This window comes from Sphaeramia orbicularis, chromosome 22 (genome assembly GCF_902148855.1).
Source record: "Sphaeramia orbicularis chromosome 22, fSphaOr1.1, whole genome shotgun sequence".
Taxonomy (NCBI): domain Eukaryota; kingdom Metazoa; phylum Chordata; class Actinopteri; order Kurtiformes; family Apogonidae; genus Sphaeramia; species Sphaeramia orbicularis.
The window spans coordinates 20,593,102-20,737,280 of record NC_043978.1 but is presented as its reverse complement, the minus strand read 5'-3'; the positions used below and the strand labels follow the sequence as shown (position 1 = coordinate 20,737,280).

The following is a 144,179-nucleotide window of genomic DNA, read 5'->3' as shown; positions in this document are numbered from 1 at the left end:
AAAATGAATGTAATTAACCCATAAAGACCCAGTGCTACTTTTGTGGCAGTTCCCATATGATTATTTTCCTCTAAATTTATCCTTTCTGAAGTAATTTACCACCATTTATTGGAATATTATCCTCTGTGTTTGGCAGTGTTTGTTTATTTATTGATTTTTACTTTTACTTAAGCATCAAAACTTTACTCAAGATAATGAATGTACGTATGCAGTATTGTTAAAGCCAAAACACATTTTCCCCAGGAAAAGAATATGGTATTATATGTCTAATAATAAAACACTGAGATATATATATATATATATATATATATATATATATATATATATATATATATATATATATATATATGTATGAGGATAACATTAGCCAACCAGGACTTTAGTTTTTTGGTTTTTTTTTTTCAATTTTCCTTTCATCTTCTAAAAGTACGTAAGATTTAGCACAAGTTCCAGAGCAAATCATTTGTAAATAAGTGTAGACTGGTCTACCTCATTGATCAGTTTAGTTATTTAAGTTCAAATTATCTTATTCTAGAAAATCAAAAGGGCAAAAACGACTGTTGCCAAAAAGTAAGTAGTGCATAAATACAAGAGCCAGAAATGAGTCTGATGCTTAATGATGCAAAAGTACGAGTCTTTGTCAAGTGTCTCTATAGGTAACAGGACTTTTATTTGATTTATTTTTTGTGTATTTGTTCATGCATTCCACACCTGTCCTTTATGAGCACCTGATTCCTCTATAAACACTTTTACATTCAGTTTTTTTTATCCAATGAAGCACCTACTACCCATTTTTTCCTATAATTCCAGCTTCTTTAATTTAGATATTTCATGGTTTCTTTCCTTCTCATCACAGTAATGTGATTTCTTTAGCATCTGGACCAAACAAGATTTATGAGAGTGTCATGTTTTCATTTTTAAATACATCAATTATGGATGTATAGCAGAAAAATGTCTTTTTTTTTTTATTAGATACTATGCTGTGAGAGCAGATATTTTGTCAGTACTGGTTCCGTTTAGTTGTGACATGGCTGGAGGTTTCTGTTGTTTTTCCTTATTAAAATATTGTGTAATGAAGTCAGTTCATTCTTTTTGAATAACCCTTTATTGTAGTGGTTCCCAACCTTTTTTGGCTCCTGACCCCATTTTAACATCACACATTTCTGGAGACCCCAGACATTCAAAACGGAGAAATTTTTTTGCTAAAATTAATTAATTTTTGATCATGTAATAGTTTGCTACTATGTTGCAAATAAACATTAATTTTAGATGACATTTAGTCTATATAATGTATATTATTGTGGATGGAGGCAGAAAAGCCAGGTGTGGATTACTGCACTGATTGGGATTGTCTCTGTCAACTCACCATATATTTTTTATTTGGAAGTTTTTTTGTTTATTTTTATCAATTACTAGAAATTTCAGGCGACCCCATTTGGATTCCAGGCAACCCCATCTGGGATCCCTACCCCAAGATTGAGAAACACTGGTTTAGACACATCTTTAAATGAGTGAGGAAATGAAAAACAACATGATGTAAAGAAATGAACTTCTACTTCAAACCACTGAGTAGAGTTTAAGCCAGAAACACAACTACGGATTGTAAAAAAGAAGCAAAACGCCATCACAGCTCACAGAGGAAAACAGTGTAATAGTGTGTGTGAGGCACTCGTCAAGTCTTAATGTGAAATTGCTGACAGATGTAGATTCATTGGTAATATAACTTTTCCACAGCTGAGATCATCTATGATTCAGTGACACCGTCTGGTAAAGTTTCTTTAAAAGCCTGCTGCTGTCGTTAAAGCATCAGAATCAATTTCATAAAAGCATCTGATATTTTGTACAGAATTATTATTATGAAATAACTGTGTGTCCTTCACACAGACGTCTCTGTCTCCTCAACAGCTGAGGCCTGCCACCCTTTAGCTCTGCAACAGGCCTCATTTTTCCTCCCCTGAGAAGGATCCTCTAAACACTCCTTCTCCTTGTTCCCCTTTCTCAGAGCCAGAAGGCAGATCCTCGTGTCTTTTTCCTCTTAACAATACCCCCACACACACACACCGGCTCCTGCCATTTAGGAAGGTTAACAGTTTGTAACTCCTCCGTACAGACTCACAAACCAGGCTTTTGTCCTGTAGTGTGTGTGTGTGTGTGTGTGTGTGCATGCTTCTCTCTCATGGCTCCTGCTAATGTGTAGCAGATGATTTAAGGCCAGATCCACAAGACGTCTGACTGAAAGAATTATAATGATGAATGTAACACAAATGTTGGGGCGGCAGAAGGTGAAGGTCGGTGGGTTTTCAACGTGCAGCAACAGTTTGCGAAAGAAGAGCTGGAACTGGTGCCGACTGGAGATTCTTTCGCTTCAACATAATACATTGTTATTAGATTTTCCGTAGTACAAATGAGAGCTCCGGGTCAGCGCGTTAAACAGAGGCAGAGAGTGTTGGTATTTAATAGAGCAGAATAGAAAAACTATGTCTACAAACGGTAGATGTTTGTGTGTGGAATGCATGCAGATATCCATCAGAAAACAATGCAAGGAGAAAAGGTCCGTCACATAAAAACAGAACACAGCAATTTTTACAGAATTTCACCAGGAATCTACATTACACCGAGCTTCCAGGAACTGAAAAGTAATAAATAAATGTGCAGAGGTAGCCATGGGCCACAGGGACAAATCCATTTTATAGATATTATCATTATTATCATCTGTAGAGGGAATTCTGTACGTTTTTTGCTGTGACTGTAGTAGCTAAAAACAGTGATTTAACTCTCAAAGACCCAAAGTGCAACCACTGATGTTATCAATACGTGTGAATAATTCATATAAAATACTGTTTTGCAGCTTTTCTTCGGCATCAAATGTGTCTTTTCCATTTACTAGGATACCTGTTGATCCAGTAATCCTATGAATACATGTAAATAATTGGAGTAAAACGCAAAATCGATCATCAGATATGATCCATTTGGATATTCAGAGGCTCTATAGTGAACATGAAAACACTGTTATCTTCTGCAACACTGATTCACCAGTAAAACCCCTGGAGTTTGATTAATGACAGTGGATATAGATGCCTGTTTCGTCCCGTTAATGATCTCACTAAAAACATCACTTTTTGTTCAGATTTCTCTGTTTTGATATAATAAGCTTTGAATTAACTCTGAGGTTTTATTAAATAAATATAAGAAAACATTAGGTTTTCACTGCAGTGGAGGATATTATAATAAATTGGGAGATTTAGATTAAGTAGAGGAAAAAAACTTTTGAAAGTCACCACAAAAATACTGTAGTTGTAGGTTTTAGAGGGTTAAGGAATGACTGCAGACGTGTTCATCTGATGTAACTTTGAATTATGAGCTTTTTTTTTCATGTAACTTAAAAAATGTGTTGCTGTGAGATGACGTTATTTCTTGGCTGTTATGCTTGTAGAAGGCTTCGTTTCCACTCTGCATTGTGTTTCTGCTCTAACTGAAAGGAAATAGTTTGTTTGTTTGGGGCTGTCTTCAGTTAATGGTGCACAAACGGGAAGGATCCTGTAAACACAGTATTTCTAACTCATCATGTTTATCATCATGATGATGGATGTCAGCTCATGCAACAGTGTGGTCTGTGGATGTGTTTTTAATAGATCTGGACTTCAGTGGAGGTCTTTTACCCAAACACAGATTGTTTGTTTGGCTTTTTTGATGAGAATGGTTTAGAATAAGAAGGAAAAAAAGTACTGTCATAGATCTAAACTGACCCCTTAACCCACTCATGGAAATACTCTACATTTCAACCTTAGTGTGTTATTAGAGGACATAACAAGACTTCATTACTCTTGTGAAAATTTTTGAAATTTTTTTATTGTTATGTAGAAAATCAAGGTTAATGAAGTTACCAAATTTGATTCCTTACCCATAAGTGGCAAAAAAAATAAAGATAAGAATTAAGGCTGTCAAAATTAACACATTAACATGACAAACACACTCAAGCACAGTTTTTACCTACAAGCGGTTAAATGTGCCCCCCCTTGAGTGAACAGTCTCCACCCCCAGAGTAACGGACAGTACAGTACTCACCCTACCTCAGTGCAATAGCCACAACACATGCACCTTACATGTAAGGTACATATCTCTCATCTGTAGTATAGAGTTAGCTTTTGGATTTGTTTTTTTTCATATAGCGCTTTTCTAGACACCCAAAGTGCTTTACATTATTGATCCATTATTCATTCACTCTCACATTCTCCCTCTGGTGGTGGTAAACTACATCTGTATCCACAGTTGCCCTGGGGCAGACTGACAGAAGCGTGGCTGCCAATTCGCGCCTATAGCCCCTCCGACCACCACCAAACATTCATGCGCATTCATACACCAATGTGAGTGGCACTGGAGGCAAGGAGGGTGAAGTGTCTTGCCCAAGGACACAACGGACTGACTAGGATAGAGTGGGATTCGAACCGCCAACCCTTTGGTTATTGGATGACCCGCTCTACCACTTGAGCCATGGCTGCCCGCTTTTGTAGATTCTTTCTGTATATCTTGTTCATTTCAGGAGTTCTAGCATTACTTAGTAGCACATGTGTATTAATATTTTATTCTGAAGCCCTTGCACAGTTCACTTTTCTTAACACTGTGATATTTGTATTGTATTTTACTTTTCTTATACAGTCCCTTTTGCACTAAGTGTTTTGCTGCTAAATTGAACTGAGCTGCTAAACTGATTTTCATTGTTCCTGTGACAGTGACAATAAAGATCTATTCTATTCTATTCTATTCTATTTTGTTCTATTCTATTCTATTAACACAGATTAATCCATCGTCATGATTAATCTGATTAAAATTTTTAACATAATTAACCCATCTGCAGTGTAGAATAACTCTAAACATCTCTGGCAACACCTTTTGGACAGTTTGTCCAAGTGGAGTTAGCGTCGTGCATGCGCAAATGGGCAGTTGCTTCGTTAGTGACAGGTAGCAGAAGCGACTGATAAAGATGGAAGACACTAAACAACACGTTGGTCCTCGGATGGAAATATGAGGACAAAAAAACCCAAAACAGAACAGTCAACCGACATAAAGTATTATACACACTCTGCAGGAAGGAGTTTTCTTTTCACCAAAGCACTTCCACCTTCAAATACCACATTAACCCGAAGCATACACTAGTGTGGGATTCTGCTAGCACTTCAGCTAACACATCACCCAGCTTGTGACAAAGACATTAAGTGTGTATATATATATATATATTCTCTTCTTTCTTGTTCATGCAAAATGAAACGCGATTAATATAGATTAAAAATTAATATTTAATCATGATCAATCAAAATTAATCCACAGCAACCCTGTGATTAAGCCAATGAAAATTTTTATTTATTTGACAGCACTAATAAAATTACAAGAAGTATACATTAAAAAAAATACAAGGAAAACACATGTAAGGTGCTAGGACCATTTATTTTAGAACTTTAGAACATCACTTCTACAACATTACAACAACATAAGTGCTGATCCAGACACCTGTCAACATCCACGTTATCCCTTTGAACATCATTCCTTATATTAGTACCATTACCTCATGGTACCTGTACCTGCTTTGTTAGGTACTACCTAACAAAGCAGGTACACTCACTGTTCATGCAGAGGTGGACCTTACAGACCCTGTAGACCACATTGGACCTGAGATTGTTTCCTCACTGTCCTCATTGGAACTGTTGCTTTCACTGTCTTGCAATGTATGCAGAAATTACCAAAAATACTCACTTTCCCGATAAAGGCTTAAAAACCATATTATCCTCGTATTACTGCTATTATTACTACAGTTAGCTTGCAGCAGCAAAGTCATTACAGTAATTGTACCATATGATCCTTGTATTATTGCAGTATTTGTACCATATGATCCTTGTATTACTGCTACAAGTACCACAGTGACACCGACAGTTGAAAAACACCTTTAATTTAACTCTTTGAAATGCATTTCTACTCTAGGCATATCAGAATAAGAAACTGTGATAAGATGAACTATCACTTTCAGGTCATCGTTCAAGCTAATATTTGGCCAAGTTCAAGTACAGCAGAGCACTCAGCTGTAAACCTGGATGTTGCTGAGGAAAAATACACCGCTAGCTTTTCAGTCTCCTGAAAAAGAAAAAAGCAGAATAATAGAAAAAAGTTTAGGTTTGTAGACCACATTGGACCTGAGACTGCTGACTCACTGTCCACAATGTAACTGTTGCTTTCACTGTCTTGTAATGTATGCAGAAATGACCAAAAACAGTTACTTGCCAGATAAAGGGTTAATTTTTCTATGTTAATTTTTAGCTTTCACTGCTTCACTCCGCAGCTTTAATCCTTCTGAAATCATTGAGGAGCTCTCATACAGCTGAGTCATGTTTAATCAAACCGATGAAGGAATCTTCAATTGAGAAAGATGTGAAAAAAGAATGTAAGTCTGTCATATCCAAATCTCATGGAGAGCTTTAAAAGCCCCTGCTTTACTTTCAGTTTGGCCCCGTTCTGCCTGTATTGTTCCAGTCTGTATTATGTTCATTCAGAGCGCTGCAGTATCAGATTCCCCACAGGGATCATTAAATGTTGATCTTTTCTTCAGAGGGCTCTTCAGATTCATTGGGTAGCCTCGCGTATTGAAGTGGCATCTCCTTCTCTCTGTGGTTAGATTACACTGTGATGCAAGGCATGGGGACCTCTGGGAACGTGGAGTACCGCTGCTGGCCGTCCTACAGTCAGCAGGGCTGTGTGTTGTCTGTCCACAGCGCCCGAGAGGCTGCACACATCTGCAACTCCCACTCACAGTGCACCAGCTTCACACTCAGCGGACAGAGGACGTGGACGGGTAAGAACAGACGCAATAAAACACTTCCTTCTTCCTTAAAGGTCAAGGCAGTGTGTCACCTATAGATACAGGGTGCTTGCACAGGGCTCGGAAGCCTTGAAAAGTCTGGAATTTTGTGTGAAATTTTTAATAAAATATGGAAAAAAGATTCTCTCATAGTTGAATTTTACAGTTTGCTCAAAGGCACATAATCTTGTAAGATAAGAAATACACGAGGAAAGCATAAAAAACCTGATATGATTCCACTAACCGGCTGGTACTGGAATGACTAGTGAAACTTGTCTGTGTGATGTCCATGCACTTTTAAGTGAGTTTCATATGTTTTGAAAGCTTTTCTGTCAGTAAAACATAATTTACTGCGAATTATACATTCATTCATCCATATATTTATTAAAATGAACTTTTCTACTACACACAACAGGTACAGTCTCAACCAGAAAAGTAGGCGCACAACTATAAAAGTACATAAAGTCAAGGTCTTGGGGGTGGGGGGGTAGCAGTTTTGAAAAAGTCTGTAAAAAGTCAGGAATTTTTATTTGGATAAAGAGCAAGCACCCTGTAGACACTTTCCTAGGAAACATTTTATTACTTAGTATCTGCGCTTGACTTTTAACTTTTGCTCCCTGTGTTTTAATACAAATATTTGTATTTTCTGCTCCTTAAATTTTCAGAACAGTTTTGTTTTTGTTCAGATAGTGTTAGAATCTGCTGGGATTTATTAGTTATTTTTATTTCAACAGCCCACATTCCCTTTCAACCAAAACAGATGGGGCAATAACACATACAGATGGTGGAAAAAGGCTTTTGGGCACCCCATACATTTGTGATATATTGCATTAGGAATCAGTCGTAAGTCACTGGACTCTGCCAAGTATTGTTCCATCCTCCAAACTCACATGCTCCCTTCTGCACATGCTCTGTTTGAGGTCAAAACTGGATGTTTCAGCAAGAAAATGAAACACATCCACGACATGACATGTTGAACCTGTCAAGAATTTAGTTTGGTTATCTTTTTGTTGATGACAATAAACAAAACATTAGTTTACATTTGTTTGTGCCGCACCTTTTGAAACACAAGTAGTGCCAGGCACAATAAACCCCGCCCCTTGCACGTGTTGTAGCTTATTTTGGCATCGATCCAGCTGATGTCATCATGTCTATGCGTGTGCTGATGTCAGCATTGACATAAACAGCATAAACAAATTTCAGCCATTATTAGTAAATGGGAAAAAAAAAGATCCTCCAAACTCTCATGCTCCCTTCTGCACATGCTCTGTTTGAGGTCAAAACTGGATGTTTCAGCAAGATAATGAAACACATCCAGGACATGACATGTTGAACCTGTCAAGAATTTAGTTTGGTTATCTTTTCTTGTTAACAATATACAAAAAAATTATTTGTTTGTGACCTTTTGAAACGTATAACATTTTTCCAAGGTCTCCTCCTGGGAGGAGACCCCCCAGAAGAGCTAGAAGAGGTGTCTGGGGAGAGGGAAGTCTGGGCATTCCTGCTTAAACTGTTGCCTCTGTGACCCGGCCCCAGATAAGCGGTAGAGGATGGATGGAACATTTTTCCGGAAATATTTCATAATATTGGAGACTGTGTAACATTTTAAGTGTGTCCGAAAACTTTTTTCCATTATTTTACACTTCTGTGCACAACCCAATGTTTTTTTACATGGTCATTATGAGGACTATATCTATTAGTCAGTGTCTTTATTTTTAAAAAAAAAACAACAAACTAGAAAAACACTCAGAGAGCGCAGACCTCCGCCAAGGCAGATCAGTCCCCCCCCCCCCCCCGACCACCACCAAAATGTAATCATTTGTTCCTTGTGCCAGTATCAATATTTCCTGAAAATTTCATCAAATATTCATAAATGTGTCTGTTTAATGTCCAAGCTGCAAAGGAAGTAATGTTAGTCGACTCAGTTCCATCCGTTCTAACCCGTCAATTTATATTGAAATCAGGAACCAATTATCACTAACTTTGCAGCCCCTACTGAGAAATGACTTCAATCAAGGCATTGGAGTATATAAATACATTTTCCTAAATTCTAGGAGTCATGAATTTTTGCCAGTATGGCCGTGAAATGGACATTAAATTCTGTTCTAAGTAGTCTTAAAAAGGTCTTGAAAGGTCTTAAATTGAACTTGCAGAAACCTGTAGGAAGCCTGTTTTTAGTATCTCCATTTTTCCTTGGGTAAGGAACGTGTGTGCTTTCGCCACCTCTGTTGACATTAAACATCTTGATGCACAAATACCAACTATTGTCTGCAGTAAGAATGTAATCACCCAAAACATCCCGGCTGCTGTGTGACTCGACGCTGCTCAGTGCTCGTACTCCGCTTCTGATTCTTTAATCTTTTAATGAGGCTTTAAAATGATGAAATGTATACAGTAATTAAAGATAACAAGTGCGAACATGTTAGTTTATATTACTGACACGTTTAACATCTGGGCTCTTTTTTTCCTTTCGTGTTTCCCTTCTTTCAGGTCGTCTTCTAGCCTCTTTCCGGAGCGGCTTCAGTCAGCTGGTGCCTGATAGCACATCAGAGGTATACGTGAAGAAAACCAAAGGTTCTGAAACTCCTTCAGACATTTGACATTTAACGAGGACCAAAGAGAGCAATCCTTTTTTTTTATTTAAAAGCACCTTTTGGAGTTATTACAGGGTAGAAAGAGGGGGTAACACACACAGTCTATGATGTGAAGCAAAGCAAGATGTTGCGCTTAAAGATGAGAGCTGTGTCCTCCTCGCGAACGTACTGAACGCTGCCAGGGCTCCGTGGATTTTGCAGAAGGTTGGAGGAGGCGATGTTTGAAGTGAAGCAAGTGAATGTGATGTATTTATAGGGCTTCTGCTCAGTGACTGTTTGATGTGCCTGCCAGCTCACTGCCTCTGCCAACTACTATTTAAAGGGATTTCCCTTCAGGTACAATTAGAGAGGGAGAGCCTTGTGCCTTCGACATGTTTTTTTTTTCCTCCTACTTTGCCTGTATTTGCCATGTGTTGGCTTTTGTTGCGAGATCGAGTCCCCGTAGTAGAATTTTAAGCCAAAGAGGTAATAAGAACAGCCGCTACAACACGGCATCTGAAGCCTGAGGACGAGGAAAGAAAACAAGCTCTTATACAAATACACTTTGATGTTAATGTGCTGAGGTTGCGGCAGTTTTTTTTTTTTTTTCATGGTTCCCTGGATTTGCTGCGCTGTGGTATGAGATGGCAAGAAGCATGTAAGCATTTACACATCAACAATGAGCGACGATGATTAAAACCATTCCAGACCGTGTTTTTGTAAACTTAGATTAAAGTGTTTAGTCATAAATATTTATATGATCGAATGAAATGTAATTGTTCTTAAACGTGCACCTTGTGGGTGAAACTTTTATTTTCAATGAAAAATTATTCACTTCAGTGTTTTTTTTAATATTTCACTTGTACAGTTTTACAATTTGTAATTATATAAATGTATGATTTCTACTTTCTTTTTTGCTCTTGTGGTTATTTGCATTTTCATTGTATTAAGTGAAACTGTATCTAACAGCTTGTTTATTTCTCATTAGCACCTTCATGTGTGTCTCTATGGGGGAGGGGGATTTGCGTGAGTATGGTGACTTGGTTTTTTTGTGTGTGTTTAAGTCCTTTATCTATTCGCGTGCCTCCACATCTCCAATCTGTAGCCCATCTGAATGGGTGAGCATGCAAACCTCCAGAGCTCCGCAGAGTTTGCACAATACCAGAGGAATGCATTCAAATGCCACGTCATGCTGGGTTCATTATGAGCCTTAATTAATACATGTAAATTAGCTTACTTACCAGGCCTTTGTGATGGTGAGAAGGGGGACATGACTGTAAGACAAAAGCAGTCATGTGGACAATCAGAGCTCAATCTGTGGTTTGCACACGAATGGGCTTGCCATCTGTGCCTGCCGGGGGCGACCTGGTGAGGCAGAGATAAGGGTAAGACTCCTCTGAGGCTGAGGGTCTGCACGGCTAGGACCAACACACACCAACACCAAGCATCTGCCTTTATAGCAACAGCAACAGAACATATACAGTACCTGTTCCATGGGTCTGCACACGCTTCCTGTTGCTATTTATTATTCTGTTGTACTTTTTTATTTCCATCAGGGTTGGGGACTGGTGACATAATGTGGATCAGACTTCCCAATTTTTTTTTTCTTTTTCCATTCTTTGTTTATTTGAAAAAGCAAATTATACAAAACTCCCCGTACGGGTACAATTCAATATTCACACTTCAAATTTGAAAGAAGATGCTAATCCAAGATTTTTAGTCAAATATAGAGCAAATAAAATAAAGTGGGCTGGAGGAGAGGGCTTACTCCGCTACTTCAACAACGAGATAAAACACGTTAAGGTGTGTACGTTTACATTAACCTAAACAGAAATGTTTATCATATAAATGTTTTCACATCACTGATGCATTCACTTCACATCCATTACAAATTTAACGTAGTTGGTCCATTTTGACCAAATAGTGAAAAAAAGATTCCAAAATGTCAACTTCTCTAGAATGTAAATGTCTCGTACGATGTCAGTCCATTCTTCCGCTGTGGGTGCTTCAGGCTTTAACCATTTTCTAGGGATAGTCTTTTTACTCGCTGCCAAAAGCATGAACCCTTTCATGCATAGTGGTCACTACAGTGGACACCTATTCTACAGCTATTCTCTTGTATATTCATGATTATGTTAATTTGTGTGCATATCAGCCAACACAGTGGACACTCATGCAACATCTCATACACTGCAATTCATACAACTACTGTAACTTTACTGTTCATGATAAACCTGATCTGCAGTAACATGTTTGAGTGTAAATCAATTGCTAGTTGTTATTAGACTGTAATTAACAGTTTTCATACAATTTTTTTTTTTGCATATTATCTCCATGAAGCGAGTAATAACTAGTATTAGAGTATGTTCAAATGTGAGAAGACATCAGCTTAGCTGCATTAAAAATGTTTTTATTTCATAGTTTTCACACGTTATAACACTTTATGTTATTGTGTTTTTAAATACATGTTTCTTTGCTTCAAAAATTAAACACATGGTGTCCGGCTGAGTGGACATTTTTGTAACTCCATAAAAATAGGTTAATTAAAAAAAAATTCAATCACATTGGTTTTTTTTAATGCCTAAAGAGGAATAAAAACACTCAGGGAAAAAAAAATCTTAACAAAGGTTCTCATAATTCATGCATCAAAGGGTTAAGAACAGTTTTATATCTTTCAGAGTCCAGTTCTCACGTGAAATATCTCCTAAGTACAGGGCTTCACATTTACAAGGAATTTTTTCAGTTAAAATGTTATTTAAATGTTCATACAGCTGTTCCCAAAATGGTTTGATCACTGGACAACTCCAGAAAATATGATAGTGATTGGCATTCTTTGTCCCACAGAGTCTCCAACAGGTGTCTCCACTCCTCTGATGTTTTTTCTGGGCAGGAGTTACGAAAAAATCTAACAATATTTTTCCAACTTCCAAAATTTAGTTCCTACTACTTATAGATGTTTTATATTTGTGCTTACCTGCCCAGAGACCAGAAATGGTAATGTAACTAAAATCTAAGGGACATCTTTTCTCTGTGCGATTAAAGTTTTTTATGTGCACAGACCCTGTTAAGTAACTAAACTAAATGAACAAAAAGGCAAAACAGCCTCAAGTAAAGGTTTAATATGTAAGATTACAATTAGACATTGACAAATTCCACCAAAACAGTCATTATGTTTAACAGCAACAGCACATGTCAACAATGATTTTGGTACCAGGGGAAAAGTGCCTGATTTGCTTGAATGAGATACACTGATTTACAAATCTGAGGTCAGAAATTCATGCCAGGATTTTGAATTTAGTCACAAGTCTATACACTGGAAAAAAATCTAAATCTTACCAGGTGTATTTTTCTCATATCTAGTCAAAATATATCATCACACTTAAAATAAGACATAATCACCTAAAGAGTAACTTTTCAGTGAGATATACAGGGGTTGGACAAAATAATGGAAACATCTTCACCTCAAGATGATAATGCCCCAATCCATACAGCTAGAATTGTTAAAGAATGGCATGAGGAACATTCTAATGAAGTTGAGCATCTCGTATGGCCGGCACAGTCCCCAGACCTCAACATTATTGAGCATTTATGGTCAGTTTTAGAGATTCAAGTAAGACGTCGATTTCCACCGCCATCGTCTCTAAAAGAGTTGGAGGGTATTCTAACTGAAGAATGGCTTAAAATTCCTTTGGAAACAATTCACAAGTTGTATGACTCAATACCTCGGAGAATTGAGGCTGTAATTGCCGCAAAAGGCGGACCTACACCATATTAAATTATATTTTGTTGATTTTTTTAAGGTGTTTCCATTATTTTGTCCAACCCCTGTAAGAACTTATTTTAGACAGTAGAGTCTGAAAATCTTATTTCAAGAAATCTTACCAAGATAATTTTCATTTGTTTCATTGTCAGATTTTTGTGCTTTAATTGAGCAAAAAAAAATCTTGAATTAAGCAAAAAATAATCTGCCTATTTTGTTTTGTATTGATGATATCAAAAGTAACAGATAACAGCCACAGTAAGAGCCAGATCGACCTTGTTAGTGTGTGTCCCGGCAGTTCCATTGATCTGGATCCAGCCCCCCCACACACACCTATTTGTGGGTTTAAATGGACCCATCTGCAGGCCACCTGTAAGCCCAATATAATTTTAAAAACAACTAAAAACTGAAATAAGCAAAAAAAAAAAATTATTAAAAAAATTATTTATATATATATATATATATATATATATATATATATATATATATATATATAATATATATAATATATATAATATTATATATATATATATATATTATATATATATATATATATATATATATATATATATATATATATATATATATATATATCAAATTAAGCAAAAAATCTGCCAATGGAACAAGTGAAAATTATCTTGGTAAGATTTCTTGAAAAGATTTTCAAGATCTATTGTCTAAAAATAAGTTCTTATATCTCACTGAAAAGTTACTCTTTAGGTGATTATGTCTTATTTTAAGTGTGATGAGATATTTTGACTAGAAATGAGAAAACTACACTTGGTAAGATTTAGATTTTTCAAAGTATTGCAAGTATTTGGTCCAAAGTGATAAAAAGCTGAAAACTGGGATTTTCACTGGACCTTAGATTGGAGATCCTATTGGTGATCCCATACCCTCCTCAAAGCTCAGATCTAGGATTAACAGACTGAGATTCATTTGTTCAAATGGGTTCTCGCTTTTTTTTTTTTTTTTCACTTTGGGTGATGTAAGTAATGAATGTAGTGAATGATTTTTTTTCAGATTTTTCTGAAATTGACACCATGTGCCAAGGAACTTCAACCCAAATATGATGATGTTTACGTTTGGTTCCTACAGTCATGACCCCCAAGAACAACAGACACTTTGGAATGATTTTTAGCCAAACTGATGAATTCTGATGCTGAAGTTTATTCTTCATTGGGCTTCATGTTTATATTTAGAAGTACATTTGACAAACTTCATATAGTACGTATCTTTAGACTATTAATATGCAATTAACGGTTTGATTGATTGATTTAGTGATTTATTCTGAACATGCAATGAAATTTAACATATATGCAAGTAAGCAAAACATACATAATAATACAAATATAATGCAATATATAATACAATAGTTCCATGTACATGCCTGAAAAGGGGTGGGGAGAAGTGCAACTTATTTAATCCCACGCCCTCTCACTAAAATATTATTAAGAATATATATGTCCCTCTTCCTTTTACATTACTCTTTTATATTTATATATCTATTCACACACACACACTCGTTCATCCATATACACATATATATGTTTATACATATACACACTACATACAAGTACACATATAGTCTTTTACCAATGTGGTGTTGTTTTGCATGTTCTCATAACTCAACATCCTGACGTTCTGGACAAATTCAGATTTCAGATTTCCAATCTTGGTTCAGCTCTTCTGATTCAGTAAAGATCAGATATTTTACCTTCAGAATCAGATGAAAGGTTTTTTGTTGTCGTCCAGTGTAAACGAAACCTCAACCCAAACTTCACATAGGCATGCACGCATCTTACATTCTAAACACTTACACTTTTTTCAGTCTCTTTCAGACACAACAGTCATTTTTCATACTTATTTGAGGACAAGGAGTCACTTGAGGATAACTAAGCGGATCAGGTTCCCAACACTTCTCAAAAGCTCCTAACAAACAATGAAAAATGCTCTTGAAATATATGCAAAGTACTTCTTATGACTCCTTTTTTTCTTACACTGAAATGAAATTTAAATATATTCTCAAGATTCCCACAAATTGATGTTAAAATTCTCCAACAGCCACAACATAATGTTAAAACTACTTTCCCTTCACCGCAAGAGTAAATACAGCCAGTTTAGATAGTTGGGGACTCCTCCTTTACCATTCGTCCATACCACAACTGCTGACTTGAAAGGGCACGTCCTGTCTACAGATTACACTTTTATGGCTGAGACGCACAAGAGAAGCCTGAGGGTCCTCTTTGCCTCTTGTTGGCCCCTTTTTGTCTGGACAAAGTCGACTGATTAGAGTCTGATTAAGGAGATAAGAAGCCTGAGTCAGATGAGATAAGACCAACTGGAAGGACCTGCACAAAACCTGAACTCCCTACCTAAGAAAACAGGCTTCTTCTTTTCTGATAACCTCTTAAAATGCTGCGTGTAAACTGGTGACACAAAGTCTTTAAAGCGTGATAAGATGGTTTAAATCTATTGACGTTATAATCAAAGTTCATCTCCTTCCACATCAGTTGAGAGAAGAAAACATCTGGTGTGCGACTGGTTTATCTTGGCTCTCCTTTTAACAGACCTAATTAATGTTCTGGCTGAAGGTCCATGTGTTGCTTTGCGCTCGCATATTTTGGAACGCATCTCCAACGATAGACAACAGATTCATTCCATTATTCAGTTTGTTATGAAGTGAACTTTCCCAGCACAACAGTTCCATTTTCAGCCTGAGGTTGGCGAATCAGCACAATGTTCTGCGGTCGTTCCAGAGGAGCTCTTCACGGCATAGTTTTTGTATTCTCACTTGAGTCTGAAAGTATTCCCTTTCTTCCCCCTGCGTTGTTTATTTAGCTGGAATTATGCGTTTGAAGGTTGAGCTAGCAGGAGCCTCTTTCTGTTTGTTTTGTTACATGAGGACCTTTTTTTTTTGGTTGTTTAGGGATGTTTTCATCTTTGCATTGTGGTGAGACGTTCTCATGTTCTTGTGTGGTACAGTGCTCCTCTGTTCTGAGACCGTGTAATTGACAAGTTAGTCCTTTTTAAAGGTTCGGGGAACGAGAGGGGGAGGAGAAAGATTTGTTTTTTTTACTCAGCTCCATACCCCTCCATTTCTGTTTTTTTTAGTTTCCAGTTTCACCCGACTTGTTTCCGTTGGTTTTATTCATGACCTCCATCTGGAAATAATATATGTTCATGAAAACAAGCCATCAGCAATTTTAGGGAAGAGTGCTGTGTGTGTGCATATGTGTGCACATATGTAGGGGACATTTGGGCCTCTTCTGTGAGGTTTCAAGCTAAGGAACAACTAATATAACACTGTTAGTACAGTGAACGAGACATGTATGACTAAAGTACTAGCTAAATCCTCCATCATCCTCTCTGAAAATCCTGCTGCAGTGCTTTTGTGGTCTAGCTAAAGTCTTTGATTCAAATGCAAAGTTAGTCATCGAATGTAAGAAACCACAGCTGCTGGGAGAAATTACGTGTCAGGCAGGTCTTTGGCAAACTGTTTGACCTTGGCTCAGACTAAAAATATGCATTAACTAAATGAAAGCCTGCATAGTTCTGCAGGAAAGAAGATCTGGCTTGTGTTTGAGTTGCTCGCAGGAGCGTATGCCGCCTGTGACGGTGAGATAGAGCAGATATTCAGCCGACTCCAGGCTCACAGAACACCTCTGTGCCTGTCTGCCGCCTTGGCTGAGGTACACACAAGACCGGCCGGTCACACCTGAGAGCCTCTGAAGAGTAGCCAGACATTTAGCCGGCCTATCCCGAGCACAGAGGCTTCTTAGTTTGCAGGTCGCTGTCTGTATATCTAACTGTCTAACTAACTATGTGTCTGTCTGCCTGCCTGCCTGGAGCCGATACCATCTCTTTTAGAGCCATAATGGCTTTAGCAGGCCCTGAAGGACAGACCGAGTAGGTGTGTGTGTGTGGTGAGAGGTTTTCATTTCTCCCTGTCTGCATCGGGGGGTGTGGCTGGATCATGTTTTAAAAGCCCTGAAGTTAACCCCAGTCAAAAGGTTTATGCCTACCACTAAAGCCACAGAGGCATCTTGAAAGGTGTAATAGCTCAGTGCTGTATCTACTGACATCTCCATGGACCTACTGCACAGTTTTAATGTCTTTGGGAAGACACATTATTGCACCGTCATACAGTTTATCTCACAACACAGTTTCACAAAACTAGAAAAGCACTCGGAGAGCACAGACCTCCGCCAAGGCAGGTCACCCCCCCCCCCCCCAAAATGTAATCATTTGTTCCTTGTGCCAGTATCAACATTTCCTGAAAATTTCATCACCCCCCACCCCACCCCATCAACACCAAAATTTAATCATCTGTTATTTGTGCAAGTGTCAACATTTCCTAAAAGTTTCATCAACCCCGCCCCCCCCCCCCACCCCCCCCCATCACCACCAAAATTGAATCACTTGTTTTTTGTGCCAGTATCCATATATCCTGAAAAGTTCATCCAAATCCATCCATAACTTTTTGAGTTATCTTGCTAACACACAAACAGACAAACCCCAATGAAAACCTAACCTCCGCCGTTCCTTGGCGTAGGTAATAATAATAATGTGCACAAAAGTCTTGGTATGTTTTTCCTAGATGGTGATTTACATCCAGGCATATTTTCCAAAGGTGCAATATGTTGCATTTGACTGTTTGCTTATACAATTGCGGAAAAAATTGTTAGACCATCAAAAGTCATCAAAAACAATGGTTATGCAGTCAAGTCATCATGTGACCAAAACAGACAGAAAAGAAAACATGGAATCCCTCAAAGCACTGTTTTTGTCAGTACAATGACATAGCTATTGATGTAAGAACTGAAGTAATTTTGGTTATTATCAAGAAAACATGGAAAATGGAAAGATATCAGCTCTGAAATTAAACTCTTATGAGCTATTTTTGTTGTTATCATTATATTTTTCCAAACAAATGTACATTTAGTTGTACCAGGCATTAAAATGAACAAGAAATTGAAAAAAACAAGGGTGGTCTAATAATTTTTTCCGCGACTGTATGAGATTTGTGTCGATTATGTTGTTGTCCTGGAAGCCAATCGTTTGGTGACTTTAGCGGACTCCATTTTGATGTCAACAGTAGCTGAGAGATCAGAAAACAAGCAATGAGGAGCTCAGGAGTGAACATAAGGGTTTTCTCTCAAGTCCCCATCATAGTACTTCAGGATTTCCCATCTGGCACCACTGATTGTGGAAAGAAAAACATGCTTCATCTCAGACACAAAAAAGGCAGTGTCCCAAATCCTATCAAAATAACTACCTCTATCTGTATCTTCAGATGTTGTGTAGTCTGTGCCATCTTACTTGAACACAAATCATACATTTTCCATTGTCCATTTACAAGATTAAAGGTTAAATATGTAAACCAGTCATTTGAGACATTAGCGCACTCGATTTCTAAGCTAACATATCCAGTCCTACATAAAAGGATAAAAGAAGCAGCGAAGAACACAGAAGAAAGCGTAAGGATTTTTTTGTAGTAGGTTCTGACCTAAGTCCTCTGCATAAAACAGTGTACAGGGTGTTATTATGAATGTCAACAACCCACAGATAGATTAGAATAGAAATGGAGTTAGCTAGCATCAATGCACAACCAGCTCCAACGCAGTCTAAATAAAGACATGCACCAGTTTTACAAATTTAACCCATAAAGCCCCAAACATCTACTGGTGACCAAAACCATCAACTGAATCAACACTGATTCACCTTGGCGGAGGTATGTGCTCTCCAAGTGCTTTTCTAGTTAAAATTCATTAATTTTGGGATGGCTCAAAGCAAGAGTATAATTTTTTTTGCATCTATCTGAGGTCATCATTAGGTACATGCTGGAGGGAAAATATGTCTAAATTTCTTTTTTATTATTGGCAAAGTGCCAGGTACCAAAATGAACCCAGTTTCATAGAAGCATCCACATTCAGGTTCAGCTGACCTCATTTATTGAACATATAACATTACTGAGTCTAGACCTGACCATGGCAGACGTCTGCGCTCTCCAAGTGCTTTTCTAGATATGTTTGTGTTATGTTATGTTTTTGTTTGTTCAGAAATAATAATATTTGAGCATTTAGACCCGATGTATCAAATATGATACAAAATTGAAACTCATACATTCATTCATTTCTGAACCCGCTTTATCCTCACTAGTGTCACAGGGGTCGCTTGGAGCCTACCCCAGCTACATAGGGGCGAAGGCGGGGTACACACTGGACAAGTCGCCAGTTCATCGCAGGGCTGAGATATAGAGACAAACAATCACTCTCACATTCACACCTATGAGCAATTTAGATTAACCAATTAACCTCTTTCTTTTTTTTTTTTTTTCAAATATCAATTTCCATGTATGAAACTCATACATGGAAATTGCTATTTGAAAAAAACATTTTTTGTTGTTCAGAAGGACCAATAAAGGCTCCATTTTCTAAGAACTGGAATTTTCTGTCAATGATTTAATGGTTCAGGTTTTATAGGGTTAACAAACAGCACAAAACTGACTCAAACACAAATGTCTAACATGCACACATGTATGTTGAAACTTTACATTTTCCATTGCGAGCCCAAGCCATGTAACACAAAAACCCTGGTTTTACAACAGTAGCATGAGTAAAGTAAGTAAATAAGTAAATTTCATTTGTGGAGCATTTTTCACAGACAGGGAGTCACAAAGTGCTATAGAGTGCAAGACAATTAAAATACAGTTTAAAATACGGTTTAAGATGCAATTAAAATACAGTTTAAAATACAGTTAAAATGCAATAAATACATTAAATGCAATCGGTTTGTAGCAGCCCTGAGTCAGTTTGGATTTAAAAAAAGGCATGTCACACAAACTTCTGCAGGTTAAAATGGATAATACACTTCTAGTCTAGAAACATGAATTGTTCCAACAGCTCATACTGCCTCGTATGTCCATGTAGAATATTGTATTTTCACTGGAGCGTCACCTATTTAAATGAAAACATATGTGTGAGCAACAAACGTGAACACAGCCAACAGTCTCATTTCTCTGGCTTTAAAAAAAAAAAATAACATGACTATTTTTCCTCTATATTTCAAGTATATTAAACACACCACCCAGCCCTAGACTTTACCAGAGCAACAGCTTTAAATGTGTGTTTCAGAAATCCACACCCACAGTTTATTTATCTCCAGTCCAATGTTTTTCACTGCATGTCTGTGTTTAGGTAAAATCTAACCATGGTCTCTGTGTGTTCGTCTCTGCCATACTTCTTTTTCTTTTTTTTTTTCCCTTATGAGATTCCCAAATGTTCTGCTGCCTCACATTCCCTCCCACTACATCACAGCAGCAGTCTGGGTCATTTTTCTTTTGAAGCGCCCCCCCCCCCTCCCCCCTTCCTCACCAGTCCATCCATCATAGGGCTGTTCTGGGACCTCCTACCACCCCACCCCGTCCTCCTCTGTTTGAAAAACTCCTTCAGGCCAAAACCTCCATAGCTTTACTATTAATTTAGGCCTCCACCACTGCTGTTAAATTGTTCCACTCCATTCATAACATCAACCTTCCATCAGTGTCCTCCTCCTGCCAATCTTCTTCCTTCTGCTAAAGTCACAGCCCACAGCCTCTGCGGCGCATCTGGAGTTCCCCCCCATCTTTCAACCGGCTCAGACCTGAGGGCAGGGCTGTCGAGGATCAGGAACAGTGGTTTTTGTGTGTGTTTGTGTACCTCTGTGTGTGTGTGTGTGTGTTTGCTTGCTACCACCGCTGCTCAAATCAAAGTGGCTGCCTTTTGTTGCGTGCCCTGGAATCCCCTCCGTCACACCTCGGCCGTTTCCCAGCAGGGGGACGTACAGCCCCCAGCCGCAGGAAGAGCCCCTTCTTTACAGTTAATCTTCCACCACAAATATAAGAATTAAATCCACTGGCTACACACTCTAAGAAATAAAATGTTGGAATTTGTTGGAATAAATCAAAAAGGTTATGCAACATGTTCCATGAAACATGGTTATTTAAATGTCAAAAGATGTTGCAGTTAATTGCAAAGATAACCCACTACATCCAAAGTAATTGTGTCAATAAATCTAAAGTAAGGTGTTGCTTTAATGCTACAACTTTACATTTACATTACATTTACATTCATGCATTTGGCAGACGCTTTTTTCCAAAGTGACTTACAGGGGAAAACCAAAATTAAAAAATTAAAAAATAAAATAAATAAATAAACAAACAAACAAGCAAACAAATAAAAAAATAAAATAAAATACAAGAATAGATTAAAGACATAAAGCAGCTGTACAATTAAAAACAGTGTCATACAGAAGAATAAAAAAGCAAAATGTTAGGCTAAAATACAAGAATAGATTAAGAGGACATAAAAATAGCTGTACAATTAAAACAGTGAAATAAAAACACCAAGCAAAACAACAGAATAAACATAATAATACATTTAAAATGGAATAAATGAACTTTGAATGAAATGAACTTTAGAATTACTATTACTAGATTACTACTATTACTATTACTAGAATTAATTAATTTTCTTATTAACAATATTGGTTTGGATTTACACACATTTTGTTGTAAATTTAATGAAGGGAGGTCCGATTCTTTTAACTAATTTGATTCTTTCATATCGTTCATCTGTTGTGAATCGATTCCAAATTGATGCAGGTTTTTTTAAATTAATGAATTGATTCGGAATCGATTCACAACAGACAAATGAACCGAAAGAACTGAGTTAGTTAAAAGAATCAGACTTCCCATCACTAAATTTACAACAAAATGTGTGTAAATCCAAACCCATACTGTTGATTAGAAAATGTAATTCTAAATTTGTAGCATTAAAGCAACACCATACTTTAGATGTATTGACACAATTGCTTTGGACTTATTAGTAGGTTATCTTTGCAATTAACTGCAACATCTTTTTACATTTAAATAACCATATTTCGTGGAGCAAGTTGTATAACGTTTTTTAATTAAATCCAACAAATTCCAACATTTTATTTCTTAGAGTGCAGTGGAGAGGTTTAATTCCATAAGTTTCCACAGTTTCTTTAATTATACAAGCAAACATAGCCACCCTTTGCAAAATTGCATATGTATATTCAACACTTCAGAAAACCTGTTTTTATTGGGAAAAAAAGTTAAATTTAAGACTTGAGTTGAAAATAAAAGGATTAAAATTTGATAATACACTTGGAAATTACTTTCATTTCATTTCATTTATTGAATTATGTGGGGTTCTAAAGGCAGTAAATTAATGGTCCTTGTATTTCTTTCTAGGAGGGTTTTTCTTTTTTATTTCTTTTCTTTTCTTTTTTCTGTCTTGTTTTGTTTTGTCTTGGTTGTTTGGAGTCTGATGTTTGTCTCCTGTATTGAAAACCATTGTCTTCAACTGAACAAATATTGTATATTTTCCTTCACACCAGAAAAATCAATGAATGTATTTGATTTAAGAAGAAATTACTTTTTAGGGGCACTTCTGTTTTGGGAAGTGATGCTAAAAATATATGTCTTCATAAAATATGGCATAACCTTACTTTAAAATTGTTTAGTGGTAAATAATACAAATGTTTGCTGTAATAAATGTAGGAAAATCATGTCAGTCGTGTCAACTTCTTAAAGTTGATGAGGTGTAGTGTGTCTCATTGTCACATTCTGTCTTATTTTTAGTTCAAAACTAAGGCAAAGGTCATAAAACTAAAACCTAAAAACTCAATATTTGCTTTTTAAAAAGTTTATTTTAATAATTTGTCTCCTATTTTGCACTGAATCTGTTCTATTGTCATTGTTTTACATTGTTACTATGATTTTATGTTCCTTTTCCTTAACTACATATGACCTTTAACCTGTTTTGTTTTTTTTTCATTCTATGATTTTATTTGCATTGTAAAACACTTGCATCTCTTTTTATTCCTTCAAAGCTTGTTACATATATTCATTTATTATTGCTGCTCTTCAGATTCAGATTAAGATAACTTTATTTATCCCATACGGGCAATTCATTTGCAGCTTACCACAGACATCAGCCCATATCCAAAGTGCAACGTGACAAACATAAATAAATAAATCAGTGCGCAAATACAAGATCATTGAAAGCAACTATGAGTAATGCTTTGAAATGATGAACAATAAATAATCAATAAATACCCATGCAGACTAAAAGACTAAAAGACCCTATTGGTTCTGCTAAGATTAAAAAAAAAAAATCCTTCTCTATTCCTCCTATTCTAAAAGCTTGTGAAAAAAATAATGTAAATGTAGAAGAAAGATTAAATATTTTGCTCCTGATTTCTGGTGCACAAGGCATTTAAAATTTTGCACATAAATGTAAATAATGTTGCAGAAGTAAATGGTTGACATCTCTTTTTAGACACTATATACAGTCTGTTACCTGAAGATGATTTTCATTTCATTTTCTTTTTATTTATTTATTTAGACAGGGACAATGCACAGTATACTTTAACCTTAAAAAGGAGGGATGTAATGTGCCAAGCTGTAGCGCTGGTGCTAATTTCCATCTCTAGTCCCTGGGGAGGCTGATGTTATCATATAAAAAAAAAACAACAGACTAATAAAAACTAAAACAGTAAAAAAAAAAAAAACAGTAAAAAATGCATTTCTATAACTCCATCTATATAAAATATTCATTCACATTCAACCATTCACTCTTATGTCCCACTGCAGTCATGATGATGATGTGATAATGTAATGTGCACAGCTTGGAACTGCACAATGGTCAAACATAAACAGCTCCAAACTACAATAATAGTTATATCAGAGTGTGTTTCTGTTCTCTGTCCTTGAGACATGAAGTGCAGCGTCTGCCTCGTGCAGGTTGTTAAACCTGTGTGAGCTGTGAGCTGCAGCTCTTTGCCACAAGTCCCCAATTAGGGTTCTGCCCACACAGCCATAAAACAGTTAGTGGAATCATTCAGAGGCTGTTAGATTTAACACTATTAAGAGTTCATTAGTACCTGCATACACTGCTGCTGCTGCCACGGGAGGATCATTAACAAAGAGCCATTACAGTCGGCTAGAGGGCTTTCCACTCGTATTAATGAAGATCCCCTTTTGGTCATTGTGATTCTTAAAACGCAGTTCAATTTGTTTGACTTTTTTTTTTTTTTTTTTTTTAATCCATGCCAGTGTTTTATGTTAGTCTTTTTTGTGGTGGGAGGATAGAGAACAAAACAACTGTCTCATAAACCGAAGTCCTAAAATACCTGAGCTAGAAGTGAATACTGACATTTGAATCATATAACCCTTCAGTTATAATGATTCAATTGATAGATTAATAGATTGATTGACTGATTGATTGGTTGATTGATTGATAAGTCAATGCACAACCTAATTTACATAACACTCAAAATAATTGGGTTTCTGTAAATTGGTTTAGAGTCTGGTTTTGATATGTAAAGTGTCATGAGATAACTTTTGTTATGATTAGGCGCTATATAAATAAAATTTGATTGATTGAATTTGATTGATTTGATTAGGATAAATAAACTCACACTCAGATGAGGCTAAAGACGTTTATTTTGTCTTCTGTTTATGTAAATATACTATTTTCTTTTGTTCAGACAAGGTATACATCTAAAAACTATACCTTGTCTGAACAAAAGAAAATAGTATATTTCACACTCAGATGATTGTGCCTCTTAGACTGTCTCTCAAATATCCTACTTTTCTTGTAATTACCTTTTTTTTCAATCATTTAATACAGGGGTGTCAAACTCATTTTAGTTCAGGGGCCACATTCAGCTAAATTTGATGTGAAGTGGGCCGAACCAGTAAAATATTAACATAATAATATATAAATAATGTCAACTCCAAACTTTTCTCTGTGTTTTAGAGCGAAAAAAGTAAATGAACATTATGAAAAGGTTTACATCTGCAAACTATCTTTTCAAACAAAACATGTGAATAACATGAACAAACTGAAAAAATAAGTGTATTTATAACATTATTAAGCTTCAGTTTATCATTTACACACATGCATTATAACATACAGATCACAGTGGATCTACAAATACACAAAATATTTAATAACAGGCAGAATCTTGTTAAAATTATACTTACTTCTCTTTTAGGTTTCATGTTCATATTTGTTCAGGTTATTCACATTTTTTTTTGCAAAATTATACTTTGTTTTAGTGTAAATACATGAAAATATTGACATTTACAGAGAGAAAAATTGGGAGTTGTCATTATTTCTATGTTATTATGATAGTATTTTACTGGTCTGACCCACTTGAGATTGAATTAGTCTGAATGTGCAACCTGAAATAAAAGGATTGTTAATGTCTTAGTGTCATTTTTGCATTTCACAAATTCATCCCAAGGGCCGGACTGGACCCTTTGGCGGGCCGGATTTGGCCCCCAAACTGCATGTTTGACACCTGTGATTTAATATTTCTTTATTATCCTTGATTGATCTTTTCTTTTCTTTTCCTCATGTTTTCCATTATTTCTGCAAAATCTGCCGTGTTTTTATCACCTGTGTTTCAAAAATAATGTATTATCTGTAGGTTTTTAAGTGTTTTTATATGTCACTACCGAATGTTCTGCTCTGCTGTTCTTCATTTATTCTCTTCAGTAGAATTAACATCTGTTTTGATGCTGATGTCCCAGATGTTTTTCCATCTTGCAAAGAAAGTGAGTATTACGCATTATTGTTTTAATTACTATTCACTCACAGCCAGTTCTAGGAATACAAAAAGACAAGAATACTTTAATCAGAGTATATTGTCAGATTTGCTTCTAACTGGCTTCTCTCAATAACCCAGTGTCTTATGAGTGTATGCATTTATAGCCCATGCAAGATAAGACCTGGAGCACAAATTTAATTACTTCTAAATCTAATTAAGGATAATTCCTGCTCTATTTTTTCACACCGTAGAGAGTACCAAGTCTTCTAACTCAGTTGCAGTGCATGGTCCACTTTTTGTTTGCAGAACTGAGTGGGGTCGAGAGGGTCTTTCTTGGGTGAAGGTTTACGTACGTTTGAGAAAAAAGCCTTAAATCTGTTCTGCAAACAAGACTCGGAGGCCGGACATCAAAGCTGGTGTGGGTGTGAAGGCCGGGGTGCTGTGTGGGGTTGAAAGGTCTGGAGCGCAGACAACAGATCCTACATCTTACTCTTCTGGTTCTCCTCAAATCCCTAGAAAACCCTGGTTTCTGGCTGTAAATCCTAACCCCTCAGACGCTGGTATTCCTGGACAAATACATCATCTGACCCCTCTAAGTCACATGCCGGACCTTTGCCTCGTGATAATCCTCACAGTCAAGTGACAAAGGGTCAGCTGAGTAAGCCGAAAAGTAATTCACCAATGAGTTTATGGAAAAGTTGGCACTGAGCTCAATCAAAGCTGCGCACCATAAGTATGTTCTGAGGAACATTTGTGCACTGGAGTGGGCCAGTAATCTGTACAGCATTATGAAGTGCCTGGCAAGCACTTTCCTTTGTCTGCACTGTTATGAAAGGCTTTAGAAGGAGAGACAAAGCCGGCTGTGATGTTTTATTCCCTGTTTTTCACAGATTTTTTTTTTTTTTTTTTGTTACCATGTTACCTTTTTTCCCTTCTACACCACCACCAGAGGAAAACTTCTCCCCATGTTTGATATTCTCCTGAGACCCAGCAAAGCATTTTTGTCTTCTGTAGTGGACAGAGAGTTTCATAGCTTTACTTAAAAAAAAAAAAAAAAAAACTGAAAAGGACATTATATAAAAAAAAAAAAAAAAAAATTAAAAAATTTATCTGAAAGTGTTGCATCATTATGTTCCCAATTAGGGCAATTCTTTAATGTAAAATGGCTCAGGTGTTTACTTACTGGATCTCAGGATATAAAAAAGAAGGATGGGATGATATTGTGACTCACTGACCCACTTTGTTACCGTTGTACTTTAACCCTTTCATGCATGAATTATGAGAACCTTAGTCGAGATTTTTTTCCTGGGTGCTTTTATTCCTCTTCAGCATAAAAAAACAATGCAATTGATTTTTTTTTTTTCTCTGAACCTGTTTTTCATGGAGTTACAAACACATCCACTCAACTGGACACCATGCATAATTTTTGAAGCAAAGAAACATGTATTTAAAACCCATCATCAGAAAGTCATATACTGTGTGAAAACTGTTCATTCATTCATTATTTTTTGTTTATTTCAAGCATTTACAGAATACATGCAAATTCAAAATTCCAAAATCATTCATCTACACTCAAAAAGGAGTCAGAAGAAGAAAAACTATGAAACAGAAACATTTCTCATGCACACAATCTGATATTTTCTCACATTTTAACATATTCTAATACTAGTTATTATCACTTTATGAAGATAATATGCAAAAAAAAATCTTTTTGACTAAGAAAACTGTTAATTACAGACTAATAACAATTAGCAACTAATTTAAAGCATGTTACTGCAGACCAGGTTTAACAAGAACAGTAAAATTACAGTAACAGTATGAATTGTAGTGGATGGGATGATGCATGAGTGTCCACTGTGTTGGCTGATATGCAACTAAAACAATAAAATCCATGAATATACAAGAGAACAGCTGGAGAATAGCTGCCCACTGTAGTGAGCAGTATGCATGAAAGAGTTAAGTTTTGATACTGCCCTGTCTGTGCTTGTTGATGTTTCTTATGTCTTTGCATTTTCATTTTATTGTCTGTTTGTGAAAAAATGTAAAATATGTCAAAAATAAAGAATAATAATAATAATAAAAAAGAATAATAATTAATACCATCACTACATGTCATCTGCATTTTTATCAAGAAATAAAAGCAAAAATCAAGATCGACTTAAGCTTCCAAAACTGCTCTCCTCTTTGAAGGGTCACTTAACTCTGGAAATGTTCCCTTAGTTTTTCTAGTCTAGTTAGAAACAGGAGACAACAAAGGATTCCTCCTGAACTATTGAATAAAACACCAGCGCCCTCTACAGGAAACAAAAGCTACTACTGACATGAATTTTCCTGATACTGTGCCAGGTTTTGGCCAACCTGTCTCTCAAGGGATAAGAAGTTTACTCATATTTTCTGTGTTTTCTATTACAGGCTGAGGGGATAAGGAGAAGGAGCAGCCGCGTTACATGGAAAACAACTGTTATTCTGAAATGTCTGCGGTGAGTTGTTATGAAAATGCACTGCCTTCTTGTACAAAAATATTCTCCCTTTTAAACTTCAGTTGTGTGATCCATGTGTATGTGTGTGTGTGTACTGTAGACACTTGAGAAAGTCTATGAAATGATATCTAAAAAGGCCTGTCACATCCAAGGGAAACACTATCCCAAGGGAGGACTGTTAGATACAAATTTACTGTCCAATAGCACAGTGTGGGATATTTGAGTGGCATGGCTGCTGGCCACTGGTCAGATTGTTCAAAAAAGGGAGAGAAAACAGGGGAGGACAAGTGGATTCATAGTAAAGTAAGTTAGCTAAACAGAGAGAAACCTGCAGTTCAGAGCCTAAAACACAGAGTCAGACCAGATATAGTAGAAACTATTTTGGGAAAAGCTAAAGGCCGCAGTAACTCGTCCGACCAGAGAAGACACTGTCCTGATCTTCTATTTCTGTGGCCATGTCTGACTGTGAGGGGCTTCCTATGGGTAAGAGAAAGCCGAATATTTACATTGGTCTTATATGGAGGTGTATTCATGATGCTACATAAGTGTGTGTGTGTGTGTATCTGTGGCTGGAGTCATCAGAGTGGTGTGGATTTATGTGTCTGCAAATGTGTTTATGTTTTCTGTCACGGTGCTTGTACGTGTTTCTGTGTATGTTTAAGGGAGGGGTCTTTGTTGGCCCATCCTGTTTTAGTCTAAGCCCTCCACTGGGACAGCTCACCCTGCAAGTATTCAGCTGCAAAGAGGAGCTGCTTGAGTTTGAGCCCTTATAAGGAAACTTGGAGGGATTTCTACTCCTGGTTTCTTCAGAATAAGGCAGAATGACTTTGCAGATCAAAACACAGATAAAAGGGGAGAGGAATGGGAGCGCAGAGGAGGAGGATGGGATTGGGTGGAGGTGGAAGTGGAGGTAGAGGTGATAGCAGGTATTGTGGAAACAGAACGATGTGCAGGTGTGTTTTTGTGTATGTGTGTGTCTGCGGTCGAGCGTTAAGTGAAGGGTCATTTCTGAGTGAACTGAAGCTCTACTACCAGCAGAAACAATCTGTTATAAATAGAATAGAAACCTTTGTTCTTTTTTAAATTTAATTTAATTTTTTATTTTTTTTGAGAAGCCCACATCACAACAGTCACACCACATACACATCTTACACACTCCACTACACAGATCATTTACACAACCAAGACAGGACACTGATTTTTATTACTGACTAACATTTTGTTTCTTTTGTATATTCACTGTAAAAAAAAAAAAAAAAAAATCCTGTTGTTTTTGCGGAAAAACTGGCAGCTGTGGTTTCCAGAACAAAACTGTAAAAAACACATCCAACTGTAAACATATTTACAGAGTAACATGTAGATTTAACATTTTAAACATGAAGATTTAACTGGTAAATGGACTGCACTTATTTAGCACATTTTCTCCACCTTAATGGTGTCCAAAGCACTTTCCAAATCCACCAGGTCCAAATGGGAGCACTTTAGGGTTCAGTGTCTTCCATGGACACTTTGACATATGGACAGTCAGAGCCAGGATTCGAACCACCAACCCTTTGGTTATTGGATGAGCCGTTCTACCAACTCTACCAACCCATTAATTTACAAATTTAAAATGTTACTTTGTTAAATGTTTACTTTTTAATAACTTTTTTATATACATAAAAAAAGCAAATATGCCATTATTTCAACATTATGGTCTTGCAATTTAAACAGCACCACAATGTTTTTCAATTTGCAGTTTTATTTTCGAAAAACAATAGAAGTACATAATTTCTACATACAAATCTGGTTTTGTTCTCATACTCTTCCTGTAAAAACTACAGCTATATTTGATTTAATCATTAACACAAAAATATTTTCAAATAAACAACTTTGCATTGTATTGTCACTTAAAGTTTTTTTATGTTTCAATTTTACAACTTTTTGGTGTTAATTCTACAGTCATTTTTTACAGTGTTGCATGCCATATATCTTAACCCCCCCACCTTTCCCCCACATGATGATGATGTATTGTAAATGTAAATATTGCATAATAATGTACATAAATCTCTTTGTCACTTGGTGTCACCTCAATAAAGGTTCAAAAAAATAGAATAGAATAGGAACCTTTATTCTTTTTTTAAATTTATTTATTTTTATAATTTTTACACCACATACACATCTTACACACTCCACCACACACAGATCATTTTCACAACCAAGACAGGACATTGATTTTTTGACTGACATTTTGTTTCTGTTGTATATTGCATGCCATATATCTTAACCCCCCCCCCCCCTTCCCCCACTTTATGATGATGTAATGTAAATGTAAATATTGTAAAATACTGTACATAAATGTCTTTGTCACTTGGTGTTGCTTCAATAAAGGTTAAAAAAAAAATAGAGTAGAAACCTTCCCCTTGTCGTCCTCTGTTACTCAATCAGTCAGTCATGTTTCACTCCTTTCCCTCCTATCTCATCTCTGTCCCACCTCCGTCTGCTTTTATCGTTTGCCCTTCCTGTTTGTCTTTTCTCCAATCTCCTTCCCTTCCATCTCTTTCTCAATCGAAGCGTGATTCCTTCGTCGGTTTGATTGAACATGACTCAGCTGTATGAGAGCTCCTCAGTGATTTCAGAAGGATTAAAGCTGCAGAGTGAAGCAGTGAAGGTTAAAAATTAACAAAGAAAAATGAACCCTTTATTTGGCAAGAGACTATTTTTGGTAAATTTCTGCATACATTACAAGACAGTGACAGCAACAATTCTAAAATACATGTTCCTTTAGTTCTTTTCACCTTTACATGTGTTTTTCTTGTACTTTTATATTTACTTCTTGTATTTATTTATTTTTTTTCGCCACTTACGGGTAAGGAACCAAATATGACAAAATCATTGACCTTGATTTTCTACATAACAGTAAAAAAAAAAAAAATCACAAAAGTAATAAAGTCTTGTAAGGTCTGTCAATAACACACTAAGTTTGAAATCTTGAATTTCAGAGTATTTATAAAAGTGTCCAATAAAGGGTTAAATAGAAAACCACAGTGATGTATGCAGCATGAAATAAAATGCATTGTTTTGATTTTCATGCAGTTTAAATGGTTTATTGTGCATAAGAATGAAATGGTTTTGCACCACTACTGCCACCACAATAATACTCGCAAATTAGACAACTGGTATTAATATAATTATATATTTTTGTATTAGTACAACAATTATTATTTTTCCCCTCTCTCTTTCTCACTTTCATTCACACTCCCCTCTTCCCCGTTTCCCTGTCACCCCTATCCAAGCTATATTGTTTAGTTGCTCCTCACATTTATCATCTTTTTCATTGTAATATGATTTTGTCATTGTTGTTGTTTGTCATTACTCTGTCGTTGTTGTTTTTGGTTTGTTTATTTGTTTGATTTTCCCTTTGTTTATGTGTTGTTGTTGTTGTTGTTGTTGTTTTTCTGTCCACAATGTCTTGTTAACTATCACTAATAAAAAAAAAATAAATAAAAAAAAAAAAAAAAAGAGAGAGAGAGAGAGAGAGAGAGAGATGCTTTTGCACCATATCAGACCTTTAATGAACAATGATTGCATAAATCATATTTGATGTCATGGGTGGTACAGTTGTTAGCACTTTGTTAGCGTTCTCCTTCTTCCTACAGAAGACATTAGCTAGTGACGATAAATTGTACTGAGGTGCAAATATGACTGTTCTAATGTCTGTCTCAGTGAAGGGTCTGGTAATAAACCCTGCCCTCAGCTGAGGTCCAGCTCCACTATGTCTCTGCAACAGATTAATCTTCAGAAAATGACGGAATAAATCAAAGTTTAATGTCCTGCTTTCTTTCATCCTATCTTTTCTTCAGTTTTCTCTGTTTCAGATATAATAACCCTCAACTTTAATCTGAGCTTTAATGAACATCTACATGTTCATTGAATTAAATATAAGAAAATACTTGATTTTCAATGAAAATTCAAAAAATACTATTTTTTTACCCAAAAAAGTTGTGATAAATCACTTAAGGTAAGTTAAATAGAGAGAAAAATTCATTTGGGATCTTCCACAAAAGTCACAATGGCTCTTTATGGGTTAAATTTCAAAAAATAAATAAAAAAATTTCACAACAATTACAGCTCTGGTTGCATTTTCCTAAACCACAACTACTTTGCAGTTCCTGTGTTTGATGCACAAATGGCCATCTTCTGATCATACCTTTTTCTAATATCATCATTTGCAAGGACAAGATACTTTATTTCATACGTTGAAGCAAATTGTTGTATTTTTCTTCTCCTGTTCAGTTTTTCTGTCTTTGCATATTCCATACGTTAATACAGTGGCTTAGCTTCAAACCCCAGTGAACCTCTTTGACAGTGCCCATCTCCTGCATCCTGTCATGTCATTGTTGCATTGTGATTATTTTTCCTGAAGGTGGCAGTATTGGTGTTGTTTATGTAGGCTGGTGCTTCTTACGGGGCAAGGGCAAGGCAGAGGCCCATAAAAAGTAAGAGTTTGATGAAGTAAAGGGAAGAGATATTTAACAGTAGAGGAAAATATGGTGAAGTGTTATATAGTATATTTATATAGGATAAATATTTTTGTATTTGTGTATAAATAGCCCACTTTATATTCATGCTCTTGATCTATGGGGGCACCTGTCTTTTTATTATTCTTATTCATGTAATTTTTCATTATTTTACCTTGTACTGCCTTTTATGTATTTTTATGCTGAACTCTTGCAACTCGTTTTCCAATGCAGTTTTTCTTCAAATGGCAAATAAACTGATTCTGATTCCGAAGACAGGAAATTAGTGTTATATGAGATGGTGTTGTCATGGAAGTTTCTCGCGCTCTGGACACAATTTTGAAGCAAGAACACAAAAACTCACTGAATTGGGATTAAAGCAAATATATTGTTACATGTGAGAATATTTGAGACAACAGGCTGCAATCGTCCAAAGCCTTGCCCTCTGCTGTTTGGTTAACAGAAGAATTCTCAAAGCTTATATATGTTTAGTCTTTTCCCATGTAAGGTTAACTACGAATTGATTGGTTAGGTCTTAACTCCTCCTAAGAACACATTTTACCTTAAACAGTAAAAAGGAAAACACCTGGTCAGTGAAGTTAATAGTGTTTCCTTAAACAGAAGGTAAACAGTAAGTCTCTGATTCATCAATTTGTAGACAGTGAAGGAAACAACAAGCTTGACATGTTCTCAGCAGGTGGTCATATGTTATGCAATGTTAATAATGAGAATACTGTACACTGCAACATTTCACTTTTCTTCGTCAGTGTTAAGAGTGAAAGAGTGAGGAGGTGACTGTCTCTAAGGAGGGTTAAAAAAAAGAGAAGAAGCCCAGACTTCTTAATGTAAATGAGACTGATGAGGGCTACAATGAGAGCTAATACATAAGGACGTGTGTGTGTATGAGTGTATTTAATAATGCAGATGAGAGCTGAAGACACTGCCATGGCCCTCTGACGTCAGCCCTCCATCTGTGTCCTGAATATGAGGACAAGTAGCTTTGCTGATGTCAAACTTTGTCCTCATATTAACCGCCTGGAATGGGCCGTTCGTCACAGAGGTTTGAGCACAGACGCTTTCATCTGTGTATATGTGACGTTCATGCAGATACTTGACTGCAACAGCATTTGCATTAAGAGTAAACTCTGCAGCAGACGCCCGTTCTCCTCACTGGAGTTTATTTTGGGCTGTATCGATTGCAGGATTGAGTGCGTCTGACTTTGAAGACAACAGGGAAGGAGAAAGTGCAGAAAGAAAACTGAAGCAGTCAAGCACAGGAGCAGCATTAAACAGAAAGAACAGATATCCGAAAACATATAATATTAAATCTGCTGGAGGTGATGCATGACAGTCCAGTCAAAGATAAGGGCTTTTACATTTTCACCCATGGTCGACTCTAGCTACTGTGCTCATTCACAGTGTATATCTGTGTAAAGTGGGAGGAATAGTGGAGCAGAGTTCTTGGTTGTTCAGGAAATGGGGGAAGGGTGAACATGGATGTTTCTGCAGCCAAGTCAGATGTGATTAATGTTGTCGTCGGTTGAGAGAACACAGAGCTTGCACACACCAGGATTCAGATCTGTGTGTATGTGTGTGTGTGTGTGTGTGTGTGTGTGTGTGTGTGTGTGTGTGTGTCCTTACATGTACCGCTATTAGAGTTCCATGCTAATGAAGAGGTGGGTTTAGATGGCTGTCCTGTAGATGAATGGATCATTCTTGCAGTAGTGGGAGAGCAACAAATTATAAAGTCTCCTCCTGACCTGCACGGTGCTGTTTTGTGGTTTTTAACCCTTTCATGCATAGTGCTCACTACAGCGGACAGTTATTCTCCAGCTGTTCTCTTGTATATTCATGGATTTTGTTGTTTCAGTTCCATATCAGCCAACACAGTGGACGCTTATGCATCATCCCATACACTGACATTTAGACCACTACTGTCACTTTATTGTTCTTGATAAACCTGACCTGCACGAACATGTTTGAGTGTAAATCAACTGCTTGTTACACTGGTCTACAAGGAAAATGCTTCCAGAATAAAAGTAATGAAATTTTACCACATGACAGTCACTGATAAAGAAAAATCAAGTCAAAAATGCTGGTTGGCGAAACTTTCCAAGATACAGCCTTGGGTCAAAATGTGAAATTCAAGAATTAACAAGAGAATGGGTTTGACTCTAAAGAAATATTTGTCTCAGAGCTACAAGATCTACTTCAAAACATTGTCTGCACATTAGAATATATTCACTTTACAGGTTCTATTTAGTGGAAGATTTATAAAACTATTATATAAATGTACATAAACCAATATATATATGTAATAACACTTAATCGTATACCTTGAAAACATCAGCAAACCGGCACTTTTGTCATTTATTTTCCAATTAATCTTATTAAAATACGTAACATTTAGCACATTTAATCTCTGAAGCAAATCATTTCTAAAAAAAAAAAATTGTAGACCAGTGTTATTGCTATTAGACTGTAATTTACAGGGTTGTTTTTTTTTTGTTTTTTTTTTTGCATATCTCAATGAAGTGAGTAATTACTATTAGTATATGTTAAAAATGTGAGAAAATATCAGATTAGCAGCATTAAAACTGCTTTTATTTCATAGATTTCAAACAGTATATCAGTAAATACATTAAAATATTGTTTTCATTTAGATAGTTAAAGTCTTAAGTTTAATCACGTATTAGTCAGTAGTTAATGTTTTAAGATAGGATTCCTTTGTTTCACTTAGTAAGTTTTTAGGATAGTATGGGTTGGTTGTAACATCTTGGTCATCAAACATTTCCTCCTTAGGGTGGATCCTTCATACTAAATAATGCTTTTACTGTGATCAGATCAAGTCAAAATAAATTTATAAAAATGAGACCGAGACAAATCCGGACTTATTCTTGGAGCTTCCAACTAAAGAACACACTAACAACATGTTTCTTTGCTTCAAAAATTAAATGCATGATGTCCAGCCGAATGGACATTTTTGCAACCCCATGAAAAATGAGTTAATAAAAAAATATTCAATCGCATTATTTTTTTTAATGCCTAAAGAGGAATAAAAACACTCAGGAAAAAAAATCTTGATCTCGATCTTGAAGGCTGTCATAATTCATGCATGAAAGGGTTAATAGCCGCACATAGCAGCGTCCACTTTAGCACATATTCATAGAGCTCCGTCCGCTGAATTACACCAGTTCTCTTCCTTTTGTCCGAGTTCCGCCTCATTAACATATAGATTACATGTAGAGAAGTCATTGTGGTTTATAACCCTTATTCCTCCCTATATTGCATCATTAGTATGAAGGCATGGAGGTCAGATGGAGAAGATGGAGCCAGGTAACAAAAAGGTGGCAAAGAAGCGATGAAGTCACATGGATAACCTGATGTGATGTGGTGACACGATGTTAGAAATGCTGGGCTTTTATGCAATAATACAACAGTTCCACTTCACAGTCAGACTCATTCATATCGCAGCTCTTTCTTATTCGAGCCTCGTCTGCTCATCTTTTTACCTTGACTGCTGTTCATGTCGGTTCTCTCCAAGTATACGCATGTCACTCAAAGTATAATCTGCTCTGGAGAATACATTCCTTTACCATCTCAATAAGGACAGGGGCGTCACCTCTGTCATCACTGTCAAAACACTGTACCATGAAGATTAAGGGAGGTTTGAAATGCACTGTTTTGGAAAAAATGGAGAAAACGCTGGTGCTGAACCTTTAAGTTTACATTATTTTCATGGTTTCACCTTTTAAGGAATTCGACACTTGAAGCCAGAGTCCTACATTTCAGTCTGGTAGTAAATGTGGACGTCTGCATTATTGTTTCTGTACCTTTTATCGGGCAAGTGACTATTTTTGGTAATTTCTGTATACATTACATACCAGTGACGGCAAAAGGTCTAAAATACATGTTCCTTTTTTTCCTTTCACCTTACACGTGTTTTTCTTGTATTTTTACCTCCTCCCCAAAGGGGAGGCAAGGGGTATTGTTTTTGGTTCGGTTTGTTTGTTTCTTTATTGTTAACACTCTAGCGGCAAAACTATTGGTTGGATTCATACCAAATTGGGTTTATGGATTGCCAGTGACCCAGAATAGATGCCATTAAATTTTGGGAAAATTAGGTCAAAGTTAAAAATTTTTATGAATTTTTAAAATCTTTTTTTCCCCATTTACTTACATTGGGAGAAATTTCAAATGTCTGTAGCAGCAAAACTATTGGTTGAATTTATACCAAATTGGGTTTATAGATTGCCAATGACCCAGAATAGATGTGGTTATATTTTGGGAAAAGTAGGTCAAAGTTCAAATGTTTTATGAATTTTTTAAATCTTTTTTTTTTTTCCCATTTACTTATAATGGGCGAAGCTTCACATGTCTCTAGCAACAAAACAATTAGTTGAATTCATACCAAATTGGGTTTATAGATTGCCAGTGACCAAGAATAGATGTGGTTATATTTTGGGAAAAGTAGGTCAAAGTTAAAATTTTTTATGATTTTTTTTTAAATCTTTTTTTTTCCCACTTACTTATAATGGGAGAAATTTAACAAGTCTGTAGCAGCAAAATTATTGGTTGAATTCATACCAAATTGGGTTTATAGATTGCCAGTGACCCAGAATAGATGTCATTACATTTTGGGAAAAGTAGGTCAAAGTTTCAAATTTTTTATGAATTTTTTAAATCTTTTTTCTCCCATTTACTTATAATGGGTGAAATTTCATATGTCTATAAAAACATCAATTTTGTTTCAATTTACTTCAAACTTGGCACATATACAGAGGCAATTGATGTGCTGACATCAGCAGGTGCATGGGCATGATGACATCAGCTGGATCGATGCCAAAATAAGCTACAATACATGCGAGGGGCAAGGTTTGTTGTGCCTGGAACCACTTGTATAGATTTACTTCTTGGATTTTTTTTTTTGTGTGTGTGTGTTTTTTTTTTTTTGCCCCTAACAGGTAAGGAATCAAATATGGTAACTTCATTGACCTTGATTTTCAGCATAACAATAAAAAATGTTGAAACATTTCACAAAAGTAATAAAATCTTGTTAGGTCCTCCAATAACACACTAAGGTTGAAATCTTGAATTCCAGAGTTTATGAGTGCCATATAAAGGGTTAAAGTTTGTGTCCACAGTAAAATACAGTGTCCAAACTAAAAAAGGATCAGCAGAATTTCTATGAGTGTCTTTTTGGCAGACTAGTGTAGTGGCTTGGTGTGAACGCAGCACAACTGTGCATATTTAAAACAAAAAATGCGTTAGTATTTACATATATGCTCATATAGGAGGTCATCTTACAGTCGATCATGCAAAAATTACTGCACTAATTGCAATAAAACCTGTCAGGACAAGAGTTTAGGACATATTCCTTCACATTTTGGAACATTTTGGAGGCTGCTTTTTAATAACATTGTGGTACAAACTAACAAATAAGAACAAAGTCAAAGATGAGAAGAGATAACTATAGATGGTTTTTTGTAGCCCTCCAGCTGTAGTTTTCAGTTGAAGGTGTAGCTCTGCTGATACACACTGACAATTGGTTTTCACTTCTTATCTATCTAAGAAGCAGTAGAAACAATGAGATTAGACGAAAGAAGTGAAACGGGTGCTTTTTCACAACTGGTTTCAGTCCGACATGACAGATTAGTAGCTCTGTAGATGTGTGATGATGATAAACAGCCGCTTAATCTGATCTGTGGGTCCAACGGAAACAAATATGTAGTGGACAAAGAAGGTGCATGGACTCTTGACCTTTGCAGCGGCCATCTCAGACTAGCTGTTGTTTTGAGATTATCTGCCAGTGTCACTGCAGTCATGCTGGTGTTCAGTTAACTACCTTGTCCGTAATAAAGGATTTTTAGCCTGGAATTACAGTATGACATAGAAGTTGAACTTTAACTTAAATTGCGATGTTATGACATTGCTTAACAGCCAGTGCCATAACATAGCAGCTACTGTATGTGTTTGTTAAGTTAAAGGTTAGTACACATAACCAACCAGCCAAAAAATGTAAAATTCTCCCAAAAATTAACACAAACCAGATTAATATTGTATTCATTCCATGAGAAAAGCTGTGGCTCCCCTACTTTCTCAGTATAGCTGCAGATTCTAACACACAAAACTTACCCTTACTGAGTACTTTTTTTTTTATCAGCCAGTACAGTGACAGTATAAATCCTCACTATAAATAATATATACATAAACACATATTTTAACAGATCTCTGTACACATCTTCTCAGTTATTCATATTTGTCTTATACTATTCTCAAACATCATTGTCCTTGTCTCTAGTCAAATGTTTGTTTATATTAGGTCTATGGTTAAGTGTGTTTGGGTTTATGTTGAAATTGTACGTCGTGAGCTAAGAAAAATTAAAGCGAAATTCCTTGTTTGTGTTTACATACTTGGCCCATAAAGCTGATTCTGATTCTACATTCAGATATAAACATACATTATATCTGGCGGCACCTGGCCCATAGGGGGCGCAATCCTGAAGAAAAGCAGTTGAAACACATTTATTCAATTATTATTGTGCATAATTTTTGTTTATGTAATATATATGTAATTATGTAATTATAATATAAAAATCCCTTTGTAGTGTAGTTCATGTCAACATTTATCAAAGATCTTTTTAATTACTTACTACTTACTTGAGAAGCCTATGTGAATATATTTGTGTATGTATGTATCAGTGTATATATGTATTTGTACATGTGTATGTAAGTGTATGTGCATGGGTATGTATATGTGTGTATATGTATATATGTGTATATATATATATGTAAGTGTATGTACTTATATGTAATTGATTGTATATGTGGATGTGTATATATGTATATGTGTATATATATATGTATTTGTGTGTGTGTGTGTGTGTGTGTATTATTATTTTTTGTTTCCTTGAATTTTCATATCTATATTATGTTGTAGAAAGAAGTCGAGTAGCAAACAATAATCTTGTACCATTTCCATATTCAAAATAAATCAATAAAAAAAATAAAAATTAAAAAAACTAGAAAAGCACTTGGAGAGCACAGACCTCCGCCAAGGCAGATCAGTCCCCCCCCCCCCCAGCCCATCACCACCAAAATTTAATCATTTGTTCCTTGTACCAGTATCAACATTTCTTGAAAATGTAATGAAAATCCATCCATAACTTCTTGAGTTATCTTGTTAACAGACAAACAGACAGACAAACCCCGATGAAAACATAACCTCTGCCATTACACTTGGCGGAGGAAAACTAGGTGTAACTAATTTCCTTGTGAAAATGTCCACTTCCTGGTGCAGAGGCACTTGGGTAATCAATGTGCATATGGTTTCTAAACCCTTCTCATGCAGGTGACATGAGGCTGTGCTCTCATTGGAGGATTAAAACCTCACACTAAGTTGTAACCATTGGCACCTACAGCCAATCAGGATACATTTTAATTGTCTTTTCTTTATGATACTGGATGGTTTTTGCTGGGATCCCAAGTCACCTCAAGTGAGACACATAAACTTTCAAGACTCAAGGATGAAAGTGAAGCAGATGATTAACCTGCTCCAAAGGTCACAAGTAATGAACTTTTGTCCTGTTCAGCCCATTAAACCCGTGTTAAGACTTTAGTTAACCAGCGCATGAGGCCAGACCGCTATTGGCTGTTCACCTACAGAGGTAACACGGGGACTAAAGGTAGCAGCTCACTGGTGGTTAACCCTTTAACCCCTCAGACATTATTCCAGGTGAACGTTCTGCGGTGAATTTGCATCTGTTTCAGTGTCTTAAAGCTGCTGTGAATATGTGTTTGTGTTCCTTTTCTTCAGTGGTTTTGTTTTACTGTGTGTTTTAGGGTAAAAACAGGGTGGAATAACAGAAAAAGACAAAGAGAGGAATTAAAGTTTGACAGGTTTTTACTAGAATTAAGGTACTCAGAATGTACATCAGTATAAGATTTAGGATGCTGAACATGAACTGTAAATTAGAACACACTGAACAACAAGGATTTGAATGTTGGCCCAGTAGTTTTTGTTTTGGGGCTCTTTTTTTAATAAATCAGTCCAGTTACTTTTTGACACCTGGTTTAACTCTAAAAAGCAGTTAAACGGTCAAAACTCAAGGAAACGAAATAAAGGAAAATCACAATAACACTGCAAACAACAGTAAAAAACAAAAAAAAATACAAGGAAAAAGGTGTAAAAAAAAAAAAAAAAAAAAAAAAAAAAGCCCAAACCATCTATTTTTAGAGTGAGTCAGTGTTACTTACTGCTCTGTGTTTGACCCCCATTCCACTGGCGGTGGGGGTGTACTGAGCATGCTCAGATGTCTATGGAATGAACAAGGTCTATTCTATCAGCATGTTTTGAAATATTTCTTTTTGAGCAAACGGTGGAATTTTTATGAATATTTAAAATAAATCATATGTTCAGAATGCTCACTACAGACATGTCAGGGGTTAAAGCAGTGGGTCCCAACCTTTTTTGGCTGGTGACCCCATTTTAACATCACAAATTTCTGGCAACCCCAGACATTCAAAACAGAGAAATTTTTTTGCTAAAATTAATTTGTTTTTGATCATGTAATAGTTTGCTATATTATGTTTCAAATAAACATTCATTTTAGATGACATTTAGGTTATATAATGTATATAATGCACCTTTTTGGTGACTGCTTCTCAGTTTCTCTTAGATATCTTAGCGGGGCCAGGCGGGTGAAGAAATCTTTCCATTCTCTGTTTGGTCTGGAAGCATAGTAACGCATGGAGTCACATGATCAGGTCAATCAAGATATGCCCTCTTAGATATCATATTCCGCATTTTATTTGAACTGGATTTTTATTAGGAAAAGTGTGTGGTGTTTTAATTATAATGAAATATATACTGAATCATTAAAAATATATATATTTTATTAGTGATTTTATTTTATTTTTTTATCAATTATTAGAAATTTCAGGCAACCCCATCTGAATTCCAGGTGACCCCACCAAGGTTATTATCAGTAACAAAAACTAAAATGACGAAAAAATAAAAAACGAAATGACAAAAACTAGAATTGAAAAAAAAAACACTTTCGTTAACTGAAATAAATAAAAACTGTAATTAAAAGAAAAAAAACATAACTAACTTAAATTGTACTGTGTGCTTACAAAACTAACTGAAACGTATAAAAATTATGGATAAAATTCCCTTTGTTTTCATCTTTGTCAATGACGGATCTATATGAAATCAATTTATTTTGCTCAAGCAAGTTTAGCTAACGGCACCATTCAGCACTTCACGGTACGTCACTTGTCTTCACTTGTTATGTAGAGTCAGCCTCTGGTCCCCACTCTATCTGGAAACATGGAGACTAAAGATGGGAGAAAGCAGCAGAGTCCTGTCTGGGATTTATTTGAATACGACGGCAAAGAAGAGAAAAGATATGAAAAAACTAAAACTAATACTAAACATTTAGAAAAAATGGAAAACTAATAAAAGCTAGCTAACCTGCTCTAAAAACTAACTGAATTCGAGAAAAAAAGTCAAAACTAAATAAAATTAAACTATGATGAAAATTCCAAAACTATTATGACCTTGGACCCCATGTGGGGTCGCGACCCCAAGGTTGAATAACACTGGGTAAAAGGGATAAGTGGATAGGAAGGAGATTTGCCATGTGAAAGTTCCCAGTTGGAGTCTGACAAAGGATAAGACACTGGGACAAAGAGACTAAAACGTAGATGGCCATAAATCAAACATTAAAATCAAAGGTTAAGAGGTTCAAACATGACTCTACACACAAAGTCACGTGTTCATTTTCTCTTGTAATCTTGTCTTTAGCAGCCTATGCCACCAGTTTCAAGCAGAATCAGTAGGTACGATCCACATGTAAAGGTTCAGTGATCGTCACAGGATTAGTGCTCTTTGCCTGTGATTGACAGGATTTTATATCCTGCCACTCAGGGAGCAAAATCTGAAGTAGGACATATAACACTGCTCCACAGCCTCAGGATTAGAAGCTATTTACAGCCCAAAAGCAGATTCTCCACACTCACGTGCCTCCTCACTCTCTCGTCTTCTGTCCTGACGTTGGTCTTAACAGCGACTGGACTTTCATTTTAAGCTTAAGCTGCCAAACATGTTTACTATTACACACCTTGATGATGGGGATTAGGTAGAATAAGTACATTCCTGTTCCTTTTGTTACAGTGGAAGCGCTAGTACTTACGGATTTATTTTATTTTTGTATATTTCTGCAGTAAATTGGATCGAATCAAGCAACGATCACATCCATTTGAATCATGTTATGCAATGTGATCAAATTACAATGACTGAAATAGATCTTTTTTAGTATTACTTTTACCACTAAAATAAATCCATCTGCTCCCTCTTTTTGTAAAATCCGCAAATGGGGATAAGAGCGTCTGGCAGTGGATTTCTACATGCATAATGCTGTTAGAGACCATGGCCAAGTGACTGCACTAAAACACAAGTGGTGACCTAGTTTTCCTGAATCATAACATCATTATTTGGTTTTACAGCTGCTTGTGTGATCCAGTAGTCCATCGCAGTACGTGGCTGCCATTTCCCGGCACAGATATTGCAAAAATAAATATATTATATAACCTTTGTAGTTGATGGAGTTTCTTCTTAGCATTCCATATTTATCATTAAAGGTACGGCAGCAGATGGCACAACATAGCACTGATTAATGTAAGCATTTGAAATATATCGTTGCAATATTAAAATGAGAATTACAGATGATGCATTCTGTTTTTCCAGATACTATATAATGCCATGAGTGTCATCGCTGCATGATGCAACCCCTTCCTGTTGAAGCTCTCCTGGTGTCTCTGTAGCAGACCTGAAAAAAACATTATCACACAATTGGCTCATCCTCTGTTGAAAGTGGGTCACATTTCCTCCACATAATTCACAATGACAAAAAACTTGAAACAATGGCTCTTTATGGATTTTACTTGGTCCTGCAGGGTTGGAGTTGATAACAGTGTATTTTATTTTCTTTCAAACACATAGAAAACACAGAGAAAATGCATCACCAGGCCCTTACAAATGGAATATCGATGCTCTGTGCTTTAGTTTCTTGAACGTACTGTCAACTGTTTTATAATCACCTCACAAACAAAACTCAGGCAGAGGTTTTGCATCTGGTTCCTTCACTTTAATCCAGTGGTTCTCAATATTTTTTTGGAGGATGAAAAATCTCCAGGCCCCCCTCAACCCCAACAACATTGTAAAAGTGGCGCAATTATACATTTTATTGAAAGAAACATCTATATCATAACAATACATTTTGCTTTTCCTTGAATAATTTGTCGTGCGAATTAAAAATAACTTAGATTTTTGCTTGAATAATACAAATAAACTCAACAAGATTGCTCCCTAAGACAATATTTTTCCAAATAGAAATAGGAAATGCACAATTATCTTGCAACTATGACAATAATGTTACTTTTTTTAAGAGCAATAAACAAATTTTGGTAACAAAGATGAACATTTTAACAATATTAGTCACTGCAATCAGACCGTTTACATACATCTCAGAACATTAAAGTGCAAACTGTGCAAACTACAAAAACAGAAACATTGCACATTTTTCTTTTCCAGTAAAATCCTTGTCCATTCTCCAAACCAAAACTTCTAGCTGTTATATGTTCTAACCTGAAGAAAAAAAAAACACCTGGGAGAGATCCCATCCTATTTGAATTCCAGGAGACCCCAAGGTTGAAAAACACTGCGTGGCCATGGCTCAGGAGGTAGAGCGGGTTGTCCATTAACCGAAGGGTTAGCGGTTCAATTCCCACTCTGTCCTGGTCATGTGCTGATGTGTCCTTGGGAAAGACACTTCACCCTCCTTGCCTCCAGTGCACGAATTGGCAGCTGTGGATACATGTAGTATGCCACCACCAGAGTGTGAATATGTGAGTGAAGGAATAATGGATCCACTGTATGTGCTTTGAGTATGTGTTCATAGAAAAGCACTATATAAATCTAATCCATTATTATAAAACCGAACCCCTACTTGTTAATCGTGTGGTATTTGGCGTGGTGTGAACATACACATGGAAAGCTTATAATACGTGCAGATAACAAACCAATTAAAAGTTGCATACAGATAACAGGCCACTTTAATTGGCCTGTTATCTGAAAGTACATTGTGCCTGTTTGTTTTTTTTTTTCAAAATACAACTTGGTTAAACTATTTCAGTGTGTCTATAAGTACTTTTTGAACATTTTGAGCACATTTCAACAATGCCGCCATAATAATGATAACCATGATCATTTTGGTCACAATAACCGTGATATGACATTTTCATATCATTACATCTCTAGTCGTATCTGATGCTGCTGAAATGCTGAGAAACTGCATTTTACCTGAATTATTTACATGTATTGATAGGATCGGTGGTTCAGAAGTCATTAAATATTTTATATCAATAGATGCTTTTGGTCGCAGGTAGTAAAGGTTGACCAACTAGAGCGACAGTGAGTGAGCCATCAGGGAAGAGTGGCCTGTCCTCACAATAAAACTGACATTATTCATTTGTCTTCCAGGTGATAACATTGAAATGAGGTTCAGAGGTTCTATAAGATACGCAATTCACGATATCACGTTGTTCCTCCTTAAATAAAGGTTAAATAATTAATTAAAAATAATAATAATATGATAACGTTTGATTTGAAGAGGTTGGATCCATAGTTAATGTTTTTGAACCTCAACTCGACACCTTTCCTTAAAACCCTGTATCAGAACTGACAGCTTATTTACCTCAGCAGGTAGAAGATGATGTATTTCTGTCAGTCACTTCTACTTCCCAGCCTCTAAGTCCATCACTCCCCATCTCTATTCCTGCCCCCCTGTCTAGATAGTTATTAAAGAGGGTAAACCTGCCAGTCACAGTCAATATTACATCCTCTGCCGCTCTGGCTTCTCTTCACCAGCTCGCCGCGTTGATATAGCACCGACTGTTATTAGATGTCACACTGTCACACCTTCAGAATTGATCTGTTTTGTTGACCAAGGCCTCAGGTAAGATAAGATATAAAAAGACAGAAAGAAATATCAGAACTGTGGATAAAGTCATGCAAAGTGATTTAAAAGACATATATTTTCAGTTGACTTACAGAATATACGTGTGAATGCAACATCTGTCTAATGTGTACTAAACCCCACTCAGCCGTGCAGCCTTTCACACCCACTTCCACTGTAAACCTGCCAACATGCTGTCATGGCGACTGTGGCAGTTGAACCTCTGAACCTCATTTCAATGTTATCACCTGGAAGATAAATGAATAATGTCAGTTTTATTGTGAGGACAGGCCACTCTTCCCTGATGGCTCACTCACTGTCGCTCTAGTTGGTCAACCTTGACTACCTGCGACCAAAAGCATCTATTGATATAAAATATTTAAAAACTTCTGAAATACTGATCTTATCAATATGTGTAAATAATTCAGGTAAAATACAGTTTCTCAGCATTTCAGCAGCATCAGATATGACTAGAGATGTAGTGATATGAAAATTTCTTATCAAAATGATCACGGTTATCGCTATTATGTTGAAATGTGCATAAAATGTACAAAAAGTACTTATACACACACTGAAATAATTTAACCAAGTTGTATTTTGGAAAAAAAAAAAAAAACACACACACAATGTACTTTCTGTAGGCAGAAACATTAAAATACTAGAAAAACACTCAAGGCAGATCAGCCCCCCCAACCCCGATCACCACCAAAATGTAATTATTTGTTCCTCAACATTTCCTGAAAATTTTATCAAAATCCTTCATAAATTTTTGAGTTATCTTGCTAACACACAGACAAAAAACAAAAAATCCACCCCACTGCCCGATTACCACCAAAGCATTTGTTCCTTGTGCCAGTGTCAACATTTCCTGAAAATTTCATCCACCTGTTCTACTGGCAAATTGTTTTGCTTAATTCAAGATTTTTTTTTTTTGCTTAATTCAAGCAAAAAATCTGCCAATGGAACAAGTGAAAATTATCTTGGTAAGATTTCTTGAAACAAGATTTTTAAGATCTATTGTCTAGAAACTAGAAAAGCACTCGGAGAGCGCAAACCTCCATCAAGTCAGATCACCGCCCCTCCCCCCACCCCCCCACCCCGATCACCACCAAAATGTAATCATTTGTTCCGTGTGCCAGTATCAATATTTCCCAAAAAATTTATCCAAATCCTTCCATAACTTTTTGAGTTATCTTGCTAACACAAACAAACAACCCCCCCGCCCATCACCACCAAAATTTAATCGTTTGTTCCTTGTGCCAGTATGAACATTTCCTGGAAATTTCATCAAAATCCTCCCATAACTTTTTGGGTTATCTTGCTAACAGACAAACAAACAAATAGACAAACCCCAGTGAAAACATTACCTCCTCTGTTCCTTGGCGGAGGTAATAAATGGTGATAAATAACTTAAGAGACAAAAATTCACTTGTGAACTGACACAAAAGTAGCACTGGGTCTTTATGGGTTAAATGTAGAGAGCTGCCACAAAAGTAGTTCTAGGTCTTGAAGAGTTAGTTAACTAAATAAGAACATTTACACAGCCAAAACAATCCTTTTAATAAAGGTTTAAGTATGTTCTTACACTCTACAAATGGTTGTAAAACCTACAGCCACTTCATCATACATGTGTCCCCTGCTGTTGCCTAAATTCATTATTTATACGTATCATTAGAGGTCCAGGTTGGATTAATTCATGGTGTAAAGCACAAAGCAGCCCAATAACCAGGACAGGCCCACAGATGGTGGCTGGATCATACAGAGGATTGACCTTGTTTCCTGTTCAGCTCTGGATTTGATTGTGCATAATCCTGGCCCACTGACAGACTGACTGATCATCTGTGGATAAAAAGAATGTCAGCAGTTTCTTTTCTGTATTTGGGAGAAAAAAAAAAGCGCATTACATTTAGTCTGAATGTGACCTTCAAGAGCCTCCAGAGAAACAAAGTAAAACACAGTCAGCAGGGGAGGTGGGATGGAAGTGGACAGCTGCAGGATCGATGCCAAAGTTTGGCAAAGTGCTTTTGGGCACAACACAGAGCTGCAGTCCAGAGGTCTAAGTGGAATATGGGCTGCTCTTTTGGATTTTGCAGAAGTCTAATTTTCCTAATACTTTTACATAACACTTTACATGATGGTTTTGGTTATGTAAATGTAGTTTTTATTCACCTGTGTTGTATATCTTCACCCTGACGTGGCTGCTGTGTTTATGTTTTAATTGTGTGCGTGTGTGTGTGTGTCCTTGTGTTTGTGCACAGCCTACATTCACTGATGTGGTTCAGGGGGAACAATAGGGAGTCACGGAACAGCAGTGGTTCCACTATCTGCCACCCGCTGGGTTGTAGGTGGAGTTTAGGGACCCAAGGGGGGTTTTGGAGTGAACATACCCCAGTTTTAGCCGCCTCCTCTCACGTGAGCATATTTAAAGAAAGACACACACGCACAAAAAAACAAGACAAAAAAAAAGCAGACCTGGTTTCTTCCCTATGTCCCTAATCTAGATCCCAAATCTGCCCTAGAATGAGATTAGCCATAATCTGAGCAGTTTCAGACAAAACACCACCGTGACTTGCATTCTTCTCAGCCGAACACAAAGGATGTTTACAGACTGCACTGCTTGTTCTCTGTCCAGAGTGATGCATGAAATTCCTCTTTACAGTTGAATCAAAACACAGGAAGCTTCAGTCTTTTCTTTGGTAAAATGTCTTTGAAACATGGTTGTATTTCATCAGAATAATTGGAGCATTTTCACAGTTTAGTCTTTGTAATGGTGATATATGGAAGGATATAAAGTGTAGGTTACGGCTGAGGTGTAGATTAGTGTCTTTGGGTGTTCATTTGTTTATATTGTCAGATAAAATATTGGTTTCAGTTGCAAATTTTTTTGAAGACTTGCTTGCACCTAGTTTATTTTGAAATGCATAATCATCATTTACATACATTTTTCATCTTGTTTTGTTCTTTGCTTCATTTTGTTGTGCCACTTTTCCATTGTTTTTGTCTTTTTTGTTGCATCTTTTACAGTGTTTTTGTCTCATTTCATTTCACAACAATGTTTTTGTCTTGTTGCATTCCATAAACTGTTGGCTCATACAGTTTATATATTATATTATATTATATTATATTATATTATATTATATTATATTATATTATATTATATTATATTATATTATATTATATTGTATCTTTTACATCATTTTTGTCTTGTTTTTTCATCATGTGGCATCTTCTATGTTTTTTTTCTTGTAGTGTCTTTGATGTCCTTTATGCTTTATTGCATCTCTTACATTTTTGCATATTATTGTCTTACTTTTTTTTTTTTTTTTGCTGGGTGAATCTTTTGGTTTTCATTTTCATCTTGTTACAACTTCTACATTTTCATTCTGTTGTATCTTTTAAAATTTTTTATGTCATTGCATCTTTTACGATGTATTGTCTTTTACACTGGAAAAAATCTAAATCTTACCAAGCGTATTTTTCTCATTTCTAGTCAAAATATCTCATCACACTTAAAATATGACCTAATCACCTGAAGAGTAACTTTTCTGTGAGATATAAGAGCTTATTTTTAGACAATAGATCTGGAAAATCTTATTTCAAGAAATCTTGCCAAGATATTTTTCACTTGTTCCATTGGCAGATTATTTTTTGCTTAATTCAAGATTTTTTTTTGCTTAATTCAAGCATAAAATCTGCCAACGGAACAAGTGAAATTTCTTGAAATAAGACTTTCAAATGCAAATCAGACATTTTTCCCCTGGTGCCAAAATCATTGTTGACATGTGTTGTTGCTGTTAAACATAATGGCTGTTTTGGTGGAATTCGCCACCAAAAAAATCTTGAATTAAGCCAAAAATCTACGAATAGAACAGGTGAAAATTATCTTGGTAAGATTTAGGTTTTTGCAGTGTATCTTTTTGGCTTGTAATGTTTTTCACATCATCCTCATCTTGTGTCTTTTCGTTTTGTCATGTTTTTAATGTTGTTTTGCATGTTTTATGTTTTCAGCATGTTATGTCATTTTCATCTTCCTGTAACTTTTGCTATTATTACCTCCACCAAGGAGGTTATGTCTTCACTGGGGTTTGTCTGTTAGCAAGATAACTCAAAAAGTTATGAACAGATTTTGATGAAATTTTCAGGAAATGTTGATACTGGCAAAAGGAACAAATTATACAATTTTGGTGGTGATCGGGGGAGGGGGGGGACACTGATCTGCCTTGGTGGACGTCTACACTCTCCAAGTAGACTCCAAGTAGTCTAGTTTCTTCGACTTTTGCCTGGGACCAAAAATCATCCTGTTCAGTTCAGTTCACATTTCATTTACAAATCATTTAAAATACGTATACAACAGGGGCAGCTGCTCGTCTTTCAGAGAGGGGAAGCTCATTGTCGACTTACATCAAAAAAAAAAAAGTCAAGTTATTTAAACATAAATTCGTCCTACCATTCCTTTTTAAGAAAATGGTCGTATCGTACCAAGTAAACAAGAAAACGTTGAAATTAACCATTTAATTTTTGTAATTTTAGGGGAAGCCGGGCTTCCCTTGCAGTCTATGAGAAATCGCCACTGGTAAACAAGTTATATTCATAATTTCCAGCAAAATGTGATTTTGTAAAAAGGGTAACCCCAGAAGCTATCCATAGCTTATGAACGGGGGCCCAAGACATTAAGCAAAACAATACAATTTATTATGAAAACAATCCCTATTTCTAACTAAGCTAAAACCTAACCCTTGTTCTAAGAATGACCTAAAGAACAGGTGTCAAACATATGGCCCGGGGGCCAAATCCGGCCCGTCAAAGGGTCCAATCCGGCCCGTTGGATGAATTTGTGAAATGCAAAAAAATTACACTCAAGATATTAACAGTCAATCGTTTTACTTCAGGGGCCATAAAAAGCCCTACTTTAGTCTCAAGTGGGTCAGATCAGTAAAATACTACCATTAAAACCTACAAATAATGACGATTCCAAATTTTTCGTCTGTTTTAGTGTAAAAAAGTGAAATTACACGAAAATTAGTAAATTTACAAACTAGCCTTTCACAAAAATATGAAAAACTAGAAATGTGTTAAGAGAATTAAGTGCAATTTTACAAATTTTCTGCCAGTTACTAAAATATTTTGTAAATTTGCAGATCCATTGTGATCTGTAAGTTGTAATGCACATTTACAAATGATAAGCAGAGACAAAATGTAGTTAAAATTGCACTTATTTTTCTTAATTTCAGTTTTTTCATGGTTGTTCATGTTATTCACATTTTTAAAAGGACAGTTTATAGATGTAAACGTTTCCATCATGTAATTTTACTTTTTTCACTATAAAACACATTGAAATCTTTGGAGTTGGCATTATTTATATATTACTGTGTAATTAATTCACTGGTTTGGCCCACTTCAGATCATATTGGGAGGATTTGACCCCTGAACAAAAATGAGTTTGACACCCCTGACCTAAAGTAATTCCAATGAATACAGACAGTGTAGAATTTAGACAGTATCAACACATCAGCATATCAGGCAAAAAAAAATACAGTAACACAGACTTATTTTAAACATACTTGAGAAGCAGTTTTTAATTGCTTTTTAAATATGGACTGGGATGCAAACTCTTTTATGGTGCTCTGAATCTCATTCCAAGTCTGCAGACCTTTAACTGTCACACTAAGACTGGAGCATTTCAGTTAAGTGTGAGGAAATAATTCATCTTTCTCATGATAAGTATCCATATCAACCAGACAATTCTATTTTGATAACACTTCGGTCTGTCTCGCCCAACCCAAGAATAGTTCCAGAAAAACAGTCTGAAATGGTGTAAAGGTCAAGTTTTGACGTGTTTTGAAATTCTAATCATCTTGTGATTTGACAAAACAACTATTGCACTGTGCGAGTGCAACATGGGCCTTATGCTGCATCACAAAGAGCACCTTGTTTCCTCCTTTAATCCTCAGTGCCACTGCTGTTGGTGGATCTATTGGTGACCATTGTGTAATATGTGAGGCAGAGTGCAGGCTTTTCCTCAGGGAGATGAAGGAGAGAAAATAATACAAGGTCTGCAGCTCTGAGGTCAACAACGTGGAGGCCTTGAACCATAAACTGATCATGGCTTCAGTCATCTCCTCTTTAACTCTGCGTCGCTGCGAAGCTTTCATCCTGTGGTTAAAGGTCAGAGCTACTGAGGCCACCTTTAAACCTGAAAAGACTCTTGATGTTATGACAGACACCTGCACAGAGAAGGCCGATTACATCACATCACCAACAGCGAGTGAAACAAATATCCATTCAGCGTCTCTCCCACTGGTTTCTTCATGGCATCGGCGCCTTTGAGTGATTTTGTCAGCTTCGTCTTGTGATTAAGAAGAAAGGGAGGAGTGTTTCCGACATGAATATAGGCCACAGGCTGGGTCTTCTTTAGGCTTATTATTTTTCCCTGCAAGCTTGAATTATAAATAATGCAAACATGCCCCACCACAATCCACATGGCTGCACTCTGACTCTATATTAAAAAACAGCTCAGTCAAAATTAAAACCACTTTATTTCACTGCTTTGGTTTCTATAGGCTAACCCCCTTGTCCCTCATTAAACTCCCATCCGGCTCACTTTTTAATTTGGTCCTCTTTTTCCACCCCTGCACAATCCTCAAACGCTCCCACTCTCTTTTTTCCTCTCTCCCCCTCCCCCCTCTATCCCATTTATTTCTCTCTTTCTTCGATCCCCCCCCTTGTCTCCCTTTCATTCTCTCCCCTTCCAGTCCTTGTTTTAAGGATCCCTCGGTCTCTGAACAGTCTGCAGTGGGGCAGATAAGACAGACAGAGGACAGAATAATAATCATGTTAAGCCACAGCACCAGTCCTCTGGCAGTTTTCAGCGCCAGCGTTTGGCGGCAGCTTGTGAGATGTGACATCAGGTGTTTGGTTTGTTATGGCGTCTTCCTGTGTGACTCTGTACCATTACATACTGTTCAAATGTCAGGGACAAGATCAGTGGTTCCCAACCTTTTTTGGCTCCTCACACCATTTTAACATCACAAATTTCTGGTGACCCTAGACATTCAAAACTGAGACTTTTTATTTATTTATTTTTTTTTTTTTTTTTTTTTTTTTACAGTTGTTCTATGTCTTTTAATCAATTCTTGGATTTTACTCTGTTATTTTGTTTTTTATTTATTTTTCTGTACAGCACTTTGGTCCACTGAGGTTGTTTTAAAGTGCTTTACAAATAAAGTTGGATTTTTTTATTTATTTTTTTTTACTAGAATTAATTTGTTTTTGATCATGTAATAGTTTGCTATACTATGTTGCAAATAAACCTTGATTTGAGATGAGATTTAGTCTATATAATGTATATTATTATGGATGGAGGCAGAAAAGCCAGGTGTAGATTACTGCACAAAGTGAGAATTTTATTTTCCTTGGTCAAGATATGTACAGCCAGTCCAGCTTGGATTTACAAGGCTGACAATTAATACTGAACAAACAATAACTCAAACTATGAATTATGAAAGAGCTGCAGCATCTGAAACTGACCACAATGAACATTTGACAGATAAACAGTACCACAGTGCTTCAGTTTCAGCTTCAGTTTGTCATGTCTTTTATGGATTGGGATTGTCTCTGTCAATTCACCATATATTTTTAGTAAGTTTTTTTTGTTTGTTTGTTTGTTTTTTAATTACTACAAATTTCAGGCGACCCCATTAAAATTCCAGGTGACCACATGTGGGGTCCCAACCCCAAGGTTGAAAAACACTGCTGTATTGTGACAGAAATATAAAGTATCCCACATTCTTACAGAAATATCTGAAATTTGATGAAAATTGTGATTTTAAAAAAGACCAAGATCACATTTTCCATAACCCAAAAATAAAAATCAGTTTATGGTCATAAAGTACTAAATAAACTGTACAGATTTAAAATGCTTAAATCATCGAATTTAGGTTTCTCTCTCTCAAAAAAAAAATCAATACTATCAATAAAACAACAGTCGTCAGCAAACAGATTAATGATTTTAATCTTGAAAATTGATGTAAATGAGTGAGTGGTTGACAAAAAACATATTAAAAAAATGACTGGTTCCTGCACTTTAATATGTTGTTTTGGTTTATTTTTAGTTTTCTACTGTTTCTAGATTGAACATTTTATCTGAAAAATTCCTGATTGAGATACTCTAACTACTGAAATAGACACACAAAAACAAAGAATCCACCACCATCTGACACATTCAGGCACATAAAAGACAGAAAATATCTAGGAATGACTGAAAAATCCTGAAAATGAATACTGAACAAACAATAACTCAAACTATGAATTATGAAAGAGCTGCAGCATTTGAAACTGACCACAATGAACATTTGGCAGATAAACAGTACCACAGTGCTTCAGTTTCAGCTTCAGTTTGTCATGTCCTTTATGTATTGGGACTGTCTCTGTCAACTCACCATATATTTTTTATTGGTAATTATTGTTTTCTTTATTTTTATTAGTTACTAGAAATTTCAGGCGACCCCATTTGAATTCCAGGTGACCCTATGTGGGGTCCCGACCCCAAGATTGAAAAACCCTGGACTAGAACAATGCATTTACTGAGAACGAATGACTGCATTTCATTAGTCATAAATTAAATCAGCAACAATCAGAAAGAGTTGCTTTCTTAAGTTAAATGGATTACTCATGATGATGATGAAAATGATGATGATGATGATGACAACGATGACTGCACCTTAGTGCCTCTGGTCTGACTACCTCATGTGCTTTTATTGTGTGTTTTTTATTGTATAGGCTAGCTATTTTTCTGGCTATGTCTTTTTTTATTCATTTATTATGGCTATGTCACTTTTTATAAATTTATTATTCTTATTGTCTGTATTTAACTCTTACATCTTGTGTGTTTATGTAGGTATGCAAGCAATGGAGTTCGCAGAATTTCCTTTGGGATCAATAAAGTACATATCTATCTCTATCTATCTAGCTTAAGTCTGCATTAGCTGTGAAATTCTTAAAGGTATCTGCAATTTCCCATAAACCCTCTGTTTTCAGTGAAGCATGAAAATATTTCTGCACCACAGTAGGATTATGCATTATTTATATCCTGAAATCGAGTTTTGGAGATATAATGGTTTTACCCTGAACACCACTGCCGTCCGATCCGCCGCCGTATATCCTTCAAGCAAACGCGATAACTAGGACAGATTTGGTTGGATTTCTTCTCCCTTGATAACCAACACAGGGGCCTCCTAGTGGAAGAACCCTATCTATTTCAGCTTCTCTATGAGTATTAGAAGTCATCCAAATGGGGGCGCTTTGGTTGAAAATCAGTTTTTTGGTGACTGATCTTATGAAATCTCATTGTATGTCACGCCAGTTCTTATGGCATTTGGCGTGCTATACGTACGCATTTTCGTCCTTTCACGTGTTATTCAACGCTATTTGATCGTGTGTCGCCACAAAATCACCAAAATCTCCAGTTCACATATTCATAACCGCTAACCCTAACCCTTATTTGATGTGGCGTTAACATACACGAGGGAAGCTTATAATTAGGGATGCACCGATACCACTTTTTTCCAGACCGAGTACAAGTACATACATTTGATTACTTGCCGATACCGAGTGCCGATATAAGTACTTAATAATATCATTACAGTACTTAGTTACTTTTGTAAATGTGCTTTATTGTCGTTGTCATTAGTCTGACTGTAACAAAGTGCTGCAACTGACATTTAATGTGTTGGAATGAGCATTTCTCAATCAATCCACCAGGGGCGCCGCTCTTAATTAACCATACTGGACAAATACCATGAAGAAGAGTAAAGTTTTTTGAGAAGGCGAAGTCAGTCAGTAATAATAAACATGGAGACGACAGAGGTAAGACTAATGTGGATACTAATATTGATATTGATGAGGGTAGTTGTCATAAATCTGTCAGTAGCTTTTCTCTAACTCACACAGTCGCTCTTTGAACAGATCCTCTACCTCCATGGTTCCTGGTGGTATTCTCCGTCTGGGTACGTATCCGCGAGCACCTGGAAAACAGATGGAATGTACACAGAGGACAGACAGAACGCTCTGTCCGTATCTGTCAGTGTCTTTAATATTACTTGCAGTCAGTGTTACTTTTGTCACCATCATTTATTTTGAAAAATGTCCACACTGCTGACATTACTCCTCCGCTGTGTACCTGCTGCACTGAACTGTGAATGTCATGCTGCCGTATTTGGTATCAGTGCAGTTGTATCTGAGTACTTTTATGAGTATGAGTACAAGTACACACGCTGAGTATCGGACCCGATACCTGATACTGGTATCGGTGCATCCCTACTTATAATGCGCACAGATTATACGCAAGTTAAAAGTGGCGTGTATATTTAGGCAATTTCATGATATCACGTTGTTTTTTTGGACATAAATCATGCAATAATAGGCTGATTGAGGTAAAATTTGGTTCATATCGTGTACAATAGTACACAACAGTCCAACTATAATAGTGTATTATATATAATACTCTATAATAGTAATTGAGGAAAATTTTCAACAGAGGCTGAAATAAACTAACTGAAATGAGTGGACAGTAGTAGTAGTAGTAGTGTAGTTTTATTTTGAGCACATAGAATCATCAGATAACAAAGAACCACACAACATGGTCAAACAAAATTTTTCTGCACTTGAAAAGGAGTGGGATGAAGTATAACTTATTGACCCCTTTTTTACAAACTAATAATTAAATTACATCTGCTTCCTTTGCTTTGTTAACACACCCTTTCTTCTCTATATTTTTACAATAACACAAAACATCCATACAAACCATTCACAGACACTTTTTTAGTCACCTCACACACAATCAGATTTGCATAGTCAACCGTTTTTTAATATAAACTATAATATTTATATGCACTTTAAATATTTACTACAAATACAATGATCAATAAATGTGATAATATCTTCTTATCGTGGTAGTTAATTAATCACAATAATATCTTATTTAATGCGTACTTCTATGTTATATATCAAGTTCATGTATAATTTAGCATCCCATCAAAACAAGCCCAACCACCACAACTTCATTAAAAATAAGTAACTGATACTTGGTCCAGTGATACTCATGTTTAATGTAACCTAACCTGATTTCATCCACACAAAGCACAGAGGAAGGAGTTATGAATTAAGCTCCAGTTAAAGGAGTAAATTGTTCAATACCTCTGCGTTTATACTGGTTCCTGAACAATAATATCAAAATTTCAACTCCTACCATGGTGATATGTCCAATATCTATTTTACAAAAAGAAAATTACAGTGTGCATTATGGTGAAAATGTTTTCATGTTTGTGCACAAAAAACAATTTTACAGCATAAAAATAAACCTATTTACCCCAATTTGAGGTTGCTCTTGATGTAATATCATTAATGAAAATGTGTGAAAGCAGTTTGTGTGTGCTGATGAGATTCACTCCGTAGGAATTGAAATTTGGTGTGAAACGATGCCAGGCATTTTCCATTGCTAGTATCTAAGCAATTTGGTCGCTACCATGAAAGAATTGCAGTTTGGTACAGAACCCTAGGCGGTATAAACTGGCTTCTCGAGTGCCACTTTTATTTTAAGAGGATTAGCTGCAAGGCAACAAAATGCACTTCACAAACTAAGTGAAACAAAAATGTTCTACTGTCACATTTTGTGTGAATCTTTGCTCATTGGTTTTCACACAAACTTGATGCTGCAGAAAAGGTCAAGGAGAAATAGGCTCTTTATCTTTTTTGCCAGACATAAACAGACCTTGTTTTCACAGCTTATACCTCCACATTGTGTTAAGGCACATTCAGAGTAACTCCTGAGGTCAGTAATGCCGTGTTGATTTGTAACAGTATGTTTGATGGTATGCAAGTACTCCAGAAACAGATAGTATTGCAGTTGTATTCATTTGTGTGTATTTTGGATTCTACATGTTCTTTAGGTAACCTCTTAAAGTGCATGTGCATGTGGGGAGGTACAAGAGTTTTTATGAAGTCCCTCAGAATTTATTCACGATAGTACATCTCTAATCACGTACAAGTATTCTGAAATAGATAATGTTATAGCTACATTCATTTGCATGTATTGTGTGATCTATATGCCCTTAAAGTAACCTTCTAAATCAAGGATGGATGGATGGATGGATGGATGGATGGATGGATGGATGGATGGATGGATGGATGGATGGATGGATGGATGGATGGATAGATAGATAGATAGATAGATAGATAGATAGATAGATAGATAGATAGATAGATAGATAGATAGATAGATAGATAGATAGATAGATAGATAGATAGATAGATAGATAGATAGATAGATAGATAGATAGATAGATAGATTTATTTCATTGTCTGTCACAAGTGACAGAAATTCTTTGACAGACTGATATAAAAAAGAGTAAAGACAAACATTAAAAACAACATTTAAGTGCAGTCATGCTTAAAAGGAGGAGGGGGGCTGTTTAAAAACAGCATAGTGTTCATTTTTGATTATTCAGGGTGGTTATTGCAGAGGGGATGGAGGAATTTTATAGATGTTTTTCTGGGCCAGTGGAACCTTACAGTGTTGTCAGAGTGATGTTATAATGATGGCAGGCTCATCTAAGTTTAGGGGCCACGTACAGCCGTATTCAATCTCAAGCAAGTTGGACCAGTAAAATAAAAGCGTAATTTATAACGATGACAACCCCTTTTTTTTTTAGTGCAAAATTCCTTAATCTTAACAATATCATGTCTCAGTTTATCATTTACACTTGTGCATTGCAACTTACAAATCACAGTGGATCTATAAAGGCATAAAACATTGAGTAACAGGCATCTGGAACTGAAAAATACAGCATTTTACCTCTTGGAATTTGCCCCAGTATTCCACTGTTTTTGTAATGAGGTGCCATTATTAATTTTAAGACATTCTACTGAATTTTTGATCCTTTTTGTTATGTTTGGATTGTTGACTGGAGGAAATTATCAATAGTAGCATCAATAAAGTAATGTACAAATGTGAGACTGGAAAAGCTGTTTATTCAAACTAACAATCTCCACTTAATTTAGCATCTGCTTGACAATAACAACACAAAACTTTATTACCTATTACCTGGGTATTGTGATCACTTTGCTTTGTGTGTTTGCGTGCATGTTTATTTGTTTGCATGTTTGTTAGCAAGATAACTCAAAAAGTTATGGACAGATTTGGATGAAATTTTCATGAAATGTTGATACTGGCACAAAGAACAAATGATTACATTTTGGTGGTGATGGGGGGGGGGACTGATCTGCCTTGGCAGAGGTCTGCGCTCTCCGAGTACTTTTTTAGTTATATAATTGTAAAGACAGTTAGGCAGTAAGGGGTTAACTTCATGATCAATACAACTTGACTGTCAATGTCGTCTGTGTACTTTTTGCACTTTGTCCTGGAGTGAACCCTTTGGAAGGCCGGGTTTGGCCCGCGGGCCGTATGTTGGACACCACTGTGTAAGTGTATGGGTCCCTAGGTTTGTTATTCCTTTGGTTTGTTGCCTGTATGTAAATTCTGCATGAATTTGGAGGTTCTCTACCAGGAGGAGGAGGAGGAGGAGGAGGAGGAGGAGGAGGAGGAGGAGGATGATCAGCCCGGCAGGCCCAGCCCCCTCTGCTCTGACTCGTCCACAGTGTGTGACAGGGGAAAGGCTGGGCTGTCCCGAGCTTTATCTGAACCCACACACATACATACACACACATACACAAACACACACTGGAGCTCTGACACGCATAAGCGCGCGCACACACGCACTGGTTAGTGCCGGTGCCAGAGTCTGTCCGCGCGCTCAGCTCAAACCCTCTTAAAGCTGTTTTTGTGCTGGAGATCAGTGAGAGCTAACGACACACAGCTGTCTGTGCTGAAGACAGAGGAAGAGGAGGGAAGAGAGAGCAGCAGAGGAGGAGGAGGAGGAGGACAAACAAATCCACAGCAGCCGCGGATCAACTTCTGTCCCTGGTCGGTGCGCTGCGTTCTTCAGCAGGGAGTGTTTGACCGCTGGACTTTCAGGAGTTTTCCCTCTGTTCTTTTTTTGTGTGCAAGAGGAGGAAGGGGGATAAAAAAAAAGAGGAGAGGAGAGGTTGGAGTTCACATGACATAATCGGAGTGAATGGGTTGCCATGGTGACTCGACCAGGGAGCCTGACCCGTGCGGAGTGAATGGAGGGAGCGCCTCGGACGCCAAGTGAGCGATAAACAAACGGAGGGGAGTCACCAGAGACAGAAGAGAGAAGAGAGAGAGAGAGAACAGAGGCAAGAGAAAGGAGTGGTGGAGAACGGAGGAAGCAGAGGTTGAGAATGGAGGACGGCTTTTCCAGCTACAGCAGCTTGTATGACACCTCATCACTGCTTCAGTTCTGCAACGGTAAAACCCAACTAATCCTCTTCTCCTTCTGTTTCTCCTCATCCTCTATCCTTCACCCTTCATCCCATCCCTCAGTTGCATGTTGTTGTTGTTATTTTCTCCCCCTGGTCCTGACATGTCACCAGCTGAGTGGCAAAAAAAACTTGACACCAAGTAGAGATGTGTGTGTGTGCATGTATGTATGCGCTATTTGCAGACCTTGTGGAACTTGTATGTGGCCATGAATGTAACTACAATGACATGTTTCATAGGAAAAAAAAAAAAAAGTCCAGCTGCCATTAAGAGAGCAAAAAAACCAAGAGGAATTAATGTTTTGATGCCCTGATTACTCCTCTTGCTGTATTATGAATAGTTTTCTCCTTTCTTGACACATGTTTTTATTATTATTATTATTATTATTATTATTATTATTATCATTTATTGAGATTTTTCAGGCTATATGTACAAAATACCACCATATAACCAAAAGGCTCATTTAAAATCAATGCTTGAATCCATGAGAGTCTTTCCACATGAGTAGTATTGTCAGAATACAGCATATGATTGTGGACCTGTCTAGGGAATAATTATGATGTCCCATATACCCACAACAGATACAAAGTCTTAATATAATTAATGAAACAGCCCCACACTTTTTCAGAAGTGTCTTGTTTGATTTTGACCGGGTTTTTACCATAAGAAGTACAGCAGGAATCAAAAGAGCAGCTCATGTTTAATGTAAATTCTGCACCGGCATAAAGGAGAACCCTCCAGGCTGCCAGTGTTATGGGTGGGAAAGCGGTGACTCAGGGAAGAAGGAAAAGCAGCATGACACATCAGTCTGACATCATTTTAGGATTTAAGTCCAAGCAGCTCTACTTTAAGTACGCTTCGAAAAGCTCATACATTCCTGCAATTATTCATGTACTTATGTCAGAGCTGGTGTCAAAAAAGAAGGATGTTAGGTCATTTTTTTTTTTTTACCCAAACTCTATATGTTGACATGAAAAATGCCACGTTAAAGCTTGCAAACCCCAACACAAAGGGGATTATGCCCCACAATAACCTGTCTGTGTCTGTGAGGCTAGTACTGTAGTAAATGGACTTTAAACCAGACTGTCATGATGATTTGTGTTTCATGTGATGTGCCAAGCTTTTTACGTTTTAAGACCTTTCCATTATCACTCTGAGACTGTCAGTGTTTCCAGCAGTTACAGTGATTTCATGGTGATGGTTGGTAAGTGCGAGCTATGATTGTTGAACCGTAGATGAACGTAATTGGCACTGGTGGATAATGAAAAAATCAATAATATTTACTTCACTGTGTAAGCTCCAGCAGTTAAAGGGTGAGGGGATAATAACGGAGTAAATCATGGATGTGGAATTACAACCGTGCACCTTCTGCTACGGAGGTGAAACCAGTTAAAAGCATTGGTTCCCTGTGGATTTTTATCATTAAATGTGTAAAGTGAAGCAAATGAAGTGGAAAGAGATTCAGAAATAGTTATTTTTGTTTTGTAGTGAAAATGACACAGAAACTGAAATTACAAGATGAAAGTGATGCATGTGCAGGTAAAGGTTAAATAGACAGGATGTTTTACACACTACACTATTTACTGTGTGTTCAGTGATTCAGATTTACATATTTATTGTTTTAATCTACATTTTTCCACTGTCTAATAGTTAAAGATCTTTATTTTCAGTCATGCATTATGTGTTTTCTGTGTTACCATTTGTTAACACTTTAGCAGCAAAACTATTGGTTCAGTTCGTACCAAATCGGGTTTATAAGATTGTCAGTGACTCAAAATACATCTCGTTACATTTTGGGAAAGGCAGGTCAGAGTTCAAATTATTTATGATTTAAAAAAAAAAAAATCTTCCCTTTTACTCATAATGGGTGAAATATGTGCAAGGGGCGGGGTTTGTTGTGCCTGGCACGACTTGTTTACAGTTAATTTGACTATTTAATGTGCGTTCAGTGATTCAGAGTTAGATATTTATTATTTTAATCTACATTTTTCCAGTGTCTAATAGTTAAAGATCTTTATTTTCAGCCTTACATTATGTGTTTTCAGTGTTAGCACATTTTTAACCCATAAAGAGCAGTGTTACTTTTGTGGCAGTTCCCAATTGAATTTTTCTCCCTATTTAACCTTTCTTAAGTGATTTATCACCATTTATCATAATATGATCCTCTGTATTTAGCATTTTTTCAATGAAAATCTGTTATTTTCCTATATTTAATTTACTGATCATGTACTTTAATCATGATGATGAGATTACATTCAAAGGTTATTATATGAAAAACAGAGAAAACATAAGAATAAAGTGACTTTTTGAGTCAAATCTATCATTAACTGAACATAAATTGTGTTTCCATCCACTGTCATTGATCCAACTCCATGGGTTTTACTGGTGAATCAATGTTGTAGAGGATCATGGTGTTTCCACGGCAACAACAGAGCCTTTAAATGTCCAAATGGGTCATATCTGATGACCATGAAAAGATAACAAACTACATTTTACACGAATTATTTCAACATACTGACAGGATCATTGGCTTTAAAGTTATTCAGCATTTGAGATCAGTAGATGGTTTTGGTCACCAGTGGATATTTGGGTCTTTATGGGTTAAGAAGACATAGATAATGACGTTGCAGATTTATCAGCTACCAAGTTTTCACTGAATCGATCTGTCGTATTATACTCAGAATCAGAATCGTGTTTATTGCCATGTAAGTAAACAGGGTTCACATGACTAGGAATTAGCTTCAGTGGTTTGGTGCATACGTAGAACATGGAGTAGGTAAGAAGCATGCAGTAAAAAAATGTAAATAAAATAAATAAAGATAGAGTTCCAAAATATACAGTATACAATGCAGGTACAGTCATGGAAAAATTATTAGACCATCAAAAGTCATCAAAAACAATGGTTATGCAATCAAGTACTAACTCCTGTGTGTATCATGTGACTAAGACAGATAGAAAAGAAAACATGGAATGTCTAAAAGCACTGCTTTTGCCAGTACAATGCCATAACTATTGATGTAAGAACTGAAGTGATTTTGGTTATTATCAAGAAAACATGGAAAATGGCTAGATATCAGCTCTGAAATTAAACTATTATGAGCTATTTTTGTTGTTATCATTATATTTGTCCAAACAAATTGTACCAGGCATTAAAATGAACAAGAAATTGAAGAAAACAAGGGTGGTCTTATAATTTTTTGTGCAACTGTATAATGGTAGTGGTTATGGTTCTCTCTATAGTGTAAGTAATTAACAGTGCATCTTAATCAGCATATGGATAAGGTAACAATGCAGTGCATTTAGTGTTGGTGTTATTAAGAGTTCAGGAGTTTAACAGAATATCACCTTTAAACTCCACTATTGGGCAACTGGTTGTTAAAAGTGCTTATTTCGTGTAGGTCTCTGCCTCCTCTGGTGTTGGTATGCACCTTCTCTACTCACATGTTGTGTTCCTTTGTGGTGAGTAAAGTGCTGACAGCAGCATGGATACCTTCTGAGGTGGATGGGTTTGGACGAACCAGAAAAACAGGTGTAGATGTGGGTGCGCCGGTATTAAAATAGCTGCACAGCTCCCACCGAGGAGGAAATCACTGACCTTTGAAAAATCATATAAATTACAGCGTAGTGGCAGGTACAAGATTGTAGCGTTTGGGTACGTGTAGACCCCGAGGCTCAGTGGTTTTGAGTCAGAATGGTCGAATATGGCTGTAAAAACCTACTGTACTGTACATGTTCTTTCTACTTTAAGTGGCCTTGTTGAAGTTTCCTGCCATGTCATGACCCTGAGCACAAGGAGATACTTATGAGCTGTCTGACTCTGGGAGGTTGGAAGGAATGTCCACACACAGAATAATATGATCTTAACCAGGCCGGATCAATGAACTAATTCTAGTGAAAAAAGTAAAATTATATTATGAAATGTTTACATATACAAAGTGTCCTTTAAAAAATGTGATTAACAGAAACATTCATGAACATCTTGAAATCTCTTAAGAAAAATAAGTGCAATTTTAACAACATTATACCTCAGGTTATCATTTACAACCTGAAATGTCTTTACAACAATATTATGCCTCATGTTTTATTACTTATACATGTTCAGTACAACTTATAGATCAGCGTGAATCTACAAATAAACAACACATTTAGTAAAAGGGAGAATATTGTTAAAATCACACTCAGAGAGTGCAGACCTCCGCCAAGGCAGATCAGCCCCCCCCAATTCACCACCAAAATGTAATCCTTTGTTTTTTGTGCCAGTATCAACATTTCCTGAAAATTTCATCCAAATCTGTCCATAACTTTTTGAGTTATCTTGCTAACAGTCAAACAAACAAACAAACCCTGATGAAAACATAACCTCTGCCATTCCTTGGCAGAGGTTATGATATTATCTTATATTGCACGTTGTTCATTTGTTTAAGTTATTCATATTTTTGTGAAATGATTGTTTGTAAATGTAAACATTTTCATGTAATTTCACTTTTTTACACTAAAAAAGGAGTTGCCATTATTGTGACAGTTCCAAAATGACTTTTTCCTCTAGATTTAACCTTTAAGTGATTTATCTCCACTTATCATATTGTCCTCTCCATTTATATTTTTTTCAGTTAAAATCAGGTATTTTCCAGTATTTAATTCCCTGATCATATCCTTTAATCATCATGCTTAGATTACATCTGAGGGTTATTACACCAAAAACAGAGAAAACTTTAGAAAAAGTGACTTTTTCAGTAAAATATATTATTAAGTGGATATAAACCAAGTGTCTCCTTTCACTGCCATTTATCAAACACCATTGGTTTTACTGGTGAATCAATGCTGTAGAAGATGACGGTGTTCTGTTGGAGCATGGGTTGGAAACAGGGGGTAGGGACTGTTCTTGTTTGTATTGACTCATGTCTGTATAGTCTCTGCATAAATACCAATAAAAAGACTTTGAACAAAAAAAAGAAAGTGGATGACATAAGACATGCTCCTCAGAGGCTGTCGTCAGGGATTTTCCAACCTCCAAAACCCCTTCTTTTCTCTGTCTTTCTCTTTCCTTCATTCACATTCACACACACAAACTCAGCATACACTTAACTTCTCAGTGTGGGAGCTGTGCGTTGTTCGTCGCTCCGACAGACTGCTTAATTGGGTGAGCCTTAGTTGAAACGTGTTTGGGTGTGTGTGTGTGTGCATGTGCAGAGGCCTGTAGGCCACAGTGACTTCATACTGCTCTGCTGCTGCCATCCAGCTGAACCCACATCCACTCTAAGCAAAAGGCAATGATGTCACCCACTCGCTCTTTCTACTCCCTCTCTCCGTCCATGTGTTGTGGAGCATCCAACCACACTAATGTTCAGAGACTAGGTCAGCTAAACTGCAGAAACAGGCTGCGTGCTTTGTCCTCAGGAGGTCGGGGCTAGCTCAGGCTAACTGAAAATTAGCCCCATTACACAGTCACACACACACACACACACGCATGCTGATTAAAGCTGGTAAAGGAAGTGAATCCTTTTGAGAGGCATTTTGCTGTGTTAAATCACATTTAGAGCAGAGTGCTTCTGGAGAAGAGGACAGCTTTGATTGAATTATTCTGTGTTGTTTCCCCGGTAATGAGATTGCTGATGTTTTTATAGAATTTACTCATGTTGTGTTATCAGATTTGCAGAAATTCTTCTTGATTTTAAGTATCCTCAACTCAGTCCCTGAACTTTTGTCCCAGCCCTTCAGATTGTTATTTGACTGGGTTTTCACTGTGTGTCTAAAGACGCATAAAGATTAGGCAAATTAGTCAGCTGACGTGTGAAAAAGCGCCAATACAAGTGCCTGGACTTCTTTGTTGGTCCATCTGCCACATGTTTTCTTCTGTAACTCCATGGTAATGCATCCAGGCACAATGGGGAACTGTACTGTATGCGCTACAGCTTTTTAAGAACAAAAATGCTCAGGGAAATATTCAGCACTGCAAGGACCGTCCCTAAAGTCCCCACAAAGAAGCAGGGATTTTTTTTTTGTGGGTTAAAGTAAGTCCCTGGAGCAAAATGTAGTCCATGGTCCGTGCAGATGAAACAAAGAGTTCCTAGATTCTGTGTTTCTGCAGTAGAAATGCAGCTTTAAGGGAAGGGCAGCACTTATTTACAGTCATTATCACTTCCAAGTATCACCTCGATGGCCTGTTTTACCAATCAGTATATAACCAACTACTGGTTTTCAAGGTGAAAACTCAAACTTTAGAGCAGGGGTGTCAAACTCATTTTAGTCCAGGGGCCACATTCAGCCTGATATGATCTCAAGTGGGCCGGACCAGTACAATAATAACAGTGAAAAAAGTAAAATTAAATTATGATAATGTTAACATCTACAAAAATCTGAAAAACATGAACAACTGGAAACGTCTTAAGAAAAACAAGTGCAATTTTAACAATATCATGCCTCAGATCATTGGTTTATCCTTTACACATGTGCATTACAACTTACATTACAATTACAAATGCACGAAACATTTAATAACAGGCAGAATATTGGTAAAATTGCATTTACTTATCTTAAGACATTTCAGGTTTTGCACATTTTTTGTAAAATAACAGTTCTTTTTATATAAACATTTCCATGTAATTTCACTTTTTTACACTAAAACAAAGATAAAATTTGCTGTTTTCATTATTTATAGGTTTAATATGATTGTATTTTACTGGTCTTACCCACTTGATATCTAATTGGTCTGTACGTGGAATCTGAATTAAAATGCTTTTGACATCCTAAATTGTTAATATCTTCAGTGTAATTTTTTTGTATTTCACCAATCCATCCTACGGACCACATTGGAACCTTTGGCGGGCCGGATTTGGCCCCCAAGCCGCATGTTTGACACCTGCGCTTTAGAGAATCATGCAATTTGTTTTTTCCTTCGCTTCTGCCCAGTTTACTCAGTTCTTATTGTAGTTATTGTTACCATTATAATTATCACCATGGTTGTTATTGTTTGTATTGTTGATATTCTCTTGTAAAGGTCTTCACCACCTTCTTCTTTCTTATTCTCCCCCCTTCATCCTCCACCCCCCCACCTTTACATGTTAGGTCCGGCATCGAAATGTGGTTCAACAAAACTCATAATAAAGACAGTAAAATATCAAGGGGAGCCTCATATGCTTTATGAAGTTTCCCTTGGCAAGGCAAATTTGTTTAGCACCAAAAGACAGCCACACTACCATTCTGCTGGACAAGACAAGTTTAAAAAAAAAAAAAAAAAAAAAAAAAAAAAGAGAATTATGCAAAACTGCAATTTTGGATCCGGATACCCATGTGTTTCTACATGTGCAAATGTAAACATAAAATACCACTTTAACCCATAAAGACCCAGTACTGCTTTTGTGGTAGTTCTCTGTGGTAGATTTCTCTCTAGATTTCACCCTTTTTAAGTGATTTATCACCATTTAATATAATATTATCCTCTGTATTTTGCATTTTTTCAGTGAAAATCACATTTTCCTATATTTAATTCACTGATCATGTAGATGTTCATTAAAGCTCTGATTGAAGTTGAGGGTTTTTATATCAGAAACAGAGAAAACTGAAGAAAAAGTGATTTTCTCAGCAAATATTTCCTTAACAGAATATAAAACATGTGTCTCCATCCACTGCTATTGATCTAACTCCATGGGTTTTACTGGTGAATTAATGTTGTAAAAGATGACGGTGTTTCCACGGTAACTACGGAGCCTCTGAACATCCAAATGGGTCAAATCTGATGAACATGAAAAGATGAATAACTGCATTTTACACCAATTATTTATATGGATTGATAGAATTAGTGGATCAGCAGTTATTCAATTTAATATCAGTAGATGATTTTGGTTACTGGTGGATGTTTGGGTCTTTATGTGTTATGCAAGAAACAGCCACACTCATTTTGTTAACTCATTTTCAGCATCATCTTTATTTTCTTAATTCAATAAAACAGTGCTTTATGGCAAGTAATGACCCATAAATGTAAAAAAAAAAACAAAACCAAAAACTTCAATTCACAACCAAAGAGAGTAAAATTATCTTCAGTCTACTCATCCTCACTCTCAACTTCTCACAAATTGAGTGTCTTTCTGATATGTCATGTCATCCAACTGATATCTACACCTGTATTTCCCAGACTTTTGAAACTTGAGACCCAAAAGAGAAATTTGATGTCACATCAGGACCCAAAACTATAAAAAAATACATCATGAATTGACATAGATTCATATTTTACTGACTCTTCCACTGTTGAAACACTGTTTTTGAAAGTCTGTTTTTACTTTTACTGTTTTTATTAAACACCTCTTCTCTGCATATGGTTTTACTGAGGTCAACATTTACAAGCTTCCCCAGAGAACATTATTCTTCTGTTTTAATTAGGAAAATTGATTCACTTACTACATTATTGCTATATATTTTCCACTCCCAAATGGTGACCTAATAAAAGAGAACATATCCATGATGCATTGCGTGTCTAAATTTTGGGAAACACTGGTTTATCTAATCCAATTCAATCCATTTTTTATTTATAAAGCACAAATTTAAAGAAACACAAAGGTTTCCAAAGTGCTGTACAATAAAATAAATGTAATAAAAACATAATAAGATAAAATACTAAGATAAAAACGCAATGGAGCATAATAAATGAATAAATAGACTGTCCACCTAGAGGTCTAGACAGTGCTGTGGTAATAGTTTACTTAGGTTTATGTGCTAAAAAAACTTAATTATAATAGCAAAATAAGACAAACAAATGCTGAAAGAAAACAAAACTTTGTGTACAACAGAAGCCACTTCCTTCCTGGGGTTTTGTGACTTTAACATCACCTGCCCTGTGTCATCACTTTCCAACATCTAAGGACTTACACTGACTTCTAAATATTTCTCTGCACACTGAAATTTGATGCTACTTAGGAGCTGAAACAGCTATTTTTTTTTTTTACTCTTATGCAAAGTTGAAATCTTTTCAAGTTGGTTTTCATATGTAGAAAAGAACAGATTTCAACACTTAGTACTTCCAGTCGCTTAAAATGCAACCTGTATGACTGAATCAGGCAGTTATTACTCAGATAAATAATGAGCTAACGGGCTGAAACGTGCGTAATTATCTGAATAAAAACATTAGTTAATTCTGTTCCTCGCTCATTAGTCACCGATGCACCAAAAGCTCCTGATGTGTTAATAAGTAAATCTGTTAATAAATCTGGCTCACTTGCAGCGCTGTGATACTAATGATCACATATACCCGTGTCCCTCTCCAAACACCCTTCCTCTCCATGATAACAAATCCATTCACATGCATTCATTTGTGTGATTCAGTCATTTACCTTTTCAGCTCCTGATGTCTGTTCAGATTTGGATCAAACACCCCTTTATCTCTGCGCTCCACACTCTTGTTGTACACCCACAGGCTTTCTGGCACAGCGCTCACCTTATTGGAGGGGCATTGCACCACGCTGCCAATAAAAGAGGAAGGGGGGGGTTAAGAAGGGGATATAAATTAAATAAATGAGTGCATCAAGGAAGTAAAGGAAGTTTTTGTTTTATTTCATTTTCATTTTTTTCCATTTTGTTTATTCATTCCAATCTAAATGATTGGAAAGGAGCAGGATGAAGAAAACTTACAATCATCTGCTTACATCAGATAAGTTGCGGTTACGGCTATTACAGTAAACAGTTTACATGACAGTCAATGAAAATAAAACAAATCCAAAATCCTTAAGCAAAACTAGAAAAGCATTCAGAGAGCGCAGACCTCCGCCAAGGCAGATCTGCTGTTAATATTCTAATAAGGTCATGATGAATTTTTTCCTTGTTTTTATATGCACATCCAGGGGTGCAAGAAAATATCAGTTCCGCAATATATCGTGATATTTCACTTCATGATACCGATATCGATATTAAAAAGTACTGTATCGATATTTTTAAATATTTATTCAAATGCAGACATGGCGGAGATTCATTTTTGTTTTTTGTTTTTCTTTTTTGTTTATCATGCTCTTGTATTTCTATGTTCACATGGGTATTTTGCTCTGTTGTTTATATACTGTATTATGATATTGCAGGTCATATAAGTAGTTTTTTGAAATTGTTAACGGTTATTTCAAGCATACTAAAAGCACTTTTTACTGTCTAAAAGAGGCAAATGTTAGTTTTTTGTATTGGGAATGCACAAAAGTAATCTGATGTTGGATGATACAGGGACTGAACACTATGCATTCTTTTCACAACTAATAGAATATGAACATTTAAACAGGATCTTAAACCGTAATGTCTGTAAAACCTTATTTATTTATTTATGTGATTTTTGTACTGGTAAATCCACATTAAAACTTTATTCATCCAAATCCTGCATTTTAAGTTTTTCCAGGAAATAATCTTTTACAAAAGTTAGCCTTGTTAACAGTATCATGATATATCATGATATATCGTGATATATCGTATCGTGTTCCTAGTATTGTGATTTGTATTGTATTGCCAGATTCTTGCCAATACACACCCCTATGCACGTCCCCTTTAACTCTTGCAACTCTGCGATGATTTTTGATTTTCTCCTTCATTTTACCAGTTAATTAGCATGCAAGTCCCAGCAAATGAAATTCCATCCACTAAGCCTATATTGCATTTTGATCAATCATAAAAATCATCTTATAAGAACCAATATTAAAGGTTAACTGTGTTTACTGTGTATGTGAACTAATGCTACGTAATGTGTGGGTGTAGCCATAATTTTTAAAATGTTTCTAATTTAATGAATGCTCTTATTTTCCATCTTACCCAGGGACAACAGTTGAAAAATATTTTTTTTGCTAATACTGGCACATTTACAGAAATGTTCATTGATGTGTACTGTCCCTGCTAAATAAACAAATAAAAAAAAACATTAAAGATATTTCCAGCAGACTACTAAATAAAACTGAACCAAATCCAGCCGGTAAAGTGAAACTGCATATTTTCTTTTAAAACTAATATCAAAAGCTAAACTAAAAATCCATAAATAAGAACTGTAATAACTGCGGTGCAGATGGAAGGGACGGACGTGCAGGGTGAAGTGGGAAATTAATAAAGTCAGAGGCTTATTTGATGTTTCTCAGAGGTTTTGATTCACATTAGAGCTGACACGACTCTGTCAAATCTCCTCCTCTTCTTGGCGTTGCATCTATAGGTATCTCCATCCAAATGCTGACTGATGATGGCACGTGTAAAGGGATTAGGAGTAAATCCCTCCTCACATTACCTCAACAGTAGCCAAGAGAGGAGGAAAAGGAGTGTACATGTGCCAAAAAAGTAATCTGAGGAGCTATAGGACATGCTGTGGAGCTCAGTGTATTTGTGTTTTCCTGTTCGCATTCATACCCTTCAGTGCTCAGATTAAAGCCAACCCACTCTCAGATCTATCCTCCACTGACATAGAAACGTAAATAATGTCAATGAGAAACCAAATAAAAAGGCGCATAAAGGAAATGATGTGTCTGTCTTCCATCAGTCATCTCTAACTGTAACACAGTGTAATAAATATCGACCTGAATGGGATAACTCATCCACTACTGCTGATTCATTTAAAGGCTGACATTGATTTCCTTTAGCTGTGGCAGTGAGAGCTCACACCACTCTCTGTTTCGTCTCTTCCTCTGGTCGCTCTAACGCCCTCCACGTCAAATATTCATGCTTTCCTTCCATCTGTCCTTCACCCCCGCCTTCTTCTCCCTCGCTGCCTTTTTCTCAGCCTCTGTTTCTAAGTTTTCCTCAGCCTCATCCTAGTATCAGTCCGTCTCTTTGTTTGATCTAGCTCGAGCGCTGCGAGTGAAGCTAAAAGTGCTTTCTGCTTTTTCTTTTTTTTCTTTTTTTATTATCTCCAGACAGTCAGATATTGAGCCGGGCGGTTTGGGTTTCTCTAGTCACGAGTCACGCTGCCCTCCTCTTACTTCTTATCTCCCTCGCTTTTTTTTCTCCCTTTTCTGCTGATAACGCTTTGCCCTTCACTCTCTCTTTTATGCAGAATAGTGAGCCATTAACCGCTCACACTTACACAGGATGACAGTGTGAGCTTATTAAGCGTGATACTGAGTGTACGAGGCAGGCCCCAGAATAAACCTCAGACCCTGTACATACTCTGCATGTCCTGTTGTCTCTCACATATGCACATGGTTTTGCAGTAAAGTCGGGCTGTGTGTACGTTTTTAAGATCTGTGACCCCTTATGTAACAAAAACACCAGGTATCCATGCTCTTCCAGCTGCACTAATGCTCTCCTTACATATTTGTAAGTAGGCCATTTCATAGATGCATACATAATCTGCACACCGCATTCTGCAGGAAGGAGGAAGACCTGCCAAACTAGGCCACGAGTCAGGCTGTAATGGAGCTAAGATGAAGCGATACACAGAAGAAATCAGCAATGCAAGTGTGAACTGTATCAGCAATGCACTGTGATAACTGTAGCCCCGCCCCCAAAGGGGAGGCTAGGGGGATTGTTCTTGGTTTGTTTGTTTGTTAACACTCTAGCAGCAAAACTAATGGTTCAATTCATACCAAACTGGCTTTATAGATTGCCAGTGATCCGGAAGTGATGTCATTACATTTTGGGAACAGTAGGTCAAAGTTCAAATTTTTAATGAATTTTTAAAATCTTTTTTCTTCTCCCATTTACTTATAATGGGTGACAATTCACATGTCTGTAGCAGCAAAACTATTGGTTGAATTCATACCAAATTGGGTTTGTAGATTGCCAGTGATCCAAAATTGATGTCGTCACATTCTGGGAAAAGTAGGTCAGAGTTTAAATTTTCATGGATTTTTTTTTTTTTTTTTTTCCCCCCCATTTACTTATAATGGGTGAAGTTTCACATGTCTGTAGCAGCAAAACTATTGGTTGAATTCATACCAAACTGGGGTTATAGATTGCCAGTGACCCAGAATAGATGTCATTACATTTTGGGAACAGTAGGTCAAAGTTCAAATTTTTAATGAATTTTTAAAATCTTTTTTTTTCCCCCATTTACTTAAAATGAGTGAAGTTTCAAATGTGTGTAGCAGCAAAACTATTGGTTGAATTCATACCAAATTGGGTTCATAGATTGCCAGTGATCCAAAATTGATGTCATCACATTTTGGGAAAAGTAGGTGAAAGTTAACATTTTCATTGATTTTTTTTTTTTTTTTTATCTTTTTTTCCCTGCCATTTACTTATAATGGGTGAAGTTTCACATGTCTTTAGCAGCAAAACTAGTAGTTGAATTAATACCAAATTGGATTTATAGATTAATAGATTATAGATTCAAATGTCTATAAAAACATCAATTTTGTTCAAATTTATTTCAAATTTGGCACATATATAGAGGCAATTGATATACTGACATCAACACATGCATAGACATGATGACATCAGCTGGATCGCCAAACAAGCAGCGATGGTAGGACTACTTTTAATATGCATATATTGCACTTAGTGCATGGGGATTTGACCAAATATGTTATCACAATACATATTTTTATTTTTACGTAATAGCAGGTATACAGTACTGTGCACAAGTCTTAGGCCATCTTTAACTTTGTTGATTTGACGAGGTTGAAATGAGCATACATGTTTATTTCTTATTCTCTTTTCTTCAAATACAAGAAAATACAGGAAATATGTGCACAGCCTTAACACATACTAAAAAACAGAACTAAATGGATTCTAATGGTTAAAGTCACTATTTAGTGTGACCTCTGACCCCATGACAAGACGCAACACAAACAATTAGAAACATCTGACAATTGTTGAATGAAACCTGGTATAAAACATCAGAAAATTAATGCAATAAATCTCATATTGTCTGAACAAAAGGAACATATATTTTTTTACCAGAAAGTTTTCTTTTTTTTTTTTTTTTTTCATTTTTATCAATTTCTAGGAATTTCAGGCGACCCATTTTGAATTCCAGGCAACCCCAAGGTTGAAAAACACTGCTCTAAAACATTTTCCTGTTGCTAAATTCTGCATCTTACTATGCAATAGTTATATAATCTGTTACCCTCTACAAGCCTTCAAATTTACAAGGAAGTAAAAGCATGAATGACAGTAAACTAAATAAGGAGCATGGAAATAAAGTGGTGAAACTCAATAGCCACAAACTCATTTTACCATTGAACGAAAATTAGATTGGACTTCTTTTCAATCCAAGTTCTTTTATCGTAGCAAAGACATGGAAATAAGAGGAGAAAGACCAAGCTGTTCATGGTGCTTTTATAGAATGGCTTCCAAGGTTCAAGGTTCACTTTATTGTCATTACAGGTAGTATATCCTCCTGAGACCCAGCAATGCATTATTGTCCTCTGTACGGGGCAAAAGTTTGACAGTTTTACTTAAAAAAAATGCTGTCCATTGCAAAGAACATGCCATTAAAACAATAAATAAATGAATAAAAATAATGTAAAAAAAAACTGTTGCTTTATGCAGTTTCCAATCAAAACGGTTGTTTAATGTAAAAAAGCTAACATTTTCACTTTCCTGGGTTTCAGGAGGATATACATGAAATGAAATCAGCACTCAGGACCAGCAATGTACATCGTAAAAATCCTATAACAATGAATCCTATATTAAAATAATAACAGTAAAACCTGATAATAAGTAAGACCTAATAATAAATAATGCTTAAAATACTGCAGTGCAAGATTTAAATGAGCAGCATGTTAAAACAGGATAAGTCCATACTGGCAGAAAAGCAGCTCTGTTGTTGAGTAGTTCTGTTGCAATAATAATAATAATACATTGACTCTCATTCTTGTTGTTTTTGCTTTTGTCATACTGACATTTTAACCCTGACAGTTTTTCTTTCTTGCAACTGTTTCATGTCGGCTCTCTAAAGAAGTGAATATTTGGCTGCTTTGCATAAATATTTCAAATCAGGAGTGTTTTACGTCTCAAATACTGAGATATTTTTATGCTTAAAAGACTTGGGGCAAGGTTAGTGTGTTGATGGAAACATCTCTTAATGAGCCGACGGGCATGAGATGCCATTTGTTGTCTGAGCTGAGTGTTTCCCCCTCTCCTCTTGTCTTTTCCTCCACTGACACATATTCATGCAGCCTCATACCATGACCCAGTAAAACAATCAGGCATGTAAAGCAGTGTGAGTTCCACGCTAAATATACAGTCAGTGTGTTTTAAAGGATAATTCTGGCTGTGGATAGTGAAGGAGTCGGCCCAGTGTTTTGTTCAGTCCTCAAGTTCACTATGTATGAGCATATCAGCGCAAGGTCAGGAGAGGAGACGCTCAGCCTAGTGGAATTCATCTGCACGAGTCCTTGAACAGGATGTCATGGGTGTGTAAAAATACCATGAAAGAGCCAGAAACAGAACTGTCCGCTCCACTGGAAAGTAGGATGCTTCCAGTCTGCGTGATAATACTAAATGTGTTCAACGGAGCATCGAGTGCTACCTGTGGGGGAGGGCGACCAGTAATAAATCACACAAGTCAGCAGAATCCCAAGGAGACCCCATTATTTTTAGTGTTTGCTTATTTCCTGATGCTTTAATGTTTAATCAGGCCTATTTGTTTATTGAGAAAAGAAGGAAAGAGGGATTAAATCGTCGAACACATTTATTCCACACATATTTTTCTAAACTAATATTGATGACAAAAATTATAACAAACTGGTCCAAACACTCAAGACCATAGACCAGTGTTTTTCAACCTCAACGTGGGGTCACCTGGAATTCAAATGGGGTCGCCTGAAATTTCTAGTAATGGATAAAAATAAAAATAAAAACTTACTAATAAAAAATATATGGTGAGTTGAGAGAGACAATCCCAATACATAAAAGACATGACAAACTGTGAGGCTGAAACTGAAACACTGTGGTACTGTTTATCTTTCAAATGTTCACTGTGGTCGGTTTCAGATGCTGCAGCTCTTTCATAATTCATAGTTTAAGTTATTGTTTTTTCAGTATTAATTTGCAGCCTTGTAAATACAAGCTCAACCTGGCTTTTCTGCCTCCGTCCATAATAATATATACTGACAATCAATAGAAACTTTGAGGTAGAAATGTATGCATATTTCTACTTGTGGGGGGGTTGTAATTATTCATTGTGGATTTATTGATGACTTAGTGCTTGGGTAGTTGAGATAATGATGAGTTGTCGTGTTGTCACGGTTCATTGCACATGGGTTGGTCTCTTTGCAAAAGTGGACCAAATTACACACTGAGCAATACTCAGTGGGGATCTGCACAATTTGAGGATTGGTTTTGAAGGTCTATATAAAGGCCCAAAAAAGGCCACCATTGTTAGTCCGGTGAACGGCATCATTCAATGTCTATCACGTGAACAACGTCTCCGGGCACTGGGTATGGTGGAGGCCGGTTTGAGCTACAGTGATATAGCCAGGCCTATGTATGGGCTGTTCCCAACCCACAATCAGAAACCTGGTTGAATGCCACAACACCACAGGCTCTGTTGACAATAAACGGATCGCCGCCCGCATCGAAGCAAACTGAGGCCAAATCTGGTATTGACTGTTGTGACTTTGTGTTTGGCAGGTGCCATTTTCTTTTGTTAAGTTTTTTGTTTTGAAATTATTCTTGAAACTTTAGATTTTTGTTTCTGTATGCCAATATCCTAAACAAATGATTCATATGAAAAAATTTCAGTTTAGGGTTTCAAAATAAAAATTATGTCAAAAAGTACGGTCTCAAAGTTTTCATTGACTGTGAGTGTACATTACATACCCTAAATGCCGTCTAAAATTAACATTTATTTGAAACATAGTATAGCAAACTATTACATGATCAAATTAATTTTAGCAAAAAAAAGTCTCCGTTTTGAATGTCTGGGGTCGCCAGAAATTTGTGATATTAAAATGAGGTCATAAGCCAAAAAAGGTTGGGAACCACTGCCATAGACAAACCATAGTTAGTGTTGTCCAACCTTGTTCTCACAATAAGAAAAACACTACTACCCTAAACAAATGTCAGGAATTAAAATGAATAATACACGGTAAAAGCAACTCAGCTGCTGCAGCCGAGACAGGAAAGCTGACTGTGTGAATGTGTAACATAATAGGCTTATCAATATTACTGTCTCATAATTAAAGCAGGTACATCTGAATAGAATTACAGTAGTGTATTCTATTAAATGAATGTGCCGCTTAAATGTATTTTTATGTTGTTGAAGACAGTTTCAGCCTTATTCTTTGAGTTCATTCCTGGTGTGATTGAATTATCTGTACAGAACAAATATAAAACCAGAATTCACACTGGTAAACAGGCTTATAAGGTCAGTATATGTACAAGGATTTACTGCTGTAATTACTCTCTTTTAGGATTGTATCTTTTTTTTACAAAGGATTAATGAACAATACCTGAGACTTGGAAGTGGCTCGCACCCAACAGTAAAAAAAAAACTGAGGCATTAAACGGGGAACATACAGTTCAGCTGGTTCAGCTCAGTTGAGATTCTGTATCTCTCCTGTAAAAGCTTGTCAGAAGTCGCTCTTTCATTAATTTTATTTTATACTTCATTTTTCTGTACAAATTTTACAGTATACAGAACAAACAAATCAATAAAACAAACAAAAAAAGCAGACCACAACAGTGAGAGCATCTAGGTTCAGCAAAAAGGTCAAAATAAGCATATATAGTTATAAGATTATACAGGTTCAAGGATTTCTTTGATTAACATAAACATCCCATTTTTCCCAATATTTTTTACATTTGTCAGTAGTGAGTCTTAATGAGAAGGTCAGCCTTTCCATATCATAAATTTCATTCATAACGTGTCCAGTCCAGAAGTGTTGGAGGACCTTCGCACATCCATTTTCAGGTTATGGCTTCTTTTGCCCCTGCTATTAATATTGTAGGTAATAGATGTGATATCAGACACCAAGGGTTTTACATTACTTCATTTACTAACCACTACAGATGGTCATGGAACACAGGAGCAACTTAGCTCATGGTGCAAGAAATGAACTGAAAAAATGAAAATGAAAGGGTAAAACACACCTTAACTCTGCTATCTAACAAGAACAACACTTCTTTTAATAATAATAATGGATTGGATTTATATAGCACCTTTCTAGACACCCAAAGCGCTTTACATTATTAACCCATTATTCATTCGCTCTCACATTCACACTCTGGTGGTGGTAAACTACATTTGTAGCCACAGCTGCCCTGGGACAGGCTGATGGACCAAATATTCATGCACCAGTGTGGGTAGCACTGGAGGCAGGGAGGGTGAAGTGTCTTGCCCAAGGACACTACAGACTGACTAGGACAGAGTGGGATTTGAACCGCCAACCCTTTGGTTATCGGATGACCTGCTTTACCACCTGAGCCACAGCCGCCCCCTGATCCCCAGATCACTGTAAGCACATAAAACTATCCCAAACTACTTTGCCCCAATGCATGCTGGGAACCTTCCCCAGGTGCTACGCCAACACGCCACAATATTAACAAAAGATATCAGTCAGATTTCCTCATCTCGTGTGATAGGTTACCCAAGTAATTCACGATAAAATATCTTGAACATAACTTGATCCAGAGCAGGTGAGGTGTGTAGTAGACGTTACCCAACTGAAAAGCAAACTGTTGTTGTGACTGAAAAACAAGGCTTAACTCTAAAGTTGCCTCATTAAGCCTAAATCCTGCTCTGTAGTCTACGCCCCAGATGTCAACATATTTCAATACTTAGAGGAAACTTTATACTGTTAGACAGCGCTCTCCAGTACCTTCATCCAAACACTGATGGAGTGAATATCTATTAGACTCCAGTGTAGTTCAAAGACATTTCAAAGCCAAAGCACAGTGAAGTTTAATGCATCCACATGCACATCTATGCATATGAATGTGTGCATAAATCTCCCTTTTAATCCTGCAGTACATCACCAAACCATTCAAAATTAATTAAAGATGAATCCAGTTACAGTGGAAAGGTGAGTGTTGGCTCGATTATGTTTATGGTAATTATTCCCATCAGCATATTGTCTCCATTAAACCTAAAGTTACGGCCCATCGATTTAGTTACTCCTCAGCTCTAATTCCTGGCCAGGTTTTCATCTGGCCTGTTGTGATGCTAACAGATATAATTAACCTCTCAGTGCCCGTGGTGCAGTTCCCAGAGGCCTCTCGGTGGTCTAATTGGTCTCTTACATCTGCTCTTAATGGGAGAACCAGGGGGGAAGCCCTGGCGCTGTGTGTATGATTGTATCCCCCGTTGCATGCGTTGGGCTTGTCTGAAACAGATGGAGACGAGAAAGCAGGAGAATCCCATTAGAAATTCCATTAAAAATAGATTCATCAGGAACACAGCTGCGGAAATGAGAGGGTGGACATCATCGTATGGTTTGTTTTCCTCTTTATTGCTGTCAGTTTGTCATTGTTATTGGGCTGTAATTGGGAGTATGTGGATCATGACTTCACTGTGGACCTCAGAAAATGGCAAATAATGGCAAAAAGTTTCCATTAAATATGAAGATAGTAACTTTTTATAACATTATCTGATAACACCTCTCACATATGTACTTACACAGCCTATGTTGTGCTTACAAATGATATCAAGCTTGTGCCTTATATGTTTATCAATACATTGTTTAGGTGTCCACACATTTCTATATTGTTTTTCTATGCATTGTTTGCCATTGTGATATGTAAGGATAAAATGCCAACAAATTTGACGCTAATGTTCCTGTCGACTCAAGGATGAACTTAAGAAATTTTGGTAGCCAAAGGTCAAAGGTCACTGTGACCTCATGGTTGTCCAATGTTTTGAATGTAATATCTCATGAAAAGCTTGAGGGAATTTCATCACATTTGGCACACACATTTAGCTACTTTGACTCAAGTGTGAAGTGTAACTTTTTGGTGGTCAAAAGTCAAGGTCACTGTGACACAACTCAAGGTTTCATAATACTATAAAAAAATAAATAAATAAATAAAAGGGTTGCAGGAGTGCTGGGGCCTCTCCCATCTATGAACAGGCAAAGACAGGATACACCCAGTTCATTGCAGGTATTTAGGTGCATGTCTTTGGATGGTAGGAGGAAGCCAGAGTACCTAGAGAGAAACCATTCATGCAAACTCCACATATAAATGGAATCAAACCTAGGACCTTCTTGGCAGTGCTAACTACTGCACCACCCTTTTGCAATGTCAGTTTAAAAAATTCTGAACATAACACATTAACATTTATGCAAACAATCTGAATATTTACTCAAGTCACCCACCCAGCCCAACCACCCCACCAGCATCCAAACGGGATCAAAACAATTATTTGTCTCCCGCAATTGACCACCCATGGGGCACACTTTGGCTTTCTATATGGATCGGGAACCAATCCCAACTGATGCCTGACTAGATTTCATATTATCATAGGAGGATAGCCATGCGTGTGATGAACTTTTCTGGTTCTTCTTAAAGGAGTGATATTTTGCCTTTTTTTAATGGAATTACGCATTTTAAAACATGTCCCTGTAGTCTACATAAACTGTAAATGCTATGCTTGGGTTTGAATTCTTCATTAATTCAACTCCACAGGTCCATCTTCAACCCTATTTTTGAGTAATGACACGAAAAAGGTCCTTTTGAGCGCTGGCCCTTTAAATGCACATAACCCCACCCCCTTCCGGGTTTTATGGTGTACTCGGAGAAATGGTCGTCAGAAGTCTTTACCTTATATGTGCAAATGTTGTGGTGTAACTAGTTGTAAACAATAAATTAAGAAGGAATTGAAATGAGTTGTAGAAATCCACTCAATTTTTGCTGGAATGAATATAAAGATAACTTTGCAACACCTGGAGAGTTCAAATTCAAACTTTATGAACGGTTAGGGTCCCCAAATACACAAATAAATGTACCAAAGACTAATAAAAGTGGGTTTAGCAAAATATGACCCCTTTAAGTGACTCAAGGCTCCAGTTAACAACAACAGTAAGATAAACCAAATCAACTCTCCTGGCTTCATAATCTTCTAATGCACACTGGTTTTTGGTGAAGTCACAATGAACCTAACTCTTGACCTTTGGCCACTAAAATGTTTTCAGTTCATCCTGTCATCCAAGTGATCAGTTGTATCAAATTTTGAGAGATTCTGGGAAACAGTTACGATATATTACTTTTCATACATAATGGGACCAGATGACCATTGGACAGACCTTCTAATAGAGACTGTGGATCTAAAGTTGTCTCAGACCATAGGTAGAAAACATTTATACCTTAAAAATGCTGAGATACACTCCACCCACCAATCATGACCCAACAGAGGATACCCAGAAAAAAAGGTCAGGCCTACTGGTTACGAAGTCTGAGAACATAAGAAAACTTTATTTATAAAAAGGTACATTATAAAGTGAGGATATATTGCAGTGGATGTGAGTGCTGTTCAGTGGTATAGTTTTACCTCCCTGTATTAAAACATCATATGAATTTTCCAATACACACAGAATATTGGGTTATTTTGTTGTGTAATGATTTTGCTGCACTGTACATCCCCTCCCTTCCAGATGGCTGATATAAGTTTGGCTCATAGTCAGTGTGATGACAGTCACTGGCACCGACTCTGTCACACTATCTCTATCTGTGTGCGAAACCATTCTCATCCAGTGGAAATCTGGTTTCCCATACCAACACATTTAGTGGATGGAACAACATGAACACACACACACACACTCTCTCATTTGTTTGGATGGAACAAGCGTCCCGCCTCCTGTTCCTTCCTGACTGTTTGTTACCGAGGGACAAAGCCCCGTTTTATGTGGAGAAAGGTTGAGACTCAGAAAGAGGCTTATGTCAGTGCTCGGAGACACTGCCAAGCATGACTTAGAGTGTCTGTGGTCTGTTTCTCCTTTAAAAGTCACGGCATTAGACGGGCGTCTTCTCCAGATGTCCATTATTTTTGTTGTCAGGTCATTTTAATAGATATTAATTCATGCAGGGACATCATAAAAAGACCTTAGACTTGCTTGTGTTTTTATGGGACAGGGTGTATTTGTTGTTAAGGTGCACCACAAAGTATTATTTTGAGTCAGCAAAACGTCAGTATGTGAGGCTGCTTTTAGGAGATACTTTTGTTGTTGGAAGAAAAGTAGTTAATCTGAGCAAATATGAAGCCTTATGTAATTATCTTGCTGGTAGCTGGATGTTTTATTTGCCATTATACCCATGTCTGTAGACCTGATGAATACATTTTCACAAACATTCATTCATTCAATGCATTCACAAATATATTTATTGAATTTCACATTTCAACACAATAATTGGAAGAAACCTCACCCTAGGAAATGAAAAACATTTTCACAGACACATCAACCCTATACCTGTTGGTACCATCCACAGCAATTACCCCATAACTACAACTGAAAATCTAGTAAAATGACAGATACAGTTACATTAACATACCCTGAGAAAGCGTTTTCAGATTTTGTTAAAATTAATGAAGTCAAGTGGAATATGTTCCACAAGTATTGTGTGTCACCCAGGAATTACTGGGCCTTTAGTGGAGTTCAAGGCAAGCTAAGGTTAAAAACATTAGAGTGCCTTTGTTTTGGATATGCATGCTATGCTTTGGATATGCATAGATATACATTGGATTGTACTGTTTTTATGTGAACTATGTTGTTTCATGTAAGGACTAAAGATGGAAATTAGCCTCAGCTATAATCTTGCATATTGGCAAATATTGTGTTTATTAATATGTGTTGTCCCTTTGAAAACTAAACTTCAACTTCAATCAATTACAAGTAATAGTAGGTCAAGGACAGAGTTGAACTTTATTAGTTATATTCATCCATGATGAAAACAAAGCACCACTCTGCTCATGTCACTTACTGCACTATTGTCAATGTTGTGCAGCTCTGTCTGAGAGATAAAACATACACCATTACAGAAACCATTAACCAGCTGTTTATTGGCTGATATTTTAATAACATTTTGGATGTTTATTACAAAGTGATACTTTTAAACAAGTGTGGTCTTGCTTTTAAGTAATTAATTGTATTTTTACACTTAATTAAATACTGACCATCCTTAAATGCGTGGTAAATACAAGCTTATTGAAGGAAACAGTTGTGAATTAAACCTGCAAAAGCCAAAATCAAGTGTAAAAGCAGCAAAAATTGTAGTTTCATGTTGCAGTTTCCGAGCTTCTGTGATGAGCCATGTACTATAAAGCAGCTGAGTGGTGTCTGACTGCTTTAATCTGTAATTCCAGTCACATGTTTAACCCTCCTGTCTGTCTGAAAACACCTGTAATCAGCACAAACTTCCTGTTGTGGGACAGATTTTCTAAAGAGTCCAGAGAAGGAGACAGAATTAAAATATGCTCAAAGGTAATTGGGCATTTTTTTGCCCAGTGATGCAAAGAACTATTAAGCTCTGCAGCTGCAGTGGCTTTATAGTTATGGCGTCTGCTGAATGGCTTTAATAAACACTTCATAACATATATGCTAATGTATATGCTAACAAACATATGGTAAAATGTTGAGTTGCTGGTTCAACCTCCACTACAGTTCACTACAAAGATCCTCTCTGGCGTCAGCTGCAGCTTAGCATATTGATGTTGTGAATATCCCACACTCTGAAGTCTGCATATCCTTCTAAACAGGCTTCCACTAAGAGCTAATCTCAGAGAGGAAGACTAACATTAAAGAGACGGAATAAACATTTTACTCTAGTGTAATTCTTTCTCTTTCCTCTTTGGTCGCTTTATTTTTTAGCCTTGTTTCAAGAATCTATCCTACTGTATTTCTTTAAAATAAGAGAGAGTTGAAAAAGGTTAGATGCAGATAGGTTGGAAGAGAGAGAATACAAATCCAGCCTGGTGCTAAACCCAAGCCCCATGTGTTTAAGGATCACTAGATCTGCACCACATATCCAGTATAATCCCTGTGCAACGCCATGAACGCATTCTCTTTGACAGAGACGAGTCAGTGTAGGAGGGTGTGTGGGTTTTGGCAAAGCAGGGACTCGAGATGTGTACAGTAAGTGTGGAGGTTAAGACGGAGTTATTCTGCCTCCATGGGTCATGTCTGAGTGCGTTTCGCCAGCCGGCTTCCCTGTTCATGTTTATTCCTCCCACCGTTCTCATGGGGGTTTTAAGACACAGACAGAAATCCTTATGTTTGTTGCATCATCCAGGAGCAGCCTCAGTGCTTTTTACCTACTTCAGCATGATTGTGTGTCTGTGCTCGTCGCTGATGCCGAGGTGTGTTTGAGTGTGTGATGGATGGTCCGATGAGGAGGGGGTGATGCCTCCCATTTGACCTGGGTTTGACCTCTGGGAAGGATGTAGCTGATGGGAGGAAGGAAGGGTTTAACATGGTGGTACAAGGATAGTAGGATCTCTCAAGGGGGTTGTTCAGCCTCTTTTTATTCTTTTAGCCACACACACAGATCCATATTTGCCTCTTTGTGCTTCCTCACTAATTTTTTTTTTTTTTTTTTTTTTTTTGCTGCTTAACCTGTGAAGACCCAGAACTATTTTCATGGTGACTTCCAAATGAATTTCTCTACCAAGCGATTTATCACCATTTACCATCGATTATCCTTTGCATTTTTTCAGTGAAGATATTTTCCTATATTTATTTACTGACCAAGTACATAAACAAAATAATGGAAACACCTTCACCTCAAGATGATAATGCCCCAATCCATACAGCTAGAATTGTTAAAGAATGGCATGAGGAACATTCTAATGAAGTTGAGCATCTCGTATGGCCGGCACAGTCCCCAGACCTCAACATTATTGAGCATTTATGGTCAGTTTTAGAGATTCAAGTAAGACGTCGATTTCCACCGCCATCGTCTCTAAAAGAGTTGGAGGGTATTCTAACTGAAGAATGGCTTAAAATTCCTTTGGAAACAATTCACAAGTTGTATGAATCAATACCTCGGAGAATTGAGGCTGTAATTGCCGCAAAAGGCAGACCTACACCATATTAAATTATATTTTGTTGATGTTTTAAGGTGTTTCCATTATTTTGTCCAACCCCTGTAGGTGTTAATAAAGCTTAGCAAAGAAAACTGAGAAAATTGAAGGAAATTTTCCTTTTTCAGCAAAATATATCCTCTTCAGACCCAGAAATGCATTTTTATAGGAGATAAGAGTTAAAAAAAAAAAAAGACAAACTTTATTGATTCACAAGGGAAATTACATGATCACAGTAGCTCAGCTGCATACAAAAACACTCAAAAAACACTTGCAAAAAAAAAAAAAGAAAGTAAGTGTGAAGAGATGAAAGCAATAAATCATATAAATAGAATAGACTAATAAAGCAGAAAAAATACAAGATTTACATATGTGTAAATCCATAGGAAATGGAAGTAAATATACACTAAATATAGGCTACTATACTACATAATGCATCAGAAAGAAACTGTTGTAAAGTGAGTGAATGTAAGATCAGGAATTTTCTTATTTTTATTTACTGACCATGTGGGTGTTAATATAGCTTAGCAAATAAAACTGAGAAATTTGAAGGAAACATTCCTTTTTCAGCAAAATCTGTCCTCTTCAGACCCAAAAATGCATTTTTATAGGAGATAAGAGTTTAAAAAAAAAATGCTGTTCACTGCAAAGGGCATTCCATGTAAAATAAATAAATAGACTTAGACTTTCACTTAGTCTTAGACTTAGACAAACTTTATTGATCCACAAGGGAAATTACATGATCACAATAGCTCAGCTGCATACCAAAACACTCAAAAACCACTAGCAAAAGCCAAAAAAAAAAAAAAAAAAGAGTAATAAATAATATAAACAGAATATCCTAATAAAGCAGAAAAAATACAAGATTTGGACATGTACAAATCTATAGGAATAAATATAGGCTAAATATACTATACTAAATAATGCATCTGAAAGAAACTGTTCTAAAATTAGCGAATGTAAGAAAGCTAAAACTTTTACTCTCCTGGGTCTCTGAGGATATTATTAATTGTACATGGTGTCAAGGATCACTGTCATTTATTAAACTACATGGTGAATCATTGCTGCAGAACACAGTGTTGATTCCATGTTCACTACAGAGAATATGGATGCATCCGAAAGATCTGATGGTGCTGGAAAACTAACAAACTGCATTTTACCTGAATTATTTCACTGTATTGATGGGATTAGTGGTTCAAATGTTATTACACATTTTAGATCAGTAGACTCTTTTGGGTCTTTAAGGGTTAACGCTAGCTGTTTTTGTCTTTTTCCTCTGTTTTCTCCTTTTACTCTCCACTGTGTTTGTAGTGAGGGCTTCCCCTTCGCAGATCCACCTCCGCCTATTTATAGTTTTTAAGCTCCAGCCGGGCAGGAGCCATCAGAGGCCTGGGCAGCTTGTAAACCAACTGTCTGTCTCCTTAATCTGACCGGCTGATTAGCTAATTCACCTCCAGCAGTTCATCCATCGCTCGCTGCAGGTGACACGTGGGATTGATGACTTTTTAAATAAGTATTTCTTTCCCCTCCATTTCATTCTTTTTCTCTCTCTGTCCAATGTCTAACCTGCTGGGTTTTGTAATTCATCATCCCGCTGACATGAACCTGATGGATGATTGCATGTATAACCAGAGCTGACTGCAATTTTCTAAGTGTTTTCTTGTCTGGTTTCCGAAAAGAAATCAAGAGAAATATATCCTTTATCCCTTTTTCTTATTATAAAGGTCACTCTTTGCTCTTCTGTGAAGCTCCTGGCCTGGCTTTTCTGTCTCTGAATCAGGGGTGTCAAACATGCGGCCTGAGGGCCAAAACTGGCCCGACAAAGGTTTCAATTTGGCCTGCGGGATGAATTTGCAAAGTATTAAAATTACATTGAAGATATTAAAGGAGTTGTATTTTGCTAAACCCACTTTTATTAGTCTTTGGTTCATTTATTTGTGTATTTGGACCCTAACAGTTCAAAAAGTTTGAATTTGAACCCTCCAGGTGCTGCAAAGCTGTCCTTATATTCATTCTGGCAAAAATCGAGTGGGTTTCTATTACGGATGCACCAATACCGATACGAGAATCGGCATCGGCTCCGATACTCAGTGTGTGTACTCGTACTCGTAAAAGTAATCCGATACAAATGCACCGATACCACTTACGGCCGTTTGACATTCACAGTTCAGTGCAGCAGGTACGTGGCGGTGGAATAATGTGTGGGGAGTGTGAAGAGTGTGGAGATTTTTCAAAATAAATGACGGTGATAAAAGTAACGCTGACTGCAAGTAACGTTAAAGACACAGACAGATACGGACGCAGAAACGAAACTTATCACTTATTTCTCTTTCCTCCAGCTGCTGAAGCTAAGCTTTTAAACCTTACCTTACTTTATCTTATGCTGCAATATTAGTATCAGATTAATGTTGCCTCCATCGTCTCCATGTTTGTTATTACTGACTTTCTTCTTCTTCTTCTCAAAATACTTTACTCTTCTTCGTGGTATTTGTCCAGTATGATTAATTAAGAGCGGCACCCCCTGGTGGATAAATTGAGAATCGCTCATTCCAACACATTAAATGTCAGTAGCAGCACTTTGTTCCAGTCAGACTAATGACAACGACAATAAAGCACATTTACAAAAGGAGCTAAGAACTGGAATGGGATTATTAAGTACTCGTATCGGTACTCAGTATCGGCAAGTACTCAAATGTAAGTACTCGTACTCGGTCTGGAAAAAAGTGGTATTGGTGCATCCCTAGTTTCTATACAATCCAATTTAATGTCTTCTTAATTTGTTACATTTACAACTAGTTGCATCACGACATTTGCACATATAAGGTCAAGACTTCCGATGAACATTTCTGGGAATACGCCTAATTTGTTTGTCAGCAGCAGTGGTTATAGTAAAAACTGAAAATATGTCCAAACTTCGAGCTTGGAGGCAAGGTGGGTGAAGTGTCTTGCCCAAGGACGCAACGGCACAAGACTAGGACAGAGCGGGATTCAAACCACCAACCCTTTGGTTACTGGATGACCCGCTCTTCTTTCTGAGCCATGATTATGCCCCAATCATGCCCCTGCGTAATTGTTAGTTAATTGTTATGAGTATTAATAAGTAGTAAGTTAGTATTAATTAGTATTAATTAATAATTGTTAGTGATAGTTTCGGCATAATATTTTAAAAATTGCACCTGTTTTTCTTCAGAAATCTCTCTTTTTTTTCAGGTTGTTTGCATCTTTTTTGTTTGGATTGTTTTCAAATGTAATTATTTTGATAATTTAATTTTTTTTGCACTAAAACAAATAGAAAAATTTGGAGAGTTCATTATTTATTTTATATTATTATTATGTTACTGGTCCGATCCACTTGAAATCAAATTGGGCTGAATGTAGCCCCTGAAAGGAAATGAGTTTGACACCCCTACTCTAAATCATTGCCTCCTTTAGTCCATGACATAAAATTAAATCCTGTGAGCCACTTGATTGTGATTAGGTTCAGACTTCCATTAGTTACACCACCAGCAGACTCCAGTGTGTTATTTAATAAGTAGAACTCATTGGTCTTGGGAGAAATTACTTTCCTGGAGGTATATTCTGCTGCAGCTGAACGGGCACTACAGCAGTACACCACCTGGCCATGTGCACTCGTGTCAGTTAAAACCAGGTGGGAAAGTGCCGCTGAGCTGCATTCAGCAAATAGACGGTGTGTGCCAGCAGTGCCGTATCAGTGCTGCCTTTCTGTCTTTGAAAAACAGGATTCGCTGTCATGATGTTGTGACAGCCTGTTCCCCTTTGCCTTTTGGTCTTGTGATTTGCCGCTTTGCTGCAAACTCTGGTTGTTGGTTTTTCAACCTCACCCCCACCCCCACCCTCCGCCCCCCCGTCGAGGCGCAGATTAACCTGGCAGCTGAACGTTCCATCAAGTCACTGGTAGCTTTATTGTTTGGCTTCTGTGCACTGCTGAGTAAAAAGAAAATAAACATCAATCAACACTGTGGCTGACGGTGGATTATTGGCAAAGCTTTCATGACATTTCCACTGAGGGAATCTCTTTAAAGTACACTGATGCTGCTTTCATATCTGTCATTGTCTATTCGAGTTTACAGTGACTGTTTAACTCAGTGCAAAAACTGGGCAAAAAAAGCTGCTGTGGTTCTATTTATAGGTGACAAGATTCACATGCAGAACAGCCCTAATTCATAAAATATCAAACGGGAGAAATAAACTGCTGTTCGACTGCTATTTTCACTGTGCAAGAATCCAATGATCTTGGATATGTTATATAACTGTAAGTGGGTATTTCTTGGTTGTAATTTATATCAGTTCATCATTAACTAGTTGCTTATTACCATATGTATTAGTAGCATATTCAACAGCTACTAGATCTCCAATAAGGTCTAATCAATATGCTCTGTTCTTAGTTAAACAAGCACAAAATAAACTCAAAATATGTTCCCTATCTTATTCACTACTACTTTGACACTAGTCACTTTAGAATGGGGAACATATTGTGTGTCAAAAAGCCTTAACTCAAACTATACTTCAAAATAAAATAATAACCAGGATAACCTATTAACTACTGATAATAACTACTATAACAAGTGGTACCAGGCACAACAAACCCCACCCTAATACGTATTGTAGCTTATTTTAGCATCAGTCCAGCTGATGTCATCATGTCTATGCGGGTGCTGATGTCGGCATATCAATTGCCTCTATATATGTGCTAAGTTTGAAGTAAATTGGAACAAAATTGATGTTTTTATAGACATTTAAAATTTCACCCGTTCACCCAAGTAAATGGGGGGGGGGAATTGTAAAAATTTATAAAACGTTGAAAGTTTGACTTACTTTTCCCAAAACGTAACAACATCTATTCTGGGTCACTGGCAATCTATAAACCCAATTTGGTATGAATTCAACCAATAGTTTTGCTGCTGCAGACATGTGAATTGTTGCCCATTATAAGTAAATGGAAAAAAAAAAGATTTAAAAAGTTCTTAAAACATTGAAACTATGACCTACTTTTCCCAAAATGTGATGACATCTATGCTTGGTCACTGGCAGTCTATAAACCCAATTTGGTATGAATTCAACCAATAGTTTTGCTGCTAGAGTGCTAACAAGTAAACAAACTGAACCAAAAACAATACCCTTTGCCTCCCCTTCGAGGGCAGGGTAATAATGGGTTGCTTTACCTTCAGATATGGTGGTACAGTATCTAGAAATGATTATTGCTGCCCATTGTTTTCTCAGTTTCCCTGTGTTTTCATGACTTCAACAAAGCAAATGACAATATTCTTTAGGTCAGGGATTCTGAACGTATGTTTGTGCACATAGTAAGTAAAGCCTACACCATACCATACCATACCATACCAGCTTTGTCTATAAAGCACTTTAAGAACTTTACAGTTGGCCAAAGTGCCGTACACAAATCATAAAACAAGGGAATAAATATGTAAAAAAAGTGAAAACACAGGGTGCAAAGCAGGCTAAGAACAGCAAAATACAACCATCATAAAAGCAAAGACAAATCAAAATCTGTTAAAAAAAACAATAACATAGGAAATCGGACACGGTGGTGCAGTGGATAGCTCTCGTGCCTCACAGCAAGAAGGTCCTGGGTTCGATTCCAACACCAGTCGACTGGGGTGGGACCCCTCTGTGTGGAGTTTGCATGTTCTCCCCGTGTCTGCGTGGGTTCTCTCCAGGTACTCCGGCTTCCTCCCACCATCCAAAGACATGCACTAATAGGTTAATTGGTTAATCTAAATTGCCCATAGGTGTGAATGTGAGAGTGACTGTTTGTCTCTATACGTCAGCCCTGAGATGAACTGGCGACATGTCCAGGGTGTACCTCGCCTTCGCCCGTAAATAGCTGGGATAGGCTCCAAGCGACCCCCGTGACCCTAGTGAGGATAAAGCGGGTTCAGAAAATGAATAGGAAATCGGAAAAAAACATCTCACTCATTGATGAAAAGCCAATAAGAAAAAGTGCGTTTTTAGACGTGATTTAAAGACAGGCAGAGACTGAGCCTGTCTAACATCTAAAGGCAACTGAGCAACAACAGAGTCTTAGTTTCAGTCCCTTTTTATCATTATTTTACTGAAATCCATACTCAACTCCACAATATACAAACAACAACAACATAAATTTACATCATCTCTCAGTAGATATATGTTTTTCCCACATGGCTGTCAAAATACAAGTCAGACATCAGTGTTTTAGTAGATCCAGAAGCAGTCTGTGACCCACTTCCAAGTCATGACCTGACAGTTGAAAGAGCTGGTTTTATGTAACAGGATTTGAGCTTCACCCTGAGCGCGACTTTAGAGGAAAATGGCAGCATTTACACGGTCTATGTCTACCTATTTTGTGTTCCATTAGGAAGGAATAACCCATATTTATTAAGCACTCAAGGAGAACCTTCTTGTGTTAGCGCCACATTAAAGCTTAAAGTGAACAAAACATAGTATGATCATAAATTATTAGTATTTGTAGAATATGGCTTTGTAAGCACAAAAGAGTCAACTTGCTTCTAATGTAGATGCAAATATCATGGGAGTTAATGGTGAATATGTGTTTCATAATATGCAGTCATGACAAATTTTGTTTTTACTTCCATTTTTGAGATTTCTTCCATGTTTCTGTTGGATATTGAAGAACAGTTATAGCAGTGTTTTTCAACCTTGGGGGTCGCCTGAAATTTCTAGTAATTGATTGAAAAAAAAAAAAATTACTAATAAAAAATATGTTGTAATGATTCAATATATGTCATTATAATTAAAACACCACACACTTTTCCTTATAAATTTTTTTAAAAGGTGTGTTATATACATTATGTAGCCTAAATGTCATCTAAAATTGTTTATTTGCAACATAGTATAAAAAACTATTACGCGATCAAAAATAAATAATTTTAGCAAAAAAAATGTCTCCGTTTGGAATATCTTGGGTCACCTTTAATTTGTGATGTTAAAATGGGGTCACGAGCCAAAAAAGGTTGGGAACCACTGAGTTATAGGCATTTTATAAGTTTCAAAAACCTTTATTACCTCTGCCAAGTGTAACGGCGGAGGTTGTGTTTTCATCAGGGTTTGTCTGTCTGTCTGTTAGCAAGATAACTCAAAAAGTTATGGACAGATTTGGATGAAATTTTCAGGAAATGTTGATACTGGTACAAGGAACAAATGATAAAATTTTGGTGGTGAGTGGGGGGGACGGGGGGAGGTTGTTTGTTCATGGGTCTGTTAGCAAGATAACTCAAAAAGTTATGGACGGATTTGGATGAAATTTTCAGGATATGCTGATACTGGTATAAAGAACAAATGATTAAATTTTGGTGGAATTTTGGTGGGGGAAGTCTGCGCTCTCAGAGTGCTTTTCTAGTTGGCAAATAAAAACATTTATTGACATGACTGTAACTCTTTTTCTCCTTTTCTTATGGATATACACGTTTATATTCGACATAATTAGGGATTACAGCTGTATATGAGTACGCACGTGCATGTACTGTGTAATAAAGCAGTGAGTCAGCTACACACCCTGATGGCTGAGATCAGCACTGAGCTGCTGCAGAAGATATTTTATACATGAGGTCATTGTGCATGCTCAAAATGAAGGTGCTTTCTTTTATTTTTTCCCCAGCAGGTTTATTTTAGGGTTTTTTGCTCCTTCAGTGTATTGATCTTCGTGGATAATGAAAGTGCATAAGAGGGAAATAGGTCAGGGCTCGCGTGCGTGCTCCATCGTTCTTTATCGATGACAGCGAGGTCAGTAAATGACTCTGAAATACGACGCAGATGAAGGTTGAGGTGGGTTTGTTATTTAAGTAGACGGCGAAATGAAGCAGGTGCCTGTTTTCTATTTGCCCTTATTGAACCCCTGTGACTGAAATGATGGACAAGCACTTAAACAGGCCGGTGGTCCCGCCGGGAGAGGAAGGTAATAGGAGAGCAGCACGTCACTATGCATTAGCGTTAGCAGACGGATGAGCTCAGAGACGTATCTCAGATTTGTGACCACAGCCACATATCGACATGATAATGAAACGGGGACAGAGATAGAAATTCATAGGGACGTTGAAGACGGCTGACAGAAATGAAGTAATTTAAGAAACCGGCTGACAAGTGTGAATAGCGCACTGGAGCGAGAGGGGAGAGGTGTGGTGTTATCATCTGGTTTGTGTGGGATGGAACACAAACAGGCCGTCCAGGGGTGCATGTGCTGATGGTTTGGTTGTTAAATGAAGATTGACATCTCATTGGTACTTGTCTTCAGACATTGATCATGTGACCTGGGCTCCAGAGAGTGTGTCCCATCAGGAGGACATTCCTCTACATTCATAGTGACAGATCTGTGGTCGTATCAGACTGAAAGCCTCACATTAGGGATGGAAGAAAACGTCAGTACCCCTGAGTGTCCCATAATGCATTTCTGTAGCAACTCTCAAAAGTGCAGTATCGATTTTCACTGAATAGTTAATCTTCAGAGAGTCATGGACTGTTTTTCGGAGACAGTTGGTGTAATGTTCAGGTTGGACTCGGCCTACCTCCTGCCTCAGGCTACATGTTACACTGCAGTTACAGAGTCAAATGGTTGTTTTTTCCTCTGCTTCTTGTTCTTCCACGTCTTTTATGTCTACTTCTGCTTTTCCTTTTTCTACTTCTTCCTCTACCTCTTTTTCTTTAACTTCTTCCTCATCTCCTTGTTCTTCTTCCCCTACTTTTTTGCTTCTTCTTCTTCTTGTATTACTACTACAACTACTGTTTTTCCTCTACTTCTTGTTCTTGTTCTTCTGCTTCTGTTTCTTTTATGTCTACTTCTTCTGCTTTTCCTTCTTCTGCTTCTTCTGCTACTTGTTCTCCTTTTACTTCTACTACTTCTTTTCATCTACTTGTACGTCTTTTGCTTCTTCTTCTTGTACTACTAGTACTACAAATACTTTCTTCTACTTCTTCTGCTGTCTTTGAGTGTGGACCAGAGTTCATATTAGAACTCGACCGATATTGTATTTTTGGGGCCGATACCGATATTGGGGGCTAAAAAAAGCCAATATCCAATATTGTTCGATAACCAATATATGAAATAAGAACATTGATCTACACAGGATATAATAAACTTACTTATATTAGATAATTGTGGACAGGTGGATTAACAGTTGCATACATGTTTATCTCACAAAGATAATTTACACAACTTTCAAACGCTGTATAATAGTCTGGGGGGATAGCAGGATTGTCCAAGCGGAGGTGAAAGTGAAATTGACACGCTTTTCTGTTCCTCTAACTTTCCAGGCAGTACACACACACAGGAGCAGAGCAACAGAATCTCTGCAGCAAAAAAATTAATAAATCGGTTACATATTGGCCGATGTTGATTAATCACTGATATGCTATAATTGGCTGGCCGATTGATTGGTCGGGCTTAGGGATGCAAATTATTGATTAATCCATTAATCATTAGTTGATTGACCTTATCGATCGATTAATGATTAATTGATAAGCAACGATTTTCCTGAGAACCTGAATTTCACTTTCGATAGGGTCTATGAGAATAAAAGCTAAATATTGTTTATATACTTCATGAAAAAAGCATGTCATATTCCTTAATGACTGATTTATTGTATCATTGGATACAGAACAGTCAATGGCATTTATGGAGTAGAACTAAAGAAATTCTACAAAGAAATTTAATAAAATAAATGAATCTGAAGAGGGGCAGTTTAGAAGAAATGGGCATTTCTGATTTTGCATCACTGACATGACAGAGCGACATTTCAGCGGAGATGCCATGGCATCGCAGCGCGGACAAACCGTCAGCCGTCAGACAGGACGTGGAAAAGGGCAATTAACCGACAATAATTTAATCAAGCAAATTCTGATTGACAGTTAATTGATAGTCAGTTAACTGTTTACATCCCTAGTCAGGTTCTAGTTCGTATCCCCTTTACTAAAAAAACCTCACTTCAATCCAAGCACTGGCGAGGTTTATTCATTTTCTTTGCAATCTTCAACTTTACCCCCAGACCCTTCTAAACTTTACACACTGATTGTGAATGCACTCATAACCTTTAACGTATGAACGTGGGTGTTAACTTGCCCCGAAGCGTTTAACCGGGGAGTGGGGTGACAGACGGAGGATGTTAGCGCAGAACTGGAGAATCACAGCGGTGACAGCCCGTCATTGTACTCCAGCAACCGATGGTATCATGCTGTCATTGTGTCAGTGTTGGGAGCAGACCCACAACAGATGCTGACAAGATAATAGACGCTTTATCTGGGATATTCACTCTGTTACATGTTGAATATGAACAAGGACTGTTTTAAAGAAATCATCTCAGGTGAGCAGAACATATTAAGATGCAGTGTGTGTTATCTGTGGGAAATGCTCTGTCATTGTGTGTTCAAATGAAAAAGTAAGATTGGCATCGTGCGTTATTAAACAAGAGAGCTTTCCACTGAGTTAAAATCTGTCTGTCTTAGTGTAAACCAAGGCCGACATGTGTCTCATTGTGCTTGTAACATCAGCGCTGAGATTTTAATGTGTTAGATTGTGCTCTAGGAGTTTTCGTAGAACTCCATTTCTTCTGTTGAGGGGATTTTCTTACTTGGTGGGCAGGTGAAAGCATTAGACAATACATACAAACATATCTCTATAAAGTGTGTGAGAGGCATTATCATAAAAAAGGCAGTCGCACACTCTCACAGGCAATATTTTATTCATGTGAAGCAGCCGTTGAGTGAAACCTTTGCATTATCTTTTCCATGTCCAGCAGCAAGCTATTAATCATAAGACACCAGTAAAGGCCGTGACAGTGACAGAAGACATCCTACGAAATAAAACAAACCACTGGAGATTAATTTCCTGCATGTGTGTGTGCTCTGTGAACAGTAATTGGTTGATTCAGCCGTTCTTGATTTCACTCACATTTCCATTTTCTTCTACAAGCGTAAAGTGTCCCATCTGCTTAATGCACCGATTTACCATTTGGGGGGTCTCCGTGACTAAAACAATTCATAACCAGCAAACAGGCAGTGGATTCCGCGCACTAATGGAATTTGCCCACTCAAACAAATCTATGAAATTGCTTTTCTGGCAAATTTTATCAATTAAATTAAAATCGCTTCATTGAACCTTATGGGATTATGTAAAGTACTTCAGTAACTTGAATTTTTTTTAACCTGTATCATGCAAATTCTGTATGAATTATGACAATTATTAAACTTGGAAAGACTAATGTTGTGTGCATAAAGAAAAATGGACAAAACTTCACCTGGAAATGGGAAAGAATAAGAGTTTTCAGTTCCCAAATGATTACAAAGTGGAATGAAAAACAGAGGTGCTGTGACATAGAGGTAAACATGCCTCTGTCACAGTTTTTTCTGACATTGTTGTACCAAAATATAAAAAGTCAAGAGGTTTATTGTCATATATGCAGCAGAAACACAACTAAACAAGACTCACTACTAAGCATAGAAATAAATAAAATAAAGTATGTATTAAAAAGTAGAGTGCAGTCAACAATATAAAATTCTATTATTTGTGGAAAACATACCTCCACGGTGGTAAGACATTCAGAATATGCAAATCCTGTTTATACCGTATAAACATGCAAAGGATATGTGCAAGTGTCACAGAGTACTTTTGGCAAATAAACATGCAGGTTCAAATAAATTGTAGTGAATGAATTTTTGTCTATGTTTAACCTTTATTATGTGATTTTTTTATCCTCTGCATTTAGCATATTTTCAGTGACAATCAGCTATTTTCTTCTATTTAATTTACTGATCATGTAGATGTTCAGAAAAGTTCAAAGGTTATTATATCAAAACAAAGAAAGGTTAAGCAGAAATGACTTTTTCAGCAAAATATATTAACTGAACATAAAAATAAGCATCTGGGTGCTTCTATGAAACTGGTCCCAAAAAACAGGACATGGGGGCTAAAAATTCAAACCAGATGTAGACTGATGTTATGAAGCAAGTTTGGAAGCACTTTGAGAGATAAAAGAGAAATTATTTTTTAGATAAAACACATTTTTATATATTTTTTTAATATTATTTTTTATATACAAAAATTTGCGTGTGACACGGTAGAAAGGACACGAAAATTACGTGCAACTATTTTTTTGAATATCTTTTCATTCTCTCACAGGTACATCTTGGGAATCTAACTAATTATGCAAGGCAGATTGTTTCACAAAAATGGCCACTGTTACAAAATTACTTGCGATTTATTTGTGTTTAAATGGTCAGGTGGACACGATGGGTTACACACAAAACCTGGAATGAGAATGCCGATTCATGAAAACCCGCATGTCTGGATTAGAAAACCACTAGGATCAACAAATTTAACACAGTGTCTTTATTTATAGTGGTATACAAGACCATTTACAGCCATGTTTTCAAGATGAAATGCACTGACACCTAGGTAGCTTTTCATGTCCCAATTTTGGTCCTATTTTTGGGATGACTCAGAGTAAGAGTAAAATTTTTTTGCATTTATCTGAGGTCATAATTAGGTACATCCTGGGGGAAATATGTCTAAATTTCTGTAAAATGAGCCCAGTTTCATAGAAGCACCCATACACAACCACCATCATTTGTCAAACTACCTTGGCTTTTATTAATGACTCACTATTGTGGAAGATGACAGTGTTTCCATGTTCATTCCAGAGCCTCTGAATGTCCAAATCTGTCATTTCTTTTTTTTTTTTTAATAAAGTTTTATTTATTTTCATGGGAACAATGAGATTATATGAACAGTTATAAGTTTTTACATTTTGCTTCAAATCTTTTTTTCCATCTTGTGACATATTTATTTACTTATTTTGGTCTTGTATAGTAATTTTTTTGCATCATTTGGTCAGGTATACTGTATATTTACCTATGTTTGTTTGTTTTGTACTGCCTGGGGATGTAGTTTTGCACTTTGTTTGCCTGACTTCATACAGTATGACTTTATAGCTAGTTGTGTATAACTAAGCATTAAGGCTATTATTATTGAGAAGGGGGCAGGAAATATAAGATTTTCTTCATCCTGCTCCTGTTCGAACATGGGTGTGTACGTGTTTGTTCACCTGATGATTATTGAATATCTGCTAATGAAATGCACAACAATGAACGAAATAAATGAAATGAAATGAAAAATTGTGCATCTCCAAAAGTATAATACCAAAAAAAAAGACAGAAATTCACAGCTTATGATACAAGATTTTGTCCAAATGGGTCATATCTGGTGACTATTAAAAGCTGAGAAACTGCATTTTTACCTGAAATATATAAATGTCTTGATATGGTTTTAAAGTTATTAAGTTTTAAAATCAGTAGATACTTTTGGTGGGTGTTGATACTTTTATCACCACTGTTTTCCTACCACATATGTTAAATACATGATAATTTCACTTTTTTCTGAAACACTTGTATGTGTTTTTAATATTTTTGTCAAAGTTATTTACAGAACTCCAGACTGCCGTAACATTACCATTCAGGATGGGTTGAGCTCAGATTCTCAGAGGGAACACACAGCACAGATCTGCCTAATCACCAGATGCCTGCTCTCTAATGCATAATGCATCAGACTCTTATTACAAGTCTGCAGGGAAAACACAGCGGTGATTTACATTAATATTTCATCAAGCTTCTGTGACATCAAAAATCTTAATGGTGGACCCTGTATTGTGTTGTGTGTGTGTGTGTGCACGTGTGTGTGTGTTATCGTTAATGAAGTGGACCCTGGTGGCCTGTGCTTAGCCTCTATGGGGGTGTCAGGTGGAGAGGTGATAATAATGTGTTAACTTAGTTTAAACATCAGAGAACAGACGCGCAGACATTAGAACAGGTTCACGAACGAAGGTGTTAATGGAGAAGCTGTCGGCTCTTTGTGTTAAAGGTGTTCAGAGTCGGGAAACCTACAAATGAGCTCAAGGTTTGGAGGAGGTTGCTGCTTTCAATCCTGGATTAAAGTGAATAAATCCGAACTACTGGCATCGCACCAATTTAGAGACACTTAAGTTTGATCCCACTTAGTGTAAATGTACAGGAGAAAGACACAGATTAGACATTTCCCCAATTATTGGTATCAGCTAAATGTTGGGCTGATCAGTATTAGGCTCCTTAATTGGAAATACCGTCCTGGAAGGTCAAAAGATAATCACTCCCACTTAGTTTTTATCTAATTAGTTTAATGTTCGTTCTCACGTCTGTTGATTAACTGTGTAAAGTTTGATGTGTGATTCATGAATACAGTTGCCGAAAAAATTATTAGACCATCAAAAGTCATCAAAAACAATGGTTATGCAATCAAGTACTAACTCCTGAGTGTATCATATGAGTGAAACAGACAGAAAAGAAAACATGGAATGCCTAAAAGCCATTTACAGCCATGTTTTCCAGATCAAATGCACTGACACCTCAGTAGCTTTTCCTGTCCCAATTTTGGTCTTATTTTTAGCCCCAATATTTTATTGAAAATTCATACATTTTGGATTGACTCAGAGCAAGAGTATAATTTTTTTGCAGTTACCTGAGGTCATCATTAGGTACATACTAGAGGTAAAAATGTCTAAATTTCTGTTTTATTATTGTGTCTAAAAAGCTGGCAAAGTGTCAGATACCAAAATGAACCCAGTTTCATAGTAGCACCCATATACAGTCTTGGGAAAATATTATTAGACCATCAAAAGTCATCAAAAACAATGGTTATGCAATTAAGTACTAACTCCTGTAAAGTTTGATGTGTGATTCATAAATACCATTGCAGAGAAAATTTATAGACCATCAAAAGTCTTCAAAAACAATGGTGATCTCCAGGTAACCTACAAAAAGTTGTGGCTTTTGCATCCTTACTAACTAGGTGTACCATTCTCTTCAAATAGAAGGACTCATCACCTCCAACACATGATCAATGAATCAGACACATCATGGTTAACAAAGTTAGAAAAAATAAGGTGCACCCTAAATAACTATCAATAAATTTTTCAAAATATGGGAGCCTCTTTTACACTGTGTGAATATGTTACCTGGCCTGGAACTGTAAATACATTTTAGGTGTTTATATTGTTATTGGCCTGTTTTGTTTATTTATTTAATTTCTTTTTTTCTTTAATGGTACCAGAATGCAATGTCTTGACTGTCTTTTTATGCGTGCCTAGTTTGTATTGCCTGTTTTGTTTTGTTTTTTCTCCTCGTGTTCTGTTTGTTTATCATGTCCGGTGTCAATCTCTGTATCATGAATACATTGCTTGAAATTATAAATGTTATACTTGTTAAATGAAAAGTTCTATAAATGTTGAAAAGTTGTATAAAAAAGTAAAAAAAAACAAACAAAAAAAACCATTATGCAATCAAGTACTAACCCCTGTGTGTCATATGACTAACACAGACAGAAAATAAAACATGGAATGCCTAAAAGCACTGTTTTTGTCAGTACAATGCCATAGCTATTGATGTAAGAACTGAAGTGATTTTGGTTATTATTATTAAGAAATCCATGGAAAATGGGTAGATATCAGCTTTGAAATTAAACTCTTATAAGCTATTTTTGTTGTTATCATTATATTTGTCCATACAAATGTACCTTTAGATGTACCAGGCATTAAAATGAACAAGAAACTGAAGAAAACCAGGGTGGTCTAATAATTTTATCCGCAACTGTAAATGAGCTCAGGGTTTGGAGGAAATTGCTGCTTTCAATCCTGGATTAAACTGAATAAATCAGAACTAATGGCATCGCATCAATTTAGAGACACTTAAGTTTGATCCCACTTAGTGTAAATGTACAGTAGAAAGAGACAGATTAGACATTTCCCCAATTATTGGTATCAGCCAATCAATATTAGGCTCCCACTTAGATTTCATCCAATTAGTTTGATGTTCGTTCTCACATCTATTGATTAACTGTGTAAAGTTTGATGTGTGATTCATAAATATGTAGATACTTTACATTAACAGTGTTCGCTTCGTATGTTTTTCTGTTTTTAAGAGTACGTAATTCATTTTCAGTGTCAAAATTTTGGGGGGATGGGGCCGCATGACATCTGCTTTTACAAAACCCACCATCAATCAATTTTCAATATAAAGTATAAATGGAAAATTGGAACATCTTGTTATGAATCAGTGTCATCGTAATGAATTCAGTTCATTTTTTTCTCATCATTCTTCACAGAATACACCACACTGTCAGAATAAAAACAGGTTTTGGGAGGGTTTGCTTAATTTAATAACAACATTAGACTTGAAGGTCACATTTACACATAAATTCAGACCCTTTGTACTTGGTTAAAGTACTTTTGGCTTCAGTAACAGCCTCAGACTTTCTAATATAAATCACGAGCATAGAAAATTCTTAACTGATTGCTAAATATACTTTAGACAAATTAAGGTAAAGGCTCAATTTGGAAAAAAAAAAGAGTGAGATGCAATGTTATGATAAAACTTGGATATTAAAAAGTCAGGACAAAAACTACTAAAACTCAACAAATAAAAGAAGAACCTCCCTGTTAAATATTATAACAACAGTAAGTATGACAGTTATCATACATGTACATTGTGTAAAAGCAATGTTTTTTTTTAACAACTTTATTTATCATTTTTCCATAACAACATTGACATCATTAAGGCATTTCTTACAAAATTTTTGAACTTGCCCCCCCCCCACCCATCCAGGTGGCATTCCCACAAATACATCCACATAAACACACATGCGTCAAATGGGCAAATAGAACACCAACAGAAAAAAATAAGAAATATACACAAGTACAAAAAAACCAAACAGAAAAAATGACTTAAACCAATCTGTGCTGATCATTCTGGTACCTCTGGCATAAGAAAAAAAAGTAAAAACAATCTTTAAAGACACTATATAATACACTATATCTATACTGTATTGCTTTATATCTACTGAAACCTATCAGTATATAACACAGTATGTTTCTTTTGATAATTTTCAGGATTCTGAGTATCTAAACTATGAAGGAACAAAGTTTGTTTAACCCTTAAAGACCTTGAATTATTTCTGTCTTAAATATTTTACATTTCCAAATCATTTTTTTTATTTTTTCGTCTCATCTAATCTTTCCTCAGTCATTTTTTTCCCATTTATTGTACAATTATCCTCTGCATTTTACAATGAAAAGCAGGTATTTTCCTGTATTAAATTCGCTGATTATGAAAATTTTCACAAAAGCTCACCGTAAACTCAAACTAAGGTTATTATATCAAAACACTGAAGTGAAATGTGACATTAAGTGAACATTAAAAACAAGCATCTACAACCGTCACCATTTGTCAAGCAGTCGGTGTCTCTGAAAGTCCAAATGAGACACATGTGAGGCTGTTGAAAAGCTGAGAAATTGCATTTTACCTGAATTATTTAAGCTTTACAGTCGGAGTAGTTGTTCAAAGCTTAATAAACATTTTTGGAATTAGAGATGTTTTTCGACACCAGTAGACTGTTAAGGTGTTTGAGGGTTAGGAAATCTGTTGCATATGTGAGTCACTCTGCAGTCGTATAAACAAATATTATGGTACAACAACACAAACTGGAAAGACTGCATTAACAGACCAATATTTACCCACACTGACAGACTGGTGCTGTTGACAGTCAGTGCCATCTGTTGCATGTTTGTGATTATGTTCACATCAGAACTTCATAACAAACAGAGCTACTGTCAGATGAATGTAGGACATAACCCACCCTGGTCATCCATAAATTCTGTGGTCAAAAGGTCAAAGTTCAAGGTCAGGAGATCACTTACCATAATATATTCAACTATAGCGATATGGCCCAAATCATCTACTGATGTAAAATGTTTAATAACTTCTGAACCACTAATCCTATCAATACCTATAAATGATTCAAGTAATCATTTCTCAGCTTTTCATGGTTATCAGATATGACCAGATCAGATATAACTGGACGTTCAGAGGCTCTGAAATAAACATGGAAACATTTTCATCGTCTCCAAAATTGATTCACCAGCAAAACCTGTGTAGTTTGATAAATGGGAGGTTGTTGACACTCGTTTTTTTAATCATTTCATAAAATATTGTGCTAAAAAATTGACTTTTTCCACAGTTTAAATTTTTTTTAATATAATAACCTCAAATTTACATGATGTTTTTCTGAACATGCATAAATAAGAGGATAGTATAACAAGAAATGGTGAAAATAAGAGTCTGGTTTCGACCAGCTCTATGTGTAAATTGTCATGAGATAACTTTTGTTATGATTTGGCACAATATAAATTGGATTTGATTTGAAAATCACTTGGGGAAAGCTTAAATGTAGAGGCATTTTTTTTTGTTTTATTATACATTTCATTTAATTTATTTATCTTTTTGCTGCACTCTAATAAGAGTGCTCTTTCATTTGTTGTTTTTGTATGCATATGTATATGTATATACGTATACAGGGTGGGGAAGCAAAATTTACAATATTTTGAGGCAGGGATTGAAAGACAGTGTATGACCAATTAGTTTATTGAAAGTCATGAGAACTTATTTGCCACAAGAAAATGTACATAATAGAAAATGTTTTTATTCTATGTGTCCTTCTTTCTCAATAACTGCCTTCACACGCTTCCTGAAACTTGCGCAAGTGTTCCTCAAATATTCAGGTGACAACTTCTCCCATTCTTCTTTAATAGTATCTTCCAGACTTTCTCCTAATAGTTTTGCTCATAGTCATTCTCTTCTTTACATTATAAACAGTCTTTATGGACACTCCAACTATTTTTGAAATCTCCTTTGGTGTGACGAGTGCATTCAGCAAATCCCACACTCTTTGACGTTTGCTTTCCTGATTACTCATATGGGCAAAAGTTTCTGAAAAGGTATGGATAATAGTGTTAGGTATGATTATGACATCAATATATGTTTGGTTTCAAAACAACTGACGTAGTGCCTGCTGAGAAAAAACAACTAAATGTTCATTGTAAATTTTGCTTCCTCACCCTGTAAATGTAAATGTGTCTCTATATGCATATATGTTTTTACTTGGGGAAAAAAAGGGGAGGTAAATTGTAATTCTGTGTTTGGAAGTTTTCTATTTTTCTTCAATGAAAAATATTGGACAAAAACAAATTTATGTATATTAAATGTCCTATTTTACAAAACAGAAATTTCATTTAAAGGGAAATGTGGTAAGATATTCTAAAGAGGTAGCAGTTGTGGGTCAACACCTCCTTTGAGTCCAGTCCAAGGTTATAATAGTTTTGGATTTTTCATTATAGTTTAGTTTTATTTAGTTTTGACCTTTTTTTCTCTAATTCAGTTAGTTTTAATTAGTTTTTAGAGCAGGTTTGCTACTTTTTTATTAGTTTTAGTTTTTTATAAATGCTTAGATTTAGTTTAGTTTTACTTTTTTCATATCTTTTATCTTTGTCACCGTCATATTCAAATAAATCCCATACAAGACTCTGCTGCTTTCTCCCAACTTTAGTTTCCATGTTTCCAGGTAGAGTTAGGACGAGAAGATGACTCTAAACAGCAAGTGATGAGAAGTGTCGGACTGTGAAGTGCTGCATGGTGTCAGCTAAAATTGCTTGAGCGAAATAAATTGATTTCATATCAATCCAACATTGACACAGACGAAAACAAAGGGAATTTTATCCAAAATTTTTATATGTTTTGATTAGTTTTGTAAGGACACAATACAGTTTCAGTTAATTTTCATTTTTTCTTTTAATTATAGTTTTTATTTATTTCAGTTAACGAAAATGTTATTTCAATACTAGTTTTCATCATTTCGTTTTTTTCGTTTTTTTTTTTCCTTAACGATAATAACCTTGGTCCAGTCTAGTTGTTATCGTTAAACAAAGGTTCCTAATCTTCATCTTCTTCACATCTTCCTGACATCAGCTCATTGTGTTTCTGCAGATGACAGTGCGTCGGCGGCCAGCAGTATGGAGGTGACCGACCGAATCGCCTCGCTGGAGCAGAGGGTCCAGATGCAGGAGGATGAGATCCAGCTGCTCAAGTCTGCGTTGGCCGACGTGGTTCGGAGGCTCAACCTGTCTGAGGAGCAGCAGGCCATGGGCTCACGCAGAGGACCCACCAAAGGTAACAAACACACACACATAACTGCTTCTATCACCTCCTGACAGCTCCTCCATCTTCATGATCCACCGTATTTAGACTATAACACACATTCTGACTCGCACACAACTTTCTGGAGGTCATCTTTGTATCTTTTTCCACTTTCTATCCTGATTATGTCTCCTCTAAATCCCACTTATTTCTTTTCTTCTTCGGCTGACTAGGTGTGTGTCTCCTGTCTATTTTCCTTTCCTTCTTTCTCCTGGATTGTGTTGTGTTGTGAAATGTATTGTGAATTACATGTATAGACCCTGCTTTGATGAGAAAGTCCCCCTCAGCAGACAGCAATGTTGGGAAGCCAGGTAGGCGGACTCTGGAGTCTGAACGCACTAACCAGACCTGCTGTTGTGTACGACCCCGTTGAGCACCTTTTCAAATCACTGCCTGCCAGTAATATTTCATATGTAATAAAACTCAACTGTACACACATTTACTTTCACTACTGCACTGCACAATGCCGATGCAAAATGCAATGTAGAATCTCACATAAACCATTGTGATCGCCTTCATTTTATTCCAATTAGAGTCAAATCACGACCTTTCTGACAGTTTCAAGACAAAAACAGAAAATGGATGTTTGGCCTCATAGTGGAGATTCCAATCCAATCCAGCTTTATTTGTAAAGCACTTTAAAACAACCACAGTGGACCAAAGTGCTGTACAGAAAAAAAAAACAAAACAAAATAACTGCGGAAAATACAAGGATAGATTAAAAGACATAGAACAACTGTAAAAAATCAAATAAAAATACAGAAGAATAGATGAAACCTAAATAAAAGAATAGATTAAAAACATAAAAAAAGATTGATGTCAGCTACAAAACAGGTTTTCTCACATGTAAATTTGCAGCCGTCACCTGATATTCTAGAGCTGAGTGCAGCGTCTTTCCCTGCTAGGAAATATTTCAACATTTCATTACGACATTTCATTTCACGGAGTTCCTGCGGGGTCTCAACAAGTCTTAAAAGTAGAGGTATATTTTTATAAAAAAAAATTTTGAAAGCCGATATTTGATCAGTAGTAAAAATGTTGTAAGATATTTGATCAGGCACCTGTGTGGGCAGCACCTGAAGTTCAGTAAATGTTAAAATACTAGGCTACTATGTGTACATGTATTAATAATTTCATTTATATTGCTGCATATGAATCTTAAGTATCTGAGTGTTTCAATTGTATTTTATGCTCAATGTGCTTTAAAAAAAAAAAAAAATCGGCCTTAAATATTGGTGACAAAAATCGGCTGTAAATATTGGCCACTGGCTGACCAAATTTTTAAAAATCGGCATCGGCCTTAAAAAAAATCCTTATCGGTCGACCTCTATTTAAGTCTTGAACATACAAATCTGTAGTTAATACCTTAAAAAATATTATTATTTAACACTCTTTTATTAAATAATGGTTATTTGAAGCATCCTAAAAGCACTTTGTACTGTCTGAGAGGCAGATGCTAGTTCCTTTGTTTGGGATTGCATAAAAGTAATGTTATGATGTTAGTTATGAACTAATAGAATATGAACATTTGAGCAGGATCTTAATGTATAATGTCTGTAAAACCTAATTTAAGTTTGAATACAGGAACATTTTGTGATATAGCATTAGATCCTGTTGTGATCAAATAAAAATGTGTTTAGTATTTGTGCATATTTCTGGTGTAATTCAATTCTTCCAGGAAATAATAATTTTAAAACAAGAAACAAACAAAAAATTGCCTTTTTAACAGTATCATGATATATCGTGATATATCGTATCGTGATCCTGGTTTTCTGATTTGTATCGTATCACCAGATTCTTGCCAATGCACACCCCTAGTAGAAACCTATAGGAACCCTGTTTACAGAAAAGACTACACAGTGCTGAAAACTTAAACTTGATTACGCTTATTTTCTTTTTTCCTGGTGGTTTTACTGTAGGATAGTTCCATTTGTCTGTTTCTAAAGTAATAGTGACTTCCAGTTTAAGGTGTGTTTGATACAGTTTGTCTCTTACATTGTGTCCTCGCCCCAGAGGCTGATGAAGCACAATAAGCTGCGTGCATTTCCAGTTCTCAGTGTGCATCTGAGTGATGAAACAGAGCTCATGACTGTGGGCTGATGCCAGTTTCCTCCTCCTAAGTGACTGTGGATGGAAGGAGTTTTAGTTTGAGCCTGTTTGATTTGGGAGCAGGATGATGACTCACACTCAGAGCTGCGTTCTGTTATTGTTCTCCACTTCTAGCTGCAGGGATCCAGCAACCTGCTTTTCCTCTGTAATGAAGCACAATGATCTGCCTCATAAAGCTTAACCAGTGCACGTACACTGCGTATGGACGCTCATAGTAACACACACATAAACACTTTCAACTCCCTCAGCATGCTAACAACATTACAACCCCAGTTTGCTCCTGCGGCGTAATTACTACATAAAAGATAACCGAGCAATGTGTGTCTGAAGGCCTGAGTGCATGCTTTTCTGCCTGAGTGTGTATGTGAGCGAATGTGTGTCTACTGGATGAAACAGTCTCTATTAAATATTTATCACTGCAGATAAAGCTGCAGCTTTTATTTGCCATTCTGTGCTTGCCTGAATGGCATTTGTGATCTATGTCTGCGTAAACGTGTGTGTTCGTGTGTGCATGCATATGTTGTATTGTTAAAACACCCCCTACAAATGACCTAGCATTTATATAGAAAACCACTTAAAATAAAACAATGTTATCAATTTAATGGGGGGGGGGTTGCTCGTGTATAAAAGTCTCATCTGAACCACATGCTAGATGTGCAAAAATGATCCTATTTGTATAATAATACAAGTACAATCAGAACTGCCAAATATGTGTAGTGTTTATTAGTGATTATAATTGGTCTACATTATCTCATTTTGTATTATTATTGTACTTTAATTAACTTCCTGACCAGGATTATCTTTAAACCTTCAAATGTTTCTGCAGCCACTCATGCATGTTGTGTCTAATCCAAAGTACAAGGTTTATTTTATGTGTAATATAGTATTGTATTTACACAGTGGGTATGACTTGTGTATAATGATTTTCCTCCAAATACTATATTCTACATCTTTGGTACCACAGTCTTTTCCACTTCCCTACAGCAGCAACACTGTACAACATAAACTACTGTTAGTGTAGTTAGTTAATGTAACCATAACCAGAGACTCCTGGACAGAGGAACTGTGACATCATGCACTGGTTTCCGTACTGTTTTCAAGCCTATAATTTGCAATTTGACCAATATGACGTTAGCTTTTTGGAGCCAGAAGTCACAATATTCATACAATAGGAGAAGTACCAGAGCTTGAGGGATTAGAGGTGAGCTAATGCTAACTGCTAATTATTAAATATACGGAAAGCTGTACTTTTTACAGAGAATTTTAATGTCAGTCTATGAGAACCAGGGCATTTTGGGGCCACCCCAAGTGGTCCTTAGCGATATTACAACTTTAAGATACTTGTCCTTGAGGAGTCTGAGGTGAGCTAATGCTAATTGCTAATTATCAAATATACAGAAAGCTGTGCTATTTATAGAGAATTTTAATGTCAGTCTGTGAGAGCCAGGGGTTTTTGAGCCACCCCTAGTGGTCCTTAGCGGTATTACAACTTTAAGATACTTGTAGGCTACTTGAGGAGTCAGAGGTGAGCTAATGCTAATTGCTAATTATTAAATATACAGAAATCTTTACTTTTTATAGAGAATTTCAGTGTCAGTCTGAGAGAGCCAGGGCTTTTTGGGGCCACCCCTAGTGGTCCTTAGCGGTATTACAGCTTTAAGATACTTGTACACTGGTTTCATTTTTGAGCCAAAGTCCTTGCCCCCTTCATGTCAACAAACAACCAGCTCCCAGAACACAAACTTCACATGTGCACCTGAACATACAGACTTTACACACTGAGCCTTTAAATTTTTTATGTAAAATATAAACCAGCATTGAAGTTATAGTTCAAACATGTGTTCTTTTGTCGTTTCTTTTCCAGCCAGGCCAATGATCGCCACCCTGCCACTAAGGCCCACAGTCAACAACGGGACCATCCTACCAAAGAAAGGCAGCGGTACTTTACCATCCCCATCTGGATCTGGATCCAGGAAGGACACCAGCACACCAGCCAATAAGAGGTGAGGGAATTATAGCTACACCCAAACTACCCTTCACCTGTAAGGAGGCTTGTTACATTTATATTTACATTTATGCATTTGGCAGACTTTTTTTTCCACAGCGACTTACACGGGAAAAACCAAAAATACAAGAAAAATACAAGAATAGATTAGAAACATAAAACAGCTGTACAATTAAAACAGTGTCGTACAGAAGAATAAAAAGCAAAACAATAGACTAAAATACAAGAATAGATTAGAAAGACATAAAAACAGCTGCACAATTAAAAACAGTGAATAAAAAATACCAAGTAAAACAACAGAATAAACATTATACATTTAACATTGTTGTGTTTGTAGGTTGGTGTAAACCTTTGGATAGTGGATTTCCTGACCCTTTAGCCCATGTAAACTGTTATAAACTAGTTTATTTCTAACATCTCTGCACAAACACATCTATCCTGGCTCTGAGATGTTTTTCCATACGTCCTATTTTCTCTCTAGGTCAGGGAATCCTAGACATAAATCAGCTTATGTCTGGCTTTTTATCATCCAAATACATTGACATTTAACATGGCTGATGAACAGAGGAACAGTATTGTCATCGTTGTCTGTTTGGTTGTTTCTCTTCACGTGCATGTGGAACACAGGTTATCAATCTTGCCTGTCAATGGAACAATAGCCTTTTCCTATCCATGGATGACATTACCATAATTAGATGAATCTCAGCAGACAGCGTGGACCAGCTTCAATCCAAACAGCTGCTGACACCACTGTGGCTTTGTTTTAGCATTTTTGTGAGAACTTTTTCTTCTGCTGCGAGCCATAGCAAGGATATTTTCCAGCGGTCAACTCATGTTTTTAACGCTTACTGCCCCTTACCTTGAGGTTTACTAGAGAGGACAATAAAGAAATTACTCTGCAGATTGAAATGAAAGCAGTATGAGATAGATAGAAACAAAACCCTCTTGGCTAAATCAGTGCAGTCACTGAGTGAAACATCCTGAAATACACCAAGCATAAAGGTTTCAGAGCAGGAAATGTGATTTTATCTTGTGCCTGTTTGTTTTTCATTGACGTCAAGGTTTCTTGGACCTTTAACTTGCACTCGATAGGTCTTCCCTGGGCTATTTTTAGCAAATGAATGCACTTTGATGTGCTTGAAATTTTTTAGAATGTCTTCTGATATAATTATCTGCATCATTACCTGCCTCAGTACTTTAACCCATAAAGACCCAGTGCTACTTTTGTGATGGATTAATTTTTCTCAATATTTAAACTTTTTTTAAGTGATGTATCGCCATTTATTGTAATACTATCCTCTTAATATTGTGTTTCTTCAGTAAAAATCAGGTATCTTTCCATACTTAATTCACTGATCACGTAGATGTTCATAAAAGCTGAGAGTAAATTTAAAGTTGTTGTTTTTTTTCATCTTTTTTGAGCAATGTAACAGTATACAAAGAAGTGGAATTAAAGTGCATACATTATGCATTACCTTTTATATAATTTTCCCCCATGCCCAAACCAACCCCAAGGCCTTCTGAGAGGGGGCAACAGCAGGAAAAATAACAATAATGATAATACATTTTATTTATAGGCACCTTTCTTGGCACTCAAGGACACCGTACAGTAAACAGGAGAGTATAAAACAAGCAAAAAGAACATTATCACAAAGTCTCTGTGCAGTAGAAAATCAATTAAGGTTATGTTACTGTATCATAAACAGAGAAAACTGAAGAAAAAGTGACTTTTTTGGCAAAATATATCATTAATTCAACATAAACGAGGTGTCTCCATCCACTGTCATTGATCCAGCTCCATGGGTTTCACTGGTGAATCAATGTTGTAGAAGATGACGGTGTTTCCACGGTAACTACGGAGCCTCTGAATGTCCAAATGGGTCATATCTGATAACCATGAAAAGATGACAAACTATATTTTACACCAATTATTTACATGTATTAATAGGATTAGTGAGATCAACAGGTATTAAATTGTTTTGGTCTTTATGAGTTAAAAAAAATTGGATTCTACCTGGATTCACTGAATGAATCTAGAGAAGTCGTCTCTGTTGTCTATCCATTGTCTGTCTGTTAGTCTGTCCAGTCTTTCCTGTCTTGCATGTCTGCTGTCTTGTATTGTCCCTGTCTGACAACCTTTTAAGCTGTGATACTGTGTCCTGTTGATGTCCTGTCCACCTTCTATGTGATGTCCTGCCAATCTGTCCAGTTTGTCCTCTCTGTCCACCAGACTTCTCTATCTGCCACTCAGGTGAGAGTGTCACCGAATCTTCACCTGTGATGGTCGCAGTATAACATCACTAACACTTAACTAACACAGTGATTGTCAATGTTCATTCATTCATTCATTCATTCATTCATTCATTTATTTGTTTTGGAGCAGAAGAAAAAAACTAAACTTTTTATGTGTACAAGGAACTAATAGCAGAGCAAATGCATAAATAAATAAAGGTGATCAAGACAATATAGCAATTGCCATGTACACTAATAATAACAAAATAAATTCGATATGTAAGGAAGGATGTTAAATAAATGAAATAAATAAGAGTTAAAATATTTTCAGGTTCTTGTAATACGTGTAAATAAATGAGGCCCTTGCTAACAGTTTACAGACTTTATAAGAACATTAATAAAAGCCTTGTTTCCAGAGTTTCTTATGATATTTTATAATTTACTGTATTTAATAACATAGCCATTATATGCAAAGGTCATCTTATTGTTCCTGTAGAGACAACCTGCGTTTTAAACCCATCCTAGTACACACAGAAGGAGCACTGGACTACTGGGTTACTGAAGATACCCAGGGCCCAGATCCAGATCTATGACAGTACCTTGGTCTAAGGCAGTGGCAAGAGAATTAACCTAGCATACATGTTTTGGATTGTGTGCTAACTAGCAGAACCCACACATCATAGAGAGAACAAATACTCCTGGTCCAACTGCAGATTTTACTCAAAGCCTTCTTGCGATACCACCACAGTGTAAATAAATTCAGATTTTTTTAATTATGCATTCATTAGCAGTTAATTATGCATTTTACTGATAAAATCTTAATCAGTAATAATATCTAATTGAAGTTAATTAACCTTTTGTATAATGGAGAATACAGCTTTGGTGCATAATCTTTATATCACTTGTGATTTTCTATAGAAATTCAATGTAACAGATATTAAAACAATCTTGTAATACCTTGTTTTTAGAATATCAACTGTTTTTTCAACCTTAGATCTTATGTCCTGTGTTGTAAATATCGAAAGCATACATTTCATGTGTGTTTCACCAGATTTTCGCTTCACATTTATATGCAAGAGAACCCCAGTGGCTTTATAAGTCACCTTAAGGGCAAATGCTGACTCTTCTAGATACTGAATAAAGTACTTGTAGTGATAAATAATCTGAACCAGGAGTGGAAGCACCAAGTCTGCAGTTTGTAAAGAAGAAACACAGCTACTCACGATGCTGTAGTACAGTATATTCTCCACTTATCACAGATCCCCGACCAAAATGGGCAATACATTATCAAGGTTTACACATCGTGAACTAAAGAGCTATGTTTCAGTGGTGAACCAACATAAAGTGTCTTTGTTCTTAACAAAGGCCTTATTATTCTTAGTATATTAGTTTACTGTATCGTGGACAATCCCAATTAATGAACTGTATGAATAATAGTAAAAAGGGGCAGCTTTAGCCAACATGGCCCCGGCCTGATGGCAATAGGCATCCTAAAAAAATATGTATATATATTACAGCACATTAATTAAAAGTGAGAGTTAAGACAGATAAGAGACAAGATAAATCAATAAAGATAAAAAAGATAAAAGAGAACAGTGTAGCATCAGTCCAATCATACAGAGACAGCACATATAATCCAAACATACAAAAGCAGCACATACAATATAATCACACATAATACTGTACATCAGCACAGAATCACAGACAGCTGTAAACAGACATCACATATGGACAGACAGCATCCATGATCAAGACACAGATAACACAGAGCCATAGGTTAACGTGTACAGGCGTAGTTGTCTGAAAACCATGTTTTTAATTTGGCTGTTAGAGTGGAGTATGTATGTATATCTTTAATGTGGGTGGGAAGGGAGTTCCAGTTTTGTGTTGCTTTAACAGAGAAAGATAACTGACCAAATGTGCTTATTACTTTATAAACACCTTAGGTAAAAGCATTACTGAGGTTTCTTTTAATTATTTTTCTAACCACTAATTGTCACGGTTGGTCTTTAAATCATCGTTCTATGGAACAGTATTTGTTTAGTTTTCTGTTTGCGTCTGGGATTAGTATAAACTGCAGATTGGTCACAATCCCATCGAAGTTGGCATACACTGAGCAGCCTTTCCCAATGCCCCGTGGCCCAATTACTACGATTCCTCATGGGATAACACAGCAAACAACGGTTTCTCTCACCGTCTATTCTGTCCTGTTCTTTACACAACAAACGCACATACACATACGCCCTCCAGAAGGGATAACCGCCATCGGCCAGGTTTAGGATGTGAATAGACCTTTCTCCCACAGGGTGGATTAGGTGACTGGGCCTATGGTAACTGGACTGCTGATGTAGCCTTTTCATTGTGTGAATACACAGGCTGTCTGCTCCACCAGTGTGTAGATCTGCACAGGTTTATACCGGCCGCTTTAGTTAAGATAAGGGAAATCAGAGTGGACGGAACAAAGAGTAGGACTGTGAAGAAACAACAAATATGCAGTGTTTTGTTTGTTTTTTACCACAATGGGCAGTAATTAGGAAGTTATTGAAGGAAAACTGGCCTATTACACTGTTTCCATGAAGTTGGAATAAAATACTTGTAACTTCTGTGACAATGTGATTTATTTTGATAGATATGATAGATGTAACTGGGACTGATTTCTGATGTGTTTAAATGGAAATAAAAAGAGAAATGTGTCTTAAAACAAAGTTATTCCAATTTTAGGGGAAACTGTGTATGGTCATGCAGAATAAAGCATTAATATGTTCTTTATGAGGACTAATAGATATGCTGTATGTTACTAATATATATACATGAATAAGCAACCATGTAATGTATATAGTATATGTGCCTACCTTGAGATGGGTGATAAAATGATAGTGATAAATTTGATATAAAAAAAAAGAAAGAAAACAGCACTATGTGTTCTTGAGCCTTTCCGCCTATACAATAACTTTCAGTTATACTTTATATAATAATGACTGTACTATATGTATTACATTCATCATTTTAAGTGCGTTGTACTGTTGTACTAAATTTCTGAAATATTCTTGACAATGAAAAATATGAAAACTTCCAATAACCATTTGGTTTTAACTTTCACTTAAGATTTTTTTTTAAATTGATATTGAATCATAATAACATTTTCAGCTGTATCCCACACCTCTAAGTGTACTTTAATATTAAATGCTGGCAGATCTTAGTGCTTAATCAGGACATATATATAAATAACTTTTCCCTCTAAGTGTTTTCAAAATGATTTTCTTGGATGAAAACTTGACCATGGGGCATTTTTAAAAAAGCAGCGTCAGGTAGTTTCATGACCTATTTCTTGTTCTCCACCCTTCCCTCTTTCTTTACCTCTGTCCACCCAAATACAGCACTGTGAGGAGAACCAACTCAAACGAACACGTGGGAACCCTGACGCGGAGGGATTCAGGTGACTCAAAGAGCAACCGAACTCGGGCTGGATCGACCGGCAGCAACTCCAGCGGCAAAAGAAGTGACAGGTAACTCAAGTCCTATGGTGAAAACGTCATCTCCATTCAGTGATGCACAGATCGTTGCTTTGTTTTAACACACGGCAGATTTTATTCCAGTGTATTTAACCCATAAAGACCCAGTGCTATTTTTGTGGCTGTTCCAAAATGATTTTTTTCTTTCTATTTAACCTTTCTTGAGTGATTTATCACCATTTATTATAATGTTATCCTCTGTATTTTGCATTTCTTCACTAAAAATCTGATATTTTCCCATATGTGATTTACTGATCATGTAGATGTTCATACAAGCTCAGATTAAAGTTAATTGTTATAACATCAGATAATATCAGAAACAGAGGAAAAGGAAGAAAATGGGACTTTTTCAACAAATTATATCATTAACTTAACATAAACAAATGTGTCCATCCACTGTCATTAATCAAACTCCATGGATTTTAATGGTGAATCAGTGTTGTAGAACAGGTGTGTCAAACTCATTTGAGTTCAGGGGCCACATTCAGCTAAATTTGATCTGCAGTGGACCGAACCAGTAAAATAATAACATAATAATATATAAATAATGTCAACTCCAAACCTTTCTCTACATTTTAGAGCAGAAAAAGTAAATTTACATTATGAAAAGGTTTACATCTACAAACGATCCTTTCAAAAGATGTGAATAACATGAACAAACTGAAGAAATAAGTGTAATTTTAACAATATTATGCCTCAGTTTATCATTTACACATGTACATTGTCACTTACAGATCACATTGGATCTACAAATACGCAAAACATTTAGTAACCGGCAGAATATTGTTAAAATCGCACTTCTCTTAAGACATTTCAGGTTGTTCATATTTGTTCAGGTTATTCACTTTTTTTATGAAATTATACTTTGTTTTAGTGTAAATACATGAAAATATTTACATTTACAAAGAGAAAAAATTGGAGTTCTCGTTATTTATATGTTATTATGGTAGTATTTTACTGGTCCTGCCCACTGGAGATTGAATTGGTCTGAATGTGGAGCCTGAACTAAAAGGATTGTTAATATCTTCGTGTAATTTTTGCATTTCACAAATTCATCCCAAGGGCTGGACTGGACCCTTTGGTGGGCCGGATTTGGCCCCCGGGCCGCATGTTTGACACCTGTGTTGTAGAAGATGATGGTGTTTCCACGATCACTATGGAACCTCTGAACGTCCAAATGGTTCATATCTGATGACCATGAAAAGATGACAAATTGTATTTTACACTAATTATTTACATGGATTGATAGGTTTAATGGATCAGAAGTTATTAAACATCCTATAATGGTAGATGATTTTGGTGGGCAGTGGTTGTTTGGGTCTTTATGGGTTAATCCAAGCAGTAGAGATGGTTTATCTGGAAGGGAGACGCTGATTGACAGGTGTCTGTTTACTTATTTACTTTACAGCAAACAGAGGGATCCAGTGTTCAATGCAGGTAAGAAGCAAAAGCTGTTTTCTGGTTCTGTGGCCTGGCAGCTGTGATTCAATGCAACCCACTGAGAACCATTACACACAACAGATGCTCAGCGGCTCCTTGTGTCAGTTAGAGATCAATGCATTTTTCATGAAAACCTGTGAAATTGATTTGCTTTTTGTTTCCACAATGAGATTTCAGCGTTAGTGAAATCAATCATATTTGAGTCAGTGGTTATTAAATAAACACATAATGCATATTTTTACTCCCATCCACGTCTTGAGCTCTTTTCTGCACTGAGCCACTGAGCACTGTTCTACGTGAATTTATGTCTTAGATACATATGTGTGTGGAAACATTTGTCATTCTCACCATTCTTCACAAGTAATCAGTCCATCTAATCCATCATCACGTCTGTTCATCATCTCTATTTATTAACCTCTGTTTGCATTATTTAAATAGATCTTTTTGATTTTGTGCAGTATAATCCAGAGGTTTCACATTCACATTTTTTTTTACCCATAATGCTTCACCATCTAAACTTATGCTTTCATCTTAGTTTTTGCTTTTTCTTGTGCGTGAGGAGAAAATGAAAACTGAAAAGGCACATTGAACTGTGTGAATGTTTTGTCCAGATCTGTGCACATGGCAAGTGAAGCACCTCACACAGTTCTGTTATATCTTTAAACAAAAAAACAAGACGCACGATAACAATGTAGTGCATCTGAATCCAAAATGAGATCAGTATTGATCACAATTTCCATTTGCAACATGCTATTGATTTCTGGGTAAATTGAAACGCTGTTCTTCATTTGGTTTACGCACCTGGCTCCAGGTTTTATGTTTCAGTTTCAGTTGCTTTGTTAACTTTGCAGTTAGAGCATGAATTTAATCACATGTGACTCTCATATGATTTACATTTTTGCAAACAGTAACCAGATAGAAATGAAAATGCAGGTTATTATCGTAGCTGTACTTATAAATCATACATGATCGTCTGAGATGTTTATGAGCTTCTCCCAGAACATACATGGTCTTTAAATCTCTGTGAAACTGCATCAACAATCAAATGAGATGCTGATCATTAGTGCATTTGCTCTCATGCATAATTATTATTTCTGTGCACATATTGGACAGTTTGATTAGTCACGGACAAGTAATGTTCTGCAAAACAGCAAGATCAGGGCATTATCGTAGACATAAATACCACCAAGTGACAGCTTGTCAATACAATGGATAACTGCAACAGTAATTTAAGAGTACGTGCAGTACTGTGCATAAAGTAGTTACATGTACTGTAAGTGCCTTATTCTGAAAAATGCATTGCAACTTTCAGCAGTTTAATTAAAAACGATGCCTGAGAAATGGTCAGAACTGAAATATTCTTGACTATTCAATCCTAAAAGATAAAAGCAAACACTTTTTATATCTGCAGAAGGATAAACAAAAAGCTAAGGCAGGCTTATTTTATTACTTAGTTGGACTGTAGGAGTGTAGGATGGGACAGCATCAGGCAGGAAATGAATATTGATTCATTTAGACAATTAAGGAAGGAACATTGATTCATTAAGGACATTAAGGACAGAAGCTGCTGTTCATTAACACCAGGAAACAAGAAGTGCATATTAGGACAGACCAGGAAGTGAGGAAGCCATGCCACCCCTCACCTGGTGCTTGTGTCTCTCTCTGTGACCTTTACAAGGGATGCGACGAGTGACCCACTGCAAAGGTAGGCCCCCCTCCCCCTCCCCAAAAGCCCCAGGCCGCCACAGCTCTCTGGACACTGCAGATGAGTCATGTTCCCTGAGTTCTAGTACACGTGCAAAGGATCAAATCTGGCCTATTTAATATGAAATGAAATGTGTGATTCAGTAACTTGTTAAAGTTGTGCTGATTTTGCAGTGACGGTGAACAGGGAGCTGTCCAGACAGGGGCAGGAGTGGGTTGACAAAGTGTGTGTGTGTGTTTGAAAGCTACCTTCCCTTTAAGTGTGTTGAGATTGAATTAACTAATGCACACACGCATCCTTGCTAACCTACGCTGCGCTGCGTCACAGTGTGCTGCTCATTGCAGATGTTGCAGTGACTTGTGTCTCCACACTGGTCGTCCAACTGCAGATGGAGCTTTTGCTTCACCAGTCCTGCGTTTGTTTGCTCACAGCCTCACATCGGTTCATAGGCATTTAGTCTTTGTCACCATAGTAACAACACAAAGATTTCTAACACTCGCTTCCTCGCAGTTGCTTTGAGTTTCCTACGAACTCCTTAAATCCTCCATTCATTTCAGAGCGAGTAGATTTGCCACCGCTCTCATTCTCTGCCTCCCCACGAAATGAGTATTTGCATTCCAAACAGATTCACTCTGTCTTTTTTTTTAGGTTGTTCCTATTGAAGTCTGTTTGATTTTTCTGCTTGTAGTTTGCACACGTTGCCTTTAAGTGCCATCTGTTTGTGTGTCGTTCCCTGCAGCTACAAATGTGAATCATATTAAAGAGGTCTGGAGTTAAAACTATCCTTTATGGAGATTTAACCAGGTTTATTAATGAAGTATCCAGACCCTGGGTTCCATCAGTAACCCTGTCAACTGAATCAGTGTCTACTTGTGACACCATTTGTTGTAAATGCATTGTGAGCACTTGAGAACAAAGGTATTTCCCCCTCTTTTCTGATTTTTATCTGATCCCTCAGCTAAAGTTTTGCAGATCTCACAAGAAAATGCAGAGAAATATCATAATTTTTCTTTTTTGCCCCAATACTATTCTTAGGATATTATACATTTTTTTCTTAATGTGAGCCGATGCTGTGGCCTTAACATTGACGTAACACTGGAGGCTACTCATGAGACACAAACACTTGGAGAAATAAATACTTGATATAATTGCACTTTGCAATTTTTAGCTCTGATGATTACAGCGAGCATTTTGCTTTATGATAGAAGTCACATCCTGTAGTTTCGTTTTGATAGTTTGTGTTTTGACAATTTCATATTTTAATTCATGTGTGGTCAGTTATTGGACTAATGACCAACCTTTATGTCCCCGCCCCTGTTTGGCCCCTCCACCACCTCCATGACATCCTCCTCCGTCCCCTCCACCACTGGGTCCTGCCCTGTGCTCTCTCTCCCCTGTCTACAATAGTAACAGTACAGCTCTACCTCGGCCGCTCGGCCAAACAGAAGGGGACCGGCGGCTGTTCAGCAGCTTCAGCTGTAACGGCCCGATCAGCCACCAAACAAACCCCCGAAAGCAGCACAGCCTGCATATCCAGAAAGAGCGCTGTCTCCAGACCGCCTCCCGTCAGAAAACCCCCAAATTTTAGCCTCCAGTTACGAAAGTCAGGGAGTCTGTCGTCGTACTCTCCTCTTGATACGCCGAGTTACTGCAGCCCCATCAAGTCTCCGAGCCAGTACTTCCAGATCTGTTACTAGTGAATGTGCTTTGGATTAAACAGAAAAATAACAGGAGCCTAGATGTGTTTATTTAGTCCAGTTAATAAAACCTAATTTGTTAGAAAGGAATGTAATTCATATTTCTGACATCCACATCACATGCTTCCATTAAAAACAGCGTACACTACCAGTCAAAAGTGTTTTTTCTTTATTTTCATGACTATTTACATTGTAAATTCTCACCGAAGGCATCAAAACTATGAATGAACACATATGGAACAGAAAAGCCCACAGAGAGCGCAGACCTCCACCAAGGCAGATCAGTCCCCCCCCCCCTTCCAATCACCACCAAAATTTAATCATTTGTTCCTTGTGAGAGTATCAACATTTCCTGAAAATTTCACTCAAATCCGTCCAGAAATTTTTGAGTTATCTTGCTAACAGACAAACAACTATATCACTTTTGCTACACATGATTAATCAGTCTTCAATATCTTGTAGAACCTGTTGGGAACTTATTTTGTTTTTGTTTTTTTTACCAAGCACTCTGACCATTTATTGTGGAGTTACACATACATATGTTGAAAATATCCCTATCTCCCAATGATAAAGAATCCTTTTAAAAATTCCTGGATCCAGACAGTGATCCAGATCATTCCCAAAATCTCATCATTTGTTACTCGTCCCATTTCGGACATTTCCTGAAAATTTCATCAAAATCCATCCATAACTTTTTCAGTTATGTTGCTAACTAACCAACAAACAAACAAACCCTGGCAAAAACATAACTTCCTTGGCAGAGGTAATTATGTAGTTAAAAAAAATGTGACATAACTCAAAGCATGTTTTATATTTTGGATTCTTCAAAATAGCCACATTTTGCTTTTATTACTGCTTTGCACATTCTTGGCATTCTCTCAGTGAGCTTCATGAGGTAGTCACCTGAAAGGTTTTCCAAAAGTCTTGAAGGAGTTCCCAGTGATGCTGAGCACTTGTTGGCCATCTGTGGTCCATCTCATACCATTTAAATTAGAACTTTTGACTGGTAGTGTATATGGATGCAGTGTGTTTTCAGAGAGGTCGACATGTTTACCACCAAGTAAAAATAACAATAACACAACAATAAGTACCAGTCTCATCTAAAAGTCCATCATTCTGAGCCAGTTTTTTTCCAGGTTTCAAAAATCACCTGAAAAACAGTACTGATGTTTATTTTGTTAGTTGTGGTTTTTGATGTTTTATGCATGATTTTGTTTTCCAGTGTTAGCATGATCTTAAATCGATGAGGTTATTTCATTTCTCCCTTATTAGGATTTTTTTTTTTTTTTTTTTCATAACAATCTCATTGCTCTGCTTGTGTCTGCATTTTATGTTGGTAACCTCTGCTGTGAGCTGAATATTTATGACTTGTGAAAGTTTTTATCTGTGTTTGCAGTTCATCATACGCTCTGTGTTGTTCTTAAAATGTGGTTGAAATGACTAATAAAGTCTGTTCAAAGCTCACCTGTTTGTGTGTTGCAAATTCTGTTATTTTATTGCCTTAAAAAGAATCATATTTGGTAAAACAGTAAAGTCAGACATAACCCATCACATCATACCAATCATTCCATTTCCCTTCACTGTACTCAACATTTCCATTGTGACATATTGTGTTAACGTTGTCATTAAACCTTCAGTGTCTTGTCTGTGCTTTCATATAGTGTTACTACTGCAAACTGAACTAATTTTATCAACCATTATGATTCTGTTTACATGTTTATTATCTCACTGACCATTTCTGTTGCTTTTTCTAGAGGAAGGTTATGTGAAAATGTATTTGAAGGGTCGTCCCATCACAATGTACATGCCCAAAGACCTGGTGGACAACTACTGCCTGGAGGCCAGAGCCGACCTGCCCGGCAACAAACTCAAACTGGACTGGGTGTATCCTTTACTGTCTGTTTTAGAGAAACACATGGAAACAAAATCCCTTAGTATGTGGGATGCTGTTTACATTGTGGTTAAAGAAAGAGTGCAACATAACTGTTGATTACTATCCTGATCATCTGTCTGTTTATATCTGTAAATTATGTTCCTTTTTATCTATATACGTGTATTTGTTTTTATTAGTGGCTTTCGCATTTTGAGATCCAGGTTGGGTTGGTATGGGGGTCGTCATCAGTTCTGGGGGGGAATTTATACTTTCTGTGTCACAAAATCTTGTATCATAAATTGTGAATTTCTTTCTTTTTACCTCCGCTGTTGCACTTGGCAGAGGTTATGTTTTCATCTGGGTTTGTCTGTCTGTCTGTTTGTCGGTTAGCAAGATACCTCAAAAAGTTATTGACGGATTTTCATGAAATTTTCAGGAAATGCTGATACTGGCACAAGGAATAAATGATTGAATGATTAAATTTTGGTGGTGATGGGGGGGGGACTGATATGCCTTGGCAGAGGTCTGCACTCTCCAAGTGCTTTTCTAGGTTTTTTTTCTTATTGTACTTTTGGAGCTGCACAATGAAAACTAGAAAAGCACTCGGAGAGTGCAGACGTCCGCCAAGGCAGATCTGCCCCCCCCCCGATCACCACTAAAATGTAATCATTTTTTCCTTGTGCCAGTATCAACATTTCCATGAAAATTTCATGAAAATCCATCCATAAGTTTTTGAGTTATCTTGCCAACAGACAAACAAACAAAAAATCCCCCCCCCCCCCCCCCCCCCGCCCAGCACAGACCTCCACCAAGGCAGATCAGCCCCCCCCCCAACCCCGCTAACAGACAAACCCCGATGAAAATATAACCTCCAACGTTACACTTGGCGGAGGTAATAAATAAAAAATTGATCAAAAAAAAAAAGAAAACATGGAAACGCAGAGTACATTTTCAGAGCCAGTAAAAAGTCTGAGTATAATCTTATAGCTCTAGTTTGAGAAGCTCTGAAAAGTAATATTCTGAGACGAGTAAATCCAGATTGGCCTGTGATGTGGCAAAAAAAGAGGGAGCTATAAATGTGCTGTGTGCTCTCCTTGCTTGTCAGAATAGATCTGTTCATCTCATGGGGTAGAGCTGCTGCAGCCTGAAGTCAGTAATAACCTGTACACAGCTGGTGAACTGAGGCATAACCAGTAGGCAGCTCGTCATGTGCTATTTTATTTATTTTGGTTCATTTATGGTTTGCTTTCTGTCTTTCTTACTTATTTTAGGTGTGAATGTGGTGTTTTGTTCTCTATAGCAGAAACCCACAGGGGGAAAGCTGTGAGCAAGGCTATGAAAAAATAAAACCTAAGAAGAAAATCAGAAAAACACAGAGATAGATGAGTTATATAATGTTGCATGAAAGGCGTTAACCTGTTCCTTCCCATTTAATTTGTGTTAATTTTTGCCTATTTACCATACCAAGTTCCAAAGCTTATACCTGAAGAACCACAAGGTCAGAATTAAGCAATGACACCTCATTTTAAAGGTAATAACCTATACTTCCATTTTTTTAGTATGTGGCTACAATATATATATATTTTTTTTACCATTTTTAACCCTTTATTGGGCAAGTGACTATTTTTGGTCTGTAAGGTCCACCTCTGCATGAACAGTGAGTGTACCTGCTTTGTTCAGTACCATGAAGTAATGGTACTAATGTAAGGATGTTCAAAGGGATGGATGTGGATGTGGACAGGGGTCTGGAACAGCACTTATGTTGTTGGAATGTTCTAAAAGTGATGTTCCTAGCACCTTACATGTGTTTTTCTTGTATTTTTTTTATATTTACTTTTTTTTTTTTTTTTTTTTTTTAATGCCTCTTATGGGTAAGGAACCAAATATGGTAACTTCATTAACCTTGATTTTCTACATAACATTTTTTTTTTTATTTACAAAAGTAGTAATGTCTTATTATGTCCTCCAATAACACACTAAGGTTGAAACTTGGAATTTCAGAGTATTTCTGTGAGTTCCCTATAAAGGGTTCACCCTTAATTGATTTGATTGAATTAATCATGGACTGGACCAGTAATGTGACCTTTATGTTTTAGTGCTCAGGAAAACTGTAAAATAAACTTAGTAACTCAATTTTGGAGAATTTAAGCTTTCTAACAATAGCATGCTTATATTGACAAAGGTTTTAGACAGATAGATTCTTTATAGTTATTGCACATTTCATTTCATTTATTTCGTCCATGGTTGTGCATTTCATCAACAGACATTCAGTAATCATCAGATGAACAAACATATACACATCCATGCTTGAAAAGGAGCAGGATGAAGAAAATCTTATATTTCCTGCTGCCTTCTAAATAATGTTAGCTTTAATGGTTAGCACAACACAACTAGCTATAAAGTCAGACAAACCAAACAAAATACATCCAAAGATAATACAAAATGAATACAAAACGAAGTGCAAAACTACATATCTAGGAAGTACAAATTAAACAAATCATAGGTAAATATATACCGAACGAAATGATGCAAAACAATTATAATACCAGACCAAAATAAGTAAATAAATATGTCACAAGATGCAAAACCAAATTTGAAGCAAAATGTAAAATCTTATAACTGTTCATATACTCTCATTGTTCTGTCTTTATGTACTTTTTTCAGCTGGAAAATCTTTTTACAGTCCTTCAGCTCATTATGAAGAGAACAAACAGAACGATTATACAATGAAATTGTGTTTGACAGCAGTCCTTGTCACGGCAGATAAAAGTATAAATACAAATAAAATAAACTTAAAGTATAAAAATACAAATAAATCAAGCTAAAATGGGAATATACGAAAAATACAGAAATGTGCAGAGAAAAGGACAGAGCGGTATTCAGCAGGATTAATCAGACACTGTATACATGTATATATTAATCCAGTAGATAATCGTATGTTACTGTATCTATGGTTTGAACATGTTATAATGGTTGTAAGTTATTTGAGGAATTTACCTTTGGGTTTAAATGTTGATTCTTTTGGATGTTAGTGTTTTAGCCCTTAATCTCGGATGTTCAGATACGGTTACCGTGGGCGAGACTGCCGCTCCAACCTTTACCTTCTGCCCACTGGAGAGACGGTATATTTCATCGCCTCGGTGGTCGTCCTGTTCAATGTGGACGAGCAGCTGCAGAGACACTACACTGGACACACCGATGACATCAAATGGTGACTAAAACCCGCCAGAGCCACACTACATCACCACTGTATATGATCTAGGAATGAAAAATAAGCCATTGATCCAACTCCATGGGTTTTACTGGTGAATCAGTGTTGTAGAAGATGGCGGTGTTTCCACGGTAACTACGGAGCCTCTGAACGTCCAAATGGGTCATATGTGATGACCATGAAAAGATGACAAACTGTATTTTACACTAAATATTTACATGTTTTCAGAGAATCAGTGGATTAACAAGTCTTAAACAATTTATATCAGTAAATGATTTTGGTCACCAGTGGATGTTTATCAATCAATCGATCAATTTATGACAAAATTATTACAAACAGTCCAAATCGACAATTCATTTACAAGATACATTTTGTAACAGGACACCCCAGAAGTAGTCCTCAGCTTATAAATGGGGGCCCTTAGACATGTGATGAGAGACATAATTTACATTATAATCTTTAATAAATTAAAATGTTCTAAAGAACTACAAACATATTTTAAAATATTTACCTATCTATCTAACAATGTTTCATTTCATTTCCTTTTCCTGAGTCCTGTTGTAGTCAGCATATTCCAATATTCTTAGATAATTTAATAGTCAGACATGGGGCTTTATTCACATAAATACAGAGTTTACATGATTTGTATATCAGCCATGCGGAGTTTAGGGTCAGGCGTATGTTAGATATTTGCATCTTTAAAGGGGTCATATTTTGCTAAACCTACTTTTATTAGTCTTTGGTCCATTTATTTGTTTATTTGGACCCCAATAGTTCCAAAAGTTTGAATTTGAACCCTCCAGGTGCAGCAAAGCTATCTTTATATTCATTCCGGCAAAAATTGAGTGGATTTCTACAACCCGTTTATAGAGTTTTTAGTATCACTGAAGTCATGACGAAAACAGTTTTTTAAACAGACAACACTAATGTGGATTTCTTATTTTCTTATTGTCTTACTTCTTATTCATGGATTCAGGAGGTTCTCAGTGATATCCTAGACGATGTCCTTCAGAAGGTTGTTCATTCCATCCGTGGCTGTTTCAGGAAACTGGTTGACGCCAACGGTGCTTACGTTGAAATATGAAGATTTACTTTCATTTTCCCATGTAATAAAGAACATGTATCGTTTGTTTCAAAAAAATTTGTAATAGGAATATGGATTTTATTAACAATTTTTAATGCCTATTACTTTTCACCTACCCTGTCTAGAGACTGTCCCCATGTGGTTTGGAGAATAGTGCTTAAAGGGCTCATATTTTGCTTAACCCACTTTTATTAGTCTTTGGTTGATTTATTTGTGTATTTGAACCTTAATAATTCATAAAGTTTGAATTTGAACCCTCCAGGTGCTGCAAAGCTATCTTTATATTCATTCTGTTAAAAATTTTGTGGATTTTTACAACCTGTTTTTATTCCTGCTTAATTTGTTACGTTTTATAACTAGTTACATCACGACATTTGCACATATAAGGTCAAGACTTCAGACAAACATTTCTCCGAGTACGACATAATTGTTTGTTAGCAGCGTAGTATAGTAAAATATGTCCAAACTTTGAGCCTCAAATGTTCAGTTGTTGGTTGTATTAACGAACTCAAGTGGCTAAATGGGACGGAAAGCACAGCCAACAACCTGGAGGGGGCGGGATGTGGAGTGGCTCATGTGCATTTAAAGGGCCAACGCTCAAAACAACCTTTCTGGTGTCATTACTCAGAAATAGGGTTGAAGATGGACCTGTGGAGTTGAATTAATGAAGAATTCAGACCCAAGCATAGCATTTACAGTTTATGTAGACCACAGGGAAATGTTTTAAAATGCATAATTCCATTTAAGAAAAGCAAAATATCACTCCTTTAAGGGCTAAACAGGTGTCCTTATACATTTACAGCCTTCCGAGTGTGTCTGTGGTGAAGTGTGATGGAATAAGAGCCTGTTAATGAACAATTATTACCATGATTATGTTGTTGCGCTGCAGGGTTAATCAAAGTTCACATTATTCATCAGCGGTGTGGATTACTGATCAAAGACGGAGCACAGACAGATCTGAACTCCTCTGAAGACCGAGATGAAGAGCTTTACGTAGAGCAGTCACATCACTCTACTTAAAGCAAATGAATTTATCTTAAACTGTTTCATTTCCCCCTCACTTAAGCGCAGACGGCGTGTGGTAGCTGCATATTCATGGCTTTAGTAACCTCCCTCACCAAACGCTGTCTTTCATGTCTTGTGAATGCGTTGCTCATCGTTATTCAAATAGCTTTTTTGATGTTGAAAGGATTTTAACTGTTTTCATGTCTTTCTCTTCCCCAGCCTGGCCGTCCACCCTGATAAAATCACCATAGCAACCGGGCAGGTGGCGGGCACCTCAGCAGATGGAAAAGTAAGTCCGGTCTTTTGTTGATATTATATCGTTTTTAACAGTTCGGAAAGGTGGCTTAGTTATTTCCTTGAATAAATAATGTGTGTGCTTGTGTGTAAAATAAATACAGATATTTCATCCTCCGTCCACTCACCTTCACTTATATATTCATTGAATTCAGCGAGCGTTAACTAGAAGTCTGAGATTGCATCTGCCTGATAATGTGCCTCTCCTGGTTTTTCCATGTTTGTGTCTATGTTTGTATGTTTTTGCCGGCAGCAGCTCGCTCCTCATGTTCGCGTTTGGGACTCTGTCAGCCTCAACACTCTCCACATTCTGGGCTCGGGTTTCTTCGACCGAGCCCTGGTCTGCCTGGCTTTCTCCAAATCGGTAAGGAAACACCAGTTGGACTGAAAAATGTATTCAGCAACAGGAGGCAGAAGTAGTGACTCACTAAGCACCCACTACCACCAGTAAAATAACACTGTTTAAATCCTCATGTGATGCATCAGCTGATAGTTTACATTTTTACGTCACTTACTTCATCATCAAAGACCTAGGCCCAATCCCAGTTCACCTCTTGGCCCCTCCCCCTCACCCCTACCCCTCCGTTTTGCATGTACACATGAAGGGGTAGTGTTGTCCCGATTCTCGATTAAACAGAGATATTTCAGGACCACACTACGAACGGAAGGGTAGGAGAAATTTCCCATAATTCTGTTAAAATCATTGGCAAGATAGAGGTAAACACAGCCAAAAAGTGCAGCAGTGTGATGAAAGTAGAGCCCAACGATTAATCGGCTGGCCGATTATAGCGTCTAAGCACTGAATACACACTTCAGAAGATTCAGAAGATAGCCTCGCCCATTTAGTGACACCCCCCACCATCCCACTACCTCTTTTTGTATCTATTGAAATTGTACCTTGATTTTAAATGATTCCGTTTTTAATGCACTACCAATATTTATACTTACTTTGTACACCTGAACTATTTATGATGCTTCTTGTGCAGATCTGCCTGTCTGTATTGTGTTGTGCCTATTATGTAGTATGTGTATGGTTCTGTAGCAAACAAACTGCCCATTTGTGACAAGGAATTAAACTGAACTGAACTGAACTGGTTTTCCGTTCCTATAATGACATATTTTGCTGTAAAAGTCGCAATAAATTACAAAGAAATTAAACTCATTTAGAAGTTAGAAGTGTTATTCTATGTCTTTAAGGGTTAACCAGAAAAAACCATTAATCCACCTTCATTCAGGTAATTTTTTTTCTACATTTTTGTTGTCAATAGCAACACCTAAGATAGGTTTTGAATTGTCCAAACAACTGTGTACCAACAAGCAGCAAACCTAATAGAAATAATATCCTATCATAGTAACTTTCCTTTCTAACTTACCTTGGAAAACATTACTTTCCCTTTTCTCAGTATTGGTTTTTTTTTTGCCTCTATTTTTACCACTTCTTTTCTTTACCTCTAAGGACAGGGTGTAGTGGTTTATTTATGGTTATTATGGAAAGCTTCCACCATGGTTGCATTTATCGTCTGCTGTTGCATTTACAGTTCATTACTTGTCCCTCCACATGAGTGAAACGAGGCTAGAACTGGCCCAGTGAGACACTTCCCATGAACCATCTGTCAGACTCGGTCACACAGGGGTACAAAGTGGTACCCGGCCTGGCCCTGTTGGATCATTTAGAACAGATCTGTGCAATAAAATACAATGACACTGGCACTGTCACAACTCCTCTTCTCTAAATACTAATTTCTGAGGGCCTGTAGAAGAAATATTCCTGAGCATAGTTGTATTATTACCTCCGCCAAGGAACGATGGAGGTTATGTTTTCATCGGTGTTTGTCTGTTTGTTTGTTGGTTTGTTTGTTTGACTGTTAGCAAGATAACTAAAAAAATTATGAATGGATTTTGATGAAATTTTCAAGAAATGTTGATACTGGCACAAGGAACAAATGATTACATTTTGGTGGTGATCTGGGGGACTGATCTGCCTTGGTGGAAGTCTGTGCTCTCCTAGTGCTTTTCTAGTTGTATTATGAATTGGAGTCTAAAATATTTGGCATTACTGGTATATTTCTCTGTCAGAATGGAGGGAACACGCTGTGTGTTGTGGACGACTCCAATGACCACATCCTGTCAGTCTGGGACTGGCAGAGGGAGGACAGACTGGCTGAGGTCAAGGTGAGTGAAAGACAAAGTTAAAGAAACCCAACATCACTGTCACTGCCGTTCCCAAGCTGAAATAACTGTGTGTTTTTTTGTGTGTGTTTTGGTTCAGTGCTCCAACGAGTCAGTGTTTGCTGCAGATTTTCACCCGACAGACAGCAACATTGTTGTGACATGTGGCAAATCACATCTCTATTTCTGGAACCTGGAGAAAGGCATGTTGGTCAAGAAGCAGGGACTGTTTGAGGTAAGAGACCCGACCCTGGATGTTTGTATCATATGTTTGGAGAAGAGGTGTACTGAACAAAAAAATAACACTTGTAAAACTAGCAGTGAAGTAATAGCTAAAAATGTAAGAAGAACTCCAAAATGGGAAAATAAAAACATAAAAATCATAAAATAATTAATCAAATAAATAACAATTAATAATAAATACATACATAAATAAATAGAGATAAATAAAACGTATTCGCCTGAAGGTAGATCTCAGTGTCTGTTTATGTCCCTGGCTGCATCATGATCATAAATCTGATCCCTGTTAAATAAAACCACTCGTCCATCTTTGGATTTTCTACAGAAACAAGAAAAGCCCAAGTTTGTGCTGTGTGTTACCTTCGCGGAAAATGGAGACGCCATCACAGGAGACTCCAGTGGCAATATCCTGGTGTGGGGAAAAGGTACCAGAGTGTAACCATGTGTCCATATGTGTCATGTCTGTCCAGTAGGTGTTAACATGAGTATGTCTGACAGTCAGACAGACAGGGGTGAGAGTGTTCAAAAGGAAAAATGCAGCTCAACAGAGAACAGGCATGGAAGAAGAGGGAAGGAAAAGTGAACATGCAAGGCGCTGCCAGGCCCTACTGGGAGCAATTTAGGATTCAGTGTGTTGCCCAATGACACTTCGACATGTGGGCAGTCGGAGCCAGGATTTGAACTGCCGAACCTCTACCAACTGAGCCACAGCACCCCATCTGTGGTGACATGTATATACAGGGTGCTTGTGCAGGTCTTTAAAGTCTTAAAAAGTATGGAATTTTGAAACTCTGTTTTCCAGACCTTGAAAAGTCTGGAATTTTATGTGAAAGTCTTAATGAAGTATGGAAAAAAAGCCTAAAGGCACATAATCATCTAAGATAAGAAATACACTAGTGCACTGACCCGTGGAGATCCACAGGCTCTAGATGTGGTAGTTTTTATGCTGTTGTGTCTTCGTGCATGCTGTACCGCATTTGTCCAACAGTCACCGCCAAAGCATTCTGGGTACAGCAAAATGATTGTAAGGCTATTGTATTCCAAAGTTACTAATATCTCCCAAGATATTGGTCCTAACTATTTGCCGTTTTTGCTAGTCTGTTCATTGACCAAAAATATTTAAGTATGATAAACTGCAGCAGTCAGCTCTTTCCAGATTTTGTGATGACTGAGACACATACATGCATACAGAGGCCATCTGGCTTTTATAATATAGATATAGATGAGGAAAGCATAAAAAATTTAATATGATTTCACTAACCAGTTGGTACTGGAATGATTCTAGTGAAACTTGTTTGTGTGATATCCATGCACTTTAGTGTTTTTCGTATGTTCTGAAAAAGTTTCTGTCAGTAAAACATAATTTACTGGAAATTATGCATTCATTCATTCATTCATTCATGCATTTATTAGAATTAACTTTTCTACTACACACAACAGGTACATTCTCAACCAAAAAAGTAGGCACGCAAGTATAAAAATACATTAAATCAAGTTCTTGGGGGAAAAATATAGCAGTTTTGAAAAAGTCTGGAATTTTTATTTGGATAAAGAACAAGCACCCTGATTTGTCAAACCTGGGAAAGAGGACAGAATGTTTTATTTTAGACTTAAATGTAAATTCAACTTTGATTTTGTAATGAGTTGTCCTTCAGTGTGACCACAGAGGCTTTGTTTTGCCCCAAAGGTCAGACAGTCAATCAATCACAGACGTGGAGAAACTAAACTTTTACCTCTCGCCCCTTCCTGTCTTCACTCATTGCATCTGTAATTTCTAATGATCTGTGTTTGTCTGCAGGTTCATCTGTCCTTCTCAAGCAGCCGACCTTTACGTCCATCTATCTGCAACTTAACCTTCTCATCCATCTTGTCTCTGTCACGCAGGCACTAATCGTATCAGCCAGGTCATCCAAGGAGCTCATGAGGGCAGCATCTTTGCTCTGTGCATGTTGAGGAATGGGACACTGGTGTCTGGAGGAAAAGACCGTCGGCTGGTGTCCTGGGACAGCAACTACCAGCAGATACAGATGGTGGAGGTGAGGAGTGGGATGAAACCTTTACAAACATATTCAAAGACTTTTTTTTTTGCAGAAGTTGATAAGCCACACATTATTTCTGCCATAAAATGCATAATTATAACACCCCTCCCCCCACCCCCGAAGGGGAAGCAAGGGGCATTGTTCTTGATTCGGTTTGTTTGTTTGTTAACACTTAAGCAGCAAAACTATTGGTTGAATTCATACCAAATTGGGTTTATAGATTACACTGGTTTACAAGGAAAATGCTTCCAGAATAAAAGTAATGAAATTTTACCACATGAGAGTCACTGATAAAGAAAAATCAAGTAAAAAATGCTGGTTGGCTGAACTTTCCAAGATACAGCCTTGGGTCAAAATGTGAAATTCAAGAATTAACAAGAGAATGGGTTTGACTCAAAAGGAATATTTGTCTCAGAGCTACAAAATCTACTTCAAAACACTGTCTGCACATTAGAATACATTCACTTTACAGGTTCTATTTAGTGGAAGATTTATAACACAATTATATAAATGTATATAAACCAATATATATGTGTAATAATACTTAATCATATAACTTAAAAACATCAGCAAACCGGCACTTTTGTCATTTATTTTCCAATTAATCTTATTAAAATACGTAACATTTAGCACATTTAATTTCTGAAGTAAATGATTTCTAAAAAATTGTAGACCAGTGTTACCAGTGACCCAGAATAGATGTGATTACATTTTGGGAAAAATAAGTCAAAGTTCAAATTTTTTATGAATCTTTAAAATCTTTTTTTCCTTCTCCTATTTACTTATAATGGGCAAAATTTCAATAGTCTATAAAAAAACATCAATTTTGACTCAATTTACTTCAAAATTGGCACATATATAGAGGCAATTGATTTGCTGACATCAGCACACGCATAGACATGATGACATCAGCTGGATCGATGCCAAAATAAATTACAATACGTGCAAGGGGCGGGGTTTGTTGTGCCTGGCATCATTTATTTTAACTATGTTATGACTGGAATGCAAAAATCATCACTTCAGGTCTTTATACACTGCAAATTATTTGGTTCTTGTTTTAATTTCTTATTTCAAGTGTTCATACTTCTGTAGACATGCTTATTTCTAGATTTTTTTTTTTTTTTAGTTTAGTTAATTTCGAATATGCAACAAGACAAAGTAATCTTACTTAGTCCTTAGACATAAAGCAGGTAGTAAGAAGTCATGGAAGAAAACAAAAAAACAAAAACAAAACTTATACACATACACATAACAATTGTAATTCAAGAAATCTTGTCAAGTGAAACCATCTTGCTGCATAGACAGATATTTCACTTGTTTTGAGTACCTTTTTCCTCAGATTTAGTGTTTTGATCTTTTTTTTAGACACCCTTTTTTGTAGTGCAGCCTCCTGATCATGTGAACTGCAATAACCACACTCTGTTAATTTATATTAAATTCATGTCAAACAGCATATTCAGCTTTTTCTTTTATTCATCTGAGTTCTCTATTCTGAATACTCTACCACATCATGAATATTACAGAGCATTTGATGGGTTTGAGCTTGTGGTGAGATTCATGGATATTTATAGTGATGGGAATTATGTATCTTTCATGTCCTATTTGCTCTAACTGGACCACATTATGGAGTTGAAGGATTTTAACCCTTAAAGACCCACAACTATTTTTGTCACAACTTCCAAATGATGTTTTTGTCAATCCTAGTGATTTATGACTATTTCTTAAATTATTGTAGTGAGGCTGGGAGGAATGGTAGGAAGTTTGGTCACTGAGACTTGAGGAGCACAGGAAATGTTTTTACTTAGACAAGTGCAAAGTTAAATATTGTAGATCATGAAAAATTGTCAATTACAGATGAACAGGAAATAATGCATTGATCGGACCATTTTCCACTCATGGTGTGCATTAAGGAAAATAAAAATAAACATAAAAAGACCAATAAACATAATCACACACATGTTAACCTAATTCACACAAACACAATAACCCAGCTGAACCCCTGCATGTAACACAGAACACCATAGAGCATAATACCCAGTACCCACAATGCAATGTGGCAAGCACGCTACAATATTATCCTCTGCATTTTACATTTTTCAGTGTAAATCATGTATTTTTCTATTTTCTATTTAATTTACTGATCATGTAAGTGTTCATTAAAGCTTGAAGTAAATTCAAAGGTTTCAGAAAAAAAATGACTTTTTCAACAAAATATAATCTTAACTGAACATAAAAACAAGCGTCTCCATCCACTGTCATTTATCAAATTCCATGGATTTTACTAGTAAATCAGTGTTGTAGAAGATGATGGTGTTTCCATGGTAACTGCAGAGCCTCTGAACGTCCAAATGGGTCATATTTGATGACCATGAAAAGATGACAAACTGCATTTTACACCAATTATTTCAACATATTGATAGGATTAGTGGTTTTAAAGTTCACTACAGAGCCAAATGGGTCATATCTGATGACCATGAACAGATGACAAACTGCATTTTATACCAATTATTTACATGTATTGATAGTATTAGTGGATCAACAGGTATTAAACAGTTTACAACAGTACATGGGTTCAATTACCAGTGGCTGTTTGAGTCTTTGAGGGTTAATATAGAACTAGATCTGATGTGACCAGGTGTTGTATTTGATTTTTTTTTTTTCCAACCTCAGGTGCCTGAGTTGTTTGGACCAATCCGGACCATAGCAGAGGGCAGAGGTGAGACTGTGCTCATCGGGACCACCAAAAATTTTGTTTTGCAAGGAAGTCTGGATGGAGAATTCATCCCTATTACACAGGTAAGTTCATGGTCTTACCTGCAGTCAGGGTGTGATTTGTTGGAGGGGGATGGGGGGAATCAACCCCCCCTCAGGTTTTTACATCCCTACTTCTGCTCAATGTATTTCATCCTCCAGGGGGACAACCAACCAATGTAAATATGAGGCAGGTTGTGACACTTTTCTTCCACCTGTATCCTCCATTACTGGCACTAACGTTCACCTGAACCGAACTGTCGGCAGTCTCAGAATTCATGAACGTCCCCATGCACTGGGGTGCCGTAAAGGGGGGTAAACGTGACAAATTCATGGGGCCCAGCATTTGTAGGGGGCCCATAGAGCAGTGGAGGGGGTCCAGTGGATACAGGTTAGAAGTTGGGAAAATTTCATATAAGATCCGCTGTATAATAGAGGAACAGAACCTGGGAGTTGGACGTTGAAAGTATGTAAAGTTTCACTGTCGTTAGTTATGTTAGTTATGGACTGCACTCCCTTGTATATAACTGCCCCCTCCTCCCTCCCCAACAAAAAAATCACCCCCTCCCTTTGTTTTTTTGACAAATCGCACCCTGCCTACAGTATCCCCACATCAAGAGAAAGTAAAAAAAAAAGAAAAGTCCAATTTAAAAGACATGATCATAAACCTCTTGTCTTGTGTCTCCAGGGTCACACTGATGAGCTGTGGGGTCTCGCTGTCCATCCCTGGAAGTCTCAGGTCCTCACCTGTGGCTATGATCGGCAGGTCTGTCTGTGGGACTCCAGTACCCATCAGCTCATCTGGACCAAGAACATTGAGGTAAATTTAGTCAATACTGCCCCCTGGGGTCGGTCAGGAGGATTACATCAAACATATGATCCAACAGGGACTGTTGAGCTCTGGTGATGAAGAAGAATCAGGATGCTTTATTTAAGTAAAAGTAGAAAATACAACACAAGTAAAAGTAAAGACTTCAAAAATTCACCTTCATGTTACATTACCTGGAACTCCACAACAGCAACTCAGCAACAGGAAAGAAAAAAAGCCAATTAACTGGATAACAATATCGCTATTTATGAAAAGAAATACTTACTGAAAACTTTAAAATTTAAATAACCAGCCAACTGACAATCTAAGTCAAAATGCCTAAATGAATAACTGCGTCTTTCAAAAAGTACAGGTAGTTACCTTCTTTAATTTCAGGCTTTATTCCTTCTGTCTGCTCCAAATATCGAAGTGGAAGTGGAAAAAAACACCGTTGAATCTGCTGCTTCTTCTGCTTGGAATCAGTTACAAAATGACCTGAAACTGAAGGAGCTGGTGTCATTGAACACTTTTAAAGGGACTTTAAATGCTAAAAGGCAGAATAATTTGACTGTAGATGCTTTCCTTAATCTATTTACATATTTTAACATCTTCTTTACATTTGTCATTATATCTACCTTGTATTTCACATGATCTTTGTGTATATGGACTCTGCAAACTGGCTTTTTTGTTGTAACTCCACAGATTTGCAGCATACATGAAAGCAGGGATCACCAACCCTGGTCCTCAAGATCTACTATCTTGCATGTTTTCCAACACACCTGATTCAAATAATCAAACATGCAGGATAGTAGATCTTGAGGACCAGGGTTGGTGATCCCTGCATTAGAGCACAGGAAACTTTAAAGACAGAATTCTTCGCAGCCTGTGTACACATGTTTTTATATTTAGAACATAGTTGTGCATATATTATAACTTAGAACAGTGTCTGTATATATCCGTGCCATTTCAAGGATCACTGGTTATATAACGGCCTTGATACTTAATGTCATTACACACCCTAAGGGCGGCATCTACCAGGAAAAAAAATCAGTAAATGCCAATTTTCTGTCCTCTGCACATCTAGTAATCATGATATTAGGCTTCGTTACTTGAATAAGTCAATTAAGCAAATAAATCTACAACTAAACATCAAATTAACAATCAAAAGCGATAATAATTCCAGCTCTGGTTGTTATTTGTTCAACTTTTATTTTCTACCAAAGTCAGTATTTTCAGTTTAGACTGGTGTAATATTGACCATCAGCCATGATTCCAGTTCTGCTGAAACCAGGAGCTTGTAAAATGTGAAGGCACTTATATAACAAATTTATTTAAAGCATTTATGGTGTACTTCATCAGTTTTACATACTTTACATATATGAGTTAATTTTTATATAGTAATTTAATGTATCATGTAAGCATAATAATAATAATAATAATAATAATAATAAATATAATAATAATTAATATAATAATGATAATAATAATAATAATAATACCATATAAGGATGTAAAGTAGAAATGTGTCAAATAAATGTGGTGGACTATAGTACACAGTATTTCCCTGTGGAAAATACAAGAATATTAAAGTAAAGCTGCATAAAATTGGTAAAATGTAAATAAAGCAGTTAAGTGTAAATGTGTCTTATATATGGTTCTTAGTTCTATCACAATAGGAACACTAAAATCCATAGATGTTAAAAAAAAAAAATAAAAAAAAACATTACATCTGCAATCAAATTGGTGACGCCTTCAGAATAAATTTGCTCAATGGATGATATGTCTTTTGTATTAATATTGACTTCTCAACACTAACAATCCTCTTTTGCGCAGGATGCTGCCCAATCAGCAGGATTCCACCCCTCAGGAGCTGTGGTTGCCATAGGAACCCAGACGGGCAGGTACGTGAATCCCATCATCATCAAAAAATAACCAAAAAAACAAAACCTGAAACTGTCCTCAGCATTGGGTCGTCATGTATTCAACTTGTTGGTCCAATATGGAGGCTCCAGATTGTTGAGAGGCCTGTGTTTGATGCTGCAGGTGGATGGTTCTGGACACCGACTCCAAGGATTTAGTCACAGTACACACAGATGGAAATGAACAGCTGTCCACCATGCGCTACGGCCCAGGTATGTTCACGCTGCTGACAATGTGTTTCCCCTGCGCCTCCGATTATTAGCTTCACAGCCTGTTATTTCCACTTTGGTTAAATTACAGTTTACAGCTCAGTGGTACTTCAGTAGCAGTTCCCAAGTCAGGTTTTCTCTATATATAAACCTTTCTTTCATGATTTTTCACCATTTATTGCACTGTTTTTCAACCTTGGGTTCGAGACCCCACATAGGGTAACCTGGAATTCAAATGGGGTCGCCTGAAATTTCTAGTAATTGATAAACATGACAAACTGTGAAGCTGAAACTGAAGCACTGTGGTACTGTTTATTTTTCAAATGTTCACTGTGGTCAGTTTCAGATGCTGCAGCTCTTTCATAATTCATAGTTTAAGTCATTGTTTGTTCAGTATTAATTGTCAGCTTGGTAAATCCAAGCTGGACTGACTACATATCCTGACCACAGAAAATAAAATTCTCACTTTGTGCAGTAATCTACACCTGACTTTTCTGCCTCCATCCATAATAATATACATTATATAGCCTAAATGTCATCTAAAATTACTGTTTTTTTGAAACATAGTATAGCAAACTATTACATGATCAAAAACAAATGAATTTTAGCAAAAAAAAAAAAATCTCCATTCTCAATGTCTGGGATCGCCAGGTCGTTAAAATGGTGTCACAAGCCAAAAAGGTTGGAAACCACTGATTTATTGTAATAATATCCTCTTTATTTTGAGTTTTTCATTGTAAATCAAGTGTGTTTCTATATTTAATTCACTGATCATGTACATGTTCATAAAAGTTCAAAGTAAATTCAAAGGTTATTATATCAAAATAGAGAAAACAGGAGAAAAAGTGACTTTTTTTCGTAAAATATATCATTAACTGAACATAAACCCAGTCTGTCCATGCACTGTCAATGATGAAACTCCATGGGTTTTATAGAAGATGGTGTTTGCACATTCACTACGAAGCCTTTGAACGTCCAAATGGGTCATATCTGATGACCATGAAAAGACGACAAACTGTATTTTACACCAATTATTTACATGGATTGATAGGATTAGTGGATCAATATGTATTAAACATTTTAGATCAGTAGATAGTTTTGGTCACCAGAGGCTGTTTGGATCTTTATGGGTTAGGATAAAATAACTATGATACAGGTTGTAAATGCCATAAAATACTGAATTGTATTCCTGCTTAATAAGTTTTGTCCCTCCACATGAGTTATAGTGACATTTGTGCTACTTTTCCAAATAACCCTCCTGTCTTCTTTTATCTTCTGTAGACGGTAACTTCCTGGCCATCGGTTCCCACGACAACTACATCTATATCTACGCTGTGTCAGAAAATGGGAGGAAGTACAGCCGAGTGGGGAAATGCTCGGTGAGCACCTGTATTTATAACCCCTCCTCATACATGGCTCCTTTATTTTTAGTTTGCCCTCGTATCTGCTTTATATAAAGTTTCCTCCTCGGCTCTATGTTTGGCCTGTACACTTTGTCCTCACTCTGCACTCAAAGACACACTGTGACATGAAAACTGTGAGAAAACACGAGTACAGGTTCCTGTATGCAGTTGGAGGAGAATTTTTAGAGTTGTATTTTTTTGAAAACCTGCATTATTATGTCCTCTACTGGATCACTATGCAATATAAATCCATTGTGTTTATGTTTTATCTGTGTTATTTCAGGGTCACTCTAGTTTCATCACTCACCTGGACTGGTCTGTGGACTCCCAGTATCTGGTATCAAATTCAGGAGACTATGAGATATTGTACTGTAAGTATGATCACTGCTTATGTTTTATTCTTGTTTATTATTTATTGAGGATCCCCATTAGCTGATGCACAAATTCCAGGCTAGTCTACCTGGGGTTCTCTTAAAAAAAAAAAAAAAAAAAAAAAAAGTTCAGGATGCAAAATCACAATACACAGATCCAGTTACAATACATACATAGATCTAGTTACAGTATAAAAGAAAGGAGAAGAAGAAAGAAAAAATTCCCAGAATGGTAACATGAAAAGACTAGTAACTCTCAAGCATGAAAAGTGACTTTACATGTTTTTTTTTTAAATACTTTCTCACTTGACATGTTTCTAATATTTAAAGGAAGAGTGTTCCTTAAAGGAATAGCTCTATATACAACAGTGCTTTTCACTGGATTAGTTTTTCAGCATGGTACCGTAGTGATCAACATCAGAATTATATTCAATTTGATTAGCAAGAGCTATAGGATACTTTATCCAATTAGGTTCATACTGTCTACTACAACTTCTACAGATGTCCTTTTCTTTTTTGTCAGACAGATGGAAAAAGAGTTAATTCTTTTACCTAAAAAAAAAACAAAAAAACTTAACTCTTTTTCCATCTGTCTGACAAAAAAGAAAATGAAATTTGTAGGATACTTGGTGTAAATAATGTTGCGAATAAATAACAATAAACTGGTAAATAACCTCTGAGTAACCTTCGGCCATCTAAGACAAGAATGCATTCGGTTAATCAAGAGTAAGTCGAGCTGCCCTATTTGGAGCTGTTTGTATTTTTATAAGTTCAGACTTCGGTGCAAAAGCCCAAATAACTGAATAATTATCAAGATGACACAACACTAGTCTGTTCTATTGATGGTTTTATGTCTGTATAACAATATAAGATAAATAGATATAGGATAATTCAGGGTATGGCAGCATAAAATAACAAAACATAAAATAACACTTTCTGGGTAAAATGAGTGTATGATTCATTCTATTTAATAATATCCCTGTGGTAAACTGTAAAATCACATCTTCCTGTTAAAAGTTAACCCTCAAAGACTGAGACCATCTGTGGTTAAAATGTTCAGTAACTTTCTAACCACTAATATGCTTTAGAAAGTCAGGTGAAGTTCAGTTTCTCAGCTTTTCAGTGGTACCACAGTGTGTTATGTGCTGATGCTAATTGCTAATGCTAACTTCTAGGTGCTGTATGTGTTTGTATTACGATGGGTAAAATGCAAAGTTCAAATTTCCCTACGAGTAAAATAAAGCAAATTAACCTTTACTACATACATGTGGGTCTTATGTGGATGTTTAGACGCTCAATAACAGTGATTCCCCACCTTTTTTGGCTCGTGACCCCATTTTAACATAACAAATTTCTGCCGACCCCAGGCTTCAAAACAGAGACTTTTATTTTTTTTGGCTCAAATTATTATTTTTTTGATCATGTAATAGTTTGTTATAAAATAAAACAACATGGAAAGAAAACCTAGCAGAAACCAAAATAAAAAGAAAAATCCAAATCAATAAACCTGTCAGCCGGCCACTAACAATGACTAGTGCTGGGTTTTTTTTTAGTATTTTTAACGTTGCAGTACTCATGACAGAGGCTGTGTCGTGTTTCCTCAGGGATCCCATCCGTGTGTAAACAGGTGGTCAGTGTAGAGACCACCAGAGACATCGAGTGGTCCACCTACACCTGCACTTTGGGCTTCCAGGTGTTTGGTAAGTGACGACTCTGTTTTTTTTTTTTCTTGTGTATCTGTTCACGTACAAGCAGCTTCTGTTTTACATGACTTCCTTCTGCTTTTCAGGTTTGTGGCCTGACGGCTCAGACGGCACCGACATCAACGCCGTCTGCAGGTCCAACGATAAGAGCCTTCTGGCTACAGGAGACGATTTTGGGAAGGTCCACCTCTTCTCGTATCCCTGTTCACAGTTCAGGGTAAGTTCATTGTGATGTTAACCCTTTATCGTTCACTCATAGAAATACTCTGAAACTCAAGATTTTAACCTTAGTGTGTTATTGAAGGACATAACAAGACTTTATTAGCATTGCAGGTAAAGGTGAGAATGACCCCCACCTGAACCAGGGGGGTGGGAAAACACCTATGTAAAGATATGCTTTTATGTCAAATATTTGAGTACAGTTTTAATTTATTACAATTTTGATTTTATATAACTAATATTTGGAACCAATATTCACTTTTAAAGTCTTTGAAAAGGTTCGTTAAGCATCTTTGTGTTATTTATGCAATAAATTATATTCATTTTTCTAATCGGATTTTATATTTGTTGTGTTTTTTGGCCTTTTATCTTGATATAGTAGGTTAAAGTGAAAAAATAATAGGCAGATGAGGTAGATGAAGTTGTCCTGAAAAAAAGATACCAAACATGGGTATAGTAAACATTTCTTTATATAGTATATAAAGGCAAAATCAAAAGTACTCAAAAAAGGCCAAAATAGGCTCAGACCCCTGAGGATTAAAATTGCACTTAAGAAATTTCAGCTTCTTCATGTTATTCAAATTTTTTTAAGGATAGTTTGTAGATGTAAACATTTTCACAATGTAATTTTACTTTTTTCACTCTAAAATATAGAGAAAAGTTTGGAGACATTATTTAGAGATGGTTATATTATTATTTGATTTGAGATCATATTGGGCTGGACGTGGCCCCTGAACTAAAAGGAGTTTGAAACCCTCGGTCTATGTCAGTGTTTTTCAACCTTGGGGGTTGTGGGGTCGCTTGGAATTCAAATTGGGTCACCTGAAATTTCTAGTAATTGATAAAAAATTTTTAAAAAATTAAAAAACTTACTAATAAAAAATATATGGTGAGTTGAGAGAGACAAACATGATATATAAAAGACATTTCAAACTGTGAAGCTGAAACTGAAGCACTGTGGTTCTGTTTATCTTTCAAATGTTCATTGTGGTCGGTTTCAGATGCTGCAGCTCTTTCATAATTCATAGTTTGAGTTCTTGTTTGTTCAGTATTAATTGTCAGCCTTGTGAATCCAAACTGGACTGACTGTACATATCCTGACCAAGGAAAATAAAATTCTCACTTTGTGCAGTAATCTACACCTGGCTTTTCTGCCTCCATCCATAATAATATACATTATGTATACTAAATATCGTCTAAAATTAACATTTATTTGCAACATAGTTTATCAAACTATAATATGATCTAAAGAAATTAATTTTAGCAAAAAAAAAAAAAAGTCTCCGTTTTGAATGTCTGGGGTCGCCAGAAATTCGTGATGTTAAAATGGGAACCCTTGGTCTAAGTCACAGGTGTCAAACCTGCGGCCCGTGGGCCAAATCCGGCCCGCCAAAGGGTCCAATCCGGCCCATAGGATGAATTAGTGAAATGCAAAAATTACACTGAAGATATTAACAATCAGTGGTGTAAAAATCATTTAAATTCAGTTCCATATACAGACCAATTAGATCTCAATTGGGTCAGATCAGTAAAATAGTATCATAATAACCTATAAATAATGACAACTGCTGATTTTATCTTTGTTTTAGTGAAAAAAAGTAAAATTACATGAAAATGTTTACATTAACAAACTATCCTTTTACAAAAAATGTGAATAACCTGAAATGTCTTAAGAGAAGTAAATGCAATTTTACGAATATTATACCTGGTACTATATGTTTTGTGTATGTGGAATTGTAATGTTTGTTGTAACGCACATGCGTAAATGATAAACTGATAAACTGAGGCAGAAGATTGTTAAAATTCCACTTGTTTTTCTTAAGACATTTCAAGTTGTTCATGTCATTCAGATTTTTAAGGAAACATTCTAGATGTAAACATTATCAAAATTTAATTTTACTTGTTTTCATCGTTATTATTTTACTGGTTCGGCCCACTTGAGATCATATTTGGGTGAATGTGGCCCCTGAACTAAAATGAGTTTGACACCCCTGGTCTAAGTGAATTTCCTCCTCTATTTTTCCAATTTTTTTCAGGCTCCCAGCCACATTTATGGCGCCCACAGCAGTCACGTGACCAACGTTACCTTCCTGCACGACGACAGTTACCTGGTGTCGACCGGAGGGAAGGACATGAGCGTGATGCAGTGGAGGATAGTCTGATGAAGGAGACGGAAACAGATACTGTCAGCTTCGTACGAGCCGCCGGGGCCTGAAACCCAGCTGAAACAAACTGAACTGCACTAAAACTGAACCGAACCAAACCTAATTAACTCTGACGCTCAAAATAGTGAATCTGACTGAACTGAAGTGACAGAAGAGGAACCTGGATGTCACGGTTTCTCTCCACATCCCAAAAAATGAGACGAACTGTCGGAGGTGAAGTGTGCAGTTGCTTGAAATACAAAAAAAAAAATCCCTGAATATTTCTCCTGTTCTTTATTCACACTACATGTTTTACAAATCTTTCTCTCTCTTTGGCGCGTGCGTACTGTAGCTTACTCACCAATGAATCAAACAAAACAAATGGAACGGAATCGAATCCAGCTAAACAGAACCAAAAGCTCTGACTCTTAAATGCATTTGTAGAGGTTGGCTTTCACTCTCCTTGCGTTGTGCACACTCCTGCCACAGACGACGGAAACGAAAGGGGGCTGATGTTTCTGCCCGTCAGAGCCATTGAAGACTGAACATCACTGAGGTGGACATCCGAACGCAACGGAACGAAAACTGTGCACGGAAAGAAGGACCATAGCGATTTTCTAATTTTCTAATTTCTGTCTTTCTTTTTGTATATAATAACTCAGGAAAGCACTCGTAAAAGCAGGACCTTTCCCTGTTATTAACATTGACATATCAGAGCAAGCCTGCTGTAGTCCAAAATGCATCTCGCTAAAACATTCAGAGATGTATCAGCCACGTTTAACCATTATTGAGTTCTATGCATTCATTGTGTTGGAAAACTACCCACACATTCAGGGGTAGCGGGTTGATTTTTTTTTTTTTT

The 144,179-nt window shown here is 36.7% G+C and overlaps 2 protein-coding genes across 7 annotated transcripts in view; both read left to right on the top strand.

Moving 5' to 3' along the window:
* The window catches only part of pkdccb (protein kinase domain containing, cytoplasmic b), an 18,377-nt gene extending 8,055 nt beyond the window's left edge, over nt 1–10,322 (top strand). Inside the window, exons 6-7 of the mRNA XM_030126798.1 lie at nt 6,662–6,838; nt 9,335–10,322. Of these exons, the coding sequence (XP_029982658.1) occupies nt 6,662–6,838; nt 9,335–9,444 (287 nt within the window). The 3' untranslated portion in view covers nt 9,445–10,322. The remainder of the gene's footprint in view (nt 1–6,661; nt 6,839–9,334) is intronic.
* Nucleotides 10,323–59,509: 49,187 nt separating this feature from the next.
* Nucleotides 59,510–143,816, top strand: eml1 (EMAP like 1). Of its 6 annotated transcripts, none has more exons than XM_030126783.1 (24): nt 59,510–60,185; nt 104,965–105,147; nt 109,148–109,286; nt 111,519–111,539; nt 114,898–115,026; nt 116,441–116,469; nt 118,151–118,177; nt 121,629–121,758; nt 124,809–124,958; nt 127,267–127,336; nt 127,595–127,705; nt 129,418–129,513; nt 129,611–129,745; nt 130,076–130,175; nt 131,635–131,786; nt 134,460–134,585; nt 135,229–135,360; nt 137,182–137,249; nt 137,392–137,480; nt 138,759–138,856; nt 139,164–139,251; nt 140,856–140,951; nt 141,041–141,171; nt 143,210–143,816. In XM_030126783.1, the coding sequence occupies exons 1-24, from the start codon at nt 60,119–60,121 to the stop codon at nt 143,333–143,335; spliced, it is 2,493 nt and encodes an 830-aa protein (XP_029982643.1). In that variant the 5' UTR covers nt 59,510–60,118; the 3' UTR covers nt 143,336–143,816. The 6 variants fall into 6 exon arrangements, with proteins under 6 accessions (XP_029982643.1, XP_029982642.1, XP_029982641.1 ...); XM_030126782.1 differs by having other exon boundaries at nt 111,498–111,539; nt 127,598–127,705; XM_030126781.1 differs by having other exon boundaries at nt 111,498–111,539.
* Nucleotides 143,817–144,179: the final 363 nt, after the last annotated feature.

Excerpts from the sequence above, each read along its gene's own strand:
- eml1 (XM_030126781.1), top strand. The coding sequence starts at position 60,119 with ATGGAGGACGGCTTTTCCAGCTACAGCAGCTTGTATGACACCTCATCA. Across the intron at positions 129,746-130,075 it reads AGAAGCAGGGACTGTTTGAG|AAACAAGAAAAGCCCAAGTT; the intron begins GTAAGAGACCCG and ends GATTTTCTACAG. Across the intron at positions 135,361-137,181 it reads TCTGGACCAAGAACATTGAG|GATGCTGCCCAATCAGCAGG; the intron begins GTAAATTTAGTC and ends TCTTTTGCGCAG.